Raw genomic sequence first — 104321 nt, forward strand, 5'->3', positions numbered from 1 at the left:
GGGCCCAACTTTAACTAGCTGTGCAACTCTGTTTGAGCTACATCACACTACCTTTGGGCTTTCCTAATCATAAGGAAACATCAGAAAAACCCATATTTAATGGCAATGTAACATAGAACTACCCTCTATTCTTTTAAGTTCCTTTGAGTGGGTAAAGGACATCCCAGAAGGTCATATATTTAAATTTGGGGGTATGTCTTTTCTTTTTGAGTCATGAGAGATCTAGTACCTTTTTAATCTTCGTTTGGGGTAGTTTATTTCCACAAGTTTATGTATCTCCACCAGGTGGAGTCAGAAGGCAGTTAATTAAAGGGTTAAAGGTTGAAAGTCAATTTGGTTAAGGGTTTTAGTTTCAGAATAGATGAAGGAAAAATAAGCAATACCGAGGGTACTGCCTTCCTCAGATGATCTTGCTGCCATGTTACCTTGTTATTACCATATTCACTCTGACCATATCCAGTGGATTGTTATGTCAATTTGCCCCCATTCTCTGACTATGACTCAGGACACTTTTGTTGGAGGGAAGAGAGACTCATTCCAGCTGGCTCAAGAGAAAAGAATTTTATCATAAATATGCAAGTAAAATCACACACACACATCTGGAAGAGAAACAAAATACAGCCAGGGCTTACCAGGAACAGGAGCTGCTCTTTGCTTCTCTTAAGAAACACATGGTCACAGAAACAGTCGACTGTATTTGGTCTTATCCAATTGCATATTATTATCTTTTGGGTTTTTTTTTTGCTCCCACAAAGTCAGTGATTAGACTGCCAAAAGCTAAAGTAAGATATGAAACTTATCTCTTTCTTCAGAATTAATAAATATTTTTGCTGCATATATGAGCAGGACTCCCATGACCAAAGCATCCAAAATAAACTAGATTCATTAGGCTCAGTATGGATAAAATAGAATAATCACAAAATAACAGGGTATATAAAATTATAAATGTTCATTCTCTTATGTTGATAGTTCTAGATTCAGTCTGTGGACACATAATGAAAATGAGAGAGCCTAGTGAAACTTTGGAACTGCTTTTTATATTCATAATGCACTGATTAACACGACAGGCCAGGACTCAAATGCCAGTTCTATCAGTCACTATCCTGTAGCTATGTGTCAATTAAGCTCTTTGTGCCTCAGTGATCTAACCTATAAAACGGGCATCATTTCAGTTTGAAAACACCATAAAATCACTATGAGTGGAATGAGATAAGATTTCTAAAGGACTTGGTGTGTAAATAAGCCTTTACTAAAAAATCATATGTTGTTATTAACAGCCTGTGATTTTGCTTCATTGCTTATCTCTGCCACGTTGTACCTCTAGGCCACCAGTTCTTAACTGGGGGCCATGTTGCCCCTCACCTCCAGGGGACATTTGGCAATGTCTGGAGACACTTTGGGTTGTCACAAGTGGAGGAGGGGTGCTACTGGCATCTAGTGAGTAGAATTCAGAGATGCTGCTAAATATCCCCCAATGCACAGGCAGCCCCCACAGCAAAGACTTATGCAGCCCCAAATGCTGACAGTGCTGAGTTTGAGAAGCCCTGCTCTAGGGCTTAGTGGGCCTCTTTATTACTGAGTGTGTGGTGTGTAACTGTGTGACTTTGTGTCATGCTCTCTAATTTGCACTCCGTCCCTGCCCCATCTCACCTAGACTGTGAGCTCCTTGGGGGCAAGTTCTGGGTCATGTCTGTTGTGGCCAGGTCTGCAGTGTCCAGCCCAAGGCCTGGCCCAGAGGAGGCTTCAGCAAATGCTTGTTCAAGGACGTTTTAGAACAGCTTTGTAGAAACTCCATAGTAAAAGGCTAAATCTGTCATTGTGCACCATGCGTGGTGACCATGTACTCTGAGCTAATACTCAGAACATTTCTCCTGACAAAGTGTGAGACAGTTCGTGGGACAGAGCACATATTTTGGAAAGACCTTGGTTTGAATTCTGCCCTGAGTTTACGGCTTAGCCTCTCACAAGTTATAAAGATGTCAGTAATACTGCATCTACTCTACGGATACTGTGGAGACGTCACAAGATGGTCCGTGTGAAGTGCCCAGTTTAGAGAATGGTTCCAGCAGCTAAGACGGGCTGTGACTCTGGGCAAGTTCCCAGCCCACCTCCCCGGCCCCAAGCTTCTCTGTAAAGTGGAGAAAAAGATTAATATTATAACTTACTTATATGTTACTAAAAGGATTAAATGACACCATGATGTGCCTAGCAGAATTTAATAAATAGTGAACATTACTATTATAATCTTTTCATTTTGGTGATAAAACACTCAAGAAAAGAAAACAGTTCTCAGTCTTGTCCTTTTCATTTATGGCTTCTCCTTCATTCAACTCCCTGAGAGCAGCAGGAGGGAAACAGAACAAAACAAGGGAGGCAAAGTGAGGCATTTAAAAATATTTTCCTCATATTCCAAAATAGTGAGATGAATTTACAGCTTTCTTCAAAAGAAAAGTTGGACACCCTTGTTCTTGAGGCCTCCTTGGCTGGAAGAGGCATTGAGAGCTTTTACTTGTGTTTCTGGGCCATTCTTCAAAGTATTGAATTATCCAAGAAGATTTCTTCTTTTTATGTGACAAGAAAAAATAAATTGTGATGATTACTGTTGCCTCCTGCCCCATCCCTTTCTTTTATTCACAGATGAAGCTGCCAAAACATTGAAAAGTGGTGCACTGTATATCAAACACATGGCAGTGCAGGGAGAGGAAGTATAATAATATGCAAATTTCGGAGCCTATACTTCCATACATAATATGGGACTATTTCCTGCCTCAGTGTGCGTGTGGTGTGTGTGCACGCATGTGTGAGTGGGGAATTAATCAGGATTTTTTTTTTATTGTAAGAGTCAGAGATAAGACTTAAAAGGAAACTTTATTGGCTCATTGAACCATGCCTTAGGATGGACTCTGGGCTGGGTTGAGTTCAGAGTCCAAATCTGAGGAAAACATTCAGGAAGAAGGATGGAAAATTATTTTTCTCCCAGCAGGAAACTTGAGCTCACTACTGTGTCCAGAGGGTTAGAGAACTATAATTACAGACCCCACGGGAAGAGAATCCTCAAATCATTTCCTCCTTATTTTTGTTTTTTTTTTCTATCTCCTCTCTCTCTCTCTTTCTCCCTGCTCCTCTGTTTCTCTCTGTCTCTCCTTCTGTCATCCAAAAGATCACCATGGTGGCTGAATAGTAGAAAAGAGCTCTGTATTGGCAACATTGGTTTGCAAACTTGGAAGAGAGAGTCCCTGGCATGGATGGAAAGTGCGCTGTCTTGGAGGAGAGAAGGGGGTTTTTATGCTTTGCAGGGTCCTTAGCGAACAACAGAGTCATACATATTCATCAGGTGTGTGGAAAAGCTGTCCACATTTATGGGGGAGCCAAGCACACACACAATGAATAAACATATACATAACATATATCCTAAATTCACCTTGGGGCAGGATTTTAGCATTAAAATAAGGTACAATTCCGCTCCTTAAGTCAAAGGTGAACTGCAGGACACCAAGGCAATTTGTGCAGAGCCTCTGTAAGCTGGCTGAAACTGGCTTAAAGTCTTCAGTTGCCTATCAGAGAAGAATGTTTGTAAGAACAGTCCTCTATCCATTCAGAGTTTTAGTGGCCTGGGTTGTAAATCAGAGTTAGGATAATTTGCCTGATAGCTCCTAATGTTAGAGAGCTTAACACAAGTGCGGTTTTTCTTGTAGCCATAGGAATTTTGAAATGTGCCAAGCCAGCTATGCCCTAAACCCTCCACTCCTAGGTCACTTTTGGGTTCATTTTAGTTTAAAGAGCCATCTATTTTGATCTCCCAGATCACCTTTCTTTTCTTCCTTCTTTCCTTTCTTCCTTCCTTCCTTTTCTCTCCCTTCTTCCTTCCTTTGTACTTTTATACATTAACAAATATTATCAAGCATCTACAGGTACTGTTTTAGATATAGGAAATACAATATTGAACAAAACTGACAAAAATCCTTGCTCCAGCCCGGTGTGGTGGTGTGTATTCATAGTCCCAGCTACTCAGGAGGTTGAGGCAGGAAGATCGCTTGAGCCCAGGAATTTGAAGCCAGGCTGTGCAACACAGTGAGATCCTGTCTCTAAAAAAAAATGCTTGCTCTTCTGGAGCTTACACAGAATATTTTAAAAGTTGTTAATTCTAAAAAAAGAAGAAAAACCTGAGCAGGGATCTCAGAAGGACCTGGGGGTGATGTTAGAATTTTATATGGGTTGTCAAATAGACTTTATTGAGCAAAGATTAGAAAGAGATGAAGAAGTCAGCCATGAAGACTTAGGGATGAGTGAACCAGGAAAAGAAAAGGGCTGGTGCTAAGGCTCTGAGGTGAGTTTGTACCTTGCTGATTTGAGGAGCAGCGAGGAGGCTGTTTTAGCTGGAGCAGAGTGAGCATACAAAAGCTGTAGGAAAAGTAGTTCAGAGAGAACCTTGGCTTTTACTGAGATGAGAAATCTCAGAGGGCATTGAGGAAAAGAGCAAGATATTCAAACTAACATTTTAACCACTCACTTTGGTTGCTGAATAGAGACTAGCCTGGGGCAGGGAGGAGGGTGGAGTAGGGATTCCTGTAGGAGGTGACTGCAATTACACCTGCCAGAGATGACAGTAATTTAGATCAAAATAGTATCAAAGAAGATTCTAACAAGTGGTTGTATTCTGAAAATAATGTAATTTGGAAATAGATCAAATCAGGCTTTCTGATAGAAATATCACACATAAGAGAAGGGAGGAGTTGAATATTGTAGACAGACTATGTTTAGGAGTGAGGGTGGAAATTAGGAATTCAGTTTGGATATATAAAGTTTCGAGTGTCTGTCGGAAATATTGATTAAACCTGCAGAGATCTGCAGGAAGCAGTCTGGAGTTTAGGGGAGTGGTATGGGTGAGAGTTCTAATTTAAGCATCCTATTTGGCTCACCTGTAGTGTCATCTTTGCTATGCTGTCTTCCCTGAAGTTAAGTCTGAGTCAGGGAGTCCTCCTCCGTGGTCTGCACTGCCCTCCTTCACAGGACTTACTGCTTCATACTGTAATTACAGAACTGTAATAATCACTTTGCCATCTGTTGTGGTTTGAATTGTGTGCCCCCTCCAAAATTCATACGTTGAAGTCCTAACCCCAGTACCTCACAATGTGACTTTATTTGGAAATAGGCCCATTTGCAGATATAATTATTAATAGTTCAGTTTAGATGAGGCATTGGGGTGGGCCCTCATTCAATATGACTTTGTCCTAAGATGAAGGCAGACATTGGAGTGATGCTTCTACAAGCCAAGGAGCCCAAAAGATGGCCAGGAAACCACCAGACACGAGGAGAGGGACCTGGAACAGGTTTTCTTGCCCTCACAGCCCTCAGAAGGTATCAACCCTGCCCACACCTTGATCTTGTACGTCCAGCCTCCAGAACTGTGAGACAGTAAATTTCTGTCATTTGAGCCACCCAGTTTGTGGCCCTTTGTTCATGTAGCCCTAGCAAACCAACGCACCATCTACCCCTGAGCCGTAGGCTGTTTGAGAACAGGATACTTCTCTTCCGGATCTTTGTGGTCCTGTCTCTGAGTAGTTTTCCTTACACATGGTAGGTACTTATTCAAAGATTTTAGAATAAATGAGTATGCAAAATATTTAGCATTCAGTGGAGAAAATAATGATTATAATAGCAATGTTATTAATATTAAAACCTCTATGAAGTCTGATGAAAGAAGCGATGAATTGTTCTGGCTGAGATTCATTACGAAAGGCTCCATGAAGAAGGCCAAACTTACGCAGAGGGTGAAAAACGTGGCAATTAAAGTAAAAATGGGTGGCACATGTCTATGAAAGCCACCTTTCCCAACTTCTTCAAGCAATGCTTCTCAACTTTGTACTATTGAAATTTGGGGGCAGATAATTTTTTGTTGCTGGGATTGTCCTGTGCATTAGAGGATGTTTGGCAACATCCTTGGCCTTGACTCACTATATGTCAATAGCATTCACCACCCAGTTGTGCCAACCAAAAGTGCCTCCAGACATTGCCAGTTGTCCTCGTTGGGATGACCGACAGCCACTGCTTTCACTGTGTTGGTCTGAGAGTAGAGGAGACCCCCAGTGGTGCACTGAAGGCTCCTTAACATCATTGGCACTCACCTGTGTTGAGGGAATGGGCAGAAATCAGGAGGAGGACATGCGCCTTTTGGTGTTTCCTTAGCTCTCTTTGGCTGCAGCTAAGCGAGCTCACTTGGGTGCCTGCCCTCTCTCTCTGTCTCTTTCTCCATCTCTAATTTTGATGAGGTCTGAGACTGGGCTTATTATCTCTTACATGAGGCCTATCCTTTTTTAAGAGAAATGGGAAATTTAAAAACATCATAATCTATTGGTGAGTGTGAGAAAGTCCTGTTAAATGTTAAATTTGCTAAATGACATCCCCAAGTTGGTTTTAGTAACCCTGAGAGTTTTTCCCAGTCTGTCCTGTACAGCATGCCTCAGGGACCTCTGGGATGCCCAGCAGACACCAGCCCTATAAATCCTCCTAGGAGATATTTTTTAAGGGATCCTGGGGTCCTAAATCTGTTCTCTGGAAAACAGGATTAAGACATTCACACAAAAGAGGGCAGATCTATGTTACCTTGTCTTCTTTGGAGAAAGTCTGTGGTGTCCTTTCATGCTTAGATTCACCTCCACAGAGAATTTTCTTAATAATCCTCTGTTGAATGAAGAGGCCAAATTCCTGAGCTCCAATTTGGGCGCAGGGCTGGTGTGCAAAGGCTCCTGCAGAGCGCTGAGGTCTGACACTCTGAAACTTTTAGGCCTGTTAGATGAGGGAGTCAGTGCAACACAGAAGTACTCAAACCTGTTGTTGAAGCACAGTATGTAAACAGGTAAAGAAGGAACTGTTCTGGTTGATATTTCCTCCCCTACATTCTCTCAAGAGTAACCCAATTGCTCCATAGCTACTTTTAGATATTATCCTGCTTTATCTTTCTTCTTAGCACTTATCACCGCTCTGAATATTATATAGTTATTTGTCTGTATTGTCTCCACCCCCACCCACTATTAGAGCCTATGATCATTAAGAGCGTGGACTTTCTCAGTTTTCATCTTGGCTGTGTCCCCAGCACCTAGAACCATGACTGGCATGTGCCTTGCCAAGTCTTTTAAGAGTTTTACATGATCCTATCTGACCTTTCCATCCTATGGTTTGGGCACGATCCTTATCCCCACATTGCAAGTGACAACTTGATCAAGATCCCACAATGAGAACTAGTGGAACCAGGATTTGGACTCAAGGCTGCCTGGCTTTAGAGCCTTCAGGCTTTCAAGCCTACTTCCCCATCTGCAACGTTTCAACTGAAATAAAATTAATCTCTTGATGAGATTTTTTTTTCCAAGTGTTTTATTGCCAGTTGGTTTTTCCTCACTGTCCCTTCATAAAACTAGTAGTGGTCACAGACACTGGGAAGCTGGGTGTGTAGTGTGGGTCTGGAGTCCTCTGGACTCAGGGCTGGGCACAAATGTTCTTTTAAATGTAGTCCTGGGCGTGGAGGTTTGACTAAGGAGTGTGCAAAGAGAAAAGCATCAGAAGTAGGGCAAACAATAAAAGCAAAGCAAAGTTGACTTAGTAAGTGAACAAATAAACCAACTCATGAATGAGTAAGTGAATGAACTAGTTGTGTAGTGGAAGCACACAAGGACACAGCAGTACACTGTGCCATCCTTAGTAACCTGGCTGGGCTCTCTTCCAGGGCTCTGACAAAGACAGAAAGGCCTCCAGGGAGATTAGGAACATGCTCATGAAACAAAGCCCACAGGAGAAGAAAAGAGGGTGCAAAAAGAAAGGCAATGTAACGTCAACCTTAAGTGATTGACCCAAATTTGAGTCCAGGGTCTGCCACAGACTAGGACTTCACATAACACCACTGTTTTCTCATCTATCCATAAAGTAGGAATAAAAATAGTATGTACTTCAGAAAGTTGTGGTAAGAACAAATGAAATCATTCATGCAAGATCAAAGTGTTTTGCATAGCTTCTGGCATATAATAAGCACTTAATACAATGCTTGAGAGCATCCAATTCTCTTTCCTATATATTCTTTCACCAGCAGAATAAAAAGGCTCAAACACATCTTCAGGGAACATAAAAAAAAAAAAAAAAAAAAAAATCCCAGGGTAAACCTGCAAATGAAACTCTAATGGGGAATTTGTGTTTTATGTAAAAATGTAACCTGGTTATTTAGCATACTCTGAGGAAGCCACCGGAACATAAGTGTCTAGTTGACGTTACACATGTGCAATGGCACTTCTTAACGTCCAAGTGAAATTACATACTCAAAAAGTTACATGCATCACTAAGGGAAAAGGCCTTTTAGTTCATGGCTCCCTCCCAAATTATGTGAAGAAATGGCTAAAATTCTCTACCTTGAGTTGCCTCTATTTTGAGTTGGTTGCAAGAATTTAAGAAAACACTACAGCCAGAAGTTTGTGTTCTAATAAGGAACTAAAAAAGGAGGAAGGAAACAGAAAACAAAAGGAAAAAACCCAGTAGACATTTAGAGAATGCCTATCTGAAATCTGACATCTCTGCCTGAACAGTGAATTCCAACTTCTGTCACATAGTTTGGTTTTCCTGGAGCTCAAAATACTTCTTGCCATGTGGAAATGAGGACTTTAGATATTTATAACTGCAAAACTGAATTCTTCATGATAAAATTTCTGACCTGTATTTCCTGTAGCACAAGGGCTAATGAGATACCCTTTAACTTTTCAAGGTTTTAAGAATTATTGTCAACATGGTCTTTATACAAATAATGGAATACAAATAATGTCTAGAGGCTCAGAAGGAGCCAATATAAAGCAGATATTTTCTGTTTAATCCTGTAATGTCTTATTTATACAATGAAGATTTAATTTTCAAATATTTAAACTTGCTTCTGGCTTTTGTCTGGTTCTGTGCTCAGCCCTCTTTGTTATACATTTAAAAAATGTTCTGGTGGGATGCTATTACAGTATTAACTTATCTAGCTATTATTTGCACATGGTTTTAAACACATCTTTAAAAAATGTCTTTTAAAAATGGTACTATCTTGTTTTAGGAAAACACAACCCTCCTCTCTATTTGGATATTTTCCCATTTCAATGTCTAGAAACCTTTCAGTTCTCCCCAAGACTTTGGTTCCTACAGTTTTGAAACGATAATTATGTCCCACATTTTACAAAGGAGTCCAAATTGCAAATCTTATATGCCCACACAACTTTGAGAAACTCTCAAAATTGAAGTTGAAATTATTAGAAGTCTAAGAAGCTAATGAGTTTCATTTATTCTTACATCGTTAAACTTGACTGTGGTAGCTAGTAGCATGTCTAAATAACAGTGTTGCTGCAATATCTGTTAATGTAAAATCATAAAATGATAAATATTTATATAAAATCTGAATCTGAAAAAAAATGTTTCTCTAAGTTGCTGAACTAAAAACATTTTAGAATACATAGAGTAATATGCAAATAGTCACTTGATTTGACTTGGGCCTGAGGCATTTCCTGCATGGGAGCACAACAGAAGGATGACAACATAAACAGCCACTCTGCTCTGAGAGCAGCAGTGTGTCATCATGGTGTAGTCAGTTTTACAGAGAGGGCATTTTTCCAGCTGCTCCCTTTTGATTCCAGATCTCCCCTTAGAACCCTAAGTGCTCCCTCATTGCAGGAAACACCATCTTCCAATATGGATTTCTCAATGATAATTGGTGTTAAAGGGGGGTAGGAGGAAGGCAAGGTCTCTGCTAAAATAAATTTGGGAAAAAAAAACTGTATTAAAACAATACTAAATAGGTTGTAGGACTTCTCAGAACCTGGTCCTAGAATATGCAGCCAATGTGCAATTTGAAACTTCAAGAGAGGAAAACATATTGCATAGAATTTCTTCAAATTGTTTTTCAGTGGAACATGCCCTGAGAGATTATGTTGTAGAACCTCTTTCCCTCTTAGTCACTGCAAATCTGCTCATCATTAAGGTTCACATCCAGTCAAATTTTCTTCAGGAGGCCATTCCCAATTCTCTCAGACTTCATCACTATGCATTTGTCACGTTACTGCACTCTTATGGTTTCCAGAATCCTCACTTCTATTTTATGCCCCGTCCTTATTTGGGGTAGGGATTATCTTTGTTCCTCATTAAATTAAAGCAGCTTGAGATGAGGGACCATTCACTATTCACCTATTTTCTACAACACCTAACTAGTGCCCAGCCCAGAACTTTGTAGGAACTCAATAATGCTTCCTGAAGGACTGATGCCATCTAACTCAAATATGTGCCATTGGTATGAAGAATTCCTCTGGAAAATATTTCTTTACCCATTTGAGAATGGGTGGATCAGACTTTTATTTTACATGTATCTTTATGCTCAATTTAATGCTGTTTTTGAGTGGCAAGGAGAGTAAATCACTAAAACCAAAACTTTTACTTAAAAAAAAATTCAAACTGAACAAGAATCATGCAGAGATGTTTTTATTAAGCTTCATATTCAGCTTACAGCTAAGTATTTCAGGCATTACTTCATTTGAGAAGCAGACATGGATCTAGGAAACATTTCAAGACACTCCAAGGACTTCATAACTACTGGGAACAGAGCAGCTCACTCTGCAAGTAACGTGTATGTTAAGTACTTCAAGGAGTCATTAAGGGAAAGAAGCTAAATGACAGCTGGTCCTCTTCTATGAAATGATTATCCTGGACAAGTAGGTACAAATGAAAGCACATGACTATGACAGAGCTTCAGAGAGTTGGCATCCAAATCCACCCTTATTATTTAGGATAGGACTTGGGGTCACATATCAGAAAGCAAATAATTCAGAATAAGCTATCTGTCAAGTTTTCTACGGATAGTATTAACACTCATGATTAGCTTACGTTTTAAGAAAATCACGAAAAGAACAATTTTGTATTGAAAACCCACTCTGTTATGTGACTATAGGAGAAAGTTTTGAAGAATTTCTCTCCACTCTTGTAGGTTTTTATGAGTTCTTCTGAGAGATTTTCACTGTGACTGTCTTGACTTCTGTATATTCATGGAGACCATATTCTCCCCTAGAGAGAGGAAAAAAAAATACCCACAAACACCATTTAGCATAGAGTGCAAATGTACTGTAGTCCATGATTGATACACGTTTGTTCTTGCTTATCTGGCTAGGAACAATGGAAAATATTTTCTGTGTACAGAGCATTTTATATAGTAGCTAGCCAACCAAAACTGTCTGGACTTACATAAATCCATTTGTGGGAAATATGATTTTAAGATCTCTTTCTTTTTAAATAATGATGTAGGCCGGGCCCGGTGCTCACCCTGTAATCCTAGCACTCTTTTGAGAGGCCAAGACGGGAGGATAGCTTGAACTCAAGAGTTCAAGACCAGCCTGAGCAAGACAAGACCCTGTGTCTACTAAAAATAGAAAAAGTTAGCTGGGCCCGGAGGATCGGTTAAGCCCAGCAGTTTGAGGTTGCAGTGAGCTTTTATGCCATTGCATTCTAGCCAGGATGAAAGGGCAAGACTCTGCAAAAAAAAAAAAAAATCATGTACTCTCAGTTGATTTTGTAGAAATTGTCCATTTTTTACATTATGCTACTTGATTTTAAAAAGCTCTATCTACTCAAAAGACAATTCAGCCCAATAAGAATTTTGTCATTTCCAGTCTAAATTCACTTTAAGACAAATATAGTAAAAGAGGAGAGGTAATGATATATAATCACTCAATAGTAGTACAACAAAACTGTAAACTAAAGCAGAGCTTGAATTTACCAAGTGTACAGAATTGGCACAGAAATGATGAAGGATTGAAACTTTCATTCTAAGGGGTTTAATATGGCTTGAAACAAAATGTTCTGTAGCTGTAGTTTTAGCAATATCTTTTGATTCTCTGCAAAAAAAAAAAAAATCTGACCTTTATTAAAGTTTTCTGATTTTTTTTTTGATTGTTTTCTTTTTTTCTTTTTTTTTTTTTTTTTTGAGACAGAGTCTCGCTTTGTTGCTTGGGCTAGAGTGAGTGCCGTGGCATCAGCCTATCTCATAGCAACCTCAAACTCCTGAGCTTAAGCGATCTACCACCTCAGCCTCCCGAGTAGCTGGGACTACAGGCATGTGTCACCATGCCCGGCTAATTTTTTCTATATATATTTTAGTTGGCCAGATAATTTCTTTCTATTTTTAGTAGAGACTGGGTCTCGCTCTTGCTCAGGCTGGTCTTGAACTCCTGACCTTGAGCGATCCACCTGCCTCGGCCTCCCAGAGTGCTAGGATTACAGGCGTGAGCCACGGCACCCGGCCTGATTGTCTTCTTTTTAAGGAAGAAGACAAGGGTAGATTGTCCTACATTCAGGCTCTTGGGGTTTAGCAGTCGTTGGTTTTTTCTCTTTATATGACCTCCTCTATCCCTAGCCATTTGCTTATATAACTCAAGTCCAACCCAAATGATCAGGAATTAATCCAAGTCAGTCCATTTGGATCCTACTGTATTGTCATCAGGTTTATGGAGACCTCCTACCAGTCTTAGAAACTGTGATTTACCCTTTGTTGAAGAGATGACTAAAGGGACTGGGGCTCAATTATATTCTGTATTATTCTGACAAGAGGATCAAATTATATATACATAAAAATACTCTTAAAACAACAACACTCATGCACATGTCGGCTTACAAAAAATAAGATCTTGATTCTTTTCTACCCCTCCCTTCTTGTAATGTAGACAGGTAAGTAGAAGACATCATTTTCTCGTGAGTAACCTTATATTCTTACACTGATTATTTTCTTGGGCAAGTACGCTTATAAATATACCTTTTAAAAGCTTCAATGAGAATGTTTTTCAAAGCAATTAAAGGGTTTATCCTCAGTTGTCTGAAACCCATTAAAAGGATAGTATTTTATCTCATAGAGTTAGATAAATCAACCCATAATTTTAACCCATAGGCTTTCCATTGTATTTTGGGTCACATGGCACCTGAAGCTCTCCAGAGAGTAATAAATGTGATTATTGTCCTGTTCAGGCTGGGACATTATATATACCTATGTTCCTGACACTTAGGAAATTGTTGATGGTTGACTCCTGTTTTCAACCCTTTTCTTATTTGATTCCCTTATGTCTTAACCTTAAAGTCTGTATTCAACAGAATTTACAAGTTGGTCTACTGAAGTTGTTTCATCCATTTTGATTATTTTATCTTCACTGTTCCCAGGAAAATGTGTTAAGTAGCTGGGCCAGCAATGAACTAACCGACCTTCAGAGTAATCTATCCTTTGTTCTAGGTTTGTATAAAGAAATTAGTTCTGCCAAGGGATTCTCCAGTAATAGATATTAGAAAGAGAAGAAACTAGGGGAGGAAGAAACCATTTGTTGACTTTCCACTTTGTGACAGTCACAAGGCTAGGGATTGGACATTCATTATGTCATAACCATCTTTAGAGGAAAGTTAGCATCTCCACTTGAAATATGAGCAATGGAGGCTCAGAAGTCAGAAAACTTGAAGCGGGTAGCATGGCCAGCAAGTGGTGGAGTCAGGATTTAAATGCAGGTTGGTCAGACTCAAAGGATGTCTTCTCAGATATGCCTTGTACATTTCATGGGTTGATCTTTTGCTGCTATCTCCTCAAAACATTCTAAACACATCCAAGACTCTTTGCTACTCTACAAGTAAAATCTCAGACAATTTTCTTGGCTTTAGGACTTCTAAATCTATATCATATTTAACTGTGAATCATACTTCTCACCCCCATAAATCCACACCAACGAACCAACCAACTAAATTCACTAGCCCTTCAGCACACCACACATAATGTTCCATTCAAGAATGCCCCAGATGAAGTCCAATCTCTTCTGTGAGGTCTTCTCTACCAACTACCATCACATTTTTTCTCCACTGAATTTCCGCTGGACTTAGAACCATACAACCATGGAAAGGAGCTTAAAAGACCTTCTATTTCCTCCGCCCACGCCTATCTTCACCCACAATCCTTGACCGTGTGTGACAGATGAAAATAGTGACAGAGACATGCTACCCTAAATGCTAAAGTCAGGTGCTGTCCAGATTTCCTGTCCTTCAATACTTTGCTCTGCACTTAAACTGCTTCTCTGCCCCTGTGAGGTATGGAGTCTTGATCCAGTGTGTGCAAGTTATTTTGCACATATTTTTACATATCCCTCCTGCCACCACAGTTAGGTAGAGGATGGAACATAGTGTCATGTCCCTAGGACCTTATCCGTAGCAAGCTGAGAAAGTTGACAGATCATTCTGTCATTCCTCCATTTCACTGGCTTCCTAAAAATATTGTTTAATTGTAATTTTGCTGATTTATTAAGACAAATGGCAAAGAGTATGGCTATTTCATGCATTCGTGACCCTTAGAAACTGAGAAAGACTTATTTTTTACTTACTATTTACCAAATGGTCAGCTTTACTATGTTTGATTCCACAAGGATTGCATATGATTTATCTTTTTTCTTCAAGAATTTTAACTATATTGGTAAATGTAAGAGAATTTAAAGAAATAAAATGGCTAAATTACTTGAATAAACTTAACCAAACATCTTGCCAATATTTTCTGTGTTTACATATGTATGCGAACATTTTTACAAAAATTCTGTATCTCCCAGCTTCAAAAGCAACTGAAGGCTCACAAATACACGTATGTATAAATATTCTCAATCTATTCACTACTATAAAACATGTTTCCCTTAGTCAAATTTCCCTTCAGGTTTATATTTTAGTTCCAAAAATAACTTATTCAGGTAATTTAAAATCTTAGAGTCTACATCAATAATATTTCAACAAATGAGAATCATTCCTCTCACACTGATGTTTTCTGAGATAAGGCACCTAATTGACTTATTTAGGGGCATATTCAAATAACTGGAGTGTTCTTATATTTGCACCCTTATCACAATCACCACTTTATGCTTTTCACCTCCTTTCTGGAGATGTTTCACACATGGACTTCATTCATACATGCAGCAAACAATCTAAAAGTAAGAAATATTTCAATCACCAGTGTAAAGTGGTTAATACAGATCTCATGAATAGTAGGAGCTTAATAAATTATATTTCCCTTCTGCCAGCACCTTTCTGCACTTATGGGGGTACAGCCAACATTTAATAATCTATTGGGTCCAGGAAAGATCAGAAGCAGGTTTTATTTAAGGTGGCAACTGTGAGTTAATTTCGTAGGAGCAAAAACCATTTTTATGAAATATCAATACAAAGTTATTCTTACATTTCTCGTCCATTTCCAGACATCTTGAAGCCACCAAAGGGGGACTGGGAAGATCCCGCGAGATAGCAGTTCACCCTGAATAGAAGTACATTATAGACGATAGTTAACATATGAAATAACTTTTATTTGGCAATTTTAGAAATTTAGAAAGCTCAAGAACTCCATTAATTTTAATGTGACATGCTCATTGCAACAAAAAGCAGCACTATAAATTGGACTGTGGAAGCATATGGATATATGCCATTTTCTTTGGCATATACCCAAATGATATATGTATGTATGTATGTACATGTGTATGGCCTTTTTGGCAGTATATCATGTCCCTGAGAAGCCATAGTTAGAATTATACAAGTTAGAATTCTAGAATAGCTAATATGTCATAGGAGAAAGGATATGGTTTACTGAAGACAGCAATTTGTTCAGTGGATGTTCCTTTATTCCTTACTGCCTATATTCAATAAGCTTTGCAGTTCTCTTGAGGTTTGTGTATTTAATAGCTTAGATTTTCTTTTGCAACTGCAATATGTATCATATTACTCAGTTCATTTTTTCTCGAGTAATTGGTTCAATAAATTACTTAAACAGAGGCCTTGGTAGAGGTTGGACTTAATTATCAATCTGTTTATTCCCTGTCCTATCTCATAAAGTGTTTAAAGATGCTTATAAAAACAAATGTAATTACAAAAATATTAATAGTTGGAGTTCAAGAAATAATTACAATAAAAGATCAAGATGGGGCAAATAAGAATGCAGTTCTGCAGGCCATGAATAATTTGTTTGGCATTAAATTACCTGGTGGCCAAAGTTAACAGCAAAATCTTATTACCTACATGATTCTCACTATACACAAAAGAAAAAAATATTTTTTAAAGTAGAAAACAATGTTATTTTTTAATAATTTTCCCTCCCTTTATGCTACTATGATAGGGGGACAAACATTGTGAGTTTCAGAAAAATTGTATTATATTTGGAAGATTTTAATCATTATTCTGATCCTGAAATAACATTCAAATGTTTTCTCAGTTACAACACATACTATCTCAATTCTCAGCATTTTACATTTTCACTGGACCACAGAGTTATTATCCATGTCTCCCATCCTGGAGTAATAGTTCTTTTAATAAATTTACACTTTTAAAAGGCAGCTTGTCTTAGCTTTGTTTAATACTCATTTAAATTGTAAAATCACACACCTACTTTGAAAATGTGGGTAAAATCCCAGCAACTCTGAAACTCAATCATTGTTCTAAAAACACTAAGAAGCTATTAGATGGTAAAATGCCACAATATTATTATGCTCTAGGATACATAGCAATAAAAATATCTTCCCCTCTGTCTTAATTGTGCAGATATTCCTGACTGGGAATTCCTAAGACACCCAGTGAAATGTTAGAACAAGTTTCTGTATCAATTAGACATGTAACATTCTGTTTCTCCAAAATCAAAAACCTCAAATTTATCTTTGTCTTTTGTTTGTTGGGTTTATTTTGTTTTTTAAAGCACCAACTGCTTTTCTAGCAAGCCATGTATTTCCAAATGAAAAATCCAAGTCTCAAAGGGTTTAAGGTAACCTGTTAATGTGCTTAACATTGAAAATGCTGCATTGCTTAGGGTTGACTTACCACACTGTCCCAGCCTGCAGAGCAGAGGACACGGTCATGGCTTTATCAAGGTCTTTGGTAAAGATTCCTGCTGCTAAGCCATAGTGAGTATTGTTTGCTCTCTTGATCACGTCATCTAAAGATTTAAACTTCATGATTTGCTGCACTGGTCCAAATATCTATACCACAAGAAATGGATTAAATAAATCAAAATGATAGGTTAAAACTAAATATTTCACATGATACTGTAATTTCTTTTTTACAAACTATCCTAAATTGATTAAGATTTTGCTTCTATTCTCAAACCTATGTGTAAGAATCCAAATAGGTAGCTGCAGAAATGGTAGGTGAGACTAGGTAATGGTCATGTGTTAAGTTCTCTTTGGAACAAAATAGGGCATAAATAATTAAGGCAATGTTCATTTTCTAGATGTCGGAATAAAGCTTCCAAGAACTTATAATTGTGCATCAAATCATTAACTTCAGAATTTCTTTTTCATTTAGGGCCATTTAAAATTCTCTCCCTAGTTTTCCTCATCTTCCAAGTTACTACATGTAACAGTGAGCTCCAGAAAGCAATGCTTGCTCTTCTGGAGAAATGAATAGGCAATAATTGATAATAGTAATTGTCTTTTAAATACCAGTATATCATTGGTTGAAATATTAACTATTTTACTGTACTTAGATATTTTCATAATTCCTCAAGGTAGGTAAAACAACATGAATTTTTGTTCAGATTCTATTTTGTAGCCAAATCTTATGCACCTTACATATACTAAACAGAATGGTTCATTACTGCAAGAGCTTAAATCCTGAAACACCCTGTACCAATCAAAGCTTGAGTTCATTGACAATGTCTGTAGTTGCAGAAAACAACTAAAAATCACAATTTGCTTATTTTAGCCTAAAGTACTCTCACTTTTGCTAGACCTCTAGGTAGTGCAGCCCAAACAAGTTATTCTGTATCTCAGCCCCAGGTAGGAGAAAGATAACTGGATTTTCTCTTAAAAATTAAGCTCCTACATTTTATTTCAATAAGACATTTATTAAAATGAAATAAAAGAAGGCGTTTCCTCTGAGTGTTACCAGAATATTCTGGGAAACGTGAATGAGAAGTGGTAAAAATCAGAAATGACAAATGGTTTTCTGGTTTTTATCCACTGCTTTAAGTGTTAGAGGGTTAGGGGGTATGAGTCAATAGAGGCTGAGTGCACATCCTAAGGTCATAAATCTAATCAGGAGATTGTAACCCAGGAACCAGACATACAGCTGCTGCTGCACTAAATGTGTTCATATTTTACATAATTTTAATTGAACTTAGCCCATGGCTCCAGGCTTCAACTTTGAAGTAGCAAGCTAGCTGTTCTACTATGAATAATCTGTGAACATAATGAATGTTTCTTTGACTGAAGATCTTTTCCCTAATCCTTTCTATCTGGTATCAATCAAGATATACAAGAACAACAGTACCAATCTTTCTAACTAATGTAGTATATCTTAGTTAAATATTTGGTGAGCATATATATACATGTATATATGTATGTATATATAACTTACATATTTTATATATATACATAAACTAACCAAATATTTAAATACAATATACAAAATTAGGAAGACTAACAGCTGAAAAACACAGAGCCAAGAGCACATGGATGATGGGGAGTGATACCGGGATGAATGCAGTTTTCAAATATATCAATGGCTATTATGTAGAAAAAGTTCATAGGGCAAATATGGAACCAGCAGGTAGAACATAAGTACTTATTTTTGTATGTGTGTTAAGAACACTTAGAATCTACTCTCTTAGCGATTGTGAAGTATGTAACAGGTTATTAATTATAGTCACCATCCTTACAATAGATCTCTTGCATTTATTCCTTCTAACTGAACTTTGGTACACTTGACCAACATCTCCCATCCTCACACCCAACTCCCCAAGTCCCTGGTGACCACCATTCCACTCTCAGCTTCTGTGAATTTTACTGTTCTAGATCCCACGTATAAGTGAGAAAAATGCTGTATTTGTCTTTCTGTGCCTGGCACATGTCTCTTAGCACAGTGTCCTCCAGGTTCATTTATGTTGCCACAAATGACGGGATTTTTTCCCTTTACTTTAAAGCTGTGAAGGAAGCACCTAGAAATTGCTCAGCATCCTGATCTGTTTGGCTGAAAAGTTTTGGCTGGCCCAATGGATTCCTTACTACTTTTAGTCTTGATCACAAATAAACCTTTATGAGAAATAAAGAGTAACGTTTATTTTGAAAGATGTTCAAAGAGGTGAGAATCTATACACACATGGAGACAAAGCAAGGCAACAAAAGGACAGAATGAAACCATTTACCTCCTCTTTGGCGATGCGCATATCATCTCTAACATTAGAGAAAACTGTGGGTTGGACAAAGTAGCCTTTGTTCCCCCAGGGGCCTCCGCCACATTCCAGTTTGGCCCCTTCTTTCTTCCCACTCTCAATGAGATCAAGTATTTTATCATGTTGTTCCTTGTCAATCTGTTTGAAAAATATCACATGAAAAGGCAAAAAAAAAAAAAAAAAAAAAAGAAAAGACACTGTAAAGACAATACCATTTCTGGGCCTGTTAATGAGAGTTTCAAAATGCTAAGATATTGTTATTAAGTCAAACATTGAATCAAAACAGCTAACAGAGGCTCAGATTCATTCTTTGGGTAGATTTTCTTCTCATGACTTTTTAGAGAAGAACCCTTAAAGATGGATAATTGTATTTAGTATTTCTTTCACAGTTATATGAGAAAAATATGTCAATATTGCAAACCTCTCACACAGTTGTCATTTATTAACTGCAGAAGAAATGCCTGTTAACAATCTAATACATTTACATAGAAACTGAAATATTAATATTGAAATATTAATATTCCCAACTGAAATATTAATAAAAGGAGTGAATGGAAACAAAGAGAACTTTGATGCTGGGTTTAAGTAGATACGGCAGTTGGAAAGCACATGCTTTTAGATTTGTCTCAGAAGACTCCTGTGCCTATGTTTGGATCTCCCCATTCCTGAACCATCCCCTCTGGGCTGGTCCAGGGCCTTGAATATCCCATTCTGAGTATAGTTCAGGCTTCCTCCCGGATCAGGTCACATTGGGACAGTCAATAGGTTTGATTCCAATTTCTGGCTTCTCCTGATTGTGACCATCGCGCTTCATTAAATGGGCCACATCTAAATATATGACAAACATTGCAAAACTTAAATGGTCTTTTAAATATATTTTTATAAGAAAAAAATGAGTCCAGAGTTCTGGTTGTGAATACCAGAAACACATTCTTCTTCTCCATGCACTGGCATTGGTTACATATTGTTTCAATTCCTGCTTTGGGAGGTTGAGTGATCGGGTAACTCTCGGTCTCCAAATCATTGGTAAAACTGCCTGTCTCAGGTGTGGAGGGGGTTCAGGACTAAAGGCAAAAGAGGAGATCCAGTAGTTAAGGTGGGGGTAGTATCTCTTTCCAGTTTAACTTGTCTCTTCTCATTACTTAAAAAGTCTTCTTTATCCTCTTCTTTGACTCTGCAAATCTTCCAGGCCTCAGCTCTCATATTTAACTATTCATAGATTGAGTGCTATTTGAAACCAGAAACTATCTTCCAAAATTTGGCACAATATTTGATATAATGTTGTTCAATGCTCTTTAGTGCACCTTATTTGATAGAATATTTCAAAAACAAAACCTTCCTTCATTTCTCAGATGAAGGAAGTTGTAGTGTGGGTTTAAGAAGAAGAGATATTTAAATTGAATACAATCAGACTAAGTGGGTAGTGTTAGAGAGACTCTGCTTGGTTAAGATATTCTAGTGTTTCAGTAAACACTCAAGGATCCATGTCCTATTCCAAGATATTAATCTGACTATGCCCTCCACGTGATTTTTTGGTTTTTATTTCAAGATATGTTTCCCAAGTCATAATGTTTCCCTGTCTGTGAGCAGAGTGGATACCCGGTGACAATCCAATCCCTGCATATGTACTAGAAAAAGAGGCTGAAGGGATTTGTTTGTCGGGAAACTTAGCTGGTCACTAAGTTCTAAAACTACAAGACCTCATATCTCAGTGCCTTGCTACTGATGGGGTCCTACAGCCAGCAGCTCTGCATCACTTGGTAGCAAAATGTGCTTCTCGGACCCCACCCCAGACCTGCTGAATCCTTGGGGGATTCAGATACACAGGAAAGATTGAGGAACACTGTGCTGTACCTTGGGGCAAGTGACAGAAAATTTCAGCTATACTTAGGGACACACGCAGTTTGGTTTGGGTAACTTTCATTGAGCATAAATGTAAACTTCTTCAGGAGGTGTCAGATTGACCTTATGTGAACTTAGCCTTCTTTCTGGACCTCAGGCACTGCTCCATGCTAGGAGTAGCCGGGGCTCTCTGCTGTGTGAGGAAATGATTGGTATCAATGATATTGTTCTAACAGTCTCAGAGCACACATTTTCATGTGTTTGAATGTGCAAATTCTTTTATTCCTTAGGCTTGATGAGTTGAAGAAAAAGACAAATTGAGAAAAGACACTGACACATAACTGAAATTATTTAGAAACCACAGATCAACAAGAGCAATGAGAGTGAAAAAGTCATTGATCTTAATGATTATCAGCATACTATGAAAATAGAAACATGTAATTTTTACTTAACAGAAACTTGAGCATATGAACTCAACTCTCTGATGGAAGAATTATATGGATTATCTCATTTCCCTGCAGAATGATCCCACAAGCTTGGTCCTGCTATCCCTATTTTACAGATGAGAAAATAGAGTCTCAGAAAAGTTAGATTTTAAATTCAGCCTGTAACTCAAACGCCCACCTTTCCACACTCTAACCAGATGCTACTCTGCTGACAATGTTAACACAGTTTACGTGGATATCATCACTTCTTTTTCAAATTAAAATACTGATTTTTCCAAGTTTTTAAGGAAATGCACATTTTTGTCTATGAAGTCAAATAGGAAAATCACTTTACAAATGCTGAAAAATATATATCTATGAACACACATATAATACAAATATATAAAATATACATATATGTATATATATTGCATGTTCTACTTCCAAATATTTTGTTTGTAATCTTCAAAATTAAAAAAAAAAAAAAAAAACTCTTACTTTTTTTTTTCCAAAACAAACCTGTATGGTGATTATTTTACCTGTAATTGTTTTGTTTTTACATTTCATGATAAAGATTCTATAGTTATATTTAAAAAAGCCTCAGTTCACTCAGCCACCAGTGGATGAGACAACAGACTGAAGCTCAGTGAATGAGTGTACCTTTTCCGTAAGCTCTTGCTCATAACAACAGATGAATGTTTTTAAGTGTTATGAAGCTTGGGGGCTTTTCAGTCTTGTTTCTCAAAGTTCCAACATACCTACTTATCCTACTTAGTGCAACCTGTGATAAAAAATCTATTGATTTATAGTGATTAAAGTCTTACATTAATCAGAACACTGGATTATTTACTTTAGAATCCTATGAAGAATAATTTTTAACAGTCTAATAGAACTCCTTTCTCTTAAAAACAATGAGGTATTCCAGCCCAATTTTTGAGACTCTGGTAGAAGTGTGTAGAACCCTAATGGAGAAAAGTCTTGCCTCACTAATGTTCAGTATTAAATATCTTAGATATTCTCTTCTCTCTTCTTTTCAAATTTATCCATCCATCATCTATCAGCTACTTTTGAATCAAATGGCAAAGGGCTTTACTTTTAAACAGATAGATACATAGATTTTAAAGGGAGAAATAATCACAAGAGAAAACTTAGAATCCTATTCTTTTATGAAATGGGTGACCAAGTCATATTGAGTTAAATGTATTTCTTGGCATCCATTTGAACAGTTATCATTATCAAATATGATAAAAATTGGAAACTACTTTTATGTACTAATTAAGCTCAAAAACAAATGCCAAAAATAATGGGATCCATATAAAACAAATTACTTCATTTCTTGATGAAGATATTTCAGGGCTTTTAGGTTTTAATATTTGGCATTGTCTAAGTCCTAAGATTCTTCTATTTGGATGTCTTGGGATGGTAAGAAAAGTCCAAGATACTCTTCTAACTTACTTAGAATGTCCACTCCATGAGGTCAGGGATCATGTCCTCCTTGTTCCTTTTGGCATTGCCAGGTACCTATCTCAGGGCTTGGCTGACAGCAGTGTTCACTAAATTTTAGTTCATTGAATTTATTTTTGGTTTAGAATAAGTCAAGAATAGTGTTTGGTTTCAAATCAATAGCATGGAACAGTATATAAGTTTAGCATGAAAGAATAAAGCCTCCAAAGCTTAATGTCTACACTCTAGAGCAAGATTTCTCAGCAGCAGACCCATTGTCATTTGGGCCAGATAATTTTGTTTGGGGGCTCTCTTGTATAATGTAAGATGTTTAGCAGCATTTCTGGCCTCTACTCATTAGATGCCAGTAGAATTACTCTTCCTCACTGAAGTTGTGATAACTTGAAATGTCTCCAGACATTGACAGTTATCCCCTGGGGGAGGCAAGCAGAATTGCTCCTAGTTGAGAATCACTGCTTTAGAGAAAGATCTTAAAGGGCAGGAGGAAATTCAGAACCAATGGTGTAGGAGCTTGAATAACAAACAATGAACAGAGAACTGTCCAACGAAGAGGGAAAGGTGACCTTTGCTAACAGAGACACTTTTATTGATAATGGTTCAAAGAAAACTAGAAGCCCTAGGGGAATAATTGAGCTTTTACAACTGCAATGAGAAGTTTGCCACAAACTTGGAAACTCAGGACCTTTTAGAACATTCATGCTATCATTAGAGGGTCAGAGTTACTGAACTCGGCAGAGGATTTAGGGGTGTGCATCTCTATGGGATGGCAGCTGAGATAGAGGATTGATTCAGAGGAAGAAATGATAGGAAAGTAGAACTTTGAAGTGGACAGAGAATGGTAGACAGGAATCAAGCAGTGTGCAGATTGAGGAAAGCAAGAGCTTTAGAGTGTTTGTTAACTTTCCTCATGTCTTTAATTTCCAGCATGGTTCTTGTACTGTTCCAGTGAGGAAAACGGGCAACAAAAAACCAGAATGATTTCTTTATCCCTGGGAATTAATTTTTTTTTTTTAAATCACCAACTGGCACAGTATTTTTACCTAGAAAGACACGTAGATGGAAAATAACCTTAATAAAATCTACACCTGAAGAAGATACTTTATTCTTCTTCCCTGAAAATGCTATCCCTTCTATTGTGTACTCACCTGAGGGCCTTGATTTACTCCTCCAGTCAGAGGATTTCCAAGAACGTACTTCTTAGCCCGCTCTACACTCCTCCGAACAAACTCATCATAAATTGGTTCTTCCACAAAAAGCCGGGATGCGGCTACACAACACTGGCCCTGGTGGTAGAATACCCCGTGGTGTGCGTATTCCACAGCACTGTTCACTGCAAGGAAGACATTCACATTGAAGAAGAGATATTTTCTAAAGATTATATATTATGTATATATTTCTTAGAGGCAATATGGTGATAATGAAAAGTTATGAGTTGTATAGTCAGACATGGGCTTAATACAATGTACCTCTTAACAGCCTGGTGACAAATTAACCTTTCTGATCCTTTATTTACTGTGGAAATAATAGCAAAAAAAATAGCAGAATCTGAAAAAAATAGTGGCTACTATTATAACTTTAATATAGATATTATCAAGAATGTGGATTTTATCATAGATTAAATCTCATTTCAAATGATTTTTGTAAATATCTCCATTTTTAAATAGATGACTATGAATATTTCTTTCAGGCTTCATGTTTTAACCAGATAACAAAGAAATCTGAAATGTCTATTGCATTAAATAATCTCAAAAGGTCTTAAATACTCTGCTCAAAAGGAAAAGTGATCTTTGTGGGGAAAAAAAACAAAATAAACAAAAATAACTAAAGAAAACAACAGCAAAAAACCACTAATACTGAGAATCACTCATCCACATAGAATGACCTCATTCTAGCAAAGACTTTTTCAAAATCTATATAAAGTGTATCATATTATTTCATATATTATGCCTATAAATTCTTATTTATTTTAGATAGTAGAATGTACCTTAAAAGGAAGACATAGGTTGCTTCATTAATAGATCCTAAAGAAGAATAAAGTTTTCTTTGCATTTTAATTTTCTACATGCTGAAGATTCAACTCAACATTATAGCAACTGGGTGTTGTTTTTATTCATTTTGTAAAGTAATCACACTTGCTTAAGTTGTAGTGGTTTACAGAAAACCTTAGAAAAATTGGGAATCTTGTCATGTTTATAGAATGTTTAATACGGTAGTATGCTCCAAAAAACATCAATTAAGATCACAATAGCAACATAGGCCAATTCCATGCAGCCTTTGTGTTTATGGCCTCAAATAATAATGGAGCTGTGAAAGAAAGAGTTCAACATCTACTTCTGCTAATTAACTAATATTTATGAAGTAATTTTGGGATTCTACTTGGTAATATAATCAGAATGAACCCAGAATATTATAGAGTAGAGTCTCATCATAATTGTAGATTTTGTATTTAAACTCAACTATATTTGCTAGGGGAAAAAAAATAATTTATTTAAATAGTAGGTGTGATCTTCTTCTGGACATTTCATTTAATGAGCTTATGACACAGAGAGAAGGGAGATGGCAAATGGAAAACTGCTGTCTCCCCATTTGGTCTCAGTCTAACATGTCTCCAGGTTATCTCATTACGCTTAATATGACATTAATAATTAAAGGTATGGAATTTTATCCATACCATTGTTCCTAAATGCCAAATGTTTATGTTAACCAGAATTTATGTGAGGAAATTGAAATCTATTCCAAACTAGAAAAAAATTGTGTTTGTATTAAACTTATCTATGTTTTATAAGTTTAGGACAATTTAAGAGATGTTCAAGAGTAATTCTGGACTCTGATTAATTCCCTACGCTTTGAAGTTAGAAACAAACCCTTTTGTAAAATTTAAGTTCATTGAATGGCATGATCAGACACCACAAAGGACTCAGGGTGAAGAGTTAAAGCGGCTCATACTCACAGTCCGCATCAGCAAACACAATGCAAGGGCTCTTCCCGCCAAGCTCCAGGGTCACCCTCTTCAGATTGCTTTTCCCCGCAGCCTCTTTGATCAGTTTGCCAACCTGAAATGGAGCATTACAAAGGGAGAAGGCTTAGTCTGCTCTCACGAAGACAGGTTTATTTAGTGTTTTAAGTTTATATGATATTTGTGTGAAAGTTAAACTTCACAGTTAAATTAAACTTGGGAGAAACCCTGACAGTTTTCAAGATTTGGCACCTTTAGATATAAAAGGCTCCCTTCTCCAAGCATGCAGACACAAAGGAATCATAAAAATGCTCATAAGTAAGAGAGCAGAGATACAGAACATGAGAGCTGATCTTGATTGTCTACACAGGAGGTTATTTTTCATTTTAGTCAGAACTTCATCTCTGTATGGATTGATCAGACGTATCATGACCCAATCACAACTTATCTATTATGACTTTTTATCCCTCTACTTACACCCAGAGAACTCTACCAGCCCAACTGGCATATTCACCACCTCCTGAATCTCATCTCTCTTCTCATCATATGCCCACCCAACCTGGGCTGCCTCCACGTTCTACCCTTCTTTGGGGTCCAGCTCACATCTTACCTTCTCCCTGAATCCTTCTGATGACTCTACGTAGAAATGACACTCTTCTCCTGGCCTCCCAAAGAACTTCATGAAGACTCTTCTAAGAAGAGTCTGCCTCAGATTGTATTATTTGTATACACATAAATTTCCCAAAGAGATTGCTACATCATTGGTAGCAATGACGATATCCTAACACTGCATACCTCTCCTCAGTAGCATCTCTCCACATGGGCTCACTGAACTATTGATTGACTGACAGACTTCTCTCTCTTTCCTCCCCCATAACACACATACACTCTGAACAGTGAAGTAGATGAAAGAAATTGGATCTGTGCTCTCCTGCTACTTCAGTTAGCTGGAATCTTACTATTCTGGTTTCTTCTTTAATGCTAGTTGCCTCTATTGTCTTTAATTTTTTTTCTTTGTGGATCACTTCCATTCAAGAGTATTTTCTATCATTGTTCTTGTTTTTCTATCTACAAAACTTGGCTTGTTTCATAATTATTTATTTTTTATCATTTTTACTTAATGGATTTTTACTAATGGATTTTAAGTCTAATCCACTAAAGTGATCTTTGCTTTTCTTTGTTTTAAATATAATTCATTTTATTTTGCTTCCTTTATTCTCTGGGTTTATTTTTTCCTAATACACATGATAGATTTTAATAAAAAAAAATTATATTCCAACTGAGCAAAAGTAGATGTTTGCTAAGTGTATGTACAAATTTTATGTGGTTACTGAACTAACTTACTGTGCATTATAGAATAAAGCATTAACTAATGTTTTCATCTTAAAGATTTCCTGTTCTAAATCAAACCTCTAAAAGTAGTTTAATAAAAATAAACTAAAAGTAGACTTTCACTGGAGAACCCAATATGAAATGTCTCTTGTGTTTCATTTTCCTTCTACAACATACTCCTAAGGACTATTTTCAAAAGTTGAATTTTCATTTAAGATGATTAATAATTTTCTTTATTCTAGATAACACTCTTTGCCTTTCCCTCTTTGAATTCCCCAATTTCATTCTGCATATTTTTTTTTCCTTTTTGTAAACTTAGGTTTACTGGAGAAACTCCATTAAGGTAGATAAATTTTATCTGGGGAAAGGGAGTAAAATCAGAATTATTTTTCTAAAAGATACAGATATCAAAAGACTAGTGTGAAGAATGGTTAGAAGTGTGGATGAGGAAGAAAGGTTATACTTTTGCTTAGTGCAAGTTTAAGTGGCCAATAAAAGGCTTGCTTGAAATTTCCCAAAAGTCTAAGCCCAAACAAGGAAACATCCATTTTTTGTCTTGTGATTTCTTTCCTTTATTTGGAAATAAGTAAAGATTCATCATTTTTCTCAAAGAGGTTTGTAATGAAGAAAAGATAAGAACTATAATCACTACAGGTAAATAGTCTATGCTATGATATTGTGGTGTTTCCACCTGGGGCAGAAGTAGCAAATGTTCATGAAAAGGACATAACTTAGTATGTCTTGCACAATGTGTAGGGTACTGTTTTACACGAATCTCACAGGACATTAAAATTCTTACCTCGCTAAAAGTATTGTTAGAATGGGAGTCATTGCTACAATGACCCCAAATATGTAATCTGTTTTTTGCCTTTTTCATGGTATTTGCCAAGTTCCCTGATACCTGCCCAGTAACAAACCTGAAGCTAAAAGAGAACCCAGAAAGAGGTTCCAGGGAGCACGGACCTAAGTTCCATGCATTGGAACTAAGATGGGTTTTTCTGTGTGGCTTCTACAATCATATTATTCACACTTAATTCTGTATACTTATTTAGAATTAGTCACTGTACTGGTTTCAGGAGATAATAATGAACAAGTATCTTTGTGGATATTCCGCAAGGAAGAGAAAGACACATAAAAAGGCCACAGGCATGTGTTCTTACAGTTGTGTATCACGGCCAATGGGAACACAGATAGCTGTTGTTAAATTCAGAATGCTCCTGCGACTGCAGCAGTGAGGAGAAAGCCAGCCAGGGGATATGTGGGGGGAGCCAGGTTGGAACAGGTTATGACCACGTGTAAACAAAAAGCACGTGGGAATGAAAAGATGCATGGAATAATCAGGAAGTGACGGGGCAGGTGGCAGAGATGGGGAACATTTATAGGGAGAGGAAGTTCTTCCCTCACACCTTCTAAATTATTGTGAGAAATTAAGGAGCGGGAGAGGGAAGAGAAGAAGGTAATGAGTACAGACACATATAATAACCATGGCATTTACTGAGTGCTGGGTAGGGTGCTACGTGTTTCACCACTCATTAGCTCTCTTAGTTTTATTCTGTGCAACTCAGTGATGTTATTGTCTCCAATTTATAAATGAAGAAACTAAATTAGCAAGAATATTTAACTTTTGAAGACACACTGCTAGAAGGGTTAGAGGCAGACTGTGAACACAGATGTTTCCTAGTTTTTTAATCTCAGGGTTTTGAGGTGTTTTTGGGTAGGTAATGTTTCCACCCTCCGCAAATACAATAGAGTCTCGGGATTGAGCCAAGACAAACAGGCAGTGACGCTGGAGTTGGGATCAGGGAACAGCATCCCCTGGTCCAGATGAAGTGGAGAAGTGAGCAGGTGTGGGATCTAGGCCTCAAAAGCTACATGGATTCCCTACTGGGGAAGGTCTAGAAGTCCAGGCGGAGGAATTTGTGCCTTTCTTCCCTTACCTTCTCTGCTATGATTTCAATCTGTGATTTTACCATTTTAAAATTTATTGCCATTTCTTGAACATTCTCATTGGTTTTGCTCACAATAAATAATGAATGTGGGGTTGACTTTCTCCTACCTTAATTAGGGATTTACAGAATGTAAATGTTTATTTACTACTCTATGTCTATGAAAACAAAGAAAAAAATATATATTTATCTCATTTTAAAAAGATCAAGAAAATTTGATTTTCCAACATTTCTGTTCTCTATGTTTCTTTATATTGGAGTGGTTAATTATGATCATAAAGTAATCAAATTAGCCTCACCTCCCTATCTGAAATGTTCTTTTTCCTTCTCAATCTCCAGGGGGTTAAGAGAAAAAAAAAATAATAAAGGAACAAATCCCCAACATACACAGCAAGTTCTAGCACCCATTTGGAAATCATTATTCCTTCCTGTGATCCCCCTTACAGCACTTTGTACATATTTTAGTACTTGTCACATCCTGCCTTGTTTCTTACCTGCCTCGGCAGCTTTCTAAAATGGGGCAATGCTCACTCTTCACCCTCTATACTGTATACCAATGAAAGGCATACAGTAGTCACTGCATTGGGCATCTAACAATGTCACATTATCTAACAGAATGACTCAAGGATTTTTCTTCATATAGTATGATCTCACTATTCTCTTTTCTTAAGATACAAAATTATCTCAGTAAATGGGAATCTATTTTCCCGAAGTCTACCTTCCAGGATGCTGTCTTTCTCTGTCTCCCTCCTGTTTCTCCTCACAGTGCTCATGGTTGGGGTCCTGTTCTTTAACCTTTGGATGGCCAAGTTTGAGCCAGACCGTCAGAAAAGTTAGGCTAGGCCAAGTGTGTCATTGAAGGAAGCTGAGTTTCTGGCTCCCTGTTTGAATGTCTAAGGAGGAGAGAGCCCCAAATAAGGAGCTATGGATCAGCCTCTACAATTTAATTTTCATAATCTACAGGGTAACCTTACATTCATTTGTACAAATCACTGTGGCCTAATTTATATTTTCTAGAGTAAACCTTACTAATCATAGGACAAGGTCTCACCAGACATATTTCTCATTAGAAATGATGAGAACATGTTAAAAATAGTTCACTCTAGTCCTTCTGAGTTTGTGATAAGTATTTCATTTCATTCAAACTACATCTGCTCATGTTCTACACATATATTTGAGGGGTGAAATAAGGAGCCAATCATTAAAAAAGAATTTTTGTTTTAAGGAAGTGTTACCCTAAAAATAGTTACATAAAACATGCTTCTGGTAGCTGAAGATGCAGACATTCTTAACTTCTGGGCTGAGTAAGTGATATTACCTCTGTTGATCCTGTGAAGGCCACTTTGTCTACATCCATGTGAGAAGAAATGGCTGCCCCTGCAGTAGGCCCGTAGCCAGGGACGATATTCACTACTCCAGGAGGAAACCCTGCCTGAGAGGTAAAAAAGGAAAATTCATCTAAGTGGTTTTATTCTTTATTATTATTGTTGTTATTACAGTTATTATATATTATTAACAATATTTTCAGCTATTATCAGACCACCTAAAAATAACCTTAAGCGTTGCATTACTGAAGGCCCATTTTTCCTCAGGGTAAGGCTACAGATTATTGCCCCACTGATGACTGTCTCAAATTTCATCATAGTAACTCACAAAGAAAGTATAAGTGTTTGGTAAATTACTTACATAGAAGGAAAGCAATGTGTTTATTATACCCACCAACAAAACTAAGAAGCTAAAGGGATCTCGAACTTTTAGTTTCTAGCTGTTGTCAATTGCTCAGGGCATAACAGCTGAGGTAAGAGTCCCCATTGGCATTATTTAATCAGGAAAATGTTAAATAAGCAGGGTAAACCCCTTCATGATCGCACTTCAGGATTGATTTCAAGCCCAGTTAAAGAATTCAGGTAGAAAGAGTGGGAACTAGTAGGGCATATTAAAATTTCATGTTAATTGGACCAAATATTAAAATATTTCATTTTAACATCCTCTGCCTGTTTTTAATTTGAAATAAAGAATATCTTTAAGATACGAGTTCAGATTTCCTAAATTGAATTTTCTAGTGATTAATGCTTGTTTTTTAAGTTTTGGTAAGATATGAAGACAAAATGACAATGAATTGTTTGCAAGAAAAAAATATATCAACACAATATAGGTAGTTGATAAAAATAACTTTCATGTGCTCTTTTACCACTTTTGAACAGGAAGACAAAGGCAGAGGAAACCATAATAGAAAAGTGAAAATAAACATATCCACTTAGGAGAAGATGTGTTTAGAAACAATGTGGCCTAAGAGTACAAACAAGCATATTTGCACAGAGGCCTCCAATCTTCACATATCCTATAATAGATTGAAAAAATTTGCAGAAACCACCAGGCCATTAGTGGCAGTGACAAACCAACTTAACGTTTCAAAATTTGAAAGAATACTTTGTCAATTTCATTATGAATTTATGTTCACGAGAGGTGGACAAAAGAAACAAACAAGTGATCACAAGGTGACTGACACAAGCCCTTGCATTGGACTTCCTGTCTGCATTTGGGCAGAGACTCCTTTGGGTTAACTGTGAGGAATCCCAGCCAGCCGCCATGCTAAATGCATCCTCACGCTGGACAGGAGACTTTTGTAAATAATGTAGTTGGCAGTAGCATCAAATGAAGTGGAGTCCTTGTACATAGTTTGATTGAGGAGACTTACCTCTTTTATTAAGGATGCCACATGAAGTGCAGTGAGAGGAGTTTGCTCTGCTGGTTTGACAACTACTGTGTTTCCACAGCTCAGGGCAGGTGCTATCTTCCAAATAAGCATGATCAATGGGAAATTCCACTAGAAAGCAATATATAACAAGAGATTCTTTGTATTGCTGAAAAACACATTTGCTAATCTAAGTTCACAAGATATAACCCAGCAGATATTAAAAAGTAATTGTATTATCTTTGTGTAATCATCTGGTATATTCTAATTAACTTCATTGCTAAAAGCAACTAGTAAATGCCAAAATGCTCTAAATAAACCAGATACGGGACGGGAGTAGGAGAGGGCTTGAAAATTCAATCAAGTGCTATCAATTTGAGTTCTTCTACCAGGAAGATAAAAATACTGCGTGGTTTGGCTCACCATTAAGCATATTACAAGTTATCTGTCAGTGTTTAAAAAGTATGAGTATTCCTCCCACCCCACAGGTGATTTATTATAACTATTTACCTAATTGTATCATTAGTGGTATTTATTTCTAGGATAAATATCTTGTTAAAGACAAAGATATACTGGGTCCAGAAACTGAGTGCTTGGGTTCAAATCTCAGCTCAGTCACTACCACCCATGTGAAGTCACACAAGTCACTTGCTCTGTGTGTACAACTGCATCATCTTTAAGTGATGATAACGGTCCTCTCCACCTCAGAAGGTCTCCTGAGGATTAATCAAGAAAGTGGACCAAGAGCTTGACACAGTGGCTGGTTCATCATAGGGACACAGTACATATTAGCTGTTATTAGTATTTGCAGTTATGTAGTTTTTATAGATATTACTGTAATTTTTGAATTAATGAGGCATTTCATTAAAAATGTTGGTACAGATACATTTCAGTCTACTTGGAGCGAAAGACATTAGTCAGTTATTCATCTAAGAATTTCAAGATACTTCACCATTTTTTATTTGGTCTTTGGAAGTACGTCAGCTAAAGAGATATCATTTAGTCTCCTGTTTGTTAAGCTTAAAAGGAAAGATTCACAATTCCACTTAAAAAATACTATCTTCTGGCCGGGCGCGGTGGCTCACGCCTGTAATCCTAGCACTCTGGGAGGTCGAGGCGGGTGGATCGCTCGAGGTCAGGAGTTCGAGGCCAGCCTGAGCAAGAGCGAGACCCCGTCTCTACTAAAAATAGAAAGAAATTATATGGACAACTAAAATATATATATACAAAAAATTAGCCGGGCATAGTGGCGCATGCCTGTAGTCCCAGCTACTCGGGAGGCTGAGGCAGTAGGATCGCTTAAGCCCAGGAGTTTGAGGTTGCTGTGAGCTAGACTGACGCCACGGCACTCACTCTAGCCTGGGCAACAAAGCGAGACTCTGTCTCAAAAAAAAAAAAAAAAATTCTATCTTCTTTAAGAAGAACTTGGAGTACCAGAGCCTCTCATCTTAAGACACAATATATTCCATACAGTGCTCTAAATGCCTCTGGTATTGTTTCTTTCATTTTTTTTTATTCTTATTTCAGCATATTGTGGGGGTATAAATATATAGGTTACGTATATTGCCCTTGGGCCGCCCCCCCAGTCAGAGCTTCAAATGTGTGCATCCCCTAGACAGTGCGCATTGCACTCATTATGTATGTATACACCCGCCCCTCCCCCACCCACATCTGCCCGACACCCGATCAATGTTATTCCTAAATGTGCTCTTAGCTGATGATCAGTGAAACCAATTTGATGGTGAGTACATGTGGTGCTTATTTTTCCATTCTTGGGATACTTCACTTAGTAGAATGGGTTCCAACTTTACAAGATTAGAACACTCTGGTTGGTACTATTCTCTGTAATGAGAAGCCTCAGTGAGGAGATGAAGAATGTTGGAAACTAACAGAGCCTACTACATTTCACTAAAAGGCTATAAAACATGGCTCTTAAAGACAGGACAAAATATGATTTTAAAAAACAACCCATAGAGTATAAGGTTAAGATCTGTTCATACTATAGTACTGAAATACTCTCAAGAGACATGCCAGGATATAGATAGGTTTTTGGACTACCTAATTCATATCTAAGATGTTTAGTCACAGCGAGACCAAGTTCATCAAATCCTATATTTATTCTATATTTAACAAATATATAAGGAGACTAATGGCCAACAAACCCATGAAAAATGCTCAACATCTCTCATCATCAGGGAAATACAAATCAAAACCACATTGAGATATCGCTTAACTCCAGTGAGTATGGCCTTTATGAAAAAGTCCCAAAACAAATGTTGGTGTGAATGTAGAGAGAGAAGAACACTCATACACTGCTGGTGGGACTGCAAACTAGTACAACCTCTATGGAACGTAATATGGAGATACCTGAAAGAGTTAAAAGTAGAACTACCATTTGATCCCACAATTCCCACTACTGGGTATTTACCCAAAGGAAAAAAAGACATTCTATAAAAAAGACATCTGCACTTGAATATTTATAGCAGCACAATTCACAATTGCAAAGATGTGGAAACAACGCAAGTGTCCATCAATACATGAGTGGATTAATAAAATATGGTATATGCATACTATAGAGTACTATTCAGCCATAAAAAATGGTGAACTAATACCTCTTGTATTAACCTGATTGTAACTAGAAACTATTCTTCTAAGTGAAGGATCACAAGAATGGAAAAAACAAAACCCACATGTACTCACCATTAAATTGGCACTAATCGATCCACATTTATGTGCACATACAAAGTAACATTCACTGGGGATTGGGCAGGTGAGGTGGAGGGGGAGGGGTAAGTTCACACCTAACAGGTGTGGTACGGGTGGTCTGGGGGATTGGAATGCTTGTATAGCTCTGACTGGGATAGTGCAAAGGCAATTTATGTTACAAAAGCATTTGTAACTGTAATATTCTGAAATTAAAAATTAAATAAATAAAAACAAATATATAGCAATCTATTTGTATTGTACAAAGTTTCATTACTAAATCTAATAAAATTAGAATCTTTTTTAAAAAATTTAGAATTATATAGAAGAATAACTTACAGGAATGATTTGGCCACATACACCAATAGGTTCATGCCTTGTATAAGTAAAAACGTCTCCATCTAGAAAGTGAAATACACACAATTATATATAGACCAATGTATTTGTCATTCACAGAATGGTGTTTTGGGGCTGATATGAGAGAATAGTGTAGACAATAATTAAAATATAAAACACATCTCCAATTGTTCACAAAATGAAAATGGAGCCCTCAAATCATAATTTGGAATGACAGGAACCATAAAATTGAGTTAGCTGAAAGCAAAACACAAAATTGGAAACAATATGAAAGATAATTAATTCTATCACTCATCATCTAAGTCAGCTGATTTCTAAATCATCCTTCTTCTCAAAGTTTAGTTAAAAAAACTGACCAGAAAGGAAGGGAGAAGTCTCCAGCTAAGAGAAGAAACACATTCACTGTGTTTCTGGCAGCTCAAAGTTCTATCACTAATAGTAACTTTTTTTCAAAAATATAACACTTTAAAAAATAGTAAAATTAAAAAACAGATAATTTTTTAAAACCTCTCTATGATTAATAATCCTTTCCTACTCACCAGTTCTAAAATGTTGTTTTCTATTTGCCTACGAAACAATAAAAGTAAATTCTCTTAGTCCATGAAAACAAATGCCTGAAATAAAAGACATTTTTTTTCAATCTAGACTTGACTGATTCATGTGCTTCAAAGTCTGATGATGTCATTCCAAGAATTTCATTGTGTTTTGTGCTCTGTTCTGTTTTGGTTCCCACAGAAACCTTCTGGCTTCAGCAAGAACCCTCTATATCGAGATCTATTTGTGCTTTAAATGGTTTTTACCATTTTGTCCCAGAATAAAGTGAGACAGTCATTAAGATAGTCACATTTCTTCACACCACCATGGTTTCACTCTCCTCTTTTCCCTTCCTGGTTACCACTTCTGACCTATCGGATGTTCCAAGTAGATTGGAAATGCACATCAAGGCCAGTTCTGGGGTGTTGTATTCCTCAAGTCAATACGTTTACATGAATTAAATTCTACCAATAGTGTTTCGCACAGTGATGCTTTTTCATATTTTATACAAAATGTTTTTCATATTTCTACCCAATTTTGTACATACTCCACTATATACATACATCTTCACGCACAGGAATCCTTAACTCGGGCTATAAACACAGTTCCTTCTTGCTTTGAAGCTATTTGAAACAAATCAATGTGAATTAGTTTGTTTAATTAGTCTGGTCTAATTATATTGCATTTGACCAGGCACAGATGATCATAACTAACTCATACTGGACATGCAAAGAGGCATAAATAATTACATTATAGAAAGGGTAAAAATGTCACCATTGGAATAAAACCCAAAGAAATAACTTCTGAGGCCAACTTTAAAAAGTTTGGTTGAGCCCTTAGAGAGACAATTGCATAAAATCAGTAATTGTGGCCATAAGAATGTTCTTACGTTAGTATTTTCTAAAATATGCATAGTGTTATCTTCTGCATGATTATGCTGAAACAATTTTAAAAGCCATTTGTTAGAGCTCATATCCAAGGTTTCTTGGATCTGAGTCTTCTTGTCAACAAAGAAAAAAAAATAAAAAAGGCATTTGATGAATCTTAACAGAACTTCCAGGTTCAGAGCTGTGTTGTCTCAAAGTCTAGGGGAAAACAATTTTTCTTTATGTGGTAGACATCTTTAAAAGGGAGAGTTTAAAATTATTCAGCTCTATAGTAATCTCCTCACTGCTACTCCCACCCCTAGGGGTTTCCCAAAGCTACTCACCAGCTGGTATTGTACGGCCCTGGATCTTGTCAGCCCAGCCTGCACAGTACTGTAATGCTCTTATGGCGCCTGATACATCCATCAGATATGCATTGGAAAATATTTTTCCAGCATTCATTGCCTCCATTGTCTGAAAAACAGATCAAATTCCAAATCTAAAATGTCATAAAAGTTTTACATTAAAAATACATATAGTCAATATTTTGAATAATCATGTGCTAGAAAATTTTGAAAATAGAAGAAATCTTAAGTCATCTTGTCTAACATCCTCTTTTTTAAAAAGAGGCTAAAAAAAAGAGTTAAAATGACTTGCTTCAGGTCACATAGCAAGATCTGGGTACAAAGGATTGTGAGATTCTGGTTTCTAAAGACTAGGGCTTTTTAATCTCATTTGGAATGTCCTCCAGCTAACAAACTTTCTAGGAATCAGTCACAATTTGATGTATACACAGCAGGTGACAATGGTATCCAGTTTCAGTCAGATCAGAGTTTCAACCAGATTTCACTTACTGTGTAATCCAACTCTATGTGACAATTTAGTGTCAGTGACTATTAATGATGCCTCAATAATCATTTTTAATTTTTGCATTCCATTTGGCTATAGGCAATCTATTCATACAAACTTAAGTAACACCTGAAATTTTCATTTATAATTTTCCTCAGGAGAATTTTTAATTATGAAACTCCCAGTTTTGCCCTTATTATCATAATTATCATTTGAATGGTCTATAAAATTCAACATTTTCTTGTCTAGTGCCCTAACCATTATAGGATGACCTATCTCCTCTTTTCCTTCTCTTCTTAAGCAGAACTTTAAAGAACTTTTGGGGATATAATGTTCTGCTGGAGTGATTATCTGGCAGGAATATCCAGGTAATAAACTGTTAAAGGTGTCCTGTCTCTGTGTTACACTGTCTAACATCTCAAAATTTAGTCTAACACGATTTTTTTTATGACTGTATCTTTTCTCCCATAGGACCTTATGCTGACAGGCAGTCAATAGATCAGATGAATGAGAGAAACCATGTTTAAACAAATTCTGCTTTCTTCCTACAGGACATTTTGGTTTATATAGTTTTATTGTACATAGCTTCTGGCTTCATGTTTTTGCATATTTTGAATTATGCTGAATCACCAATTGAGTAATAAACGGTTCTTTCATTAACTATAAATGCTAATTTTTTTTTTTTTTTTTAAGCAAGCTTCTCTGTAACTGCCACTTTAAGATTCTAAAGGTAATAAAAATGTACTATGGAATCTGATCTTGGTATTGGTTTGGGTTAAATTGGCTTCATTATAACGCACAACTGAGAAGACAAAAACAAGGAAATATCCTCCACAATGATATCACCCACTGACTTATCTAACTGCTAAAATATAAATTAAAAAAAAAATTGAAAACAATTTTTATTAACACATCAATGATTGGATTTTTTTTCTTTAATCTTTGCCTTTTTCAGCTGTAAAAAGAACATCATTTAATTATGACAATTGTGAACAGATATTTCAGGGAGAGAAAAATTAGCCATTTATTAAATATCTTGGTGGGCTATTGGATATACATTTCTCTAAAAAGAAATGAGATTTATTTTAGAGAAATATTTTGGGCACCTTTAACAAATGATATGTTTTCACCTAAAAGTGTTCACTAGTCTAGTATTTAAGAAACCCAGTACCTCATTCCATAAGATTCAAACTGCATCTGACCTTGTTAAAGGATTTGAGAAGAAGTTGTAAAGGAAAGAAATTTCTTTAATTTGGTTTAACTTGGGGTTTGACAATGTTTAGACTGTAGAATCTATTATGGGAGCAGAAATTAACATCACCCAGAACTGGAGTACAGATTAATATTTGAGAATACACTCAATGGTCAGAGTCCTACACAAGAGCTTGGAGATAAAGTCTTTTTATTTTGCTTGTAGAGAGCATGTAGTGATCACTAAAACCAAAAGAACTTGCCAATTCAAACAATGAATGCTTTTAAGAGCTCTATCTACCTATCCAGTTTGGTTAATACTCACTGCCAGCAAGAGACGATCTCTTTCGATTAAATCAGCCAGCTTGAATAATAGTCGTCCCCTTGCTGAAGCATCCATAGTACGCCATGGAGAACCGATCTGAAAAGCCTGTCTTGCGGCCTTCACTGCTTTGTCAACATCCTCCTGTGAGTCAAAGGGAATTTAATTCAGTAGGCTGAATGTACTGGATCAGCAAGTCCAATGGCAATAACCCAACGAAATAGACTGAAGCTCTTGACAAGCAGGCACTGTGTCTCCAATAGCCTAAAGTCTAGCACTGTGCACACTCAACTACACCATATTGCAGTTACACTTGCTGAATGATCTTTAGAATGACCAGCTCCACACATCTCGCAGATGCTTGATTTCCTAGAATATAAATATTGTAGTAATAATTGCTATCATTTGCATGCTTGCCATATCTCAAGCAATGTTCTAATAACTATACACATATTAACTCATTTAATTCTCAGTCATTTAATGGGACAGACATGTTCCCCATTTTACAGATGAAGAAATTCAAGCAAAGAGAGAGGAGCTTTACCCAAGGTCAATAACTAAGAGCAGCTGAAGTGAGTTTTAAACAGAGCTGGTCTCACTGTAAACCCTTTGCTTGCTCTCACCACACATTACACGCCCTTGGTGACTGGGTTGTAGGAGTTCCAGGCTAAGTTTAAGATCCAAAGTAGTGAATATCTTCTTTGATCTCTGTTGATTCTCTACAGCCTGTCCATTCTCATGAAGGGCCTATTAGAGGGGAATAAGAACTTTTCTTTGCTCTTGAAGAATAAATGTTATAAACATGTGCTCATTCCTTTTGTGCAGAGGGAAAAGGCATAGAGGAAGTAGATCTGGTATATGGAAGAGTCTGCAGGGGGCAGCTCCCCTGTTTCCCATCGGGGTACAAAGAAATTTTTAAACATTAAATAGGTAAAGAAGTCATTTTCTTATTAATAATGCGCTACTTCAAACGACATTCATTCCAGCAAAAGACAAATAGTAAAGTGATTCCACACTCGGTCTAGCCTCTTTGACTCCACTCTCCTATTGTCTTCATGCAAGCTCTTTCTACTATTCTGCATTTTTCTATACCAGGTATCTCCTCTGGTTCTTTCTTAATCTACCTCAGTTACAAATGTTGCCCTGCCCATTCCCCTGCAGATCTTTGTTCAGACCTCTTCTGCACTCCACAGAATATACCTACTACAGGAGTCACCACCTCCTTCTTTCATCACTACCTCATATATCCTTTTTTCCCTCCATCAAGTCAGTTGCAATCACCTTAAAGGCATAGGTTATCTCAATATTTCTTCGCACATAGGATTGGCCACTGCATGAAACTATGTGTGCTCCATAAATCATGACACATCAAAGGGCAGTAGCTTGCAAATTTTTGCAGGAGACATAATTCCCTTTGAGAGCTGAGCGGGGGCAGTGGGTAATTATCCTCACTCTTTTAAGTTGTACAAAATTAAGCTAAATCCCATCCAAGCATGACACTTCCCCCTTAGAGAATCATGGACCTCAAAATAATATCCCCCTCCTTAGGCTTAGGCCGTATTCAATCAAGAAACCTCAAACTTACAACTCTACAAATTAAATATAATTTTTATAGTATTTATCACCAAACTAAGATGATCTGGTGTAAGAGTGATGTTTTAGAAGTACAATCTGGTATGATCAAGTGATGATACTTACTGACTACAGGCAAAGATTCTTTCACTATAATATATCATACACTGGTATATCTCACTGTCTAACTTTTGAGAGAATAATGAATATATACAATAAAATACATACGTTCATTGCTTTCTTTTCCTGAGAAATTATACACACACACACACACACACACACACACATGAACACACACACACACGCACAGTGCATATTTGGGGCATTCAGTTAATCACATTGATTGCTTATATTTGGACTCTGTCTCATGCCATAGGTTCTAAATTTTTCCAAGTTAAATTCAGAGATGAATATTAAAAAAAAAATAAAGAAAAGCAAACCATAAGAATCTGAGATTGCCAGTATGATCTGTGGATTCCATGGCCTACAAAATATATGCTGCTCTGTTTTTAAACAGATCTGTGTGACATAGCTTTTGTTTGGATCTTCTGCTCAGTGTCCTGCCATCAGCCTTAGCCAAATATGGGGCATTATAGGCATCCTGGCCTCCCAAAGAGATATGGAGAAACTGGTTTCAAGACAAGTAACTCTGCCATATGGAAAACACATCCCTAGAGAATGCTGCTATAAATAAAGATGTTCTTGTGCCTATGTCTTTTGGATCATGCCCTTCCTTTTCTTATATCTTATATTTATCTTACAGGAGCAGAAATAGAATAATGGTAATTAATATATAGTTTTGGAACAAAACAATCCAGATTTGAATTCTGATTTCTCCTTATTAGCTATGTAAGCTTTGAGCTATTTGACTATACATCCATCCATCTAAAGATTTGATTGATAAACATTCCACTCTGTAGTATTCTTAGCATCAGGCTGCTAATGATAGAAAAATGAAGTAAGGAGATGGCCCTTTTGAAATATTCAATCAAATGGGAGAGACATACAACCAAATCATCACCCCAATACATTATTATAAACTGTGAAAAATATTCTGGGGAAATATGTTGTGGCAGGACTTCTCTAAGGCTCAGTTTTCTTTAAAATAGGGACATGGTTACCTCACAGGGTTGTGTTGAAGATTAAATAAAGTAACACTTGAAACACATTTTCTGTGTGACAGACATGCTAAGTGTTGATTAAGTTGTGGCAATTGTTACTGTAGTCCTAGCAGTCAAAACAACCTTTAACAATAACTCTTGGTAGTTCTAGTATATTCTAATCTTCCTTTCCATTTTCACTGTCCTGCACTATTTAGGCCCTTCTCATTTCATATTGTCAATAGCCTTCCCAAGTTCATTCTCTTTTCTCCCTGAATTGTCTTGCCTGTTGCTACCAGGCTAACCTTTAAGTACTTTTATCTTATTACTTTCTCTTTCAAACATTTACTACTGTTTCATTTTATCTGCAGTCTGAAGGCCAAACTCCTCCGCCTGGTTCTCAGGGTCCAACATTGTTGGGCTTCACCTCACCCCCTCAAACTTAGTGTTCACATTTTTCCTACTCTATCTTACCCAACTCCTTCTCACCTTTGCTCCTGTAACTTTCCTTACCTAGAATGTTCTACCAGTACACCACTTTACTTTAAAAATCTTATATATTCTTTAACACCCAGCTCAAATATCAATCTACCTAAACCCTCACCAGACTAATCCAGCTTGTTGATAGCTACTAGTCAAGAGCCTACTAAGCTGCAGGCACAAGGTAAGTCCTTTACAGTCCCACCAGTACTGCTATAGTTAAGCATCACTGACTTTGGTTTTCAGGTGAGTAGACTATGGCTCAGACATGAAATCCAGCAGGTAGTAGAACCAAAATTTAATCTATATCTGACTCTAAAGTCTAGTTCTTATAGCTCTGTAAGACTGCCTTAATAATGAAATCCTTTGAATATTTACTACTATCTGTATTATAAGCTATGATATGTCTTACTATTCAGGGCCTACAATAGGCAGTCAATAAATATTCAATAATTTGTTACCTATCTTAAAAAGTTTCCAAGTTACACCGATTTTATATAAGGATGCATCTTCTATGACATTTATATAATAAATATTTCAATAGCGTTCATTATATAACAAAAATTTTTACATTATTCAAAATACTTAGGCATCAGGGTTTTTGTTGTTTTTTTTTTTTTTTTTAATTACTTAGGCATCAGGGTTATTTTCTTTTATAATTCCAAAACTAGCATTTCTTGGATTTTTATTCCAGGACTGACATTATCAGAGATATAATTTTTGAATTAACCAGAAAACAATTTGGCACATAAACTCAGATTTGCCACCATTAATAAAACTTTTGCTGATGGCATTTAGAATGTTCCTTTCTAGAGGAAAGGGCCACAGGCTGAATGTACGAAGACAGTTCAAATGTTGCTGAGATATCAAATGGCTGCTGAGCACAGTTAAGGGAGAACTGAACTCTTCAATCACTCCCACGTGGTCCATCTCCACACCAGATTCACTCAGAGATGCAGAAAATAGTCATCAGACCAGTTCTACTTTTACACCTGTCACAGGCACTTACTTTAATGGACATTTACTTTTATCCCCACCAATTATTTGCTGGGTCATGCTTTAGTATTAAAAGCAGTTTTCAGGATTAGTCAATAGAGCCTAAAAGAGCCACTGAAGTGAAAAGAAAACAGTTCCCACCCACATCTGTGCTTTGCTTTGTAACCTCCATTTGTTCTGGCCCCTCCTCCAGTCTTTATAATGCCACTGAAAGGAGGTACATAGCCCATTGTGAGCACCATTCTACTTCTAAACTAAATCCCTAAAACCTCTTGGCTCATTATCTAAAGAGTCAGTTCCAGAATATCGAGTTTACTGTGACTGTAATTTGCTTGATTTGTACCTTTCATTAAGCAATGTTATCAGAGTTTACTATACATTTGCCAGCAAAGTTGCAAGAACATCAATGCTTATATGGAAACAAATGTTTTGAATAATTCCAAAAAGAATAGGCGAGTGCTGGTTGGTAAGCAAACAGCAGCTCACCATGAACAGTTTGTATCATGAACAATTGAGTTTCAGTGATCAAATGTCCAGATACCTCAGTCAGCATCTTGACCTGGTGTGAAGCTTTGCTAGATGTTACTGAGCATCCTTGATTGCTTGTCTGAGCAGTGCTAAGGCTCAGTGAGCACCGAGCATGTCAGTGGCAAAGATTTCTAAGGCTACTAGTATGAGCATCAGCTTTCCCTTACTGCACATTAGGAAGAAGGTAAATTCTGCAAACTGTGCCAAGAAAAGTCCTCAGACTACCTGACAAGGTTTCAACTGGAAATTCAGGAGCAGAGACTTGTTTTACTGATAAAACTAATTCCAGTGGCAAAGCTAAATGTTCAAGGCTCCAGAACTAAAACATCAAAAATATTAATATTAATATTAATATTAACTCAATGATTTTTAATGAGATAACTTGTTAATTTATTGTTCTTTGAGTTCTATGTTAACTTCTTAGTTTTATCTAGCAACCTAAAATGAACAATTTTATGTTAATAAAGGATTTCTCTCCTTTTCAAACCTATGATTAATCTCTTCTTAGGCAGCCTGTATAATAAATCTAGACACTATTTCAGTTTAAAATCAAGCAAGAAAAAATAGTATGAAAACCTCACCAAGACACCCAGAAGCACAGGCTCATCATCATCACGACATGACTACTGAGTGTCTTTATGTACCAAGAACAACCTAGAAAAAAGTTCCCCAGCCTGCATCAGAAGCCATATTTTCGTGACATGTCTCTTGAATTTGCAATGGGGTTTGGGAGCTCAGCATGGCAAGAAACCAAGAAACCTGGTATAAAAATGGAAATAGTATTTAAAAACTCACCTTATCTCCTTCTTCTACATGGCAGATTATCTCCTCAGTTGCAGGATTAAGGACAGGAAATTTCTTGCCACTCACTGAACCATGCCATTCATTGTTTATGAAGATCTGTAGGGATGGAAAGTAGGTACAAAGGTATTTAAATATGCAGGAAAGGTTGGAAATTTTTATAAACTTAAAGCATTACACAATGCCTAAATGATGCATATCCCTTCATCTTTCAAAATTTATTGGCTGCTTAAGACATTCTGTGCATGAACGCACACACACATACTCTCTCTAAAATAAAATACAAAGTGATTTTAAGTTTTATAAAGATATACATTCATTTCAACCCTAGAAATTACATACTGGAGGAGACAATCTAGAAATGAAAGATTTTACCTAAAATAGCCATGAATTTGAGGCAAGAGTGGAGGCTTTAGTGGGCTTGATCTTTAAAAAAAAATGATTCTATTTTCCACTTCAGTTTCTCAACATCCTCATTTTTGGCTACTGGTGATTTGATATCACAAGTGACTACTTTCTAATCTTTTATCTGACTGTTTTAACGCTAGTAAAATAATTATGCTAAAATAAAGGATTTTAAAAGAAGTTTGCTCAGAAAAATTTAGCTAGTGACATGATTCCACTGGCTTTTTAAAAGCATAGGAGTTTCATTCTCCTTTTCAAAAGATTTCCTAATAATTTATTTATCCTCAAGTGAAATCAGGCGCTACATTTCTTAGTGATACCTAAGACATGCATCTAGAGAAAGGCAGAACTATAGGAAATACGGAATTTTGTTCTGTGTGAGGTATAGAAGAACAGAAATATTAAAAAGTGTATGTCGTTTAAAAAGTCTCAGTTTCAACTTTTACATCACTGAATTTACATTTCATTAAGCAGCCAGCTTTGATATCTCATTCACTTTTCCATAGAGAAAAATATTTGACAAAGTGAAATTAAGAAATACCTCTTTTGTGTTCTGTTTCTGACAAAAGCTAGTATTTCTTCTCTTTTCATCCCTTTATTTCTTGTGTTAGTACCCTACTATTAAACTCCATTATATGTTCTGCTTTGTGTTAATGTTAGATATCTATATCTCAGTGCATGAAACTCTAAACAAAAAACTAAATACATTACAGTACTTTCCCCAGATTTTTTAATGGGCCTTTCAAAACTTGTATTAGATTTACTCCCACTTGCTAGTCCTACCTTCTGTCTGCCCTGAAGTTTGTATTACCTTCTCAGACTTTGTATCTCTAAATTAAGAGAACACAATATCATTCTGTCAGTGATATACCCAGAATTCCACTCTTCTACAGTATAATTTCACTAAAAAATAAAATAAAAACATATAGAATTGCTTACATTCTATTAGGCCTGTGCTGAAACTTTCGAGCTCTTGCCTGAGTCTCTTAACTGTAGGTGTGTGATAATTTGTGGTTTTAAGTTCTCAATAAACTCTCAATACATTAGAGCTTATTTCAATCTATATAATCTCTTTTAGTGAAAGACTCATTACAATATGTATGTACCATCTAGTTTCATCATCAAAATCTTATATCTAAACTGTACATAAAACTCCCCCTTCAGATTAAAGTCAGTGAATGTTTTGTAAATGAGCATTAACCTAAGGTCAAAACGCAAGTTTATCTGGCAGCCTGCAGGCAACAGAAGAGGTCAGCTCTAGCAGATCCCAAATCACCAGCAACTGTTCTGTATTATTCAGTTTTAACATTTAATATAAGAACACTGTAAACCCAACTTTTGTTTGAACTTGTGCTCACATTTATATAACCCTGGCTAGTCACTTTTGTTCCATCAGAAAAGTGTTTGTGAAATAATGAGTAAATACTTGAGACACTGATGGTACTATGGGAAATGTGAGAGGAGTTAGCCATGACCACTGCTCTCCAGGGTTCTATAATCTCGGAAGAGAGTGTGTTTATACCAAGATCAGCAGTCAAGAATTAAAGGTTGTGGAGAAAAGTGGCCAAAGCAGTGTTTTAATCAATAAATGGTATAGAGGGAGGCAGGCTGGAAGAGCGCATCTTTGAAGGACCAGATTGGATTCGTGGAAAGAAAAACAATGAGCAAAGGAGGGACCAACCTTGGGAAGTTCTGTAACACAGTAAAGAGATCAGCTAACAGAACAGAGATTTCCAGCAAAAACAAATTATAGATAACGTCTGATGATGAAAATAAAGTGCATTTGTGGTGGAGCTTGATCCCCAGAGTGAGAAGTTTGTATTCTATTCTGGACATAAGGGAATGACTGCATCAAATGGATGTTTTATGAATACTGATTTTAAAGTACTGAAAATTGATTTGAAGTAGAGCAACCAAAGTTCAGGAGATTAACCCAGACTACTTTAATAGCCAATCATGGAGTCATAAGGTTTTAGAGTAGAGTGATGCCATAATACAATTTGCAAATTATGAATTATGTATATTCTCCTACAAACAGAGGGCTTTCAGCATATAAAAAGAACTCAGACCCTATGGGCTCAAGGCCACATGTGACTCTCCAGATCCCCAAGTGTGGCCCCTTGACCGAATGCAAACTTCACAGAACAAATTCCTGTTCTGCAAAATTTGGATTCAGTCAAAAGGCCATATTCAAGGATCCAGACGGCCACAGGTAGCCCCAAGGCCACAGGTTCTCCACCCCTGTGGGTTGTTAGGCCGGGTATTGCACCACACTTTTCTTCCCCTTAGCTATGGAGAATGTATTGGTAGGAAGTACCTTAATTACCCTTTTTCTGTCTTAACTTTATTAGCTTTACATTTGGCATTTGCCTTCTGGCTATGTGACCAAAAGTTCTTATATATTCACCCTTCCTATAGTTATATTTAATGGTTATGTGGAGAAAGTCTAGACTAAAGAATGTTTGTTACAATAATTATAAAATCTAATTTAGGCCTGTAGAAATATTATATCATGGCAACAATGTCATTTTCCACTTGTTGATTGCCCTTAGCAAGTTTAGGGGAAAAGGGATGATACTATAAAAGTAAAATATTCCTGGGTGCTATTTAACCATTAAATTAATTATATTCTTATTATGAATTTTGGGCTAAGGATACTTTTGAATAATATGTATATAGAGATGTCAATTTTAGGTTCACAATACTGATTGGAAATTATAGATGCCTATGCATACTCTTGGATTGCAAGTGATTTTATGTGGGAAATCAATCAATGGGAATGTTGAGACAACTTAAAAACTGATTTTTACTCTTTCAATTTTAGCTATGTCAAGTTTTAAGAGATATATCATATTACCTTTGATAAATAAGTGACTATTTCCTGGATGCAGTTTTTTGTTCAAGAATAAGTCATAATTTTGAAAAACAATTTCCTTTCCGGAGTAAATCTATTATGTCTTAATACATTTGGTATAATGCTACAATTCTAAATAAATAAGCAATTTTATCAAAATATTTCTGGTTTGCATTAAGTTGGATTTCACTAGTGGGCAAAATAAAAATCTATTCGCATTCTCTGTTGATATGAGATTTGGAAGCCGGTTGGCTAAAGGGGAGAGCCCCTGACTCCCTCCAAAAGATATCAGGTGCCCTAAACTCATACTGTCTCTGCAAGGCAGCAATGGGCCAGCATCTCTAGATCCAGTAAGAGAAGCCAATACTTCCTAGGTGGCAGAGAGATTTTAACAGATGACACTTTCAACGCAGGAAGGATTTCAGCACTTTCCAAGGGAGAGAGAGAGAGGGTGGGGAGAGTGACTGTTTTCTATCACCTGTGTGGATTTCCAAACCTGAGATCCTGGGTCACAGCATTGGGAGTGATGGGTGGTGGTGTCAATGTGCAGGCAGTGATTGTGCTGTGTGTGAGCTTTTAACTCAGCCTTAGGACCCTTAAAAACTTACCAAAGGCAGTGGAAAATGGAGGGAAAAAGGACAAGACAGGGGATGAATCATGACAGAGAGAGACTGAACCAAAGTCAGGTGATGTGTTAAAAATTTATAAAAACCAAGGCTGGATCACTGACAACTATTTTCAACCCAAACCCCAAGGCAGCAAAGCAAAACGTTGGGACTCAGAGTCAAAAAATGTAAAAGGAAATGAAGGAGGAAATAACAGATGGGAGGAAAATTTTTTAACTCAGTCAAAGGAATGAAAACAAAACGAGAGAGTGACCAAAACCAAAATAGGAGAAATAAAAATGTATTAAGCATATGAAAAAGAGATGCTATTTCAGTATACTTTTCCTTCCTTTTCGTTTTCTATAATTGCCACTTGTTTGACACTTTCCAGTAAGTTTTTCTAGTGAGTCCCTACTTTGAATTGAAATTTCCTGTGAATGACAAACCTGGAGTAAGAAAGTGAGGGAGACTAGAGAGAGTCTTGTAATATTCTGGGCGTACCTTTGCCAAATGCAAATTGTTTGAGGGTGTGGATTCACCACATTTTTCAGGTTCCCATTTGTAATGAAATTAAATGGAAAGCATTTTCCCCTTTAATAAAATTTTGTGGAAATTATACCTTAACACACTTCCTAGCTACTGGGCAGCCATGTTAAAGGCACAATCTGATCTCTGCTGACACTTTCTTAAGGAAAAGAGCCAATGAGCTGAACAACTTCCTCATACGTTGTGCCTATGAAAATGAAAATGCAACAGACCTTAGGATTGCAAAACCATTCATGGTCACAAGTACGGAAATAAATATAAAGGAGCAGGAACTGTTATTGTATCATTAAATTATAAGGCTCTCTGCTTTTCACTGGTTAATTCAGAAAGCAAAATGGCTCTCCCCTGAGTTGCAATAGTTCATTTCTTACTTTACTTTCTGTATCACACCCTAAAGATAATTTTAAGTGATTAGATTGGTTAGACTGTGTTTTGCTTGTTTATTTAGGCTGTTTTGGAGTACTTGGCTCTGACAGGGAGGCAGGCATTCAGACATGGCAGCAGTGTGAAACAGGCCAACTTCAGACATACTCTCAGAAATGCACAGGCGGGATCCTTGTGCTCTTTCTCTGAGCTGCAGATTGTGAAGTCTGGCCCTGCCCCCTGCTCTTGTTTCTCTAATTATTTATCATTTAACAATTATACACTTTTTCCAATAGCAACAAACCTGGCTGGAGATGTAAATAAGAATGCTTGCTTCCCCCAAATATGAGAAATAATGTAAGTCCACTTGAAGTTTTTTGAAACAGGAGCTTCCTCATCTAATTATCAGACTTAAGTCCTCATATGCAAACACTCCTTTTACTAAGCATATAAAAAATGATACTATTTCAGTATGCTCTGTTTCTCCTTTCTTGTTTTCTATTATTTCCCACTTGTTTGGCTCTTTCCAGTAAGTTTTTCTAGTGAGTATCTGCTTCTCTTATGATTCATTCCGGTTATACTGAAGTTAATAGAACTGCGTAGTAAAGTCCACTGATTCCTGGAACAAGATCCTTTCACACAGAACAGAATTTGTTTCATTTGCAAATCTTTTAAGAAACGATGTGATTTAGAGTTCACTGTTTGATCAGAACACTAAATCCAGGCCTGGATTTTTCAAGCCTTTTATTTTTCTATTTGCAAAGGGCTCTTTCACAAGTTTACTTAAATTGACCTTTCATGCTTTAAGTGAATGTAGTTTTTACAAACCCGAGTCAAAGCAGCAAATACAAATTGTACTAACCTTGGTATACTGAATCTTCAAATTGGTGAGTGGGGCAGGTATGTCTGGCTTGCCTGAGGATGACATTTCTGGTTCAGCTCCTGGAATACAGGTGACAGGCAATTTGGTTCTGATAGGGCACTTGGCTTTATTTGTTCCTTTTTATCTGCAAGGGCTAAAGTTTATTTGCATACTGGGATATGATTGGATGAACAAACTCAGAGCAAAAAAAGAGTACTACACTACTTATTTGTAGCACCTAGAGCAGGAAGCCTTTGACTTTAACCTTGAATCCTTAAGAAACCAGCTCTCAAGCATTGAAGTTGCATCTGGAGACACTGCACTATTTGCAGATGAATGAATTTACAAAGCCAAAAGCTGTGATGAGACTGTGCAGCCCAGCTGCTCTGGCCACTAAGTTGAGTTATTATTTTTTTAACTTTTCATCCTTTATATGCTACTATATAACTTTTTGTTCTCTGATGGACTTAGAGAATTTGAGGATTGAAAAAGTCTAAAATGGCACATGTTCTCCGTAGAAGCTGATGAGGAGAGATCCCTGGCCAGATGTCTTCAGGACAAGGCTGTCAGGAAAACAGTCCATCTTCCAGAAAAATCAGAGTGTTGTTTGGGAAAGAAAGGCTCTCTATCTAGACTGTAACCTAGGTTAGCTTTAAAATATCATATCAAGTGCATTTTGAGTGCTAGGTAAGTAGACCTATCTACCATGCTTTCAGAAGACCTAAATTATTTTTAATTTCTTTATGTGAACAGAAAAGTCAGTAGGACTTTTAGGGAACTCAGCGTTTACTGTGTCACACAGGGGCACCACGATTAGCAATAGGGAAATATCCTCTGTTAAAACTCATATAAACTGAAAATAATCTTGGTTTTGGAAGTTATCTGTATTTATCAATATAGGCAGTTGTACAAAGAATAAATAGAAGCAGGACTCCCAAATAATTCAAATTCTTAAGTTAATGTTTCAAGCTGGGAACATTCAAACTGGACCATTTTTAATTGTACTACTCTCATTTTAAGTACAATACTTCATTGTAATGTAGCCCTAGCAAAAGTTACAGTAGGAACAAGATAGAATACTTTGGATGCTCTGATTGTTAAGAACTAACAACAATTTTGGTCCAGTGAAAACTGCCAGCTCCCCTGAATATGGGATTTAGATACAGAAACTAAGAATGATTGGATAGTTTGTCCAAATCAGGTGCAGGAGCCCTACTTTCTCTATCTTTACTTTCATTATATATTTTATAGACATAGAGAGGGCGATCTGCTTATGGTCACAGATCTAATAAGCGCTAGGCCAGAATTTCATTTCAGACCAGTCTGACTCCAAAACCTGGGCTCTTATTCCTGTTGAGTCTCTCTGCCCTGTTCTCCACAAGAGAATTCCTGAATGGGTTCAAGGATCAACTGCTTCTCTAAGTGCACAGTCATCCTGACAAGCACTTAAGCACAACTTTCTATTCACCTAAGACAAGAGTTGGCAAACTTTTTCTGCAAAGGAACAGACAATAAATTTTTTCAGCTTCCTGAGCCAGATGGTTTTTATTGTAACTTACTTGACTCCACTTAGAAGAAACTATAGACAACAGTTAAATTAATGAGTGTAGGTGTTTTCCAATGAAATTTCATTTACAAAAAACAAGAGGCAGTCCAGATTTGGAGCACAGGCCAACACCCCAGATGCTAAGGCAATATCATCGCCAACATCCTTGACTCCCCTCACCTTGCACTTGAGGACCAGAGAGAAACCTCTGTGTTCCTTCAGCATTTATCTTTCTCTTTCTCAGTTTCTCCTTTTTGGAAAATCATTCTTTGCTGTTTCAAAAATGTGTTTTCAGTTAAATGCACAATTACACAACAGCTGTTACCTAACTTTCGATGTGGGTCTTCCGTGATGCCCAGGTATCTGTGTTTTGATGCTTTCTTGTGCTCCCAGTTTCACAATTGTTTGTGGATTCAAACACTGGATTATTTGATGCCAAACAGTGAAAGCTCAAGGCTTCGTTACACACTTGCCATGTCATCTCACTCCTTACAGGTTCAGCTTTCATTGTGCTTTATTTCATAATTATATAAGAACAGTCCATTTATGCCAGTCATTACTGAATGTAGGCAAAGGAGCAGCTTTAGAGATAGGTGACTACATCTGCCCATTTAATTTCAACAAATATTTATTTAGAATCATTTATGCATCGGTAACTCTCCAACCTAATCTCACGTGAAGGCCACATTTTTTCCTGCCCAGAAACCACAGGACCTGAGATCTATATTTTTGAGGTAAGCATCACCCTGCCCTGAGAACTTATCTTGTGGAATAGGATATTACTGGGAACAGTTACATGGGTACAAAGTTTTATCAAACCACTTCTCTCTTTTACAGAGGGAAAAATGGCCTTGGTGAGAACATGGAGGCCAAGGAGGTGCACGTCAGGACTGGACCTAGGGTCGTGCATTTTTATTGTTTGCCAATAAAAATTGGCAAATTTTATTCTGTTATGCAGCAGAAGAAAGGCAGGTACTTTACCTTGAGGGAAATAGATGAAGGATGTTTAATCTTTTCCTTCTTAGGGACAAGCAAAATTTCAAACACACACACACACATAAAGAGAGAGAGAGAGAGAGAGAGAGAAGAAATATAACGGTTTATTTACTTCTTGAATATGACTTCTTCCAGATCTTTGTGAGGGCTTGCATTATACCATGAAACGTACACACTATGACTTCAACCATTATTGAAACTCCTCTCTCACTTTACAATGAGCCTCTCCAGAGCTCCATTCAAGTCTAGCCAGTGAAAAGATCAAAAGAGCCTAACTTTCCACCCACATAAGTAATTAAAATGAAAAATAAATCAACTTCATTAACAAAAGTTATTTGTGTTGCAATAAAAATAGCTGCCATGGGCTGAATATTTGTCCCCTCAAGATGCATATGTTCCAATCCTAGCCCCCCAATGTGATGCTGTTAGGGCTGGGGGTTTTAGGAGGTAGTTTGGTCAAAACGGTAGAGTTCTCATGAATGGAATTAGTGCCCTTGTGAAAGAGACCCCAGGGAAGTCTCTTGCTGTGTTCCTCCATGTGAGGAGACAAAAAAAGTCAGCAATCTCTTGCCACAACGAGGGCTCTCACCATAATCTGTCCACCCTGTAACCCTGATCTCCAACTCCCAGCCTCTAGAACTGTAAGAAATAAATGCCTATTGTTTAGGTACCCCTCAGGCTATGATATTTTTTATAGAAGCCTGAATGAACTAAGGCCGCTTCTTTTTATATTTCCTGATTTCAGAATCTTAGACCCATTTATTGAAGCTAAACTTGTCCTGCTCCAGTCATGACAGCCCTCCCTGACCATCCACTCTTGCCTTCAGCATGGCTGGATGAGTCTGCCTGTTGGTCAACACAGCCATGGATCTATCTCTATGCTTTGGATCACTACAATGTTAGCAGATACTGCATCACTCTTATGCCTATGTAGGCTTTAATAATTTGGAAAAAGTGGATCTTGTATATGCCTAGAGAGTATGTGCTGGGTTGGCACATTGGTGTTCAAAATGGAAATGGAAGGCAGAATTTGAGTATGTGAACCTGTATGTTTGTGTGCTAATTTCTGTTCACCTGCCATTCTTCTCCCACTAGCAAAATCTCTTCATCTCTGGTTTCTCCTGCTCCTCATATGTCCTTTCATTGCTTTTCTCCGTCTTGTTTTTCTGAGATACGGTAGATACCCCTCTTATCTGATACAATCAGGAACACTGACTGACTGGTAAAGTCACTGAAAGAAACTGTAGATTAAAAGCCTCTGTAAGATAATTATTTTAAACAGATGTTTGCTAAAGCTCTGGGTCAAGGCCATTTCTTGGAACCGGGTCTGCTGCTTGGAATGTGAAATAACCTTGCATAAATGGTGCTCATAGTGTGTTGTCTACAGCTGTGGTCCCCAACCTCTGGTCCATGACCCTGTACCATTCTGTGGCCTGTTAGGCAACCGGCTCCACATCACAGCCTGAACTCTGCACCATCACCCCTACTCCCCCACCCCCCCAATTTCCCAGTTCATGGAAAAATTGTCTTCTGTGAAACCAGTCCCTGGTGCCAAAAAAGTTGGGGACTACTGGTCTACAGCTTTCAGTTTGTTTCCTTAAAGTAGAGAGAGAAATTAAAGACACTAAGAACTTCAATGAGGCAATCTAAAGTGTAGACTATTTTGAGATTTCTACATATTTTTCCCCTTTTTAACCTAAAGTTAAGACATTGATTTTCAACTTTTCGTCTCATTTAAAGCTCTAAATCTCTTTCTAAGCATGTCTTTAGCAGCATCTAGAAGCTGGGACATAGTATTGTCTTTTCCTCTCAATTCAAAATACTTTCTGATTTCCATTCTGATTTCTTCCTTGGTTCATGGATTATTTTCATTAAATTTAAATTTTTCTATTGACTAGCAATAAACAACTTCAAAATATTTGTGGCTTACTGTAGTAAGGCTCTTTTGATGTGCTTGCAAATTTAGAATGAGCATATATGCATTAATGTGGCATATGCAGATCCCATTTATTTCTTCTCTAATTTTTCTCAATAATATTTTTTGTATTTTTATATTTAATATAAGTGATATACTTGATTTGTATCTTTTTTCCAGGCTTATTGAGATACACTTGACAAATAAAAATTGTGTATATTTAAGGTGTACAATATTACATATTGATGTGTGTATACATTGTAGATTAATTCCTAGTATAAACTAATTAAATGTGTATCATCTCACATAATTATGATGTTAATTCATTGTTCCATTAGCTTGAAAATTATATATTGTCTGTACTATTCTTTTAATGGTTATTCTAGAAATTACATGAATTTTTTTTACTTATCAAAGTCTAACATTAATTAGTATTCTTACTTTCTTCCTCAGCAAATCCAAGTACATGAGAACATTTTCGTCTCTCCCAACATACATGTCACTTTTCTTGGGTATTTACTTAAACATTTGAGTGTATATTGGTATTATTGGATATTCTTTTTTTCACTCCACATATATTTCACCTCTTTTTTGTGATAAGAACACTTAAAACCAACTCTATCAGCAAATTTCAAGTATGCAATAGTCTTATTAACCATAGCTACCATCCTGTGCATTAGGTTTCCAGAACTTATTCATCCCATATAACTAAATCTTTGTACCCCTTGACCAACGTGTCCCCATTTCCCCCACTTCCCAGCACCTGGTGACCAACGTTCTTCTCTCTGCTTTTATGAGTTCCACTCTTTTAGATTCCACATATAAGTGAGATCATGCAGTATTTATCTCTTTGTGTCTGACTTATTTCACTCAGATTCATCCATGTTGTCACAAATAGAAGGATTTTCTTCTTTATAAAGGCTGCATAATATTCTATTGTGTATATATGCACATTGTCTTTGTCTACTCATCCATCCATGGACACTTTAGATTGTTACCATATCATGGCTATTATGAATGATGCTCAAATAAACAGGGGTGCTGATATGTTTTCAAGATACTGATTTTATTTCCTTTGGATAGACAGTAAGTCTTCAATTAATGTCATCTATAGGTTCTTGGAAACAGGGACTTTAAACAAAAAAATGCATAATGAAACCAACTTTACCATAGGCTAATTGATAGAAATAAGAGTTAAGGTCCTATAGCATATTCCTGGTCACAAAAGCATCACCAGACTTATAAATAAAGACCAAAACAAACACTTCTAATATTAAACATTGTAACAAATGTGAGCCTCATATATGTTTAAGAAAGATTAATACAAACAAGTAAGATGATTCTTTACCCCCTTATTCCAGTTCAGGATCGCCAGTGGTGGGAGCTTATCCCAAAGGCTCAGGCTGAAAGGCAGCAACCGCCCCTGGACCACAAGCCTTCCCAGGGCAGAGCGCATCACACAGACTCCCTCCCTCACTCACACCGGGACCCTGTAAACACACTGATTCACCTAAGGTGCACGGCTTTGGGATGTGGGAGGAAACCCATGCACACATGGGGAATGTGCAAAGTGTAGACAGAGAGTGGTCCTGGACAGGAGTCAATTTTTTTTTTCATTAATGATATAATGAAACCATGTTGAACGAAACCATGTAATTGGAGGATCCCCTGTATACTCAGAAGTAGGATTGCTGGATCATATGGTAATTCTAAGTATCACTTTGTAGTTTTCACTGTACAGGTCTTGTACCTAATCTTTTGTCAGATCTGCACCTAAGTATTTCATAGTTTTTATGCTATTGTGAATGGACTACTCAATTTTAATTTTCTAATATTTGTTGCTAGGATGTGTAAGGCAACTGATTTTTGTATATTGATCTTATATGCTGAAACATTGCCAAACTCACTTATTAGTCCTATTATCTTTGGGTTTTTTTTTTTTGGTAGATTCTGATTTTCTACATGAATGAACATGTCATCTGCAAACAAAGAATATTTTACTTTTTCCTTTTCAATCTGAGTGCCCTGGCCTAAGAGTGCTTCACTATCTGGTTAGAAATTTTATACCTTTAAGGGATTAGTCTATATCCACATTTTATGCAGATATTCTAGTTGTTCTTCAATGGAGGCTTCAGTCCAAATTATTTGTTTTGCCATTACTCTTAATAGAACCAGAAATTGAGAAAACTTTCCTTTTTTTTAACTGAAATTTTCTTGATTAAAAATTTGGGTTAAATGATAATTGAATGTAGCAGGTGTCTCTTTTGCCTTTTTATGGTGTTCTTATTTTTACAATGATATGTCTAAATATATGCTTTATTTTTATTCTATTGGGGATTCATTTTGATCCGTAGATCTGGGTTTCACGGCCTTCATTCATTTTGGAGATTTCTTAGCCTCTATTTTTATGAGACACATACTGGACCTTCTCACTCTAACCTCAGTGTTCTTGAATCTATTTCAAAATTTCCATATCTTCATATCCCTCTGCTGCATACTAGAGAAATTCCTCAAATTTATATTCTAGTTTACTTATTCTCTTTTTTATATTTTAAAATTTTTAATTCAAAATATTTTAAATTAAATTGTAATAAAGGGGAATGCTGCCATAAATTAAAATGAAACAGGAAGTACTCATGGAGTCTACCAGCAGCAACTGAGAAAAAACTCTCAGGATATTTTTTGGTTTAATTTTAGAATATTACAGGGGTACATGAATTGCTTTTGTGCAGTTTGAGTCAAAGTTACAAGTATGTCCATCACCCATACAGTATGCATTGTAGCTGTTAGTATGCATTGTACTCATCCTGTTCTCCTGCCCCCACCTGCTTGATTTCCATTGAATTTTACTACCATATGTGCACATGAGTGTTGGTCTATAAGTTTCAATGTAGTAATGAGTAGACATGGTTTTCATTCTTGCATTCTGTGATACTTCTTTTAGGACGATGGTCTCCAGTTCTATCCAGGTTCTAACAAAAGTTATTAGTTCACCTTTTTATGGCTAAGTAGTACTCCATGGTATACATACACCACATTTTCTTGATCCATTCATGTATTGATAGGCACTTGAGTTGTTTCCACAACTTTGCAATTGTGAATTGTGCTGCTATAAATATTCGAGTGCAAGTGTCCTTTTCATAAAATGTCTGTTTTTCTTTTGGGTAAATACCCAGTGGTGGGATTGCTGAATCAAATAGTATGTCTAGTTTTAGTTCTTTGAGGAATATCCATATTACCTTTCATAGAGGTTGTAATACTTATTCTCTATTCAGCTGCTTTTAGTCTGCTGTTTAGACCATGTATTGAGTTTTTAATTTCAATGACTCTTTTTCAAGAGCTTTATTTGATCTTTTAAAAAACTATTATCCTCTTTTTGGTATTATCTTGTGCTGACTTAAATAGTTTCCAATCATTGTTTAAATAAATCAACAGAATTTTGAGATGTATTATATTTTATGCATAAATGGTAAAGAAGAAAGTCTAAAGTTCTTCTAGACTAACAATAAAAATCTCAAAATAACTTATCAATTTGAATAGTATTATTTGGTCAAAACACAGGTTCATTTGGAGGAGGACACATTTCACAAAACACAGCAACAATCTTCCAAGTATGAATGTCCTAAGGCTTTATTGGTGGAAATAACACTTCTAAGAAAGTGTTAGGGAATAGATCAGGACTATACACTTTCATAAAAATCTCTTTAAGGGAAAGAAGTATTATATTGAGATGATTTTGTAAATGTGCTCAATTCATCATGTTATCAGAACTAATGTAAGACATGAAATTATATCTGTTCCTCTGTTACTGTGGAGGAAGAAGGAACAATTTTATTCTTATCTTTCGGATAGTCCTGTCATTGTCATTTGGGAGGGGCTGCAGTTTTAAGTCTAAGTGCTGGAACACTGACAATGAGTATGAATCTTTCTTTAAGAGATCTCAAGAAAGGAAGATTTTTTTCCCCCCCATCCACAGCTGAGGTTAAGGAGCTATCACCATATTGCCTTCCCATCCCAGTTCAGAGAACTTATTTTTCTATGACATTCTTTAGTGGTTATAAGCCATTCAAAGATGTGGCATCAGAATTCTTACTTCCTCTTCCTGCAGCCTCGACTTGACTGCTCTCCTTACTTGCCTATTAAACCTTCTGGCTATCAAGGCTGAAATTTTCAAGGGTAAGAACAGTTTGTTTATCTCCCAATTCATAGTTTCCTCTTTGCTCTATCAACTTCTGGAGATTTCTCTTCCTTTCTTACTGGGCCAAGGATACATTTGATAGCTACTTATTTAATATTTTTCTCTTGCATTTTTAGTTGTGTTGTAGAAGGAGAATCTTCACATTATCTAGCCCGCTAGAATGAGTGAAATGCAGAGTATTTTCTCAATCAGAAAAGAAAGAGCACAGTCAATTAAAAAAACCTGATGGTTCAGAAAACTGCTAGATTTTTATGGCTGTTCCTTTTTAGTTTGTGTATATTTTTGTGAAGCTTTTTCTTACGAATAGCAATCCATATAAACAGATGTTCTTACTCTCTTATAGAGTATATTTTTTCTAATTATTATCACACACACGGAGATGAATGTGCATTGACCCATCTTTCCTAATTTGGTGCTGACCCCTTTCAGCTTTTTCCTTTTACAGTCACTCTTGGTTAATTCACTGTTATAAGTTACAAAATCATGTGTTTGTTATTGTTCGAATATAAAGTTTTTAACTTGTTTTTAGGGAGAGGTCCAAGTGGAATCTATCTGTGTGTAATTATACATGGCCTATTAGGAGCGCTTTTAAAGATCTTCTTGGGAATAACACTCTTTAAATGAAAATAGCAGCAGACAAGTAAGTTTGGGTCTGTAATAATGTTTTGGTTTTCAGAGATGAACGTTGAATCAGATCACAACTGGCCATTTGCTGTTGATACCTGCTTCTGACCTAGTGCCCTCTCCCAAAGATGGTCTCTCATCATTATGGTAGGGACAAAGTAGGCTGAAATTAATTAATGCAAAAGTTATTAATTAATGAAAAGTCATCCTCCCACACAAGCAGAGAAATTCCAGGAGTACTTGATTTAGCTCCTTTACCCGTATGATAATGAAACATGGAAAAAGGAAGGGAAGAGACAGACATAGTCTGCCTACAGTGGCTTAGGGGCATGGAGAAACCCAGAAAATACATTATCACTGGCATTTATGAAGACTCCTATATATTGTCCATGGCAGCAGAGATGTAGGGGTCAGAACAATGCCCAGGAGATAGGGCAGCCAGGGAGATAAGATAGCAGCCAGGCAGCAGAGGGATATCAGCAGCTTAGTATCCACAGAGAGAGAGAGAGAGAGGGATCGCATCCTTGGCTCTAGTATCAGCTTCCTTAAGTTGTAAATGGCAGCAGTGAGGTGCCATCAGATGTCTTTACTATGGACACCAAAAGCTTTGGTAAGAACCTTCACTAAAAAGAATGGATAAAGAAACGGGAAGCAGATGAGACATAATGCAGACCGGTGGTTACCACAGTCTGTAGAGAGGGGAAATTGAGAGAAACTGCTTAAAGGGTAAGGAGTTTTACTTGGGGTGATGGAAATGTCTTGAAATAAGATAAGGGTGGTGGTTACACCATATTGTGAATGTTCTAAATGCCACTGAACTGCTCACTTTAAAATGGTTAATTTATGTTATATGAATTGCATCTCGATAAATTATTTTTAAAATATAAAAGGGAAGCAGAGAGATGTTCATTCATGACCATGTGTAACCCTACCCCAAATAATGGATGATTTCTTGCTGGGGGCCAGAGACCTTGCAGCACCATGGATATTATTAATAAAAGCCTGAGAAACAGTTTTCATTACTTTCAAACTGACCCAGGAATGGATGCCCTGGGGAAATATAAATTTCACACCATTTTAAATATTTTGCTCCCATGTCCTATTGTTTCAATGATAATTCTCAGATATTGTGACAACATAAAGAATGAGTAGCATGTATTGAATAGCACTTCTAGAATATTCTAAAAGGGAAACTTGTTTATTTTTCTTTTTATTTCTGATCATTTTGTGAAGGATGAAGGATTATTTTTCTCATATTCTTCCTTTTTCAAAGACTAAGACAAAGGAAGGTGTTAAACTATCATCTTTGGTAAGTAGTCCTGGTTAGTTTTGGAAAGGGTCTGGACAGCATCTTGAGATTTAGGAATTCATTTCTCCCTAAAGTCGGTTACTATAACTTTAGAGGAGCTATTTCTTTATGGGCATGTGGAGTTTACACATTTTAAAAACAAATGGTGTGTGAACACAGGAAATGGTTTCCCTAAGACAATAGTAGCATAGTTTGTCCTGGACCAAGATTTCAAAGTCTCCCTAAACCATTGGGAAATAGTTCTCCTAGGATATAACTTTCCTGACCAAAGGAGCAATGACATGTTTATTTCCCTCATATTCCTATATGGAGACTGATTTCTTAAATAGATGGGTCATAAACTTTGTAAACACATATAATCTCCTAAAATTCTCTATAGGCAATCCAGGCAGTTTCTCTAAGAAAATAGACCTCAACAGTTCAAAGTCCTGGAATGTCTCTGGGAAAGTTCACTGAGTATTAACTAGTGGATTTTCCATGAACATGTTTTATTTAAAATATGCAGTTAGGTCTGCAATTTGATCCCTCCAAACTGCAAAATTCTAAGCAGCACACAGCTAATGCAAAAATAGTTTTGGGGGCTTTCTTTGGTTTTGGTTCTGTTTTGTTTTGTTTTTGATTTTAAGAAGCACCCACATACCATGCTTTAAGAAGCACACACGGTGCTCCACAGAATTGCAAATTATTCATTCCTCACTATTGGACTTGAGGAATTTGAAATTGACATTATGTAAGGATCCTTATGTCAATTACCATTAAGGAAATCTGAGGACCGACCCTATAGAAATGTTCTTTCCGTGCCTCCATATCTGGGCTGTCATTGACACATGGATGAAGTCTTTTACCTTAGTCAACAGATAGAAAGTGGCTGGTGGAGTTCTGTCTCCTAAGTGTAAAAGAGGAAATTCATAAAATTGGCTAAATAAAATAATTCTTTTTAAATATAGAAACGAGGTCAGAAAAACCTTGGTGCCTAAGAGTCCCTGTCAGACATCTGGCTTAGAATAGGCATTTCACTGAGTCCATCCACACTAAATCCTGTTGCATTTTGGATTCCTGCCCATGACGCACCCAGCAGCTGATGACTGTGCCATCTGCCTGGCAGTCTGCACTCCAGCGTTTTCAGTTGCTGGGATCTTGTTCATCATTCACAATGGAACTTTCAAGGAATGATGTTAACTGAAATAAAAACAGCAACAATGGCAATGGCAGTTATTTCTAGCTATTATGAACATAATTCTGCTCTAGGTTCTTTATAAATCTAGGCTGAAAGTACTGCTATTTCCCCCATTGTACAGACAAGGTAACCAAAGTTTTGGTGAGGTCGATAACATCTTCAGAGTCCTCCTGCCTTCCTACCATCCCAGATCATTCAGCCCCTACCTCCTTTGACTGGTGACCATCTATGGAATTTTGATGATCTTATCTCCATGTATCTCTTGATCTCATTCCCACACATACTCTTGCTCATGCTTCCAGCAACCTATACACTGAGGGACTCACCTATCTCACTCAGCTCTCTACCAAATGTGGTGCAGAAGGAAGTGCCCTGCATATGATAGAATCGACCATAATTACTTTTAATCATTTTAGTTGAGTCAATTATATCTATGGCCACATAATATAGGGCTTTATCAATTCATAAAAAATATTTAGCCTTCTATTCTAGCTTTTCCACTATGCTTACTAAGTATCCAAAAGTCTGCTGTATTTAGTCATACTTTCATATGGGTTTGGCAACCCACTGGCTTTACTACACTCTGGACCATGTTATCTTCCAGTTTAGCTCCAATTTAGAATAAATGAAGTCTATATTCCTTTTCTTGCTAATGACAAGAATCTTTTCATTGTTTCATATATTTGTTTAATTTCACCAAGACTTCTGATTTTTTTTTTTCTTTCCCTAATCTTTTGGCAAACTGTTTCTGTTAGGGTAAGTTAAATATTTTAGACTTTGTGGGCCATGTGGTCTGTGTTGCTGTTGCTCAGCTCTGTTTTTAGGAGCTAAGACTGCAACAGATCATAGGTAAATGAATGAACAAATGTGTTTGTGTTCCAGTGTGAGCTGGATTTGGTCCACAGGTTATACTTTGTTGACCCACGTCTTAGTCTCTATACTAACATGGATACAATGGATAATTCTTTCCACTTCACTTACACTTGTACTCTCAATTTTCTAGCCCTCCTGAACTTTAACCCCATCCATCTTGACAGGTTTTTTAAAATCCTGTATGAATCTGCTTTCTTCATTTTTATTGCCAGTTTCTAAGCACATCTGGAAAAACTGAAGTTCATTGGTGCCATTTCACATTTTTATTTTTATTAACACTGGGCATTCAACACTGGTCATTTTTGTGTTCAGTAGTCAACACTCTTTCTCATTCCTTTCTAAGCCTGCCACCTTAGAAACTGTTCTCCAAAGTGGTTGAACAAATTTACACTTCAGTAAGCAGTGCCTGAGATTCTCATTCATCCAAATCCTTGCTGATACTTGATATTGCAGACTTTAGTCTGCCATTTTGGTGGTGGTGAAGCAGGGCCAATCCATTGCACATTGCATTCAGGGGGCAACTTATACTAAATGCATACAAATGGTGCTCCCTAGAGTTGAGCAGTAGACAGCCAATGCAGCTACATGTACCAACCCTGGTATTAATATAAAACATATCTCAGTGTAGCTTTAATTTAAAATTGCTTGATTAATGAGTTTAAGAATATTTTCACTTGCTTAATGGCTATTTGTATTTCTTCATCTATAAAGTACATGTTCATGACTTTTGCCCATTTTTCAGTTCTTCATGTAGTTTGCAGGCTAATCTTGTTAGTTTTATATGTTACAAATGTCTACTTTCAATTTGTGGCTTGTATCTTTACTCTTCTTAGGGTATCTTTTGATCAATAGCAGTTTCTCATTTTTGTGGTGTCAATTATATCAGTTTCTTTTATGATAAATGTTTTTTTTTATATAAAAGACTTATTCCTTGCACCAAGACCAGAAAAACTTACTCCTAGGTTATTTCAAAATATGTAACAGTTTTACCTTTCACATTTAAGTTTTTTATTTACCTGGAATTCATTTTTCTTTTTGTTGTCCTAGCACTATTGATTGACTAGTTCCTCCCCTGTCCCTCCCTCTTTCATTCTCAGTTGTAAATTAATTTTCAATTCATACATTACTTTTGTTCTGTTTTTTTTATTTGGTTCAAGTCAGTCTTTGCTCAAATGTATATGTATTCACATGGTATATACACAATTTGGTTTATTTCAAAAGTTATCATAACTACTTTCCATATTTCTAAGGTTTTATAACTATAAAATTTATGCCTATATACATTTTTGTAGCATTTTTGTTATCCATTAGCCTATTGTTGGTCAGCTAAACTTTTCCCAATAGGTTTGATATTCAAGAGAATGCTATAATCATAATTTCATATGTATACCTTCTTCTGATGAATATCTTTAGGATATAATCTTAGGAAGAGGAATATTGGATAAGAATAAGAATATTTTATGGTTTTAAATATCATGAATTAAATATTGCCATACTTCATTCCAAAATGGAAATTTCATTTTAACATTGTAATTTCCTGCCTCCAGATTGTTAGTAATGAAATGATACATTAGCTTAGTTTTAATTTAAATGTCTTTGATCGCCTCTGAGGCTAAACAAGTTTCCTCAAGTCTGTTTACTGTATGTGCCTCTTCATGAATGTGCCTCCTTCATCTTCCCTTTATACTGAAATGTTGGTGTTTATGTGCATATTTGAATAAGCTTCTTACAGGTTACACATTTATACTATTAATAGATAATATATAATTTGATTTAAGAACTAACATTTATTTCAAGCCCTCGCCTTGCCTGGTTGTTCATTTCATCATAAGGGACAAATCACCCCAGATTAATCTTCAGCTTTTGAATAGAGACAATGGAGCCCTTTTCTAGCTGCATTTTGGCACAGATACGGCATCATCTCTCTGAAACCACTATCACTTTTACCTCTGGGAACCGGAGATTGAATTACTACTCTGCTTGGTGTTACCCGCAAAGACTGGCTTCAAAGATGAGGGTTTAAGTTTTTATCCCATTCACAGCAGTGGTGGACATGAGGTCAATGAGTCATCCTAATCCTTCTTGGGCAGCCAGTGTAGCTGGCACTTCACATTTGATAGTGCTCAGCTTTTAGATGAAGGAACATCAAGTGCTATGTTCGTTAATTACACCAAGCTTGGAACCAGACTCCTGTGGTACCTGGGAGGAGATGCACACAGAGCCTCTACTTCTTCCCATTGCCTATTCACTAGGTGCATAAAGGTGTCCTTGGACTGAACCCCAAGGAGAACTAAAGAACATCCTGCTTCTCTACTCACTCACGTTAGTTAAGAATGTGGCCCTTTCACTCGTCTAGGTGTTACAGTGGGAAGTATTTTGTAGATGACACCTATGTCTCTTCAGTCTCCCTCTCCCCCTTCTCACACATCTAAGGAGCCTTGCTTATTCAGGATTCATACATTTCGGACATATTCTCTCTTCTTTAGTGCCATTACCGTCACTCATCCAGATTACCTTCATTCCTCTTAGCACAGTTCTCTGCCTCCATTCTTACCTGACTTTGACTCTCATTATTAGTGAGAATATTTCAACTATAAATACAGGAACTCAAAATATGTTAACAAAACAAAACTAAACAGAGAGAATTTATCGAATCAAAAAATGGTTGTAAGAACAGAGCTGGCTCTGAGCACAGCTGGATACAGGGGTTCGAATTATGCCATCAGGATTCTGTCTCTATCGCCATCCTCGGCTCTGCTTTCTTCAGCATTGGCCTGGAAATCTTGCTTATAATCTTAAGCATGCTGTTTTGTAATTCTGATTATGAGTCCATTTTCATCCTAGACTTTGAGCAACTTGAAGACAGAAATCATTTCTTAATTGTCTTTACCTTCTCCACTACACCCTGCACTGAAGCCCCTAGCTAATGCTGAATAAACACATGTTGACTGGCTGAATGAATGCATGAAATGAGATCTCAGACTTTTGTGTTGAAAGGTTATCAAAAATATGATGTTTCCAACCAAATGAATCTAGTTTCCCAAAAATTAATTTGTGCTGAGGGACCTCCTCTAATAATATGGCTCAACAGGGTGGCAGAAACATGTCAGCACAGTAATTATTTGCAATGCTGAAGACATTCTGTGGTTTGGAAGCATTTCCAAATAATGGCGCAAAATGTTATATAACAATCCAAAGGATTAGAGGCCTGAATAATGCAGTATATTAAAAGTATTTCCTCTTGGGACTTGGAACCTCTGGCTCCCATCCAGTACTCTGTATTTCTACTTACATATATGTGAGCAGTTGCTTTAAGACTTGCCCTGATTAGATCAACTAGGGTGTATTATATGTTCATGAAATGATAGACTCGAAATAACATTCTAATCTCTTTCATGATATTTCTCTTTATGAATATCCATAGAGTGGTTATTAGAGAACATGACACAACCATTTTAGAAAAACTTTATCTGTCATGATCAAAAACATCCAAATACTTTTTACTATATGGCCTCTTTCTCAGAGCAAGGCCCCCAGTGACCCCTGAAGACTTTACCTAAGAGATGATTATTTTCACCAAGACTAGGGTGCAAGAGACACAGAATTCTAGGAGACACTAGTCACATGGAACACAATGTAATCACATGGAACTCGCTTGTGTTTACTAGGTTCTGGTGTCTGTAAGTCAAGCTTGAATCAGAGTTTTGGGGCAAACAGCAGCACCTATCACAAAAATGCTCTTGTAGGCACCACCACACCAAATGTAAACAAGATTTGAGGTGTATATACAAGGCGTGTACCCTGCCGCATAAGAGCACACATAAAGGCCTTTTGTGTTGTAATGAGGTATGAAGTGATGAGAATGCCATGGGAAGCGATAAGGCTGTAGATTTCATTTTTATGGTTTTCATAATGATGAGTATGGAAATTAACCTATGTTCTTTACCAGCAAATAATGCTGATTTCCTCAGCAAGAAATTAAAAGTCAAATCCTCACATGTAGATTTGACCCAGGGAAAATTACATTTTTTCTCAGAGTAAAGACATGGTCTTTGTGAACAGATGCTGTATGAAGACACATGCCCATTTGTGATTTTATTTAACATATTGAATTATCCATCAAGATGGTAAGTAGTATCCAGAGCTCCATGAGATTCATCTAGTGGTATCATCTATCAGAAATGTCACAGTTCAGGAATGCTCTTTGCTGGCAGAATCATTCCTGTTCATATATAATATATATATACATATATATGTATTTTCTAAACAACTGGGTTCATATTTCCCAAAGATTTTATTGTGTAAATGCTTATACCTGGGAAGTATCTTAGAGATCATTTAATTTTGCTGTGTTTTCTTGCAAGTTAAAGGAGTAGTAAAGAAATATTCATTAGTTATTAGAAGCTACCTATAAAAATTCTGCATATCAATTATTTGGACCAATTGGGAGCCCATTAATCATTTCTCATTGAACCCAGTCCCCCTGCAGGGATAACTTACCAGAATTATTGAACAGTTTCCAGAAATTCTGTTTTTCATCTAGCACTTTAAATTTTCTATAGTGGTTTTGTAATTTTCAGAAATGTGGGACAAATAATTAGCAATTTATTGGTGGCAAGGGGAGTGATGAAAATGTCTACAGGTATCCAAATAGACACAGTATTTTACGGCCCTACATTTCAGGGGTCCACTTTAAACTATAGATTACTGCTTTCTTTTCTTTTTTCTTCTTCACTTCACTGGAAAGATATTATGCTCATTTTTCTTCTGCTTCATATCCTGGGTTTATCTGAAAGAAGATTCTAATCTACTTTTTTGGCTCTTTATTGACTAGATTTCTCGATACAATCTCAAGTGTTACTTCTTTTATCTTCTACGGAAGCCTGCTACTCTCAGAGGGAGTTACTGTGTATGCTGGGGTTTGGGAGGAAAGTGTGCTTTGAATAACCTACTTCTGTTCTATGTTACTGCTCAGATCTTTATCTTACGTCCCTTAGTAGTTTGTAAACCCGGTTCAGCTGTTGCCAGCATTGTTCACTGATGCGTTAAGGGAGATGTATTTATGAATACTGGAGAGTGTCTTTCAATCATTTTTGGGTTCTTCATGATAAACAACTGATTTTCTTAAATAGTTAACCTAAAATGTTTTAGAAAGGTGTATAAAAAGATTATAAGGAAGGATTAAGGATATGCCAACTCTCTAAAACAAAATCCAGAACCTTGAAAGTTTTATCACTGGAAACACAGGCTCAATAGAGAAGTTCATGTTGAACAAAGTGACTCCAGGTTTGTTCTCTCAAGTTTCCCTTTTCCCCTGGTGCTGGTGGTAGGAGAGAGTTCTTCCCCCCGCCCCCCCCACACCTTGACACTAGGACAACTAAACCAGGCTAGATTTTCAGAGGCATTTAAATATGAAGAGCAAAAATGAAATAAATACAGAAAACACATGATGTATTTTCTTTCAGGGAAAGATGTGTGGATCTTCTTCAAGGACAAGAATTAGCCTTATTTCTTTAAATTCCTGACACTTATCACAGTCTTGACACATAGTAACTGTATTATATATCTTGTAATAAATAAATATTCGAGTGACTAAAATACCTGAGTCATTTAGACATAGCTAACATGCAAGTAGGCTCTTCAAAGTTTCTAAACTGCAACCTCAAAAGACAGGACTAATTTCATTGCCCTCTGGCTTTACTTTCTTGTTGCCAGCTCTGACCTCCGCTGAAGTGGAGATCACCATCTTAAAACCCTGGGGCTTCAGCTGCCTCCTGGACATGCAGGCCAGTCATGAAAAGGAGAGGCAGATCCCACCCAGCTGCTCAAGGAGGGTCCAGGCTCTTGCACAGGTGGTTGACTCCAAGGAGCCTCCATCTCTTCCGAGCCATGCTTTATGGTGCAGGCAGAATAGTCTTTCAAAACACCAAAAGGACCTACTTATTCCTTTGCTTAAAATTCTTCAACAACTTCTTGGTATTTGTAGGAAAAAGCCCAAAATCCTTAACAAAGCTTACAGATATTTTTAACATGGTTTTTTAAAAGTAAGTACTTTCAATAACCCTTAAAAGAGTATTTTTCAATTGACAAATCAAGTAATCCGTCAAATTAATTGTCAGAGTAAAGTGTAAAATCCATTTAGTGGGTTGAGACCAGCTTTTTAAGAAATAAAATAAATTAATATAAAACATTAGATGGACTGCATGTAGAATCAGTATCATTTCTTATAGTTTCTTTCAAGTATGCTTACATGATAATATGTATAGGATATAGCACGTTGTAAGTATATACTATATTACATATGATGTGATAAATGTCATATCACATCAGACATTAGCTCAGTAAGTACTTGCTAGAAGTTAGGAAAGTCACTGAAAGTAATTATCTGTGAGAAATAAGTGCTTTGGGGATCAGCATCCTAAGCAGCTTTTTGAGAGAGAAGCAGCATGACCCAGGCAAAGGAACAGGCTCCTGAGGAGGAATGACAGGTCTCTGTGATCAGCAGGGCACTCAGCCCAGGTGTCTTTCCCAATCTGGCTGTGGTGGCCATGGCTGGATAACGATCCATTTGGCCGCCAGGCTTACAGAGAGAGCACTCACTGAAGAGAACTCTTACCAGTATGGGGCTGTCTTAGGAATAGTCCCAGCTTCAGAACCACAAGCCCTTTTCCATTCTTCACTCCACCTACTATGGGAAGCCCCATCTTGGTGTTGTAGAGGATCTGCCTTTAGATATCTTTCCCTGGGTTACTCTATGATGTCAAAAAGTCTACATTTTGCTCTGTATTTTAGGACACTGTGAAACTATTTTTTCCTGAGCCTTTTGTGAACAAGTCAGTCTATTAATAAAAAGGCTTTGAGAGGAAAAGAAATCATCCCTAATTTAGATATCTTCATGGGTTAGAAAATGGTTTAATTGAAAACTTTGATTAATATATCACAGGAGTTACTGACTGATCGAATAATGCCTCCTTGAAAATTAGTCAATGATTTAGAATTATCCTCAAAACTGTTCCAAAAGAATTCACTTGAATTCATGTACTTACTAGGAAACACAAACTTATACGTAAAATTCACAAGCATTTGTGAAATTTAAGCTAAATACTGGCGATGGGAAGCAAAGAGTGGGACTAAACTAAAATATCCTTCGTAGAGATCAGTGACTGCAATAGGTATAAAAATCGGTACAAAATGTAAAGATATTGCTTACAAGTGATTTTTTATAATCTAGTAATAGCTCCAATTTGGAAAACTCTAACATAAAATTAAGATATTGGATCAAGCGGAGAGAGACCTGAGTTCAGTCAGGAGTCAGGGTCCCAGTTTCAGCCCCACAAAAGTCAGCAAGGTGAACCCAGTCAAGGGGAGGCACCCTGACCCTCCAGTCCTCTGTGTTCCCAACAGGGAAAGGATGCTGTGGACTAGCTGGGGCTGCCTGGCAAGCTGTGCCCTGCGTGATTCAGTTGCACTGTATATCCTCAAGCTACTCCTTATGTTACTGATTTGTCCCTGATGATAGTGATCTGACTCAAATTATATAACTAGCAAGAGCATATTAAACATTAACAGGATTTTTCTACCATCATCTCCCCACTGGGTTGCAGATAAAGTCGTTACTTATCAGCCTGCATTGGTAAAAGCTGTTGGGGTAAAGTAGCTTCCAGCTTCCTCAGAAACGATCTATTTCAAAGTCAAAATTCAGACAGTTCCTTGACTTTTACATGTTGGACATGTGGGCAGTAAATCTGTAGATAAATAGCTTTGCAGTTAGTCATCACCTTAATGACACTGCATTTTGAGAGAAGTTGGGAGGAGGATTGTTTACATAAAGGTAGTAATGTAAGATAAGAGATAACTGCCTAGTGGTGAAAAACTTTCAGCTTTGTATCATTGAGAAAGGCCATGCCCAAAGTGCTAAGTCATTGTTTAAAGGTTGGGGTTATATCATTTTGATGCTAAGTTCACAGATAAGATAAAAGTTATTTAAGAAAAACTCCCTACCCCCAATTTAATGCTTGGTGACAGTATACTATTGATATGATTGAGTTACCTAACTAAAGCTTTTTAGTCTTAAGAAAAAGTGAACGATATTTCTCTTTCTAGAAGGATTTCTACTGTTTTATTATATTCATACTAGACTGTATGGTATAAGAGGAAATTATTTTAAGTAATATTTCATTAGATATTTACTGGGCATCTACATGTTCCAGGCACTGTGCTTTAGAATTACTTACAAGGTCAAGAACATGCTGGAATAGATCACTAAGTATCCTGCCAATCGTGGTCCTTCTAATCTTTTCTCCACAGAGTCAGACCAATCCTTGTATAACACAAATCTAGCTGTCACCTCACTACTAATGCTACAGGCTACTCAGTGGCTCCCTATTGCACTCGGATGATAAGGTGTTCATGAATTTGCCATATCCACTTGCCTGTGACGGGACTGTGTCTTGTTAGCACCATATCCCCAGATACTAACATAGCAGTGGCTTAAAGTAGGTGTATTCAGGCCGGGCGCGGTGGCTCACGCCTGTAATCCTAGCACTCTGGGAGGCCGAGGCGGGTGGATTGCTCAAGGTCAGGAGTTCGAGACCAGCCTGAGCGAGACCCCGTCTCTACTAAAAATAGAAAGACATTATATGGACAACTAAAAATCTATATAGAAAAAATTAGCCGGGCATAGTGGCGCATGCCTGTAGTCCCAGCTACTTGGGAGGCTGAGGCAGTAGGATCACTTAAGCCGAGGAGTCTGAGGTTGCTGTGAGCTAAGCTGACGCCACGGCACTCACTCTAGCCTGGGCAACAAAGTGAGACTCTGTCTCAACAAAAAAAAAAAAAAAAAAAAAAAAAAAAAAAAAAAAAAAAAAAAAAATAAAGTAGGTGTATTCAATAAATGATTATTAAATATGTAAATAACACCTATCCTGGTCCTAGGAGGTGATAACAGAAAACAAACCCTTGGTGTACTAGGTTCATAACAGGTTTTCAAAAATCTGTTATGAAGACAGAGCATACTACAGGGTTAATCACCACGATTCAGAAACCTACAGTTTGTTCCAAGGGAGGTCTCGGCAGAAAAATATAGAATGATTTAAAAACTCTCTGGCTGTAGCATTGGAGGAGATTGTTTAATATGACTATGTAGAATAAGTCCCCAGTAAGAAAATGACTATTTAAAGTAACTGTGTTTCCATTTTTAGGCACCTCACTTTGGTTCAGCTTGGTGTCAGGTACCTGCTGTCTCTTGCTTTGCACTGCAGGGGGATGGAGTTACACCCTCTGCATTGCATTTCATTCTCTTGGTTATTTACATAATCCCTCTGGCTGTGTCTATCAATTTATAGACCAAAGGAATCCCATTATGAGTACACTAAAGTCATATGCTTGGCTGCCTCATACAAATGTGTTTTACCTGGATTATGTCTGGCAGGAAAAGCCCCAAAGGGATGATAATTTCATTGTATTTAGCACAAAATCTCCCTGGAGATAGTGGGGGATGGAAGGGGATACCTGAAGTGTAGGGAAATCAAGCCTGTTGAGCATAATTACTCTTGAAAACTTGTCTTCTTTCAACAACTTTTGAGTTCAGATTTGCATGCTCATATAGGGTATTTAAAAACTTATTTATTGCAATGAAATATTTCCAGTGGCAGCCACCTTTGAAAACTTCACATTCATGACAAGCTATCCTTGTGAACATTTGTGAAATATTGACTTTTAAAGGAAAGATGATTCATTTTTTTTTTTTCAAAAAGATGGAATTTGTTAGCTCTCTAAATATCTTTAAGGATCAAAGAGGCTACCATGTTAACTTTTAAAAAAATGCATCAAACGAATATACATGGAAATTACCAGAAAGTAAATTGAGAAAGAAGTTATGCTCTCAGTAGAAAGATACAATGTAAATATTGGCTCCAAACAACAAAACAATTATGATAGTGCCCATAGTCCATTTATGTTTGTACAAAATTATAGGCTAATAAAAAACAGAGTACATTACAATTTCTGAAGGTGCGAAGAGAACTGAATACCATTTCACTGGTGTGCTTCAGAAGACTTTTTGAACCAAGATGAAGAAAAGTAACAATAGCATCTGATTACATCAGTATAATTTAGTACAATATTGTCCTATGAGAAACTTTTCAATTCTCAAATAGAAGTGATAAAGCTGACTTCACAAAGATTCTGATGAACACTTTTAGACATTCAGATGTTTCCGTTTGTAGAAGTCTGTTTCTAGAAATGGAAATTAGTAAGTATAATCCATTGTCCCAATAAGAAATAAGTGCTTGGTGGTGAACAACTTTTTTTTTGTATCATTGAGAAAGAATATCATTGAGAAAGGCCATGCCCAAAGTGCTAAGTCATTGTTTAACTATTGGGGTTAAATTAGTTTGATGCTAAAGTTCATAGATAACAGCAAAGTTATTCTTTAAAAAACTCCCTAAGTACTACTTAGTATTACTAAATATAAACCATTAATGCCAATCTGATCTTCAAAGGTAAGAACTATTTAATGAAAATTAGTCATTATTCCTTATAGGCTCATTTGTTTATTATATTATTAAAATATGACTATCTATGCTGTCATTCATTTCTTCAAGTCAAGTCCTGGAGAAGTTCTGTTTCAAGTGTTACCCAAATAAGCCTTGTATATAGGTGCAAGAGGAGCCTGATCTTCACACAAATGTATGGTCTCAGGCAATTAACTCTGAGCTGAGAGTCTGGGCACATGTGTTCCAGGGTGGTTCTACCTCTGGCTATATGACTTTAAGCAATTCTGCATTGCCTTCCACTATGCTAATGATTCTTATACTCACAATCACCTGGAGGATTTGTTCAACTATAGATTGCTGCCTCTTGTTCTCAGAGTTTCTAATTTAGTAGATTAGAGGGGGGCCCAAAAATTTGGATTGCTTAATGAGTCCCAGGTATTGTAAATACTCCTGCTATGGGACCTACTGTATGAACCAAGATGATACATACATCTCCCAATGTGCCCAGTTTACTGATGAGGGAAACAGAAAGGTTACAACAGGATGCAATGGGATGACAGAATGTGTTATAGTCTTTAGACGACAACGTGGGAGTAAGTGTGCTTTTATGGGAATGGAATCAGGAAAAGACGGAGGAAGAGACACCTATTTGGACTCAAATACCAATATTCTCAGTTTATTGCAGCAAAAAAAAGATGGGAAATGAATTACAATGTAGATTAAATGAATAAATGAAACCCAAGTAGTCTAGGGAAGACTGAAAAATGTGCCAGAAAATTCCAAGGGCATGTTCTAGTTCTGTCCTTACCCATAGTATATCCTGGAGCTCAAAATCAAAAATTATACATAAATGTAAAGGGGCAAAGTTGACCTGCATTTTTTTTGGTGGTAGAAATATCAAGGTCTTTCCTTACATACAAAGTGACAATTCTCATCAGATTTATGTTCAGAGAAGAACAAGGGTTAATGCATTTTTCAAATAGAATGTGAAGAATTATTGTTCTTTAACCAGTATATTATTATTTTTTTATTTTTATTTTTTATTTTTTTTTTATTTTTTATTTTTTTTTTTGTTTGTTTTTCAACTCATTAAGGGGGTACAAAAGATCAGGCTATATACATTGCCCATGCCTCCCCATCCCCCCGAGTCTGAGCTTTAGTTGTGTCCATTTCCTAGACAGTGCACATCACTCTCATCATATAGGTGTGCACTCCTCCCCTCCCCCCACCCCATCCCCCCCAGAGAGAACTTCAAACGTGTCCATTCCCCAGGCAGTGCGCATCGCACTCATCAAGTAGGTATACACCCATCCCTTCCACCCAGCCCCGACCTCTGTCCAATACCCAATTGGTGTGAATCCCAAATGTGCACTCAGGGAAACCAGTTTGCTGGTGAGTACATGTGGTGCTTGTTTTTCCATTCTTGGGATACTTCACTTAATAGAATGGGTTCCAGCTCACTCCAGGAGAACCAAAGAGATGCCATATCGCCATCATTTCTAATAGCTGAGTAATATTCCATGGTATACATATACCACATTTTGCTAATCCATTCATGAATCGATGGGCATTTGGGTTGTTTCCACATCTTTGCGATTGTGAATTGTGCTGCTATAAACATTCGGGTGCAGGTGTCTTTTTTATAGAATGACTTTTGTTCTTCTGGGTAGATGCCCAGTAATGGGATTGCTGGATCAAATGGTAGGTCTACTTGAATCTGTTTAAGGTATCTCCACATTGCTTTCCACAGGGGCTGCACTAGTTTACAGTCCCACCAGCAGTGTATGAGAGTACCTGTCTCTCCACACCCACGCCAACATGTATAGTTTTGGGACTTTTTGATAAAGGCCGTTCTCACTGGAGTTAAGTGATATCTCATTGTGGTTTTGATTTGCATTTCCCTGATGATTAGAGATGTTGAACACTTTTTCATATGTTTGTTAGCCATTTTTATATCTTCTTTTGAAAAATTTCTATTCATGTCCTTTGCCCACTTTTTGATAGGGTTGTTCGATTTTTTCTTACTGATTTTCCTGAGTTCTAAATAGATTCTTGTTATCAGTCCTTTATCTGATGTGTAGTATGCGAAAATTTTTTCCCATTCTGTAGGTTGTCTATTTACTCTTGTGACTGTTTCTTTGGCTGTGCAGAAGCTTTTTAATTTGATCAGGTCCCATTTATTTATTTTTGTTGCTGCTGTGATTGCCTTAGGGGTCTTCCTCATAAATTCTTTGCCTAGGCCAATGTCTGTAAGAGTCTTACCTACGTTTTCTTCTAGAATTCTAATAGTTTCTGACCTAAGGTTTAAGTCTGTTAACCACCGTGATTTGATTTTTGTGAGGGGTGAGAGCTGTGTGTCCTGTTTTAGTCTTCTACATGTGGATATCCAGTTTTCCCAGCACCATTTATTAAATAAGGAATCTTTTCCCCAGAGTATGTTTCTGTCTGCTTTGTCAAAGATTAGATGGCTATATGAGGATGGTTTTATATTTGGATTTTCTGTTCTGTTCCACTGGTCTGTGTCTCGGCACTTGTGCCAGTACCAGGCTGTTTTTAGAACCACAGCCTTGTAGTAAAGTTTGAAGTCTGGCAAATTAATACCTCCCATTTTGTTTTTGTTGTTTAATATTGCTTTTGCTAAACGGGGTCTTCTCTGGTTCCATACAAAGCGTAAAATTATTTTTTCTATGTCTGTGAAAAAAGATGTTGGTAATTTAATAGGGATTGCATTGAATCTGTAGATAACTTTGGGCGGTATAGACATTTTAACAATGTTGATTCTACCGATCCATGAGCATGGTATGGTTTTCCACCTATTTACATGTTCTGCGATTTCCTTCCTCAGAGTTTCATAGTTCTCCCTATAGAGGTCCTTTACTTCCTTAGTTAGATATATTCCTAGATATTTTATTTTCTTTGTTGCTATTTTGAAGGGTATTGAGTCCTTAATTTGGTTCTCCGTTTGACTGTTATTGGCGTATATGAATGCCTCTGATTTGTGTGTATTGATTTTGTATCCTGAGACTTTGCTGAATTCATTAATCAATTCCAGGAGTCTCTTGGTTGAAATCTTGGGGTTTTCTAGATATAACATCATATCATCAGCAAAGAGTGAGAGTTTGATCTCTTCTGTCCCTATTTGGACTCCCTTGATTCTGCTCTCTTGCCTGATAGCTCTTGCAAGGACTTCCAATACTATGTTGAAAAGTAATGGGGACAGTGGGCAGCCTTGTCTGGTTCCAGTTCGAAGTGGGAATGCTTTCAGTTTTTCCCCATTCAGTATGATGTTGGCTGTGGGTTTGTCATATATGGCTTGTATCATTTTTAGATAGGCCCCATCTATGCCTATTTTTTTGAGTGTTCTTATCATAAAAGGGTGTTGAATTTTGTCGAATGCTTTTTCTGCATCTATTGAGAGTATCATATGATCTTTATTTTTGCTTCTATTTATGTGATGAATTACATTTATAGATTTGCGTATGTTAAACCATCCCTGCATCTCTGGGATGAAGCCCACTTGGTCGTGATGGATTATTTTTTTGATAAGCACTTGGATTCGATTTGCTAGAATTTTATTGAGAATTTTTGCCTCTATATTCATAAGAGAAATTGGTCTATAGTTCTCTGTTTTAGTTGCATCCTTTCCTGGTTTTGGTATCAGGATTATGTTGGCTTGGTAAAAAGTGTTGGGGAGAATCCCATCCTTCTCTATATTGGAGAATAGTTTATGTAGGATGGGCACCAGTTCTTCTTTGTAGGTATGGTAGAATTCAGGTGTGAACCCATCTGGTCCAGGGCTTTTCTTTTTGGGAAGGTTTTTTATTGCTGTTTCGATTTCAGATCTAGATATCAGTCTATTTAGGAATTCTACTTCTTCCTGGTTGAGCCTGGGAAGGCTGTGTGTTTCTCATAATTTGTCCATTTCCTCCAGGTTTTCTAATTTGTGTGCATAAAGATTTTTGTAGAATTCATATATGGTATCATGTATCTCTGTGGCATCAGTCTTGATTACTCCTTTCATGTTCCTGATGGAGGTTATAAGAGATTTTTCTTTTCTGTTCTTGGTTAGTCTAGCCAGAGGTGTGTCAATTTTGTTTATTTTTTCAAAGAACCAACTTTTGGTTTTATTAATCTCCCTTATGGTTTGATTGTTGTCCTTTTCATTTAGCTCTGATTTAATCTTAATAATTTCTCTCCTTCTGCTGGGTTTGGGATCGGTCTGTTCTTCCTTCTCCAGCACTTTGAGTCTATTCATTAGATTGTCTAATTGTAAGTTTTCTGTCTTTTTGGTATAAGCATTTATGGAAATAAATTTTCCTCTCAGGACTGCTTTAGCTGTGTCCCACAGATTTTGATAGGTTGTATCTCCTTTGTCATTTAATTCAAAAAATCTTTTGATTTCCGACTTGATTTCTTCATTTATAAAATGATTGTTCAGGAGAAGGTTATTTAGCTTCCATGACTTTGAGTAGAAGTGAGGATTTCTGTTAGGGTTCATTGTTACTTTTATTCCACTGTGATCTGAGAAGATGCATGGTATAATTTCTATATTTTTAAATTTTTTAAGGCATGCTTTATGTCCTAAGATATGGTCAATCTTGGAGAATGTCCCATGAGCTGATGAGAAGAAAGTATATTCAGTGGTTTTTGGGTAGAATGTCCTGTAGATGTCAGTCAGGCCCATTTGATCGAGCGTTGTATTTAAGTCCACTATTTCTTTGTTTATTTTTTGTTTGGAGGATCTGTCCTGAACTGTCAGTGGCATGTTAAAATCTCCGGCTACTAACGTGTTGTTATCTATCATTTGGTTGAGATCAAGTAGGGTTTGCTTTATGAATCTGGGTGCACCTAGGTTGGGTGCATATATATTAAGTATAGTTATGTCTTCTTGTTGAATTGTACCCTTCACCAGTATATAGCAACCATCTTTGTCTTTCTTTACTTTTGTTGATTTAAAAACTACGTTATCGGAGATTAGAACCGCCACGCCAGCTTTCTTTTGGGTTCCATTTGCTTGGAATATTGATTTCCATCCTTTTATCTTCAGCCTAAATGCATCCTTGCAGGTTAGATGAGTTTCCTGAAGACAGCAGATACTTGGCTTATATTTTTTTTATCCATTGGGCCAGTCTATGTCTCTTGAGTGGGGAATTCAATCCATTCACATTTAATGAGAGAACTGATAAGTGAGACAGATTGCTTTTGCTCAAGTTGGGTTGAATTTCATTGATCTGTTTTCTCTCTTGAGCCATTATAATAACTGGGTTTTTATATTTATCTCTTGATTAGTGTTACATTTGAGGGTCCTTCTTGTGCTGGACCATGTGTATCTCTATTTTGAGTACTTCTTGGAGAGCTGGTCTTGTCTTGGTGAATTCCCTGAGTTTTTGTTTATCTGAGAATGTCTTAATTTCACCTTCATATATAAAACTGAGCTTAGCTGGATACAGGATTCTAGGCTGGGCATTATTCTGTTTCAGAAGAGTGAGAATGGGGCCCCAATCTCTTCTTGCTTGTAAGGTTTCAGTTGAGAAATCTGGCGTGATTCGGATGGACTTTCCTTTGTATGTTACTTGATTCTTTCTCCTTACAGCTCGGAGAAGGGCCTCTTTAGTGGATATTTTGGTCAGTCTAATGACTACATGACGTGGTGTCTTCCTATTTGGTATGAATCTCCCAGGGGTTCTTTGAGCTTCTTGAACCTGTATATCTAGAGATTTGGCTAGGCCTGGGAAATTTTCCTCAATTATATCTTCAAATAGTTTATTCAACCCTTGCTTATTGTCTTCTTCACCCTCAGGAATGCCGATAACTCTGACGTTAGGCTTCTTCACATAATCCCACATTTCTTGTAGACTGTGGTTATTTCTCATGTTTCTTTGTTTTAACTCTGTAACTGGCTTATTTAATTGGAAAGTGTTATCTTCGCTCTCTGAGATTCTTTCTTCTGTTTGCTCTACCCTGCTCTTGAGACTTTCCACTGTGTTTTGTAGCTCCTTGAATAAATTCTTCATTTCCAGGAGTTCAGTTTGATTTTTCTTCAGTATTTCAATTTCTTTGGTGAAGTTTTCTTCCAAGTCCTGGATCTTTTTTGTGGTTTCTTTATGTTGATTATCCATTTTTACTTGCATGCTGTTCAGCGTGTTTATGATCCATGTTTGAAATTCTTCCTGTGACATGTTGCTATTTGGAATCTGGTTTGTGTTAATTGGTGGTGAACTAGTAATCCTCTTTGAGGGTGAAGTTTCAGCTTGATTCTTTATACTTCCAGAGTTCTTTCGCTGAGCCCTTCCCATCTGGATGAATCCTTAAGATTCCTTCTTTCAGCTTTAGTCTGGAAAGGGGCAGGCCGTGAGCGCCAGGTAAGTTGCCTCCTCTGTCGCTAGGGGGAGCCCTTCGCGTGTTGTTCAGGATTTTGCTACCTCCGCTGGGGGGGCTACTCCTCTTCCTCTCCCGAGGTGGTTTCCGTCTCTCTCTGCGAGAAAGACAGTGGATAGGGGGAAGGGAGCGGCGCCCTCGTTCGCCCAGCGCCCCAGCTGCTGCAGTTCCCGTGGGCGATGGTCCTCCCCACCCCAATGTCCGTAAGGTCCACGCTCGACTCTCTCGTGACTGGGGAACCACTCAGTGTTCACACAAAGGCTTAGCTCCTAGTCGGTCCGTGGACTAGGGAAGGGAGCCACCCGGTGCCCAATCGCTTTGCCGGGTTTAGGCTGCAAAACCCAACAATGGCGACCGCCCGTCTGCAGCACTGTCACTGGGGTTTGAATGCTCAGCGACCGGCAGAGGCCAGAGGAGCCGGACCGGGAGAATCCAGCCGCCCGCCTAAACGAGACAGATCGGCGTCTGCTCGAGCCGGGAGGGAGGCAGCCCCGCAGCCTGCGTATAGGAGACAGTTGCTAGGTGCCTCAGCCGCGCACAGCGTTCTAGGGTCCAAAATGCCTCCCACCAATGTCTCCTCTGCAGAGCTCACGTTTCCCGTGGCAATTCTGTGCCGACATTGGGCAGATCCCCAATTGAGTGGGTGTGGAGGTCAGAGGGGGAACAAGATGCTTTCCTGTGGGGCTGAACCCACCCCACTCTCTGGTTAGGTGGGTACAACCGTCCCGCGCTCCCTTCTCTGATGACCCTCCGCACTCTCTAGTTTTTCGCGATGTATTTCCCGATCACCTCAGTCCTTTCTCGCTCTCTCTCTGTCCCACGCTGATTCTCCGTGGGTTCACACCGCCGTTCTTGTGGGGGAGTGAACCTCTAGCGTTGTGGCAGTCCGAGACCCATGCCTTCCACTCCGGGAGCACGAATCCAGGAGGTCACCACCATTCCGCCATCTTCCTCCCTCTCCAGTATATTTTTAAATTTTAATACAAGTAGACATAGTCCTTCCTGATACATATAAATAAATATTCACATTTATGTGACTAAATATGGCATTATACGTTTATAAAAAACACATTTTCCAGCAGGAACACTAAACATATGAAACAGTTTTAGTTAGCTCATAACCTTGTAGGGAATATCAAGACGAGCTCCCTTTTTAGATTCTGGAGTGCAAATCCCATTGTAACTATTGCCGTGCTGTAAAAATACGTGAAACAGAATGTTTACCTACAACTTAGCTGGTGTGTTACTTATTACAGGCAGCATTATACACAATAGAATGCCCATATAAAGATTGTCAGGTGTATGAACAGACTTGCTGCAATGGGATTTGTCTTGCAAAAGCTATTTTCTTTTAGACAGATGTGGCTGCCTGCTTTTTCTATTTGCACATCATAGTCTGCATAGAACACTGTTTTGTCACTGCAATTCACTGTCTCTCATGGAGTTCCCAGACAGTTCAGCATATTTATAGTGGCATGAATTACACTGCTGAAATAAATATTATAACGCCTCCCTATTCAGTGGACATCATACACAGAGACAGAGCAAGACATTTGCTTTCTCTGAAGGGAATTGCGTGAGCGCTCTGTGATTTTCAATGGGAAAGAGAACAGTTTGCTAATCTAGAACCAGTTTGTGTCATTCACCCATAAAAGTCATTGAAGTTCATACTGAATCAAGTCCAAACACAAAATTGTCGGTACAATTTTCCATGCAGATTTTGCAAACTGGAAAGATTTGGTAAAGAAAGACTCGCAATTTTAATGATTAATTGGCCCTTAGTATTTTTAAACAATTTCCCATTGCTGTTGGGTAGCAAAATATATGTACAGAATCCAGACAACAAAGGCTTGTAGTCTGAATTTTTCAGTACATACTTTCAAAACAATACAATTTTTAAGGAAAATAATTTTACATGATTTTCTGCTATAAAAATTGGTTTCTTCAATCTCATCAGAGTGTCAAACACAGGGAAGTTACTTTAAGATATATTAGAAAATGTAAGTATGGGTCATTTCAATGAATAAATCATGAAAGATGAAAATATTTAATTTCTGAAATAGGTGCATGGATTTAACATATATTTTACATATGAAATTAATGCAAACTAAGTTCTGTTAAGCAAAAGCACATAAAGAATTTGAATGATATGTATTCATTAACTTGGAGAGGAAAGGTTATTATAATATATTCTATGTTGTCTTTTACTTAATGGTGACTCAGGTAGTATTTAATATGAAATAATATTATAGAACAAATATCGAAGGATTTTTCTTCCATCAAAATAATATAGCTTATCTCTAAAGGGTGAATATTCTTCAGAACATAAGAGCAGGATATAAAAATAGAGAAAATAGTGTAATATAACTTGTAATAAACATTGATTTCTTTTTTTTTAATGCTTGATATATCTTTGTGATTCTTCTATTGTTCCAAGGGTTAGGTGAGTGAGTGGTGGTGTGAATATTTAGAATTGTGTTCATAATTTTATATCCCAAGTTGCAACTAAAATAAAAAATAATATAAAAGATCAAACTTTTCTTCTCCAAATAATTCCTCTGCATAAAAAAGCCACTCTTACTATCAAAGACATAAACTGAGTTCTCCTCTTCTTTCCTTGAAATAAAAACATACAAAGTTCAATCAAGTGAGTTGTGCAGAAGACACTTTTTTTTACTGAGACATTTGAGTTATTAATATTTTAAACAGAAAATTACTAATGTGACTATTATAGATATCAAAGTCATTTCATGACAAAAAGAGGACAGTTGGCAGAGTCAGTTAATAAGCAAATACAGGAAATAAATATTTCAACAAGGTAGTCATCAATTACTCTACAAAATGTTTTATATTAACTAATATATTTTTGCTGAGATATGACTTTTCTGTATTTGATAAATAACTTCTTTATCTGAATATAATTTTTAAAAGTTTGTTACATTTTTGAGTGACACACCTTTAAAAAATCCAAAAGCACATCTGATAATTAATAAATACATCCTTGAAAGTTTTTATAGTAGCTATACAATCTAACCATACTGTCCATTAGAGCGGCTACTGAATACATGAAATATGGAAAGTGTGGCTGAAGAACTGATTTTTTAATTTTAACTTTTAAAAAATATTAAATATACTTGGAACAACTTTCTCAACTGTAAATTTTATGAAATATAAATAAAGATGTAATATCTCTCATAAAATTTACTCTTTGGATTGAGATATGCTTTACATGTAAGGTACACACTGGATAAACATAAGATAAAACCTTAGTTATGGAAAAAAAGGGAAATAGTATCAGTTATTTTATATTGTTTACTTTTTCGATTAATAATATTTTGGATATGTGGGATTAAATAAAATGTTATTGAAATTTTAAAAATTTGCATATTTTAATTTTTTAAAATGGCTACTAGAAAATTTGAAATTACATACATGGCTTTGCATTATTATATTTCCTTCCTTCAACCCTTCCTTTCTCCTTCCCCTCCTCCCTCCCTTCCTTCCTTCCTTCCTTCCTCTCTCTCTCTCTCTCTTTCTCTTTCTCTCTTTCTTTCTTCTTTTTCTTTCTTTTATTCGCAGGGCCTCTCTCTGTTGTCCAAACTAGACTGCAGTGGCATCATTGTAGCTTAGTGCAATCTTAAATTCCTGGGCTCAAGCTGTCCTCCTGACCCAGCCTCTCAAGTAGCTGGGGCTACAGACACATGCCACCACACCTGGCTAATTTTTCTATTTTTTGTAGCGATGGGGTCTTGCATTAATTTGTCCTTCAGTGTCCTCCCTTGACATCTGCACCATCTTCATTGTCTCCTCTCATTCAAGCCAAGGGAGTTCCTTATGACTAAGGAAGTAAATCTTGAGCTAGGTTTACGGATGCTAAGATCCCAAGGACGGAATATGTCCATGGGAACCGAAAGTTTCATCAAACTGCAAGTTAGAACAGTTGCCTGGCCACTTAGGGCGTCTTATTGCACTGAAGGACGTTGCTGTGTGGACTGGGGCAATTTATGCTGATTATCAAAGGTGACTTGAGTAGCTTTGAAATAGTGAAAAAGGCTGGGAACACACTGCCTGGGTCCTCTAAGCACATATTAATACTTCCATGTCCAATAACAAGTGGTAGTAGAAAACTACAGCACCCAGAAACTGACAGGCTACTGAGGATTCAGGTCCTTCAGAGATGAAAATTTAGATCAACCCAGTAGTAAAGAGACCCCATCAGCTGAAACTCCAACTTACCAAACATAAATCTACAACATCTAAGTCCTTTTTTGTACACTCTTCTCTTAGTATGCCCTCAGGGATTCCCATATAGCGCATGGTCTCCCTCACTGCAACAAGTCAATAAAAGCAATTATGTTCTACCACAGGGGTGTTCCTTGTTCCTGGAGATCTTGACAGGAGAGATTTGACAAATCTATGCCATGAGCATTTGGGATCCAAAGGAAAGCAAGAAGAACCCTCCTCAGAAAAAACAGTCATTTGCAAAAGACAAATGGGTGACTTAGCTACCAGTAATAAAAATTCCTCCAAGCACACAAAGGAAGAGTTATATGAAAAAAGGAAGAGAGAAACATCATCAGAAACAATTTATAAAGAGAGGACTTAACAGTCCCAGGCCTTAATGGGATGTGGGGGGCTGGTGGTGGTGGGAGTGGCATAATCACCCATGTATTCACTTGTGTATTCAGTGTGTCAACAGGAATTTAGAGTGCCAACTAGGTGCTGGGCACTGGGTACCGGGGAGGCAATGAGAAACAAAAGAAAAATACTTTTCTTTCCTTCACAGTGCTACAGTTTAATGGTAGCAGGTGGAAGGAATGAAATTTAATTGAATAATTGCAGAATTAAGAATTTCCACTGTGACTGATGCTCTGAAGGAAATGTCCATAAGACTACAAGGGAGTAATGAGACAAATGAAGAGCATCAGAGAGAAGACCATCTGTGACGCCCCTTCCTATGGTGGGAAAGAATAAGATGATTAGAAAAGCATGAAGTAGGAGTCATAGGAGTGGCATTGGCAGTGGCAGTGGGAATATTCTGTAGAAGACTATGGAAAAGTAAGTAAGGCTATGACATGCAGAGTATCATAGGATATGGGTCACCGACTACAGCCCATAAGTCAAAGCTGGCCCATCACAGGCATTTGTCTGTAAAGTTTTATTGGAACAGAGCAACTTATTTGTGCCTATGGCTGCTTTTTTATTACCATAGCTGTATTGAACAGTTCCAGCAGAGACCATATGGCTCACATACCCTAACATATTGGCCATCTTCGGAGACTATGTGTGCTAACCTCTGTTTTAGGCTATATTAGAAATTTTGTCTTCATTGTAAGAGTAAGGGAATGCTATCAATGATGTGGAAAAGATGCTTTTGGCTATAATATGGTGAAATCATTGAACAGCGTCCAGAGCAATGATGAGGCAATGAGCCATAGTTTGCATGAGAGATGAAAGTGTTTTAGGTGGTATCTCATTGTGGTTTTGATCTGCATTTCCATAATTATTAGTGATGTTGAGCATTTTTTCATGTGCTTATTGGCCACTTATATATCTTCTTTGGAGAAATGCATATTCCAAGTCTTCTGCCCCCCTTTTAACTGGGTTGTTTAGGATTTTGTTGTTAATTTGTAGGAGCTCTTTATATATTCTGGATATTAACTGCTTATCAGATATATGATTGGCAAATATTTTCTCCCATTTTTTAGGTTACATTTTTACTCTGTTGATGATCTCCTTTGATGCACAGAAGTTGTTAACATTAATATAGTCCAAATTATGTATGTTGTCTTTTGTACTCTGAGATTTTGGTGTCTTATGCTAAAAATCATTGCCAAATCTAGTCTCATGAGATTTTCCCCCTAAGTTTTCTTCTAAGAATTTTATGGTTTTATCTCTTACATTTACCTTCTTTGATCCTTTTTGAGTTACTTTTTTTGTATACAGTGTAAGGTAAGGGTCCAACGTCATTTTTTTGCATGTGGATATCCAGTTTTCCCAGCACTGTGTGTTGAAAGACCGTCCCTTCCCCATTGAATGGTCTTGACACCCTTGTATAAAATCTTTTGACTATATATGCAAGGGTTTATTTCTAGAATCTCTGTTCTATTCCATTGCTCTAAATGTCTGTACTATGCCAATATCATGTTGTTTTGATTACTATTAATTTTTGGAATAGTTTGTGAAAGCAAGAAGTATGAGTTCTTCTACTTTGTTCTCTTTTTCTTAAGATTGCTTTGTCTCTTTAGGTCCCTTTGAATGCCAAATGAATTTCAGGATGGGTTTTTATACTACTGTAAATAATGCCTTTTGTATTTTGATAGAGATTGAATTAAATACGTTGATCATTTTGGGTAGTATTGATAATTATGTAATAAATCATCTAAGCCATGAACATGTGTTGTCATTCCATTTATTTGTGTCCTCTTTAATTTTTTTCAGAAATATTTTATGATTATCAGCATACTAGTCTTCCAGCTAATAGGTTAGGATTTTTCCCAAGTATTTTGTTCTTTTTGATGCTATTAGAAATGGAATATTTTAGAAATTCCCTTTTCAGTTTGTTTCTTGTTAGTATATAGAAATACAACTGATTTTTGCATGTGAATTTTGCATCTTGCAACTGAACTTATTTCATGTATTAGTTCTAACATGTTTTTGTTTTTTGTTTGTTTGTTTTTGCTGTGGAAACTTTCGGGTTTGGTACCAACAAAATCATATCCTTTGTGAATAGAGTTAACTTTATTTCTTCCTTTCCAATTTGGATGTCTTTTATTTCTTTTTCATGCCTAATTGCTCTGGCTGGAACTTCCAGTATTATGTTAAAGACAAGTGGCAAAAGTGGATATCCTTGATTAGTTCTTGATCTTGGAGAAAAAGCTTTCCATCTTTCACCAGTGGTAATGATGTTAGAATTGGGCTTTTTATATGTGACCTTGATTAAGTTAAGGGAGTTGCCTTCTGTTTTTAGTTTTTTGAGTGTTTTTAGTATGAAAGATGTTGAATATTGTCAAATGCATTTTATGTATGTATGAATTGAGATGATCATCTAGATTTTGTCCTTCCTTCCATTAATGTGGTGGATCACATTGATTACTTTTTTGTGTTGAATCATCCTTGCATTCCAAGGGTAAATCCTATTTGGTTGTGGTGTATAATCCTTTTAGTGTGTCATTGAATTCCGTTTACTAATAATTTTGTTGAGGATTTCTGCATCATATTCATCAGGAATATCAGTCTGTAGTTTTCTTGTAGTATCTTTGGCTTTGCTATCAGAATAATGCTGGCCTCATGGAATGGGCTGGGAAATGTTCTCTCCTCTTAAGTTTTTGGAAGAGTTTGAGCGGGATTGGTGATCATTCTTCTTTAAATGTTTGGTAAAATCCACCTGTGAAACCATATAGTCCTGGATTTTCTTTGTTGGGAGATTTTTGATGGTTCAGTTTACTTAATGGTTGCAGGTCTGTTCGGATTTTCTCTGTCTTCATGATCCATTCATAATAGGTTATGTGTTTTTAGGAATTTATCCATTTCATCAGATTATCTAAATTTTTGGCATACAAAACACACATATTCTTTTGCAGAACTTTTTTTGTCACAATTGTTACTTTTATATTTGAAATTCTGAATTCTTTCTTGTCCAACTTCTTGTTGTACATCATGGCCAGGCCAATGGCTCTTTCCCCTGCCTGGCCACTTGGGACTTCCCCCACCAGTGGGCCACACCAACAATCCCAGGAACCAGGCCACCACCTGAGCTACTATGGCCATCGTCATGGAGATGTTTTAGAATAGGGTTTTGGTGGTGGAGATGGAGAAAAGTGGCTGATGCGAGGTGTTTAGGAGGCAAATTAATAACATTTGGTGAGGAATTGGATATATGAAATGAAGGAGAAAAGAGGTCAGGGGAAGATTTGTACTTTCTGGTTTGTATCATTAGAAAGAAGGTAATGACATTCCCTAAGGTGAGTATGATTAAAGAAGGACCATAATTGTGCTTATTGATTGTTACCCAAGGAAGGAGATTATGAGATAAGTTTAGATGTGTCAATTTTGACATCACATTAAGATGACTAAGAGAATATACAAATTAGACATTTGGATATACAGTTCTGGAGCTTAAAGAAGAAATTTAATTACATGTCTTCTACGGATTTAAAAAATTAGAATTAATTCTAGAAAATATATAAAGATCGAAGTCTAGAATTAGCATCATTATTCTGTAAATATTGGATTGGAGTACCTAGCAGTACCTCCTCTCACTGAAATTTGATGTCCCCAGCCTAAAGTGGACAAACTGGAGAATGGCAAACACCCTCTACAGCCAGGTACCAAATGGACACAGAAGAGCTAGAGGAGGAAAGTATGCTCCACTTGAGGACAGACTACTCCATGAGGAAAATAAATTGATAAAATGCAGGGCCGTTTCTGGATAAGAACTTCAACACAGATTATCCCACCCAATAGAGAAACCTAGAACAGGTGAATGCCAGATTCTCACGGAACTGACCAATCAGGTAAGCTATTTCTTCATCCAAAGGAGAACTGGCCAGGCAGAAAGAAGGACCAGAAGTGTTTGTTCTAATACTTTTCTGTGTTGGGGAGTGGAGATTGTAGTACCATATCATTGATAGCAATGTGAGGCATGGGGGTAAGGTGGGGTGGAGTGGATAAAAGTTCTCCTTTACTAAAAAAATTCCAAAATCATATAAAGAAAAAAGAACAGGTATTTGTTTTCAACGTTATTTTGTTCTATCCTAATTTTATAAAAGAGAAACAGTTGAGCTATGTTTAAATAAAATAACTAATAGGATTAATATAACTGTATTTTAATGAGCAAACTAATGGGGAATTATAATGTAAAGTCTACAGAAGCTGCCTAGAAGTAGCTTCCTAGAGCTTCCTAGAGCTTAGCAGTTCTCATGGGCCAAGTGTTGATGGAAAGAAGAAATGTTCTGAATCTGAACTTCCTGAACAGTAATAAAGCCTAAATGCCTTTATGTCCTCAAGATATTTACTGTGGTGAATGGAAGTTTTAATATAATTGATGTACAAGAAAGTATGTCATGAGAATTTTAATTTAATCCTACAAACCAGGTCCATTCTTTGTTAGCCGTCATTTGATACAGAAGTATAATTAGAACAAATTTTGAGCTTTGATTACTATGCTGGTTAACCACTGATTGACCGTATTTTCAGTGGAAAAATAATGGATGTCTTTGTTGTTAGCAAGTTCAATAGCCTTTCAGAAAAGTAACATTTTTTTCCCATACCAATGTTAATGGAGAATTTCCTTTTATAATTTTAACTTTTTGCCTTTTAATTGTATACTCAAAAGTTATGCATGTTTGTTGTTAAAACTCAAATGTTATGGGAGTAGACATAGCAAAATTTTTGTGTTAATCCTTAGCATAATATTGGCAGATTTCTGAAAGAACTATTTTAGCTGTAGGCTTAAATTATTGGCTCGCTTTTATATTAAGATCACAAGAGAGATAATGGAGCTTAATAGAAAGACCTCTGGACCAGAATGAGCCCCTGAACTAACTCAGCTAGTCATTTGACCTCTGATTTAATGTCTTTATTTGTAAACTGAAAGATATTAGCCCAGATTATTTCTATTAATAATATTCCTGCTAGCTCTGGAATTATATGTGTGTACAGCATTGGAACTTCTATTTTTCATCCAGAACACTTCCTGCTTGGCAAGTATTAAATACCTATCTCAACACTACAGACAAACTGAAAGACAAAAATAGATGTTATTTGCTGTGCTTGTCAGATATTCATTGAAAAATCAATTTTTTCATTTTCCTTTTAATTATTATTTCCAATAACAAATATTTTTTTAAAAATACTGGTGCCATTTTAGATATCCACTTCTTTAAAATAAAAAGAGATTAAGAATTTGAGTAGAAATTAAACTATTAGTGTTTAGAGAGATGAAATCAAGAAAACTAAAATAAAATTTTATTTTTAAAGTGAAGAAGGAAGTTACCTGTAGTTATGGGAAATGCATGCAGTAGAAAAGATGAATACCAAAAAATTTTTGGAAAGAAGTATTGGGGAGAACCAAACAATGGGGTAGAAATTGTAAGAGAAGAAAACTATGGAGTCATTCTGGTTCCTGGACTAGAGCTGCTGCTCCCCCTTGTGGCAAGTGTTGAAAAGTTGACATCCTAGAAAAGAAAAGCATTGCATCCCAGCACAAAATGATACAAAATCTGCTTGGATTATGGTGACACCCTGCTTTCAAGGGGAGAAATAAAAGACACATGTGGACAATTCTAATGATGATTCTGTGCCTGGCATAGGCTTAATGTCACCTCAATCATTTCCTAAGGTTGAGCAGAGTCAGTACTAAGAATGGTAAGAAGTAATATAAGACAGTTGTCTTTCAAAAGTGTACCATTCAACTGGAAAGATAAAAAGATAAAATATAGCCACAAGGAGAAGGTTAGTTACAAGGTAGTAGATTCTGTGCACGATGGTCACAATCAGGAGGCTTTTTCGGGAGAATAGCTTAGAACCTGGGGTGTCTCAGCTGAGACAGCTCTTGGCGAGGAGGGACGGACCTGCACCAGGGCGGAAAAGCACAAAGGATCCCCAAACAGCAAATTGCATTGTGCCTCTGTGCTGCCTTTTTCGGTGGTTCTCCAGCCGGTGGCCCCCAGTGGGCGTCCTTGCTTGCCAGCCCCCCCGGCAGTGGCGGTCTCTGCCTGCCGGGGAGCCAGTCCCCTCCAGCCCCGGAGCTCTGTGCGTGCCATCTTGAAAGCGAAGGCGAAACCGCTCAGGAGCCATAAGGTGCTGAGCGGCTCTCTCTGCCCGGCGCCCTCCGCTGGTCTCTGAACCAACGCCAGGAGCGTGGGATATGCATGAGCACTCTGGACAGGAGACAATAAAGGGTGAACAGCTTGGACCCTGGGGGAATCTCCGCCGGGGCCGCGCTCGGCGTAAATGGGCGGAGCTGCGCTAAGGCGTAAAAGAAAATATAATAATAGCCTCACAGAACTACATATTTTATTCTTGGTGTATTTTTTCTGTTTTTTTTTTTTGCAGCAGCAGCTCATGAGCCGGGCAGCCTCAGTGGGCACCTTTGCCCTCCAGGCCTCTGGCTGCTGTGCTTTTTAAACGCTGACGCTAGATCCTCACCACCCCCGGAGCTCTGGGGGTGCGCAGGTGCCATCTTGAAATCGACAGCGAAACCGCTAGGGACCCAAAAGGTGCCGACCAGGCATGAAGGGGTGGAGCTGCGCTAAGGCGTAAAAACAAAAACATAGAATCACCAAACTATATACTTCAGATTTGTGTATCTTTTCGTTTTGCGGTGTGGTGTGGTATTGTGTAGTTTTGTTTTTGTTCTTTTTTGTTTGTGTTTTTGGTGTTTTTGGTTTGGTTTTTTGTGGTTTTATTTTTTTGTTATATATATATTTTTTCCTTCTTTTTTTCTTTTCTCATTCTTTTTCTTCTCTTTCTTTTCTTTCTTTTCTCTTCTTTTCTTTTCTTTTCTTTTCTTTTTTTTCTTTCTTCTCTCTTTTTGCTTTCTAACTGGGTAGCCACGGTGAGCTTCGGAACGGGCCAGGCCCCTGGCTCTGGTACATACCGGAACCTGAGCAGTCACCCCCAGTGCTGGTGATCTGCGGGCGCGCAATCGCCATCTTGGGGCCCACAGCCAAGTCACTGCGGGGCAATAGGGTGCCAAAAGGCTCCCTGGACGGCCCCCTCCCCTGGTCCATGGAACATATGTAGGGGCCCTGCCCATGTGTAAACACTGAATACTTCTCCAGAAGTGAGAGTGTGGAGCCTGGTCCCTGGGGACATTGGGCCAAGGCAGACTTTTGCCCGTGGGAGCTGCAGCAACTGGGACGCTGAGCGAGCGAGGGCCCCGTCCACTCCCCATAGCTAGTATCTTTCCTGCGGATAGAGACAGAAACCACCTCTATAGAGGAAGAACCAAAGGGAAACAAACAAACAAACAAACAAAGAGAATTTCAGTCTACTACTAGTGCGGACCCTGCCTGCCTTCTGAAAGACCACAACACAGTGTCCTAACTCGCCAAAGCGGTCTTGGATCACTCCAATCCTCTAGGATTGGACCCATCAGAAGCATTCCCCAACGGAAACAGAAAAATCTCTAAACAATACACAACAGTCTCCCCCTCTTGCCAAAGGAAGCAACATACCTAGACTGCTTCACAGCTTAAGGAAAGAGCACAAAGAGTGCTGTTAACCAGACTAAATCTATAAGAAAAGATCCAACGATAAATCTAGATGGGAAGGGCCCAGCGAAAAAACACGGAGAGCACAAAGAATCAAACGGAAAGCTCATCCCCAAAGAGAAATACCAGCTCCCAACCATTTGACACAAACCAGACTCAAAACACCAACATGTCACAGGAAGAATTCCAATTATGGATCATAAACAAGCTGAATAATATACAAGAATCAATGGATAAACAACACAAGGAAAACACACAAAAAAATACAGGATTTGGAGGAAAAATTCACTAAAGAAATTGAAATATTGAAGAAAAACCAAACTGAACTCCTAGAAGTGAAGAATTCACTCAGAGAGCTACAAAACACTGTGGAAAGTCTCAAGAGCAGGGTAGATCAAACGGAGGAAAGAATCTCAGAAATTGAAGATAACTCTTTCCAACTAAATAAGTCAGTCACAGAGATAGATCAAAGAAGTAAGAGAAATGATCAGAGTCTTCAAGAAATGTGGGATTATGTGAAGAAATCTAACTTGAGAGTTATTGGCATTCCTGAGGGTGAAGAAGATAATAAGCAAGGGTTGGACAAGCTATTTGAAGACATAATTGAGGAAAATTTTCCAGGCCTTGCTAATACTCTAGACATACAGATTCAAGAAGCTCAAAGGACCCCTGGGAGATTCATAGCAAATAGGAAAACACCACGCCACGTAGTCATCAGGCTGACCAAAATATCCACTAAAGAGTCCCTTCTCCGAGCTGTAAGGAGAAAGAAACAAGTAACTTACAAAGGAAAACCCATCAGAATTACGCCAGATTTCTCAGCTGAAACGTTACAAGCAAGAAGAGGTTGGGGCCCCATTTTCACACTTCTGAAACAGAATAATGCCCAGCCTAGAATCTTGTACACAGCTAAGCTAAGTTTTCTATACGAAGGAGAAATTAAGACATTCTCAGATAAACAAAGGTTGAGGGAATTCACCAAGACAAGACCAGCCCTCCAAGAAGTACTCAAAAGAGAGTTACACACGGATCAGCACAAGAAAGATCCACGAATGTAAAACTACTCAAGAGCTAAAGACCAAATTCCAGATACCACAATGGCTCAGGAGAGAAAACATCGCAATGAAGTTCTACCCAACAACCTGAACAAAAAACTGTCTCAGTTATCAGTTTTCTCAATAAATGTGAATGGCTTGAATTCCCCGCTCAAGAGACATAGATTGACCCAATGGATAAAAAAACACAATCCAAGTATCTGCTGTCTTCAAGAAACTCACCTAACCTGCAAAGATGCATTTAGACTGAAAATAAAAGGATGGAAATCGATATTTCAAGCAAACAATAACCAAAAGAAAGCTGGTGTGGCAATCTTAATTTCCAATAACTTAGCTTTCAAACCAACAAAAATAATAAAAGACAAAGATGGCTACTACATACTGGTTAAAGGCACAATTCAACAAGAATCCATGACTATACTCAATATATATGCACCCAACCTAGGTGCACTTCGATTCATAAAGCAAACCCTACTAGATCTGAACCAAATGATAGATAACAATACTGTAATAGCTGGAGACTTTAACACCCCACTGACAGTACAAGACAGATCCTCTAAACAGAAAATAAAGACATAATGGACCTAAATAGAATGCTAGAACAAATGGGCGTAGCTGACATCTATAGGACATTCTACCCAAAGTCCACAGAATATACATTCTTCTCATCAGCTCACGAGACGTTCTCTAAGATTGACCATGTCCTAGGACATAAAGTATGTCTTAAAAAATTCAAAAAAATAGAAATTATACCATTCATCTTCTGAGATCACAGCGGAATAAAAGTAACAATGAACACAAACAGAAACCCTCACTCTTACTCAAAGTCATGGAAGCTAAATAACTTTCTCCTGAATAATTATTCTATAAAGGAAGAAATCAAGATGGAAATCAAAAGTTTCTTTCAATTAAATGACAATGGAGATACAACTTATCAAAATCTATGGGACGCAGCTAAAGCAGTCCTGAGAGGAAAATTCATATCCATAAATGACTATAACCAAAAGACAGAAAACCTGCAAATAGACAACCTAACGAATAGACTCAAAGAGCTGGAGAAAGAAGAACAGAATTACCCCAAACCCAGCAGAAGGCAAGAAATTACTAAGATCAAATCAGAATTAAATGTAAAGGACAACAAAGAAACTATAAGGGAAATTAATAAAACAAAAAGTTGATTCTTTGAAAAGATAAACAAAATAGACACACCTCTGGCTAGACTAACCAAGAGCACAAAAGTAAGATCTCTAATAATCTCCATTAGGAACATGAAAGGAGAAATCACAACCGATGCTACAGAGATACAAGATATCATCTATGAATTCTACAAAAATCTTTATGCACACAAACTGGAGAATGCGGAGGAAATCGACAAATTTTTAGAAACACATAGTCTTCCCAAGCTCAACCAGGAAGAAATAGAGTACCTGAACAGACCAATATCAAGAACTGAAATCGAAACAGCAATAAATAACCTTCACAAAAAGAAAAGCCCTGGTCCAGATGGGTTCACACCTGAATTTTACCATACATACAAAGAAGAACTGGTGCCCATCCGACATAAACTATTCTCCAATATTGAGAAGGATGAAATTCTCCCCAACATGTTCTACCAAGCCAATATAACATTGATACCAAAACCTGGAAAGGACGCAACAAAAATAGAGAACTACAGACCAATCTCTCTCATGAATATAGATGCAAAAATTTTCAATAAAATACTAGCAAATCGAATCCAAGTACTTATCAAAAAAGTAATCCACCACGACCAAGTGGGCGTCATCCCAGAGATGCAGGGGTGGTTCAACATACGTAAATCTATAAATGTAATTCACCATATAAATAGAAGCAAAAACAAAAACCATATGATACTCTCATTAGATGCAGAAAAAGCATTTGACAAAATTCAACACCCTTTTATGATAAAAACGCTTAACAAAATAGGCGTAGATGGAACCTACCTAAAAATGATACGAGCCATATATGACAAACCCACAGCCAACATCATTCTGAATGGGGAAAAATTGAAAGCACTCCCACTTAGAACTGGAACCAGATAGGGCTGCCCACTGTCCCCATTACTTTTCAACATAGTATTGGAAGTCCTTGCGAGAGCTATCAGGCAAGGGAGCAAAATCAAGGGAGTCCAAATAGGGAAGGAAGAGATCAAACTCTCGCTTTTTGCTGATGATATGATGTTATATCTGGAAAACCCCCAGGATTCAACCATGAGATTCCTGGAATTGATTAACAAATATAGCAAAGTCTCAGGCTACAAAATTAATATACACAAATCAGAGGCATTTATATATGCCAATAACAGCCAATCGGAAAACCAAATTAAAGACTCAATACCCTTCAAAATAGCAACAAAGAAAATAAAATATCTAGGTATATACCTAACTAAAGAGGTAAAGGACCTCTATAAGGAAAACTATGAAACACTGAGAAAAGAAATAGCAGAACTTGCAAATAGATGGAAAAATATACCATGCTCGTGGATTGGAAGAATCAACATTGTTAAAATGTCTATACTACCCAAAGTGATCTACAGATTCAATGCAATCCCTATTAAATTACCAACATCATTCTTCACAGACGTAGAGAAAATAATTATACACTTTGTATGGAATCAGAGAAGACCCCGTATAGCAAAAGCAATTTTAAGCAACAAAAACAAAATGGGAGGTATTAATTTACCTCAAACTATACTACAAGGCCGTGGTTCTTAAAACAGCCTGGTATTGGCACAAGTGCAGGGACACAGACCAGTGGAACACAACAGAAAATCCAAATATAGAACCATCCTCATATAGTCACCTAATTTTTGACAAAGCGGGAAAGAATATACTCTGGGGACAAGAATCCCTATTCAATAAATGGTGCTGGGAGAATTGGTTAGCCACTTGTAGAAGACTGAAACAGGACCCACAGCTTTCACCTCTCACAAAAATCAAATCACGGTGGATAACAGACTTAAACCTTAGGCGTGATACAATCAGAATTCTAGAAGAAAATGTAGGAAAGACTCTTACAGACATTGGCCTAGGCAAAGAATTTATGAAGAAGACCCCTAAGGCCATCACAGCAGCAACAAAAATAAATGAATGGGACATGATTAAATGAAAAAGCTTCTGCACAGCCAAAGAAACAGTCAAGAGAATAAACAGACCACCTACAGAATGGGAAAAAATTTTTGCATACTACACATCAGATAAAGGACTGATAACAAGAATCTATTTAGAACTCAGGAAAGTCAGCAAGAAAAAATCAAGCAACCCTATCAAAAAGTGGGCAAATGACATGAATAGAAACTTCTCGAAAGAAGATATAAGAATGGCTAACAAACATATGAAAAAATGCTCAACATCCCTAATCATCAGAGAAATGCAAATAAAAACCACAATGAGATATCAATTAACCCCAATGAGAATGGCCTTTATCAAAAAAACCCAAAACAACACATGTTGGCGTGGGTGTGGAGAGACAGGAACACTAATACACTGCTGGTGGGACTGCAAACTAGTGCAACCCCTGTGGAAAGCATTATGGAGGGATCTTAAACAGATTCAAGTAGACCTGCCATTTGACCCAGCAATCCCATTACTGGGCATATACCCAAAGGAAAAAAGGTCATTCTTTAACAAAGACACATGTACCCGAATGTTTATAGCAGCACAATTCACAATCGCAAAGATGTGGAAACAACCCAAATGCCCATCAATACATGATTGGATTAGTAAGCTGTGGTATATGTATACCATGGAATATTACTCAGCTATAAGGAATAATGAAGATACGACGTCTCTATGGTTCTCCTGGAGAGAGTTGGAACCCATTATATTAAGTGAAGTATCCCAAGAATGGAAAAACAAGCATCACATGTACTCACCAGAAAATTGGTTTCCCTGAACATCACCTAAATACGTATCTAGGAACAACACCAATCGGATATCAGACTGAGGTGGGGGGTGGGGGAGGGGATGGGGGTATGCCTACACAATGAGTGCATTGCGCACCGTTTGGGGAATGGTAACGCTTGAAGGTGCTGACTCGGAAAGGGGGGGTGGGGGGGGAGGGACATATACCTACATGATGGGTGCAACGTGCACTACCTGGGGAATGGACACACCTGAAGCTCTGACTTAGGGGAAGGGCGGTACATGGGCAACGTATGTAACCTGCAATTCTGTATCCCCCATAACAATAAGATGAAATAAAAAAAAAAAAAATCAAGTGAATCATGATTTTAAAAAAATGTATACAACCTGAATTTTTTAAAAAAGTGTATCCAATAGAAATTTATGTTTCCATTTGTAGAATTAATGATTGGATATAAAAAATAGTCTTAACCAAAACATCAATGATAATTTACAATATTGATTATTACTTTAAGTTCCAATTTACATGGGGATGATGACATTAGTAAAATTAGCCCAAAGTGTATGGAGTTTGAAAAAACATAGGTTTCTTATTATTAATGTTGACTCGGGCTAATATTTTTTTCAATCTACACTGCTAATCTGTTGAATTTTGGAATAATTAGGAGAATGTGGCATTATAGAGAAATTGCCACCTATGCACAAAGCTTTCAGGGGTTGAATTTCTGGAATTTGATTTGAATATAAGGTTTTATTATAAGGTCTATATTACATTCTTTAGAAAACATAAGTTGAAAAACTATAGAATAAAATTGATATTTTTATATTACATGACAATTTTTTAGGGCAAAATACAAGATAGAAGAGACACAAGCAAGTAAAGTGAGGAAGTGAGGAAGCCTAAATTTGATAACCAAGACATAGAAAATAGATTTTCATTCATCCAAAAATTTTAACTGTATTTCCCACATAATAGATAATAAACGTGCTTTCTATAATTGATCTATACTATTGCCGTTTGATTTTTCTGCTCTCACATTCCATTATGTAACAGAGGTTAGAGCGAATCTTCAAAAATATTTATAGAAATTACTAACCTTTGTTGAAGATACTTTAACAGAAATTCATAATTGTTCATGATGTTATAAATGAGAATTCAGGCTTCAAATTCCTGTTCAAATTCAAATTTTGGGCCCAACTTTAATTAGCTGTGCAACTTTGTTAGAGCTACATCACACTACCTTTGGGCTTTCCTAATCATAAGGAAACATCAGAAAAACCCATATTTAATGGCAATGTAACATAGAACTACCCTCTATTCTTTTAAGTGCATCTGAGTGGATAAAGGACAACCCAGAAGGTCATATATTTAAATTTGGGGGTATGTCTTTTCTTTTTGAGTCATGAGCGATCTGGTACCTTTTTAATCTTCGTTTGGGGTAGTTTATTTCCACAAGTTTATGTATCTCCACCAGGTGGAGTCAGAAGGCAGTTAATTAAAGGGTTAAAGGTTGAAAGTCAATTTGGTTAAGGGTTTTAGTTTCAGAATAGATGAAGGAAAAATAAGCAATACCGAGGGGACTGCCTTCCTCAGATGATCTTGCTGCAATGTTACCTTGTTATTACCATATTCACTCTGACCATATCCAGCGGATTGTTATGTCAATTTGCCCCCATTCTCTGACTATGACTCAGGACACTTTTGTTGGAGGGAAGAGAGACTCATTCCAGCTGGCTCAAGAGAAAAGAATTTTATCATATATATCCCAGTAAAATCACACACACACATCAGGAAGAGAAACAAAATACAGCCAGGGCTTACCAGGAACAGGAGATGCTCTTTGCTTCTCTTAAGAAATACATGGTCACAGAAACAGTTGACTGTATTTGTTCTTATCCAATTGCATATTATTATCTTTAGGTGTTTTTTTTGCTCCCACAAAGTCAGTGGTTAGACTGCCAAAAGATAAAGTAACATATGAAACTTATCTCTTTCTTCAGAATTAATAAATATTTTTGCTGCATATATGAGCAGGACTCCCATGACCAAATCATCCAAAATAAACTAGATTCATTAGGCTCAGTATGGATAAAATAGAATAATCACAAAATAACAGGGTATATAAAATTATAAATGTTCATTCTCTTATGTTGATAGTTCTAGATTCAGTCTGTGGACACATAATGAAAATGAGAGAGCCTAGTGAAACTTTGGAACTGCTTTTTATATTCATAATGCACTGATTAACACGACAGGCCAGGACTCAAATGTCAATTCTATCAGTCACTATCCTGTAGCTATGTGTCAATTAAGCTCTTTGTGCCTCAGTGATCTAACCTATAAAACGGGCATCATTTCAGTTTGAAAACACCATAAAATCACTATGAGTGGAATGAGATCAGATTTCTAAAGGACTTGGTGTGCAAATAAGTCCTTACTAAAAAATCATATGTTGTTATTAACAGCCTGAGATTTTCCTTCATTGCTTATCTCTGCCACGTTGTAACTCTGGGGCACTGGTTCTTAACTGGGGGCCATGTTGCCCCTCACCTCCAGGGGACATTTGGCAATGTCTGGAGACACTTTGGGTTGTCACAAGTGGAGGAGGGGGGCTACTGGCATCTAGTGAGTAGAATTCAGAGATGCTGCTAAATATCCCACAATGCACAGGCAGCCCCCACAGCAAAGACTTATGCAGCCCCTAATGCTGACAGTGCTGAGTTTGAGAAGCCCTGCTCTAGGGCTTAGTGGGCCTCTTTACTACTGAGTGTGTGGTGTGTAACTGTGTGACTTTGTGTCATGCTCTCTAATTTGCACTCCGCGCCTGCCCCATCTCACCTAGACTGTGAGCTCCTTGGGGGCAAGTTCTGGGTCATGTCTGTTGTGGCCAGGCCTGCAGTGTCCAGCCCAAGGCCTGGCCCAGAGGAGGCTTCAGCAAATGCTTGTTCAAGGACGTTTCAGAACAGCTTTGTAGAAACTCCATAGTAAAAGGCTAAATCTATCACTGTGCACCACGCGTGGTGACCATGTACTCTGAGCGAATACTCAGAACATTTCTCCTGACAAAGTGTGACTCAGTTCGTGGGACAGAGCACATGTTTTGGAAAGACCTTGGTTTGAATTCTGCCCTGAATTTATGACTTAGCCTCTCACAAGTTATAAAGATGTCAGTAATACTGCATCTAGTCTACGGAGACTGCGGAGACGGCACAAGATGGTCCGTGTGAAGTGCCCAGTTTAGAGAATGGTTCCAGCAGCTAAGACGGGCTGTGACTCTGGGCAAGTTCCCAGCCCACCTCCCCAGCCCCGGGCTTCTCTGTAAAGTGGAGAAAAAGATTAATATTATAACTTCCTTGTATTATGCTAAAAGGATTAAATGAAACCAGGATGTGCCTAGCAGAATTTAATAAATAGTGACTATTACTATTATAATCTTTTCATTTTAGTGATAAAACACTCTAGAAAAGAAAACAGTTCTCTGTCTTGTCCTTTCCATTTATGGCTTCTCCTTCATTCATACTCTCTGAGAGCAGCAGGAGGGAAACAAAACAAAACAAGCGAGGCAAAGTGAGGCATTTAAAAATATTTTCCTCATATTCCAAAATAATGAGATGAATTTAAAGCTTTCTTCAAAAGAAAAGTTGGACACCCTTGTTCTTGAGGCCTCTTTGGCTGGAAGAGGCATTAATAGTTTTTCTTGTGTTTCTGGGCCATTCTTCAAAGTATTGAATTATCCAAAAAGATTTGTTCCTTTTCATGTGACAAGAAAAAATAAATTGTGATGATTACTGTTGCCTCCCGCCCCATCCCTTTTTTTTATTCACAGATGAAGCTGCCAAAACATTGAAAAGTGGTGCACTGTATATCAAACACATGGCAGTGCAGGGGGAGGAAGTATAATAATATGCAAATTTCGGAGCCTATACTTCCATACATAATATGGGACTATTTCCTACTTCCGTGTGTGTGTGATGTCTGTGCACGCATGTGTGAGGGGGGAATTAATCAGGATTTTTTTTATTGTAAGAGTCAGAGATATGACTTAAAAGGAAAATTTATTGGCTCACTGAACCGTGCCTTAGGATGGACTCTGGGCTGGGTTGAGTTCAGTATCCAAATCTGAGGAAAACTTTTAGGAAGAAGGATGGAAAATTATTTTTCTCCCAGCAGGAAACTTGAGTTCACTACTGTGTCCAGAGGGGTTAGATAACTATAATTACAGACCTCACGGGAAGAGATCCCCCAAATCATTTCCTCCTTAATTTTTCTTTCTTTTTCTATGTCCCTATCCCCCCACTCCCCCCTCCCCTGTCTCTCTCTCTCCTTCTGTCATCCAAAAGATCACCATGATGGCTGAACAGTAGAAAAGAGCGCTGTATTGGTGATACTGGTTTGCAAATTTGGAAGAGAGAGTCTCTGGCATGGATGGAAAGTGTGCTGTCTTGGAGGAGAGAAGGGCTTGGTTGGGTTTTTATACTTTGCAGGGTCCTTAGCGAACAACAGAGTCATACATATTCATCAGGTGTGTGGAAAAGCTGTCCATATTTATGAGGGGAGCCAAGCACACACACACTGAATAAACATACATAGCATACATCCTATACTGACTTTGGGGCAGGATTTTAGCATTAAAATAAGGTACAATTTGGCTCCTTAAGTCAAAGGTGAACTGTAGGACACCAAGGCAATTTGTGCAGAGCCTCTGAAAGCTGGCTGAAACTGGCTTAAGGTCTTCAGTTGCTTATCAGAAAACAATGTTTGTAAGGCCAGTCCTCTGCCCATTCAGAGTTTTAGTGGCCTGGGTTGTAAATCAGAGATAGAATAATTTGCCTGATAGCTCCTAATGTTAGAGAGCTTAACACAAGTGTGGGTTTTTTTGTAGCCACAGGAATTTAGAAATGTGCCAAGCCAGCTATGCCCTAAACCCTCCACTCCTAGGTCACTTTTGGGTTCATTTTAGTTGATAAAGAGCCATCTATTTGATCTCCCAGATCACCTTTCTTTTCTTCCTTCTTTCCTTTCTTCCTTCTTTCCTTTGTACTTTTATATATTAACAAATATTATTAAGCATCTACAGGTACTGCTCTAGATGTAGGAAATCCATATTGAAGAAAGCTGATAAAAATCCTTGCTCCAGCCCGGTGTGGTTCTGTATATTCATAGTCCCAGCTACTCAGGAGGTTGAGGCAGGAAGACCGCTTGAGCCCAGGAATTTGAAGCCAGGCTGTGCAACACAGTGAGATAATGTCTCTAAAAAAAATACTTGCTCTCTGGAGCTTACACAGACTAAACATTAAGCATAAAAGCAAATAAATATTAAAAAATAAATATCTTATAGAATATTTTAGAAGTTGATAATTCTCATAAAAAAAGAAAAACCTGAGCAGGGATCTCAGAAGGACCTGGGGTAATGTTACAATTTTATATGGGTTGTCAAATAGACTTTATTGAGCAAAGATTAGAAAGAGATGAAGAAAGTTAGCCGAGAAGACTTAGAGATGAGTGAACCAGGAATAAGAGAAAGTCTAATGCTAAGGCCCTGGGGTGAGTTTGTACCTTGCTGTTTTGAGGAACAGCAAGGAGGCTGTTGTAGCTGGAGCAGAGTAAGCATGAAAAAGCTGTAGGAAAAGCAGTTCAAAGAGAACCTTGGCTTTTACTGAGTGAGATGAGAAATCTCAGAGGGCGTTGAGGAAAAGAGCAACATATTCAAACTGACATTTTAACCACTCACTCTGGTTGCTGAATGGAGACTAGCCTGGGGCAGGGAGGAGGGTGGAGTAGGGATTCCTGTAGGAGGTGACTGCAATTACATCAGCCAGAGATGACAGTAATTTAGATTAATGAAGATTCTAAGAAGTGGCTGTATTCTGAAAATAATGTAATTTGGAAATAGATAAAATCAGGCTTTCTGATAGAAATATCACACATAAGAGAAAGGGAGGAGATGATTATTGTATTGTAGACAGAATATTTAGGAGTGAGGGTGGAAATTAGGAATTCAGTTTGGATACATCAAGTTTCGGGTGTCTGTTGGAGATATTGATTAAACCTGCAGAGATATGCAGGAAGCAGTCTGGAGTTTACGGGAGTGGTATGGGTGACAGTTCTAATTTAAGGGGCCTATTTGGTTCACCTCTAGTGTCATCTTTGCTACGCTGTCTTCCCTGAGGTTCAGTCTGAGTCAGGGAGTCCTCCTCCGTGGTCTGCACTGCCCTCCTTCACAGGACTTACTGCTTCATGCTATAGTTGCAGAACAATAATAATGAGTTTACCCATCTGTTGTGGGTTGAATTGTGTTCCCCCTCCAAAATCCATATGTTGAAGTCCTAACCCCAGTACCTCACACTGTGACTTTATTTGGAAATAGGCCCATTGCAGTTATAATTATTAATAGTTCAGTTTAGATGAGGCATTAGGGTGGGCCCTCATTCAATATGACTTTGTCCTCAGATGAAGGCATACACTGGGGTGATGCTTCTACAAGCCAAGGAGCCCAAAAGATTTCCAGGAAACCACCAGACACGAGGAGAGGGGCCTGTAACAGGTTTTCTTTCCCTCACAGCCCTCAGAAGGCATCAACCCTGCCCACACCTTGATCTTGGACTTCCAGCCTCCAGAACTGTGAGACAGTAAATTTATGTCATTTGAGCCACCCAGTTTGTGGCCCTTTGTTCATGTAGCCCTAGCAAACCAACGCACCATCTTACTCCTCACCTGTAGGCTGTTTGAGAACAGGAAACTTGTCTTCTGGATCTTTGTGGTCCCGTCCCTGAGTATTTTTCCTTACACATGGTAGGTACTTATTCAAAGGTGTTATAATAAATGAGTATGCAAAATATTTGGCATTCAGTGGAGATAATAATGATTATAATAGCAATGTTATTAATATTAAAACTTCTATGAAGTCTGATGAAAGGAGCGATGGATTGTTCTGGCTGAGATTCATTACGAAAGGCTCCATGAAGAAGGTCAAACTTACGTAGAGGGTAAAAAACTTGGTAATTAAAGTAAAAATGGATGGCACATGTCTATCAAACCCACCTTTCCGGACTTCTTCCCTTTAAAGCAATGTTTCTCAACTTTGGTGCCATTGAAATTTGAGTGCAGATAATTTTTTGTTGCTGGGGACTGTCCTGTGCATTACAGGATGTTTGGCAACATCCTTGGCCTTGATTTACTAGATGCCAATAGCATTCACCACCCAGTTGTGACAATCAAACATTCCTGCAGACTTTGCCAATTGTCCTCCCTGGGAGGACTGAGAACCACTGATTTACCTATGTTGATCTGAGAGTAGAGGAGACCCCAGTGGTGCACTGAAGGCTCCTTCACATCATTGGCACTTACCTGTGTTGAGGGAATGGGCAGAAATCAGGAGGAGGACACAGCTTTTCCTCACAACCGTCCAAGGGAGAAGGCACATATTTTCAGCCTATAGAGTCTCATCTGGTTTATCGTGGATCATGGGAATTAATAATCAGATACTGAAATGATGTTCTTCAAAACCATCAACGCCTTTTTTGGCTGGTTCCTGTTAACTTGGTAAGGCTCCAAGTTTGGTATGTCCCCTAGGTTCCCCCCAGGCCAAGACAGCACTAACCTGCTTGACTGAATATCAGGTGTGCTTACAAGTCATATCCCCATCATTAAGGGATAGTGTAACAAAAGGAAACTGCGATAACTGAATGTAATACATGGTCCTTGACTAGTTTTGGGATAATTAGGAAAAATGTCATAAAGGACATTGGTGGGACAATTAGAATAAATTATAAATAGATAGTGTATTAGACAACAGTATTTTGTCAGTGTTAAATTTCCTGAATTAGATAATTGTACTGTGTGTTTGTGAGAGAGTGAAC

At 37.4% G+C, this 104321-nt stretch overlaps 1 protein-coding gene across 3 annotated transcripts; it reads right to left on the bottom strand.

Annotated features, from left to right (window-relative positions):
- Nucleotides 1–10851: 10851 nt before the first annotated feature.
- Nucleotides 10852–49888, bottom strand: LOC138388357 (aldehyde dehydrogenase 1A1-like). Of its 3 annotated transcripts, XM_069476392.1 has the most exons (13): nt 49796–49888; nt 44155–44259; nt 38687–38827; nt 36666–36795; nt 34904–34965; nt 31865–31993; nt 30485–30598; nt 25883–25985; nt 24078–24262; nt 19175–19339; nt 16852–17009; nt 15230–15304; nt 10852–11058 (listed from the first exon to the last, which is right to left on the bottom strand). In XM_069476392.1, exons 1-13 carry the CDS (start codon nt 49859–49861, stop codon nt 10986–10988), a joined length of 1506 nt encoding a protein of 501 aa, XP_069332493.1. In that variant the 5' UTR covers nt 49862–49888; the 3' UTR covers nt 10852–10985. The 3 variants fall into 3 exon arrangements, with proteins under 3 accessions (XP_069332493.1, XP_069332491.1, XP_069332492.1); XM_069476390.1 differs by lacking the exon at nt 30485–30598 and having other exon boundaries at nt 49796–49887; XM_069476391.1 differs by lacking the exons at nt 31865–31993; nt 34904–34965; nt 36666–36795 and having other exon boundaries at nt 49796–49887.
- Nucleotides 49889–104321: the final 54433 nt, after the last annotated feature.

This window comes from Eulemur rufifrons, chromosome 7, assembly GCF_041146395.1.
Source record: "Eulemur rufifrons isolate Redbay chromosome 7, OSU_ERuf_1, whole genome shotgun sequence".
NCBI classification, from domain to species: Eukaryota; Metazoa; Chordata; class Mammalia; order Primates; family Lemuridae; genus Eulemur; species Eulemur rufifrons.

Bases quoted from the DNA above. Each gene is read 5' to 3' on its own strand.
- LOC138388357 (XM_069476392.1), bottom strand. From the start codon at position 49,861: ATGTCATCCTCAGGCAAGCCAGACATACCTGCCCCACTCACCAATTTG. The intron at 15,305-16,851 runs GTAAGTCAACCC...ACTTCTATTCAG, and splicing joins CTGCAGGCTGGGACAGTGTG to GGTGAACTGCTATCTCGCGG. The intron at 11,059-15,229 runs GTAAGAATAACT...TCCTCTCTCTAG, and splicing joins TCTGGAAATGGACGAGAAAT to GGGAGAATATGGTCTCCATG.